This window comes from Ovis aries, chromosome 2 (assembly GCF_016772045.2).
Source record: "Ovis aries strain OAR_USU_Benz2616 breed Rambouillet chromosome 2, ARS-UI_Ramb_v3.0, whole genome shotgun sequence".
Taxonomy (NCBI): domain Eukaryota; kingdom Metazoa; phylum Chordata; class Mammalia; order Artiodactyla; family Bovidae; genus Ovis; species Ovis aries.
In genome coordinates this window covers 36,675,453-36,819,631 of record NC_056055.1, presented here as the reverse complement: position 1 = coordinate 36,819,631, position 144,179 = coordinate 36,675,453, and the positions used below count along the sequence as shown (strand labels likewise).

Genomic DNA, 144,179 nt, shown 5'->3' with positions numbered 1-144,179 from the left:
ACCTCTAGTAGAGGTGCATGTGGGTGGACTGGATTGGGCTTGAAGGGAAATACTGGAGGAGCAAGAATGAGTTCTCTTGATGGAAGCATTTATTTTATTTCAGTAACTTAAAATTGTTTTTTAAAAGTAGGCACACAAAATTACCAAGGCAAAAAAAGGTATGTAGTATGTCTCTTTCTCATCTTTCTCTCCCCTTTTCCTTCCCTGTGTATCTTTCAGAACTGATTTAGGAATTAATTTGGGATAGGAAGTATAAATAGAGTGATGTTTTTTCACAAATGAAAGGATATTATAGACATGGTTTTTATCTTGTTTTATTTAATAATATGAAAATATCATGTATATTTTGCAAATATTTTTTAAACTGAAGTGTAGTTGATTTACAATGTTGTGTTAGCTTCTGATGTACAGCAAAGTGATTCAATTTTACATATATGTATTTCAGATTATTTTCTATTATAGTTTATTATAAGATATTGAATATAATTCCTTGTGCTATACAGTAGGACCTTGTTGCTTACCTATTTTATATGTAGCAGCTTGTATCTACTAATCCCAAACTCCTGTGACTGCAGCAGGGCCTTTGCCCTGGCCACCAGGCAGCATGCTGACCGACATGTGGCAGCAGGTAAAGGTCTACATGCTCAACGAGGACCATCAGTGGGACAACCAGGGCACCAGGCCTACCATCTGGCTATGTGGAGTGGCTGAAGGGCATGTCCCTGCTAGTCAGAGCCTGACAAAACATGGTCCACCTGAGAAGGGAATAGCAAACCACTTCAGTATTCTTGCCTCAAGAGCCCCATGAACACAACAAAACGCAAAAAGATATGACATAGGAAGATAAGCCCCCCAGGTCAGTAGGTGTCCAATATGCTATGGGGGAAGAGCAGAGAAATAGCTCCAGAAAGAATGAAGAGCCTGGGCTAATGTAGAAACGTCATTCAGTTGTGGATGTGTCTGGTGGTGAAGGTAAAGTCCAGTGCTGTAAAGAACAATATTGCACAGGAACCTGGAATGTTAGGTTCATAAATCAAGGTAAGTTGGATGTGGTCAAACAGGAGATGGCATGAGTGAACATCGACACTTTAGGAATCAATGAACTAAAATGGTCAGGAATGGGTGAATTTAATTCAGATGACCATTAAATCTACTACTGTGGGCAAGAATCCCTTAGAAGAAATGGAGTAGTCTTCATAGTCAACAGAAGTCCAAATGCAGTACTTGGGTACAATCTCAAAAACAAGAGAATGATCTCTATTCGTTTCTAAGGCAAACCATTCAATATTACAGTAATCCAAGTCTATGCCCCAATCACTAATGCCAAAGAAGCAGAAGTGGAATGGTTCTATGAAGACCTACAAGACCTTCTAGAACTAACACCAAACAAAGATGTCCTTTTCATCATAAGGGACTGGAATGCAAAAGTAGGAAGTCAAGAGATACCTGGAGTAACAGGCATATTTGGCTGTGGAGTACAAAATGAAGCAGGGCAAAGGCTAACAGAGTTTTGCCAAGAGAACGCACTGGTCATAGCAAACACCCTCTTCCAACACAAGAGATGACTCTACACATGGATATCACCAGATGGTCAATACTGAAATCAGATTGATTATATTCTTCGCAGCCTAAGGTAGAGAAACTCTAAACACTCAGCAGAAACAAGACCTGGAGCTGACTGTGGCTCAGATCATCAGCTCCATATTGTGAAATTCAGGCTTAAACTAAAGAAAGTAGTGAAAACCACTAGGCCATTCAGGTATGACCTAAATCAAATCCCTTATGATTATACAGTGGAGGTGAGGAAAAGATTCAAGGGATTAGATGTGGTAGACAAGAGTGCCTGGAGAACGATGGACGGAAGTTCATAACACTGTACAGGAGTGAGAGGGTTAACAGGTAGGAAGGCAGAGATCCCTAAGAGGCAGGAGGAAATAAACTGCAAGTGGCAGACACTTTTTTCCTTTCTCTACACAAAATTAAAAGAGGCTTATTTTAATTCTGTGCTGACAATGCCTGGTTCTGCCTGAACTTAACTCTTCTCAAACCTTGAGTTAACCTATGTGGTTTTTCTTATGGAAATGCTTTTCTTAAGCTATGTTAATGAAACTATGTATTTGCTTTGTAGTCTGCCTTTCTTTAAATCAATTCTGGCCTAAGACTAACCTTTTTTTCCTTTTCTCAAACATTGGGCTGATAACGGTTCAACAAACCAGTATTCATGTCAATTGTTTTGTGGCTGGGGATGACACACCTTGTGCCATTCTATCTCAAAAAGGTGTATTGTGGGAGAGGGGCCTGGTCAAAATCCCTTAGTCTTGAGGTGTTTCTTATATCTGATTAGCAGCTTGCTAACAGACATAAAACATTGGAAAAGACCCTGATGCTGGGAAAGATTGAAGGAGGGAGGAGGAAGGGACGACAGAGGATGAGATGGTTGGTGGCATCACCGACTCAATAGACATGAGTTTGAGTAGACTCCGGGAGTTGGTGATGAACAGGGAGGCCTGGCATGCTGCAGTCCATGGGGTCCAAATGGATCGGACATGACTGAGCGACTGAACTCAACTCCCAAAAACTAGCAAGGGGGCATTCTTTCTGCCCCCTTCTGATGTCTATTTCAGCAGCTTTCTCTATCTCTTTTATACTTTAATAGAACTCTACTACACAAAAACTCCGAGTGATCAAGTCTCGTCTCTGGCCCTGGACTGAAATCCTCTTCTCCAGAGGTCATGAAACTGGCATAGTTCACAGCTCACGACAGCAATCTTTCAGGAAGTGGTGACCAAAACCATTCCCAAGAAAAATGCAAGAAGGCAAAGTGGTTGCCTGAGGAGGCCTTATAAATAGCTAAGAAAAGAGAAGCAAAAGGCACAAAGGAGAAAGGGAAAGATATACCCAAGTGAATGCAGTTTCAGAGAATAGCAAAAAGAGATAAGGAAGCCTTCTTAAGTGAACAGTGCAAAGAAACAGGAAAACAACAGATGGGAAAGACTAGGGATCTCTTCAAGAAAACTGAAGATACCAAGGGAACATTTCAAGCAAAGATGGGTTCAATAAAGGATAGAAATGGCAAGGACCTAACAGAAGCAGAAGACTTCCCTGGTGGCTCAGACAGTAAGGCATCTGCCTACAATGCAGGAGACCCGGGTTCAATCCCTGGGTCGGGAAGATCTCCTGGAGAAGGAAATGGCAACCGACTCCAGTATTCTTGCCTGGAAAATTCCTTAGATGGAGGAACCTGGTAGGCTACAGTCCATGGGGTCGCAAAGAGTTGGACATGACTGAGTGACTTCACTTTTACTTTCACTAACAGAAGCAGAAGATATTAAGAAGAGGTATCAAGAATACACAGAACTGTACAAAAAAGGTCTTAATGACCTGGATAACCACAATGGTGTGGTCACTCACCTAGAGCCAGACATCCTGGACTGTGAAGTCAGGTGGGCATTAGGAAGCATTTCTATGAACAAAGCTAGTAGAGGTGATGGAACTCCAGCTGAGCTATTTAATATCCTAAAAGATGATGCTATTAAAGTGTTGCATGTGATATGCCAGCAAATTTGGAAAACTCAGCAGTGGCCAGAGGACTGGAAAAGGTCAGTTTTCATTCCAATCCCAAAGAAATGCAATGCCAAGGAATGTTCAAACTACCACACAATTGTACATACTAGCAAGATTATGCTCAAAATCCTTCAAGAGTGGCTTCACCAGTATGTGAACTGAGAACTTCCAGTACAAGCTGGATTTAGAAAAGGCAGAGAAACCAGCAATTAAGTTGCCAGCATCTTCTGGATCACAGAAAAAGGGAATTCTAAAATTCTAAATTCTGCTTCACTGACTATGCTAAAGCCTTTGACTGTGTGTATCACAACAAACTGGAAAATTCTTAAAGAAATGGGAATACCAGACCACCTTACCTGTCTCCTGAGAAACCTACATGCAGTACAAGAAGCAACAGTTAGAACTGGACATGGACCAATGGACTGGTTCAAAATTGAGAAAGGAGTACGTCAAGGCTGTATATTGTCACCTTGCTTATTTAACTTATATGTAGAGTATATCGTGTGAAATGCTAGATTGGAAGACTCACAAGCTGGCATCAAGACTGTTGGGAGAAACATCAACCTCAGATATGCAGGCCATACCACTGTAATGGCAGAAAGCGAAGAGGAACTAAACAGTCTCTTAGTGAAGGTGAAAGAGCAGAGCGAAAAGCTGTCTTAAAACCCAACATTCAAAAAATGAAGATCACGGCATCTGGTCCCATCACTTCATGGTAAACAGATGGGGAAAAAGTAGAAACAGTGACAGATCTTTTTTTCTTGGGCTCCAAAATCACTGTGGATGGTGATCACTGTGGATGGTGACTGCAGTCATGAAATTGAAAGACACTTGCTCCTTGGAAGAAAAGCTATGACAAACCTAGACAGTGTATTAAAAAGCAGAGACATCAGTTTGCCGACAAAGGTGTGTATAGTCAAATCTATGGTTTTTTTCAGTAGTCATGTATGGATGTGAGAGTTGGACCATAAAGGCTGAGCACTGAAGAATTGATGATTTTGTACTGTGGTGTTGGAGAAGACTCTTGAGAGTCCCTTGGACTGCAAGGAGATCCAACCAGTTAATTCTAAAGGAAATCAACCCTGAATATTCATGGACTGGACTGATGCTGAAGCTGAAACTCTAATACTTTGGCCATCTGATGCGAAGTGTCGACTCACTGGAAAAGACCTTGATGCTGGGAAAGACTGAGGGCAAGAGGAGAAGGGGGTGACAGAGATGAGATAGTTGGATGGCATCACTGACTCAATAGCCATGAGTTTAAGCAGGCTCTGGGAGCTGGTGATGGACAGGGAAGCCTGGCATGCTGCAGTTCATGGGGTTACAGTTAGACACCACTTAGCATCTGAACAACAATGATTTCCTTGCTGTGCAAAACCTTCTAAGTTTGAATAGATCACATTTGTTTACTTTTGCTTTTATTTCTTTTGCCTAGGGAGACTGATCTAAGAAAACATGCTGCAATTTATGTCAGAGAATGTTTTGCCTATGTTCTCTTCTGGAAGTTTTATGGTGTCATGTCTTATACAACTAAGCGATTTTGAATTTATTTTTGCGTAAGGTGTGAGGAAGTGTTGTAACTTCACTGATTTACATACAGCTATCTAGTTTTCCCAGTACCACCTGCTGAAGAGACTGTCTTTACTCTGTTGTATATTCCTGCCTCTTTTGACAAAGATTAATTGACCACAGGTGTGTGGGTTTATTTCTGGACTCTCTTGTATTCCATTGACCCATGTCTGTTTTTTGCCCAATACCATACTATTCTGATTACTGTAGCTTTTTAAGATTGTCTGAAGTCTAGCAGTGTTATGCCTTTAGCTTTGTTCTTTTTCCTTAGGATTGCTTTGGAATTCTGGGTCTTCTGTGGTTCCATAAAAGTTTTAGAATTAGTTGTTCTAGTTCTGCATAAAATGTCATGGGTAATTTGATAAGGATCACATTAAATCTGTAGATTGCTTTAGGTAGTATGGCGATTTAAACAAGCATCATTGACTCAATTGACGTGAGTTTGAGTGAACTCCGGGAGATGCTGATGGACAGGGAGGCCTGGCATGCTGCAATTCATGGGGTCGCAAAGAGTCGGACATGACTGAGCGACTGAACTGAACTGAAATGAACTGAACTGAACTGAATCCTCCCAATCCAAGAGCATGAGATAGCTTTCTATTTCTTTGAGTCACTTTCAGTTTCCTTTATCAATGTTTTATAGTTCTCAGCATATAAGTCTTTCACCGCCTTGGTCAAGTTTATTCTTTGGTCAAGTATTTTATTTTTTTGACATTTTATTTTAATTAATTAATTTGGTGGCTTGTGGGATCCTTGACCAAGGATTGGACCCAGGCCATGGCAGTGAAAGCCTGTAATCCTAACCATTAGGCCACCAGAACTCCCTGATATAATTTTAAAAAGGATATTTAAAAAAATTTCCCATACTGATATTTCAGTTAGTGTAAAGAAATGGATTAATTTCCAAAATATACAAGCAGCTCATATAAATCAATACCAGAAAAACAAACAACCCAATCAAAAAGTGGGAAAAAAGAACTAAAACAGACATTTCTCCAAAGAAGACATACAAATGGCTAACAAACACATGAAAAGATGCTCAACATCGCTCATAATTAGAGAAATGCAAATCAAAACTAGAATGAGATAACACCTCACATGGGTCAGAATGGCCACCATCAAAAAGTCTACAAACAATAAATACTGAAGAGGGTGTGGAGAAAAGGGAATGCTCTTATACTGTTTTGGAAGGAAAGTTATGACCAACCTAGATAGCATATTCAAAAGCAAATACATTACTTTACCAAAAAGGTCCGTCTAGTCAAGGCTATGGTTTTTCCAGTAGTCATGTATGGATGTGAGAGTTGGACTGTGAAGAAGTCTGAGCGCCGAAGAATTGATGCTTTTGAACTGTGGTGTTGGAGAAGACTCTTGAGAGTCCCTTGGACTGCAAGGAGATCCAACCAGTCCATCTTGCAGGAGACCAGTCCTGGGTACTCATTGGAGAGACTGATGTTGAAGCTGAAACTCCAATAGTTTGGCCACCTAATGTGAAGAACTGACTCGTTTGAAAAGACCCTGATGCTGGGAAAGATTGAGGGCAGGAGGAGAAGGGGACAACAGAGGATGAGATGGTTGGATGGCATCACCGACACAATGGACATGGGTTTGGGTGGACTCCGGCAGTTGGTGATGTACAAGGAGGCCTGGCGTGCTGTGGTTCATGGGATCACAAAGCGTCGGACACAACTGAGTGACTGAACTAAACTTGCACTGTTGGTGGGAATGTAAACTGATACAGCCACTATGGAAGAATGTATGGAGATTCCTTAAAAAACTAGGAATAAAACCACCATATGACCCAGCAATCCCATTCCTGGGCATAAGCCCTGAGGAGACCAAAATTGAAAAAGACATATGTATCCCATTGTTCATTGCAACACCAGTTACAACAGCTAGAACATAGAAACAACCTAGATGTCCACTGACAGATGAATGGATGAAGTTTTGGTACACATATACAATGGAATATTACTCAGCCATAAAAAGGAACACATTTGAGTCAGTTCTAACGAGGTGGATGAACCTAGAACTTATTATACAGAGTGAAGTTAGAAGAGAAAGATAAATATCATACTCAGATGCATATATATGGAATCTAGAAAAGTAATACTGAAGAATTTACTTACAGGACAGCAATGGTGAAACAGACATAGAGAATAGACTTGTGGCTATGGGGAGAAGGGAAGAGAGGGTGAGATGTATGGAAAGAGTTAACATGGAAACTTACATTACTACATGTAAAATAGATAGCCAATGGGAATTTGCTGTATGGCTAAGGAAACTGAAACAGGGGCTCTGTATCAACCTAGAGGGGTGGGATGGAGAGGGAGATGGGAGGGAGTTCTAAAAGGGAGGGGATATATGTATACCTATGGCTGATTCATTCCCTGGTGGCTCAGATGGTAAGCATCTACTCGCAATGCAGAGACCTGGATTTGATCCTTGGTTTGGGAAGATCCCCTGGAGAAGAAAATGGCAACCCACTTTAGTATTCTTGCCTGGAAAATCCCATGGACAGAGAGGACCCTGGTAGGCTACAGTACATGGAGTCGCAAGAGTCGGACACAACTGAGCAACTTCACTTTTCATGGCTGATTCATGTTGAGGTTTGACAGAAAACAACAAAATTCTGTAAAGCAATTATCCTTCAAAAACAAATAAATAAATTCATAAAGAACCAGCTCTTGATTTTATTGATTTTTTTCCTATTGTTTTAAAAATCTCTACTTTATTTCCTCTCTGATTGATAGGGTATGGTGAACGGTGTTGGATTCTTGATCTCCGAAGAAGATTTAGCTTTGGGACCACAGACCAGGCTTGATCACTCAAGAGCTTTTGTGTAGCAGAGTTTTATTAAAGTATGAAAAGGGACAGAGAAAGCTTCTGACATAGACATCAGAAGGGGGACAGAGAGTGTCCCCCTGGCTAGTCTTAGCAAAGGGAATTATATACTTTTTAAATTGGTTATTATAATAAATCAAAAGAATGTTTCAAGGTTGAAAGATCTTACTAGACCCACTCCCACAATTTACATTTTAAGATGACAGGATTAGAACTAACAATAGAAAGATCTTACCAGACCCACTCCCGTAATATACATTCTAAAATAACAGGATTAGTCAGAAGGCTTTCAAGAAGGAGAAACTGTCCTGAAGCAGGATACATTGTTATATAATCCTTAGTAGAGAGGTTAAACTGAGTTGTTTGTTGTATAATCATCAGTTCCTGGCTTAAACAAAAAAATGTTTTATGTGACTAGACTAAGGAATATAGAGAGAGAGAGGGAGAAAAAAAAAAGTATGTTCTTTCCTCCTCCTTGAGAACCCCAGACTCCTTTCTCTTCCTTGGGGACCCTGGACTTCTTATCAACCTGCCTAGGAATTGACTTTCTCATGATCTTTATTATTTCAAATACTTCCTTTTGCTAACTTTAGAGGACTTCACTGGCAGTCCAGTGGTTAAGACTCTGCTTCCACTGTAAGGGGCATGGGTTCAATCCCTGGTCAGGGAATAAGATCTCACAAACTTCCCAGGTGGCACTAGTGGCAGAGAACCCACCTGCCAATGCAGGAGATGTTAAGAGACGCAAGTTTGACCTGTGGGTTGGGAAGATCCTCTGGAGGAGGAAGGCATGGCAACCCACTCCAGTATTCTTGCCTGAAGAATCCCATGGACAGAGTAACCTTGTGGGCTATAGTCCAGTGGGTCGCAAAGAGTTGGACATGACTGAGGGACTTAGCAGCAGCAGCAGCTAATTTGAGATTTTGATTGTTCTTTTTCTAATTCTTTTAGGTGGTAGGTTAGGTTTTTTGGAAATTTTCTTGCTCCTTGAGGAAGGTCTATATTGCTCTGAATTGCTCTATATCCCCTCTTTTGGACTGCTTTTGCTGTAGATATTGTATGGTTATATTTTCATTGTCATTTATCTCAAAGTATTTTTTAATTTCCTCTTTGATTTCCTCATTGACCCATTGGGTTTTTAGTAGGATATTGTTTAGGCTCCGTGTAATCATTTTTTTCTCATTTCTTTTTCTGTGGTTGATTTCTAGTTTCAAGCTGTTGAGGTCAGAAAAGAAACTTGAAGTGATTAAATTTAATCTTAAATTTCTTGAGGCTTGTTGCCTATCCTAGAGAACATTTCATGTGCAATTGAAAAGAACATGTATTCTGTAGGTTTTTAAAAATTCAATATCCTAAAAATATCAATTAAGCCTAACTGTTCTATTGTGTCATTTAGAATATGTTACCTTACTGATTTTCTGGCTGAAAGATCTGTCCACTGATGTTGGTGGGGTGTTAAAAGTCTCCTACTATTATTATATTGTATTCCTGTCAATTTCTCCCTTATGTCTGTGTTTGTTTATGTATTTAGGTGCTCCTATATTGAATGCATATATGTTAGCAAGTGTAATATCCTCTTCTTGTACTGATTTTTTTATCATTATATAGTATTTTTTTATGGCCTTTGTTTTAAAGTCTATTTTGTCTGATATGAGTATTGCTGTCCCCACTTTACTGTCATTTCCATTTACATGAAGTATCTTTTTTCACCTCCTTACCTTCAGTCTGTGTGTGTTCTTCACCCTACAGTGGATCTCTTGTAGGCAGCATATTGTAAGCTTTTCTTTTATTATCCAACTTGCCATTCTATGTCTTTTGATTGGAGCAGTTAGTCCATTGACGTTTAAGGTGATTATTGACAGACATACATTTATTGTCATTTTAAACCTTGTTTCCCAGTTGATTTTGCATTTCTTCTTTGTTCTTTTTTCCTTTTAGGGTTTGATGGTTTTATTTTATGCTTGTGTTCTCTTTTTGGTTTTTGTGAATCTATTGTATGTTTTTGATTTGTGATTACCCTGATTTTCAAGTGTGTTAACCCATTACCATATCTACTTGCTTTAGACTGGTAATCATATAAGCTCAAACACATTCTTAAAAAAAACCTACCTTTTCTTATGTCCCCACCCAACATTTTATGATTTTGATGTCTTCTTTTAAAACTTCATGTTTATCCTTTTGTTGTTCATTATGGTTATAATCACTCTCACAATTTTTTTTTTATTTTAAAAACCCTGTGTAATGGCTTATTTAAGTGATTTACTTTTTGTTTTATTAATTATATTGGAGTATAGTTGCTTTACAATGTTGTTTTAGTTTCAGATATATAGCATAATGATTCAGTTACACATATATTCATTCTTTTTCAGATGGGTTATCCACATCTGAATATGGTTTTTCCACATGGGTTATCACAGGATATTGAGTAGAGTTCCCTGTGCTATACAGTGAGTCTTGTCAATTATCTATTTCATGTATTGCAGTGTATATGTTAACCTCAAGTTCTTTTTTATTCTCCCCCACCCCATGTTTTCCTTTTGGTAATCATAAACTTGTTTTCGAGATCTGTGAGTCTGTTTCTTTTTTTTTTTTTAAGAAGTTAATTTATAATATTAAAAATTAGACTCCACATGAGTGGTGCATGCCTGCTAAGTCACTTCAGTTGTGTCTGACTTTGTGTGATCTATGGACTATAGCCTGCCAGGTTCCTCTGTCCATGGGATTCTCCAGCCAAGAATACTAGAGTGGGTTGCCATGCCCTCCTCCAGGGGATCTTCTCAACCCAAGGATAGAACCTGCATCTCATATGTCTCCAGCACTGGCAGGCGGGTTCTTTACCACTAGTACCACCAGGGAAGGCCCCACATGAGTGATATCATATTGTATTTGTCTTTCTCTCTTACCTCACTTAATATGATAATCTCTAGCTCTATCCATGTTGCTACCAATAGTATTATTTTGTTCTTTTTAATGGCTAAATAGTATCCCAGTGTATATATGTACCACATCTTCTTTTAAGTGATTCATTTTCTTATTGTGATTTTCTTTTTCCTGTAGATTTTTCTTTTCTATTTAGAGAAGATCTTTTAATATTTCTTTTAGGATATGTGTAGTATTGCTGTATTCTTTTAGTTTTTGTCTGAGAAATTCTTTATCGCTCCTGTTCTAAATAACCTTGCTGGGTAGAATACCCTAGGTTGTAGGCTTTTACCTTTCAGGACTTTGAATATATCTTGTCACTCCCTTTGGCCTGCAACATTTCTGTAAAGAAATCGGCTGATAGACTTGTAAGTTCCCTTGTGATTAATGTTTTGCTTTTAATATGCTTTTCTCTTGCTGCCTTTAGAATCCTCTGTTTAACTTTTGCCATTTTTATTATAATACATCTTGGTGTAGGTCTGTTTGGGCTCATCTTCTTTGGGTTCCTCTGTGCTTCCTGTACCTGGACATCCATTTTCTTCTTTAGGTTTGGAAAATTTTCAGCCATAATTTCTTCAGGTACATTTTCAATCTCTTTTTCTCTTTTTGCCCTTTCTGGGATCCCTATAATGTGTAGATTGGCTTGCTTTTATATTATCCCTTATGCTATGCTATGCTATGCTATGCTAAGTTGCTTCAGTTGTGTCCGACTCTGTGCGACCCCAGAGATGGCAGCCCACTAGGCTCCTCTGTCCCTGGGATTCTCCAGGCGAGAATACTGGAGTGGGTTGCCACTTCCTTCTCCAATGCATGAAAGTGAAAAGTGAAAGTGAAGCCGCTCAGTCGTGCCTGACTCTTAGGTCTCATATATTGCTTTCACTGGAAATTTTTTTGTCTATTTGCTGTTCTAATTGGGTAATTTCTATTACTGTATGTTTCAGATCACTTATTCATTCTTCTGCACTATTTGGTTTGCTGTTTATTGCCATTAGCTCAGTTTTCATCTTGGCATGTGAGTCTAATTTTGATCTGCTCCTCTTTATAATTCTAATTCCTTGTTATAGTCATCTGCTTTTTAAATCGACAGCCTTTCTTAATTCTTTGTATTTTATTACCTCCTTTTTGAACTTGCAGTCTAATAGATTGGAAAGGATTGTTACATTGTTTTTTCCTGGGAATTATCCTTTTAATTGGGAGCAGTTCCTCCACTTCATTTTACTTATATTTTTCTCTGTGTGTGCTTAGTGGCTCAGTCATGTCCAACTCTTTGTGACTTCATGGACTGTAGCCTGCCAGGTATCTCTGTCCATAGGATTCTGCAGGCAAGAATACTGCAGTGGGTTGCCACTCCCTTCTCTGGGGGATCTTCCTGACCCAGGGATCAAACCCAGGTCTCTGACACTGTGGCAGATTCTTTGCCATCTAGGAATTTAGGAGAAAGTTATCTACTGTGGTCTCGAAGAGCTGTTTTTATGTGGGACCATCCCTGTGTAGCCTGCATGAGTCTAATGTTTTTGATGTGAGGGCTGTTTATAGTATGGATACCCTCCACAGCTTTTCTCAGTGTGTGCTGGCTGTTATTCTCTTGACAGTGGGTGTGATTAGTGTTGCAGTGACTACAGCTGCACTGTATGTTGAATAGAGCCTCCTCTTTGCTCTGTGGTTGTCACATCCCTGTCAGGGGCAGAGTCTGTTCCCCAGTTGTTGGGGTAGAAGCCCCCATATTTGGTTCTAAGCTGCAGTATGAGGTAGGTGGGACTGGAGTGCTCCTGCTGGGAGAGGAGCTACTAAGTATTCCTTTGCAGGAGCTGTCTACTAGAAAGTGCACTTTGTGGTGTTGCCTGTCACTTGTTGTGTGAGCTCACAGAGTACACTGTCCTTGGCCTTGTCTCAGCTGTGGGAATCTGCCTGGATGTCCCTCAGGTACTGTGCCCACAAAGCCGCTGATACACTTACATCCAGCTGCTGGGTCCACTGTAGTTGTACACCTGTACCCATCCTATGAGCTATAGGAATCAGCCTAGATTGCAGCCCCATTTCTGTGTGTGTGTACCCACAAAGCCTGCCACTGCTAACACTGGACCCCCTCCAGCCATGGGAGCACCAGTAATCTGCTTGGATATCTTGCAGCCCCTGCATTTACAAAGCCACCAGTGGTACAAATCTGCCAAAATCACACAGTCACAGGGAACTGGCTCAGATTTCAGCCCCAGCTTCATGTGTGAGAAGCCTGCTGGTGCTTGTGTGCTTCCACAGCTCCTAGAGGCAGGCCCTTACCCAATGTGAACACGTGGAGAAGGAGGCTTCTATGGTGGGGGCTTTCCCCTCTCTTTGCATGTGTGTTAACAATAAGGCTGCTATGGAGGATCTGGCTCCATTCTGTGCAAATCCCTGGTTGTGGCCCAGACCATGCTCTAGCCCCTTTGGGCTGTCTCTGCACAGCCAATCCCAGTCCTCTCCCCAGGTCTGTCTGCTGAAGCCCATGTTTCAACCTAGGCCCCATGCATATCACCAAGGCATGTTTCCAACTGGAGAGTACAGCAAGGTGGCTGGGGCTGTCTTTGCGGTTTTCTCTGTGTTCCACCTGCAGAAGGTCAGCTGCTGCTCTCTCCCCTGAGTCTTTGAAGTTCCCTATTTGTCCTGACTGATCCCCCAGCCAGTGACAGGGGTTCCCAGAGTGAGGGAACCTTCCCCCTTTTTTAGCTCCCTCCTAGGGGTACAATTCCTTGTACCAATTCCTTTTTCCCCATCTTGTCCTACCTGGTAATATAGTGATCTTTCTTGTAGCTTTGGTTGTATGAGATCTTCAGCCAGTGTCCAGTAGGTATTCTGTGAGACTTGTTCCAAATGTAGCTGTATTTTTGATGTATTTGCGGGAGGAGGTGAGCTCCATTTCCTTCTCTTCTGCTGTTTTGATCTCTGCCCTCTGCAAATATGTATTTTAAAATTTTTGTTTATTCATTTATTTTTGGCTTTGCTGGGTCTTTGTTGCTGCATGGGTTTTGTCTAATTATGGCAAGCAGGGGCTACTCTCTAGTTGCAGTGTGCAGGCTTCTCATTGTGGTGGCTTCTCGTTGCAGAGCATGGGCTCTAGGGCATGTGGGCTTCTTAGCTGTGGTACGTGGGCTCAACAGCTGTGTCTCCCAGGCTCTAGAGCCCAGGCTCAGTAGTTATGGCACATGGACTTGGCTGCTCCGTGGCACAGGAGATCTTTCTGGATTAGGGATTAAACCCATGTCTCTTGCATTAGCAAGTGGATTCTTTACCACTGAGTTACCAGGGAAGCCCTCTGCAAATATTTTTGTTATTTGATATTAATAATGATCTTTTTTTGCCATGCAGAAAATCTGCATTGTATGTAGTAAAATTTATTAGCCTTATTATTAATATTTTGTTTTATGGCTTCTGTGTTTTAAGAAAACTTAGAAGCAGGGCACCCAAAGCCAGTGCTCTGTGACAACCTGGAGGGATACGATGGGAAGGGAGGTGGGGGGTGGTTCAGGAGGGATGGGACACCTGTATACCTATGACTGATTCATACTGATGTATGGCAGAAACCATCACAGTATTGTAAAGTAATTATCCTCCAATTAAAATAAATAAATTTAATTTAAAAAGAAAACTTAGAAAGGTTTAAGTTCTCCCCAATTCTTCAGGTACTCAGTTTTATCTCTTGATAAAACTTTGCTCCATTAGAATTACACCTTTGCTCCATTTAGAATTTATATTTGTGTAATGTTGCTAGTTGGTACTTGTATTAGTTACAAATTGCATTCTAATACATGTAACAGATTTAACTACAAAATAGTTTCTTAGGGGCTTTTGGACTCTGCTTAGGACAGAGGGAAGCTGTAGATAGCACTGCTTCCACTATTACAACAACAACCAAAAATATCACAAGACAATCTGTAAATTAACAACTTTTTGGAATTTTTCGGAGAGCTAATGTTTCAGAGCAATCTAATTAATCTTAGGAAAGCCAGGTGCCTCCAAGGAGATACAGCACAGGTGCACTTGCTTATTTGAGATTGACTCCATACCTGGACACCATCAATCTGGTAAGAATTCAGTTCTAGGTTTTAAGGAGTTGCTCAAGGCCAAATGTAGGCCAGTGTGAGAATTCAAAATACTTCTGGGAGCCACAGGTACATGGGCAATCCACACTCGTTTGTAGACTCTTCTCCAAGGACCTTACCATGTGTTCTTATGAAAGATTGGGACAACAAGCAAGTCCTGAGAAAGTTTCTCTTGTGGTACAGGCCTGTAGGGAAGGAAGAACAGCCACTGCAGGGAAAGGCATCAAGTCCTACCCAGATCCTTCTCCCTTGTCTTCCCTATAGAACAAAAGCCTTAAGCTGCTGCTGAAGGGCAGTAAATCCTGTCATCAGGCAGCAAATCTTATATTGGTGAAGACCAGCTGTAGCTGGAGAAAGAGGAAAAAAACCCCTGCCGTATAGGGGACCCAGATCATTAGAGATTTTCCAGCTGAAGGTGGGGTAGGATCATAAGGAAGGCCTTAACACTAAGACCTGTTGGGAGTGGGGTAGGTACAGTGTTTATCTAAAACTGACACTGAATCAGAAAAAGAGAGAACACCTCCCCTGCCCTGTCAAGGAGACTTGTAAGCATCAAGTAATAGATAATAGCAATCTACTGCTAAAATAGCATCAGGAAGATGTGAAGCTTGAGGGTGGGACAGACATTGATAAAATCTGTGGACAACCAGCCTCAACAACAAACACATATGCCAGCAAATCTGGAAAACTCAGCAGCGGTCACAGGACTGGAAAAGGTCAGTTTTCATTCCAATCCTAAAGAAAGGCAATGCAAAAGAATGCTCAAACTACCGCACAATTGCACTCATCTCACACGCTAGTAAAGTAATGCTCAAAATTCTCCAAGCCAGGCTTCAGCAGTACGTGAACCGTGAACTTCCAGATGTTCAAGCTGGTTTCAGAAAAGGCAGAGGAACCAGAGATCAAATTGCCAACATCTGCTGGATCATGGAAAAAGCAGGAGTTCCAGAAAAACATCTATTTCTGCTTTATTGACTATGCCAAAGCCTTTGACTGTGTGGATCACGAGAAACTGTGGAAGATTCTGAGAGAGATGGGAATACCAGACCATCTAACCTGCCTCTTGAGAAATCTGTATGCAGGTCAGGAAGCAACAATTAGAACTGGACATGGAACAACTGACTGGTTCCAAATAGGAAAAGGAGTACGTCAAGGCTGTATATTGTCACCCTGCTTATTTAACTTCTATGCAGAGTACATCATGAGAAACGCTGGACTGGAAGAAACACAAGCTGGAATCAAGATTGCCAGGAGAAATATCAATAACCTCAGATATGCAGATGACACCACCCTTATGGCCGAAAGTGAAGAGGAACTAAAAAGCCTGTTGATGAAAGTGAAAGAGGAGAGCGAAAAAGTTGGCTTAAAGCTCAACATTCAGAAAACGCAGATCATGGCATCTGGTCCCATCACTTCATGGGAAATAGATGGGGCAACAGTAGAAACAGTGTCAGACTTTATTTTTTTGGGCTCTAAATCACTGCAGATGGTGACTGCAGCCATGAAATTAAAAGACACTTACTCCTTGGAAGAAAAGTTATGACCAACCTAGATAGCATAATCAAAAGCAGAGACATTTCTTTGCCGACTAAGGTCCATCTAGTCAAGGCCATGGTTTTTCCTGTGGTCATGTGTGGATGTGAGAGTTGGACTGTGAAGAAAGCTGAGTGCCGAAGAATTGATGCTTTTGAACTGTGGTGTTGGAGAAGACTCTTGAGAGTCCCTTGGACTGCAAGGAGATCCAACCAGTCCATTCTGAAGGAGATCAGCCCTGGGATTTCTTTGGAAGGAATGATGCTAAAGCTGAAACTCCAGTACTTTGGCCACCTCATGCGGAGTTGACTCATTGGAAAAGACTTTGATGTTGGGAGGGATTGGGGGCAGGAGGAGAAGGGGACGACTGAGGATGAGATGGCTGGATGGCATCACTGACTCGATGGATGTGAATCTGAGTGAACTCCGGGAGTTGGTGATGGACAGGGAGGCCTGGCGTGCTGCGATTCATGGGGTCGCAAAGAGTTGGACACAACTGAGTGACTGAACTGAACTGAACTGAATGTTAGATAAATTTGAAACTTGCAATACACTGACAATATCTATGGCACAAACAAAACCCCAAAGCAAGTCAGCTCTTGAGTACACTGACTCAATCTCTTACACTAAAGTCCTAGCAGAAGGAAAGGTGTTTTCATTTCCAGGCTTAAAAACCATTTATCTCAGTCTTTATTGCCTTGCAATAGATGTCCAGCTTTCAACAAAATTATTACAAGGCATTCAAAGAAGGAAGAAAAAAATCACACACTATTAAGAGACAAAGCAATTAACAGAACCAGACTCAGATATGATACAGATACTGGATTTATCAGGCAAGGTAATTAAAGGAACTATGATTAATAAAGTTAAAGGACCTAGTAGAAAAAGTGGAAAGCCTTTAAAATTAGGTGGGCCAATTTCAACACAGAGATGAGAACTCTAGGACTAAAGGATCAACTGGAAATACTAGAAACAGAAAACATGGTAACACAAAGATTTGTTTTGTCTGGCTCAGCAGTAGTTTTGACACAGAGAAGGAAAGAATTGGTGAACCTGAAGATAATTCAGTAGAACTATTTAAATTGAAATGCAAACAAAAAAGTGGAAAAAGAAACCCCCAACAGAACAGAGCATCCCAGAGCTGTGGGACAATACCAAAGAGTCTGATATATGTGCAATTGGCATCAAAGGAGAGAGAGGAAGGGAAGGAGGAGAGGAGAGAGAGAAAAAGTGAGAGAAAGAGGATGCAAAAGAGACAGAAAGTGAGGAGGGGAGAAGGGGAGAGGGAGACAGAGGAAGGAAATGGGACAGAAGAAATATTTGAAGAAATAATGGCCAGAAATGATTTTCAAATTAATGACAGATATAAAACCACAAATGCAAAAAGATCAGAGAATATTAAACAGGATAAACAACTAACATACAGCTAGACATATCATACTTGAACTGCTGAGATCTAAAGAAAAAGGGAAGATCTTGAAGGCAGCTTGAGAAAAAAAGAAACATAAGGAAGAGGAAATTACAAATATAGCAGACTTTTCATAAAAAACTATATAAGAAGGAAGACAGTGGAGTGACACTTTCAAAGTGCTGGAAGGGAAAAAAAGGTTAACCTAAAATTCTATATTAAGCAAAAAAAAAGTTTCAAAAATTAAAGAGAAAGACTTTTCCAGACCAATAAACTTTCTCCTTTTTATAAAAATAGGAAATTGGCTGCCAGCCAGTGATTCTCCCATTTCTTATCTAAGAGAACCCCAATTTTAAAAAATTGAGATAAATTTAATCATTTCAAAAATAAGCTCTATATTCATTAAGCAGTCGATCCCCATTCACTCACCTCCCCAGTCCCTGTCAAACACTCATCTGCTTTCTATATCTATGGAATTTCCTATTCTGAACATTTAATGGAGTCATACAACATGTGGCCTTTTGTGTCTGGCCTCTTTCACTTAGCATAGTGTTTTCAAGGCTTGCTCATGTTGTAGAATGTATCATTACTTCATTTTTTATAGCTGAAGACATTCCATTTTATGGATATACCACTTTTTTTTTATCCATCCCTTAGCTAATGGACATCTGAGTTGTTTCTGTCTTTTGGCTATTATGAGTAATGCTGCTATGAACAGAATTGCTGGGTCATATAGTAATTCTCGCCTTCGTGGATCACAGCCTTGTCATGGTGAAGGGGCTTGCATAACTCACTGAAGCAATGAGCTATGTTGTGCAGGGCCATCCAAGATGGACAGGTTATAATAAGGAGTTCTGACAAAATGTGGCCCATTGGAGGAGGAGATGGCGACTCACACCAGCATTCTTGCATGGAAAATTCCATGGGCAGAGGAGCCTGGTGGGCTACAGTCCATGGGGCCACAGAAAGTCAGACATGACCGAGCAACTAAGCAGCAGCAGCAGCAGAAAGGCTACTGTCAATGACAAAAGCAAAGAGGCTAAAAAGCTGATCAGAAAATGTAATGGATTCATAGAATAGAGGAAAGAAGAATTAGAATTATGAATGAAGTTACTATAAATGTCTGTGTGCATCTGTGTGGGCCTGATAGGAGGGGCTCCAGTAAACACCATGGACTTTTGTTTGGGACCCTGAAAGGCCCATAGCAATAACTGAAACAGACAAGCCTTCACAGGGACTGAATCCTCTATGTCCCTGACTGAACTATGGTAATCTGGAATTGATGGTTGGATGGCATCACCGACTCAATGGACATGAGTTTGAGTAAACTCTGGGAGTTGGTGATGGACAGGGAGGCCTGGCGTGCTGTAGTCCATGGGGTTGCAAAGAGATGGACATGACTGAGCGACTGAAAGGAACTGAATCTGGAATTGCCAGTGCCTCTAGCTTAGCTTCCAGCTGTAAGAACCCAAACAAAGCCTGACAAGCATAGTGTGAGAAAGAGAAATTACAGACTAATCTCATTTGTGAACATAGATTTTACAAGCCTAAACAAAATATTACCAAACCAAATCCAATAAATAAAACAATAACACACTATGACTGAATTGGCTTTATTTCAGGAATGCAAGGCAAGTTTAGGATTGAAACATCAATCACTACAATTTCTTTCTTATTCTTTCTAATAGAATAAGAAAGAAGAATTATACGATTCTTATTAATTGTATTAATTAAAAATAATAAAATAAAAAGTAACAAATGTCAAAGAATTTGATAAAACTAAACATCCATTCAAGAGATAAAAAGTTTTCTTAAACAAGGAATAAAAGAAATCTGATACAGACTACTACTAAGTAAACCTATATAAAGAAGAAATGTTGAAAGTTTTTCCCTGAGATAAGGAGTGAGACAGGTATATTTGCTATCATTCTTTATATTCAATATTATACTGGAGGTTCTAGTTATGGAATAAGGCATGAAAAAGAAGGAAGAGGGTAAGGATAGGTGGAAATAAAGTAGCTATAATTCAAAGATGATTTATATGTTGGAAATAAGTGAATTTAGCAAGGTTACTAGATAGAAGTATACCTATCTATCATATATATATATAGTATATATATAGATACATCCATATATGCTGCTGCTGCTGCTGCTGCTAAGTTGCTTCACTCATGTCCGACTCTATGTGACCCCATAGACGGCAGCCCACGAGGCTCCCCTGTCCCTGGGATTCTCCAGGCAAGAACACTGGCGTGGGTTGCCATTTCCTTTTCCAATGCATGAAAGTGAAAAATGAAAGTGAAGACGCTCAGTTGTATCTGACTCTGAGCGACCCCATGGCCTGCAGCCTACCAGGCTCCTCTGTCTATGGGATTTTCCAGGCAAGAGTACTGGAGTGGGTTGCCATTGCCTTCTTCAATATCCATATATAGACATACAGTATATATAAAAATCAATAGAATTTTATACAACATTAGCAACAAATTCTGTTTTATTTCCTAATGGAAATAAAAATTATACAATTTACAACATCACCAAGAATAATCAAACAGCCAGGAATAAACCTAACAAAAGATGTGCAAGAGTTTCATGCATAATTTATAAAATGTTATTCAGAGAAATTAAGAGAAAACAAATAAATGAGGAAGATACCATTTTCATGTACTATCAATATTATAAAGATGTCATTTTTCTCCTCACTTGATCTATGATTTCAAGAAAATATCAATCTAAGTATCAGTGATAATCTTTCATGTGTGTCTGAAAATTGACAATCTGAATCTAAAATGTATATAGAAATGTAAAGAACCAAGAACAGCGAAGACAGTCATGAAGAACAAAGATCATTTACCAGGTATCAAAACTTGACTTATTATAAAGATACAGCAATTATAAAATCTGGACACCATCAGATGGTTGACACCAAAATCAGATTGATTATATTCTTTGCAGTCAAAGATGGAGAAGCTCTATACAGTCAGCAAAAACAAGACTGGGAACTGACTGTGGCTCAGATCATGAACTCCTTATTGCCAAATTCAGACTGAAACTGAACAAAGTGGAGAAAACCAGTAGACCATTCAGGTATGAACTAAATCAAATCCCTTATGATTATACAGTGGAAGTGAGAAATAGATTTAAGAGACTAGATCTGATAGAATGCTTGATGAACTATGGATGGAGGTTAGTGACATTGTATAGGAAACAGGAATCAAGACCATCCCCCAAATAAAGAAATGCAAAAAAGCAAAATGGCTGTCTGAGGAGGCCTTACAAATAGCTGTGAGAAGAAGGGAAGCGAAAAGCAAAGGAGAAAAGGAAAGATATACCTATCTGAATGCAGAGTTCCAAAGAATAGCAAGGAGAGATAAGAAAGCCTTCCTCAGCGATCAATGCAAAGAAATAGAGGAAAACAATAGAATGGGATATTTTCTCTTCAAGAAAATTAGAGATACCAAGGGAACATTTCACGCAAAGATGGTCTCAATAAAGGACAGAAATGGTAGGGACCTAACAGAAGCAGAAGATATTAAGAAGAGGTGGCAAGAATACACAGAAGAACTGTACAAAAAAGATCTTCACGACCAAGATAATCATGATGGTGTGATCACTCACCTAGAGCCAGACATCCTGGAATGTGAAGTCAAGTGGGCCTTAGAAAGCATCACTATGAACAAAGCTAATGGAGGTGATGAAATTCCAGTTGAGCTAATTCAAATCCTGAGAGATGATGCTGAGAAAGTGCTGCACTCAGTATGCCACCAAATTTGGAAAACTCAGCAGTGGCCACAGGACTGGAAAAGGTCAGTTTTCATTCCAATCTCAAAGAAAGGCAATGCCAAAGAATGCTCAAACTACCACACAATTGCACTCATCTCACACGCTAGTAAAGTAATGCTCAAAATTCTCCAAGCCAGGCTTCAGCAATACGTGAACCGTGAACTTCCAGATGTTCAAGTTGGTTTTAGAAAAGGCAGAGTAACCAGAGATCAAATTGCCAACATCCACTGGATCATGGAAAAAGCAAGAGAGTTCCAGAAAAACATCTATTTCTGTTTTATTGACTATGCTGAAGCCTTTGACTGTGTGGATCACAATACATTGTGGAAAATTCTGAAAGAGATGGGAATACTAGGCGACCTGACCTGCCTCTTGAGAAACCTGTATGCAGGTCAGGAAGCAACAGTTAGAACTGGACATGGAACAACAGACTGGTCAAGGCTGTATATTGTCACCCTGCTTATTTAACTTATATGCAGAGCACATCATGAGAATCACTGGGCTGGAAGAAGCACAAGCTAGAATCAAGATTGCCGGGAGAAATATCAATAACCTCAGATATGCAGATGACACCACACTTATGGCAGAAAGTGAAGAGGAACTAAAAAGCCTCTTGATGAAAGTGAAAGAGGAGAGTGAAAAAGTTGGCTTAAAGCTCAACATTCAGAAAACGAAGATCATGGCATCTGGTCCCATCAGTCCATGGGAAATGGATGGGGAAACAGTGGAAACAGTGGCTGACTTTGTTTTCTGGGGCTCCAAAATCACTGTAGATGGTGATTGCGGCCATGAAATTAAAAGATGCTTACTCCTTGGAAGGACAGTTATGACCAACTTAGACAGTATATTGAAAAGCAGAGACATTACTTTGTCAGCAAAGGTCTGTCTAGTCAAGGCTATGGTTTTTCCAGTGGTCATGTATGGATGTGAGAGTTGAACTACAAAGAAAGCTGAGTGCCAAAGAATTGATGCTTTTGAACTGTGGTGTTGGAGAAGACTCTTGAGAGTCCCTTGGACTGCAAGAAGATCCAACCAGTCCATCCTAAAGGAGATCAGTCCTGGGTGTTCATTGGTAGGACTGATGTTGAAGTTGAAACTCCAATACTTTGGCCACCTGATGCGAAGAGCTGACTCATTTGAAAAGACCCTGATGCTGGGAAAGATTGAGGGCAGGAGGAGAAGGGGATGACAGAGTATGAGATGGTTGGATGACATCACTGACTCAATGGACATGGGTTTGGGTGAAGTCTGGGAGTTGGTGATGTACAGGGAGGCCTGGCATGCTGCGGTTCATGGGGTTGCAAAGAGTCGGACACAATTGAGCTACTGAACTGAAGTGAATTTGAAAATGTGATACTGGTGCAAGAATAGATAAAGTCACACAACAAAAGAGAGAATACAGAAACAGGACTATAAATATACAGATGTTTGATTTATGACTAGGTGGCACTGCAGAACAGTGGAGAAAGGAAGACTCTTTCAAGTAAACACAGCTAGGTTATTTGGATATCCTTAAGTTAAAATAAATGAAGCAATCTCTACCTCAAACTATGCACAAGATTCAACTCCAGATGTACAGTATATCTAAATGATGAAAGTAAAACCACGTAATAAAGAGTCTGACTCATTTTTTTATGTTTGACTGCCAATAGGTTTTTAAAGCCTCAGACCTCTCTCTTTCCCTTGTGCCCTCTATTGGCTGAAACTGGTAAGAAAGCCTGATTTCTCTCCTTTGGTACTGGTGGAAGACTCACATAAGGCCTTCCCCATAAATGGGAACCCTTACCCCGCCCCCAACACCAAATTTACAATAAAAAGTCCAAGCCAGTCTCTGCTTGCTCAGGATCTGCTTTTGAGGGTCTGTCCTGCTCTCCTCAGAGATCTCAACTATGTAAGCAATAAAACTTCTCATAACTTCTTGACATGTGCCTCTGACATCATCAGTCTTGACATTTGAGTCAAATTGTGGGTGGAAGCCTATCTTGTTGTTCTAGGGTAGTCACAACATATCAGAAAGCTTCTAGAATATAACACAGAGGAATATCTTCATGACCTTAAGGATAGGAAATTTTTCTTTAAAGGGACACATAAAACACCATAAAGAAAGGTTGATGTGATCTTTTGTTCATCAAAAGATACCATTAAGAGAGTAGAAAGAAAGCCACAGAAGGGTAAAAGATTATGTGTGTGTGTATGTGTATAGTCAATAATATTATATACATATATGTGACATTTAGTCTATAAATTGGGTTGCATCCAGAGGTCTAAAGAAAAAAATATCTAAATCAATAGAAAAAGGCAGACAACCCAGTAGACAAATGGGCAAGAGACTTGAACAGGCACTTCACAGAAAAAGATATCTGTCCAGTAAACAAATGAAAAGGTTCTCAATTTCATTAGAAGTCACAGAAATATAATTAAAACCACAATGAGATACAATTATAGGCCCACCTAAAAGTATTCAATTAAGAAGACTGACAATGCCAAAGATGACAAAGTTCTGGAGCAACTGAAATGCCCATACAGACCTGGCAGGAGTATAAACTGGTACAATCACTATGGTAAACTGTTTAGTAGCATCTAGTAAAGCTTGTTGTTGTTTAGTCACTGAGTCATGTTTAACTCTTGTGACCCCATGGACTGTATGTATGAATACAGTCTATATGAATCTATGAATGATTCTCAAATGTATGGTCAATTGAGTTTTGACAAGAGTGCCAAAGCACTTCAATGAGGGAAAGAATTTTTACACAAATGGTACAATGGCAACAGAATATCTGCAAAGAGTTGATTTGGGCCCCTATCATACCAGATGAAAATTAACTCTAAATGGATCAAAGACCTAAACTTAAGAACTAAAACTATAAAACTCCTAGAAGAAAACATAGAAGAAAGTCTTTAGATCTTGGATTTGGCAGTATTGTTTTTCTATATGATACTGAAAACATAAGCAAATAAAGAAAAAAACAGAGAAACTAGACTTCATCTGAACTGAAAACTTTTGTGCTTCAAAGGACATGTCAAGATAATGAAAAGACAATCCAAATAATGGGAGAAATATCTGCAAATCATGTGTCTAATAAGAGTCTAGTATCCAGAATACATAAAATGCAGCAAGAAAATGGCAAACAATCTAATCCAAAAGACAGGCAAAAGACATGAACAGACATTTCTCCAAAGAAGATACACAAATAGCTAATAAATATATGAAAAAAATGCTCAATATCACTGGTCAGTAGGAAAATGCAAATCAAGACCACAGTGAGATATCACTTTGTGACCACGAGGATGGTTATAATACAATAGATAATAACTAGAGTTGGTGAGACTATACTGCTTGTGGCAATGTAAAATGATGCAGCCATTTTGGAAAACAGTCTGGCAGCTCCTCAAAAAGGTCAAACATAGAGTTGTCATACAACCCATATTTCATGCTAGGCATATACCCAGAGAAATGAAAACATGTCCATGCAAAAACTTGTACATGAGTGTTCACAGCAGTATTTCTAATAATAACCAAAAGGCAGAAACTACCCAAATGCCCATCAGCTGATAAATGGATAAACGAATGTGGTATATGCAGAATGTTTGAACGTTTATCCCATCTAAATAATGGGATATCCCTAAAAGTAATATCCCATATTACTCAGTCATAAAAAAATGAAATACTGATATGTGCTAAAACATGGGTGAAACGTTTAAGCATTCTGCTTAGTGAAAGAAGCCCACCTCAAAAGACCAAACTGTATGATTCTAGTTACATTAAAATGTCCAAAACAGGCACATCTATATATAAATAAAGTAGATTAAGTGAATTTCTAGGGTTAGGGAATGGGAAGGTTGAGAGGTGATGATTAAAGGATACGGGGTTTCTTTTAGGGTGATGAAACGTTCTTAAATTTAAGGTGGTGATGGTTGCCCAACTCTGTGAATATACTAAGAATCACTTATTTTAATCTTTAATTGGGTGAATTATATGGTATGTGAATTATATTTCAATTAAAACCATTCCCAAAAACACTATTAGCAGGAGGGTTTTGTTCCCCTGCCCAGGCCTAAGTAAGAATATTTAGAAAATGATTTAAGACAAAGAAACTATTACTTCATGTTATTTAAAAAAATCCTTCTTATCATCTATGTAAAACCAAAATAGATCCTTACATTTAAGATAATTTAGGAATATACAAAGTAGTTTTTATTACTTCCCTACATGTATTATAAAGCCTAAAATTTCATGTGCTGCCTTGACATTCTAAGCCTTACATTAAGGGTCTCAAAGGACTAACTGTGAGTTCTACCCTTGCAGCTTTGCCCTTCACCCAGCGGGAAAGGTCCCCTACTCACTAGTTTCCCTATTGGCTGAACCAGCTGCACAAATGGGCTTCAGCTCCCCACAGACTGTGGAATTATTCAAACAAACAAATCAGATCTTTTGTGGGAACCAAGGGTCACCTCACCCTCTTGTTACTACAAAGCCTGCTTTCTGTAGCCCCTGTTTGTTCATACATCTGAGAGCAGCCCTGTATGGCACTACATGGTGCTTTGTGTCCTCCTCCCCTGGGATGTGAATATGTGTGATTAAAAAATTGCTGTCAATCGCAGAGATCCAGTGTCAGATGTTGTGTGTTTGGCTATTCCCAGAATCCTAGGGTGGGTCTCTCCCAGTGGGATGAAGAGAAGGTGAACAGGATACTTTATTTCCTACCCAATCAGATCCTGCTTCCTGAAGCTGCTGCCATCGTTTTGTTGCTGCAGCATTTCTCACTCTCCCATTAGCCTGACCTCTTGCCCCAGGAAAAAACCATCAAATTCAGCAAACCTGGCACCAGCTCCAACCTGTATACCATTTACCTTACAGATAACCCACAGTCACTGTCATCCCACTAAGCCATTAAAACCTGTGCTGCAAACTCCTCTACAGCAACTTACACAGTCCTTGCTCCTCTGTCTCAGAGCTGAGGAGTCAGAGCCAAAGACAGTCTTATGCCTTTTCGTAGAGTAGGTCTTTAGTACAGGTTTATTTATTGATTTGGTACCCACTGACAGAGGGTGCTTGTGTGGACAGGGCAATGGGATCAGTGCCTTCCTAAACAGGTGCACATTTATGTAATGAACACATGAATGTGTTCATTTAAAATGATGTGGGCATGGGCCTTCGCATTTACCCTTCCTGCTTCATCGTTTATAGAGAACTCTGGAGGGCTACACAGCTGTAAAGGATTCAGACTCATCTGTTTCTAGAAAACTTGCTAAAGTCAGATTCTGCTTCCATGATAATGCTTTGTGTTAATTGCTCAGTCATGTCCGATTCTTTTGCGACCCCATGGACCGTAGTCCATCAGGCTCCTCTGTCCATGGGATTTTCCAGACAAGAATACTGGAGTGGGTTGCCATTTCCTTCTTCCATGATAATGCTACAGCACCTCAATTATTGCTATAATAGAATTTCTTTAGGAAACTTCAAGGTTATTGATTAATATGTACCGTGGGTCATATCATAGCCTCATAAGAAAAATCCTCACAGAGAGGCCCCTGCTATGATTTTTGTCCCTCAACATGAGCCTTTCCTTTATGTTCCCTGATGTCTCAGAGGGTAAAGAATCCACCAGTGGTACAGGAGACACAGGAGATGCAGGTTCAGTCCCTGGGTTGGGTAGATCCCCTCCCTAGAGGAGGGCATGGAAACCCACTCCAGTATTCTCGCCTGAAAAAACCCCGTGGATAGAGGAGCCCAGGGGTCTACAGTCCACAGGGTTGCAAAGAGTCATACACGACTGAGCACACAAGCACCAGAGGGAAGCCTCTGCCCAATCAGTGAGTCCTTGGGACTCAGTGACAGGAGCTTTAAAAGGTCATCTATTTTGCAAAGGAAACCATCAATGAAATGGAAAGAAAGTCTACTGAGTGAGAGAAAATATTTCTAAATGATATAACTGGTAAGGGGTTAATATCTAAAATATATAAATAGTACATACAACTCAATATCAAAACAAACCACCTGATTAAAAAATGGACAGAAGACCTGAAAAGATATTTTTTCCAAAATGTTCGCTTCACATCTGACAGAATGGTTATCATCAAAAAACCACAAATAAATGTTGGTGAGGATGTGGAGAAAAGAGAATTTTCATACACTGTTGGGGGGAATGTATATTGGTACAGCCACTGTGGAAAACAGCATGGAGTTTCCTCAAAAAACTAAAAACAGAACTACCATATGATCCAGTAATTCCACTTTTGGAATTATCCAAAGAAATATCCAAAGAAAACAAAACCACTAATTCGAAAATATACATATATCTCAGTGTTCATGGCCACATCATTTACAATAGCCAAGATACAAAAGCAACCTATCTGTCCATCAATAGATGAATGGATAAAAAAGTGTGGCTATATATGTGTATGCATATATATACATACACATACCATGGAACACTAGCTATAAAAAAAGTATGAAAATTTTCCATTTGCAACAATGTGGATGGATCCATAGGGTATTATGCTTAGTGAAACAGAGAAAGACAAATACTGTATGTTATCACTTATATATGGAATCTAAAAAATAAGACAAATAAATGTATATGACAAAATAGAAACAGACTCACAGATATAGAGAACAAACGAGTGGTTACCACAGGGAGAGGGAAGCAGGGAGGGGCAAGGTAGGGGTATGGAATTAAGAGATACAAACTACTATGTATAAAATAAATAAGTTACAAGGATAAGCACAGGGAATATAACCAATATTTTATAATAAATTTAAATGGAGTATAATCTATAAAAATTTTGAATCACTAGGTTATATACCTAAACTAATATAATATTGTAAATCAACTATACCTTAAAAAATGTGAATTTATACCTTTGTACCATATACTTGATAAACTTTAAATCAATGGAAAAATTTAATTTAAAAAATCATTCATAGAAAGCTCACACATAAAAATACTGGAAGAGCACATGGAATAATTCTTTTAGAGTCTTGGAGAGAGAGAAGAATAATGAAATCATAAAATAAAGGATTAATTTCTTCTACCACATAGAATAACTTCTGAATGACCTAACACTATAAACAAGGCCAAAAGACAAACTACAACCTGAAAAAATTGCATCTCTTACTACAGACAAAGGCTAATCTCCTTTGTACATAAAAAGTACCTATTAATCAAGTAGAAATATTAGCAGATGACAGAAAATCCATAGAAAAAGAAGTATCAATGACTTAAAAATATGAAAAAGTGTTCAAACTTACTTAAAATAAAATAACGTAAATGCAAATTAAAATCATATCACAAATCCACATTCATAAAATCTAAAAGTCTGACAGCACAAACTTTTGGTAAGCTGAAGAGAAACCAACAATCTTTTACTTCACTGGTGGGAGTATAAAATGCTATAATACCCATGGAGAACAATTTTAGAAATATTATAAATTACACATACATTTCCCCTTTGACACAACAAATACAACTCTGGGAAGTATTCTTTTTTTATTTTTTGCCTCCTTTTTTTTGTCTTTATAGGAAGTATTCTTACATTTAATTCCATCTTGGCGACAGTTTTTCAGAGGACCTAGACTAACACATACCCTTTGTTTGGGGAAGTTGGAAAAAGTAAGAATATACATCCATATTTGCTAGTATTACATACTAGAAAGGTATAGAAGAAAATAATAGAAGCAATAGAAATGGTGTGGCAGGGAGAGAACAAGACTTTTGGAACCATGTAAAGGCATTATTTATGCAAAATAAATTTAAAAAATGCTCCTCTGCTAACTCTTAGAGAAAGATTTTTTTCCTAAAGTTTCTATTGTGAAATTCTTACAGACTCATGGGACACTGCAAAGATAGTAGAGGTCCCCTGCACCCTTCACAATTTCTCCCAATGGTTATGTTTTACACAATTATGGTAACATATGAAAACCAGTAAACTGACACTGATAAAATGTGTGTGTGTGTGGTTCTAACCCACTTTATCACATACCAATCTGTATAACCATCACTTCTATCAAGGTACAGAACTATCCCATCATCACAAAGAACTAGGAGAAAAATTTTGACTGCACATTATGGAAGGAAAGGTGTTAGGAATTTAGGCCTAAATCTAGAGCTCAAACTCAGAATGTCTTGCTTTAAAGAAAGCAATTAATATATCTCTCCAATGTTAAGGTTGGCTGAGGTGCTAGTCAAGTAGATCAATAATATGTCCATGTCCTCATTCTCATTCTGAGATTGGCTAAGACATGGTAGGATCTGAGATAAAAAGCTATACTTTATTATAAAAACTCATCAAGAAAATTTCCATTAAATAAAAACAGGGGCTAAATACCAAGGAAGCCCTTTTCATAGCTGATCCTCAATTCTGAACATTAAATCAGCCTTAACTTGCTAAATTTCAGCTCAAATTCCAGTATTTATATAAGAGCCAGCTATGTAAATGAAGCTAAACTCTATGAGACTGATACTTAGGATCAGTCAACAACACATAAAGCCTTGCTGGTAGGAATGTAAACTGTGACAACTCCTTAAGAAGGCAAAGTGGCTATGGATATCACAGGCTTATAAATGTGCCAACTTTTGGACTCAATACCACTTCTAGGAATTTATCTTAAGGAAATAATTAAGTGTATATAAAAATCCCATGGACAGAGGAGCCTGGCGGGCTACAGTCCATAGGGTCGCAAACAGTCCCACAGGACTGAAGTGATTTAGCACACATGCACACAAAAAACCTTATTACCTAGTATGATCATCAAAAGGAATCATTAAATTTCACACTAGAATTGTAACAGGAGGGAAATGGACAGGGCACAACTTTTGAAAGCATGACATAGATAAAACATAAACCTACTAGAATCAAATGGGTCCAAGATGGAAGACAAGTTGACTTCAACTAGACCTTGATCCTCAATCAGCAAGCTAAATGACACACTCAGAGGCGCCATGACAGTTCCAAGGCACTGTCAAAAGACCAAGCAGTGGGCAGTGGCCCAATTCCCAGAAATCTCCATCCTTTCCTCAAAATAGTTGAAATAATCCTCCCACTTATTAGCATAGGCGATTACCCAGCCCATAAAAACTAACCATGCCACTGTTCGCCACTACACTCACCTGTGATGGCCCACACTCTGTCTGTGGAGTGTGTTTCTCTCTAAATAAATCCACTTCTTACCTATCACTTTGTCTCTCACTGAATTCTTTCTGCGGTGAGACATCAAGGCATCTTGTTGTCTGTTTTTCAAGACAAGAACCGGAGCTTCATTAGGTCCTGAAACCAGGTACTATGGGTTTTGGCTGGGTTTGAGTCCCAGCCATGTGGATTAGAGTCCCAAGCAGGGTTTTGGCTGGGTTTCGTTCCTGTCCACGTGTGTTCAAGTCCCAATCTAAGGTAAATAATTTCAGAATACGGTCACTTAATGCAAAAGAGGGCAGTAAGGAGGAAAGAGCGAAAAAGATATGAAACAGAGAAAACAACTCAAAATGGCAGACATAAATCTAACCATATCAATAACAACATTAAATGTGAATGGACTGTGTAACAGTATCTTAGATGGTAAGAAAGCTGATTCTTTAGCTCCTGTGTTTGATCTGGCTGCCCACTATAAAATTTCAAACCTTGCCTCAAAAAATAAACTATAGTCCTGAGAGTGAGATAGCTTTTCTGTTTCACTTTGACCTTTACTGACTTCATCCAAAAATCCTCCTCAAATGACCTATCTGCAGACTTCCTGCCATCAGAATTCTAATAGGTCTCTGATTCAACATGAACAAACCTTTGTTTTCTCATCCACCCATCACATTCTCTCAGCATGCTTCACACTGCATCTCAGGGGACATGCATATCCCATACGTTAGCAGTGAGCCATCTGAAAATATAACCGATTTTTCAAATATAAACCAGGTTACAAAAGTGGCCCCTGGGGAACCTGGAGTATGTTCAGGTTGCCAATCAAGATCTATTCCAAATATTTTCTCCCATTCTGAGAGCTGTCTTTTTGCCTTGTTTATAGTTTCCTTTCTTGTGAAAAATCCTTTAATTGGGTCCCCATGGTTTATTTTTGCTTTCACTTTCATTATTCTAGGAGATGGGTCAAGAAAGAAGCAACAGACAAAAGGTTAATCTCCAAAATAAACAGCTCATGGAGCTCAATATAAAAAAAAACAATCCAATCAAAAAATGGGTGGAAGACCTAAATAGACATCTCTCCAAAGAAGTCACACAGAACATACAGATGGCCAAGAGATATGTGAAAAGATGTGCAACATCACTAATTATTATCTAAATGCAAAACAAAACAACAATGTGGTATCACTTCACACTGCCAGAAAGGCAATTATCAAAAAACCTACAAACAAAAAATGCTGGAGAGGGTGTGCAGAAGAGGGAACCCTCTCAAACTGTTGGTAGAAATGTAAGCTGATACAGCCAATGTGAAGAACACTATGGAGGTTCCTTAAAAAACTAAACACAGAACTACCATATGACCTGAGGCCCGAGTGGGCACCTGGCTTTGACAGGAGAGGCAGACAGACCCCGGCCCAGGCCGCTGGGTGTATCATTCCGACCTCCCCAGGAAGGTGGTGGAACTGGGAGCGGCCGCAACCCCCGAGGAGGGCCCCCTCAGACTGTCTCCTCCAGGCAGGCACTAACGTTGCTGAGGCGCTGATGGAGAGCGCCCACAGGGACCCGAAGCCACCGCTCCTATGAGCGGGCCACCAAGCCCGGGCCGAGCCACCGCCCTCCAGGGGTCCCTCGGCGCCTCATTCGCACGTGCCGTGGCTAGCTGCCGCGCGAGGGCCGAGCGTCGAGGCTAAGAAGGCAGGGCAGGGCGTGCACCTCCCTGCCCGCGGACGTCGTTGCAGGCTCGCGGCCAGAGGGTGGTGTGCTCCTTCCATCGGCTGCTCTGCCTCAGCGTGCTTCTCTGCCTGTTGGCACTCGGCCAGCCCCGGCAGGCAGGAGACCTGCAGCCCCGGGCCAGCGTCCCGCAGTCTGACCGTCCGGTAAGCGGGGACGGGGGCGGCGGGGAACGGGCAAGCACCACGAGGGGCTCGTCTGAGGGCAGCGGACAGCCCTCCGCGGACTTAGGTGTGGGATTGTGGCCGCCCCGGAGCCGTACCTTTGTGAGTGGATGAACCTGGACTGTCCCTGCTTCTACCCTCTGGGAGCATGCCAGAAGCGGAGCTGCCACACGGGGAAGACCCCGTGTGAATGGAGACTCCAGGGCGCTCTCTGCATTTGCTGCCACAGGGAGGCCCTGTGTGGAGGACGCTAGCTCGAGACCTATGAGAGGGCAGGGGTGGTCTCTGTTGGTTTCAGTGGAAGACGATTCGGGAACAGAAGGGAGCCTCAGAAGCCTGCACCGTGGAGATGGACCCCACAGAGGACTGGTATACGGGAGGACCCGAGTTCTGCCCCAGAACTGCCTGGAAGGAATCTAAGTGGAGGGAGGGATTCAGGAGTATCTTCCCTTACGCTCAAAGATCTCTGGCCTTGACCTCCTTCAGGGTTCAATGTGCCCTAGGTTGTGTCCCTCCAACATGGTCGAGAGGAGGGAGCCCTGTGGGGCTGCACTTTTGTCCATTCCTCCCCCAAATCCCATTAGAATGAGTATGCTCTGTGGTAGCTCAGTTGGCTCCAAGCTGGATGTTAGTGTGGAGGCAATAACTTCTATAAGAGAACAAGGTTAGGGGAGTGGAGGACCAGCGAGTCCTCTGAAACAAAGAAAGGAGATTTGAGACCCTAGACTTGATCCTCAGGAAGAAAATGGTAAAATCAGGTAGAATAACTGACTCTGGCAGGTCTTGTAAAGAAAGTACTTTGAAGGAAAAAAGAAAGGAAATGAAGGTTTATTGAGCACCAGTGTGCTAGGCACTACACTAGCAATGTTTAAACCTATGACTCTTAAAATAACCTTGTGAAATTATCCCTTGAGGGATAATTAAACTGAGACAGATTAAGCAATTTGAGAAAGGTTATAAGGATTAGAATCATGAAATTTGTTTTTCAGATTTTATTTGGAAAGAAATATCAGAGACTGCAACGAAAATGTATGTTAGCCTAAGATCTAGAACTATTAAACTCTTAAGAGAAAAAAGGAGAAAATCTTCATGTTCTTGGATTTGGGAATGGTTTCTTAAGTATGACATCAAAAGCACAGACAACAAAAGAAAAAATAGAAAAATTGGGCTTTATCAAAATTTAAAATTTTTGTTTATCAAAGGATGCTATCGTGAAAGTGAAAAGACAACCATGGAATGGGAGAAAATATTTGCAGATCTACAGCTGATAAGGGGTTAATATCCAGTTAAAAACAAAACTTTTACATCTCAACAAGAGCAAAAAAATCCAACATAATTCAAGAATGAGGAGAGGACATGACATGAATATACATTTCTTCAAACAGAAGATATATAAATGGTCAACTAGCACATGAAAAGATGCTCAACATCATTAGTCATTAGGGAAATGCAATGAGATATTTAAAAAAAGTCAAACTATAATGAGATATTCACATCTGCAGAAGGCTGTTCTTGAGAGAAAAAAGGAATATAACGTGTCTGCAAGGATATAGAAAAATTCAAATCCTGCTGCATTGCTGGTGGAAGTGTGAAATGGTGCAGCTGCTGTGGAAAATGTTTCATGGTTCTTCAAAATATTAAAAAGAACTTCCATATGACCTAGCAATTCTGCTCTAGGGTAAATATCCAAAAGAAATGTGATGGGTTATGAAAACTGACTAAATTCCAAAATTTAGTAGCTTTCTTCCATGAGCAGAGAAATCATATCTGTTGTATTGGTTAGCTAACATCATCCCTACTAACCCTGGCTCACCATTTAGCCTTCACCTCTGAGGAAACACAATGGATATGATGAGCTTGTGATTGCATAGTTTCTAGAAATGAGTTCTGAAGAATTGATCTTCTCATCCCCCTTTGGCCCACATTGAACTAGAGAGAGGGTCTGACACTGATAAAAAAAAAAAACAAACTTTTAGTTTTCCTTACTCGTCTTTTCAACATTTCTTCAAGAAAAATTTATTGAATACCTACTCTATGTAAAGCTGTGGGAACTATCTCGATTGTTCCTCCTTCCTGAACTGAAAAATCTGGGGCTCCTCTTTCCTCTCTGTAAAACCCTTTGTTTTGGGTTGCTTCCCTACTTTTCAGAAGTTTCTTTTGCATTTTTATTTCTTGGGGAATACACCTGTGCAGGTGTGCTAAGTCACTTCATTCATATCCAACTCTGTGCAACCCTATGGGCTGTAGCCTGCCAGGCTCCTCTGTCCATGGGATTCTCCAGGAAGGAATATTGGAGTGGGTTGCCATGCCCTCCTCCAAGGGATCTTTCCAACCTAGGATTGAACCCAAATCTATTATATCTTCTGCATTGGCAGGCAGGTTCTTTACCAGTAGCACCACCTGGGAAGCCCTGGGGAATACCCTTCCACATGTTCTGAAGATCACTGTTAATTATATTTTTGAGCCTTTTAGGAATGTCTGCCAGTACCATATCAAGAATTAAAATGAAGTCACAAAAGGATAACTTATATTTAATATGCAGGATGAGATGTTTCCAGGCCTATCAGGAGGGCTGAAGGGTCTCCCTAGCTACACGTCTTTATAGAATAAGCTGAGGGAGAGGAGTTCCCTAGATGCCTTCTCCTCTATTTCTTCCCTGCCTCATACTGTGGAATTAGGGTGTGCCTTGCTTATGCACAGATTCCATACTGCAGACATATGCCTTACTGCATTACAGATGCTTCTCTTACTTTCATGGTTACAGCAGTGTATTTTCTATGACTGGGTAACAAATTACTGCAGATGTAGTTTAAAAGAGCCTACAATTTATTGTCTCATAGTCTCTGTGGCCTCAGAGGATAAGATGGTTAGATAACATCATTGACTCAATGGATATGAATCTGAGCCAACTCCAGGAGGTAGTAGAGGACAGAGGAGCCTGACATGCTGCAGTCCATGGGATTGCAGAGTCGGACATGATTTAGTGACTCAACAACAACAATTTCTGTGGGTCAAGAGACCAGCTTGGTCCCCTGCTTAGAGTCTTATAAGGCTGCAGTCAATGCAGTGTTGTCTGGGCTGTGTTCTCATCCGGAGGCTTGACTGGGGAAGAATCTTCCAGGCTCACTCAGCTTGTTAGCAGAATTCATTTCTTTGCAGTTGTGGTACTGAGAGCATAGCTTCTTGCTTGCTCTCAACAACCACTCTCAACAACAACTAAAGGCCACACACAGTTCCTAGAGGCCACCTGCAATTCTTTGCCACATGGGCTTTCCCAGCATGGCCACTTCATCAAGGCAGGAGGTAGTCTGTAGAGTGAGTATGGTAGAAGACTGTCTTTTGTAACATAATCATGCAGTGGCATCCCATCCCCTTTGCTGTGTTCTGTGGATTAGAATCAAATCACATGTCCACCCATACTCAGGAGGATGAGATTACACAAAGCATGAACACCAGGTGGGAATCATGGGAAGCCACTTCAGAGACTTTTGCTTCTAACACGGAAAGGTTCAGGTTGTCCTTGGCTCTCATTCTTTCCATTTCATTCTGCCAAATAGACCTATTCAGCTTTCAGGTTCCACTGTTATTTGCCACTGCCTTCCCCTGCCCCTTGAAGTTTTTTCCAAACCATTCTCAACTCACCAGTTTTTTCAGTATTCATGTTGTCCCTATGATAGTATCTTCTCTCTTCCTTGATAAGGACCAAGAAAACCCCTGTTGCACCTATCAGTTAAAGAAGTAATGAATAAGCATACTTTGTTGAGGCTTTGTTAATTGATTTCCTTTTTAACTGGAGTGTCTCCCCTGGGACTTCTGGTACAGAGAAAGCTGGTTGGTTTTTTTTTTTTTTTTCCTTCACCAGTCATTTATTTTTATCCATTGCTAATCACTGTTGAGAGGCAAACCACCTTGGGCCTTTAGGATTCCTGAGTGTTCTTACTAGGTATGCCAAGACTGCAAAACCCTGTTTCACAGACTATTTCTCAGGATTGAATTTGCAACAAGCAACCTTGACAGATAAAGCAACATCTCCCCTGGACAAAGATTAGGCCTGCTTCTTCTTACTAAAAAAGCAGTGAATCACCAAACTTCATTGCCATACACATTTGCCTTACTGCCTTACAGATATTCCTCCTGTAACACAGCCCCCTGTATGTGCAGGCATCTACCATATATCCTGTGCCAACCTCTTGGTACTTGGTAGGCATGGGAAACTGATGCATAAACCTATGCTAAAGCCCTTGCTATGGCTGTGATATGAGTAATAAAACCCTTTACGTCAGATCCAGGAGTCTTGTGTCTTCTGCCAGCATTCATGAAACAGTAACATGATACCTAGAGTAAAATCTCACTTTTTGTGCAGTACTTGACAATCATGTTTATCTAGATGGTAAGCTGACTTTGTTAATTTCTCAAGCACCTTAAGTGCATATCTTGGAGCTTGCAGCCCTGAACCAACCCCTCTCTTGGTCCTCCAGCCAGCCTGGGTGTAGATATTAAGGAAGGTGACACAGAGACTTGGATGGCTGCGCATATGAGATGTGAGTAGCCACCGAAGTGTTCCAGTCTGTTGGGTGAAGATTTGGGCTTGATGAGCTCTCAATGGAGCCTAGGTGGTATTGGACAATCTCTGCGGTGGCTGAGGTACAGAGGTGTGTTGAGGGTGAGAGTGAGGGAGGTGCATGTGACTCCCTTTAGCTTTACTTGCTGATGAGCACAGAGTGAACACACTCTGTCACCAGATTGAGACCCTGGAGGAGAGGGAGGAGATGTGCCGTCCACCTCTACTCCCCCAGTGTCAGCAGTGACCTCTTTAGGATGGGCACACGGGCCAGGCTCTGGGGTCGCAATTCTAGGTGTGGGTTCACCAGAGTCTGGAAACCTCCACACTGGGAAGAGGCCACAGCCCTTTCAGCCTCAGGCCCATTTGTTTCTGCCTGATGGGGGTTCCAGGACAACAGATGCTCCCAGCTTGGCAGACAGGAGCCGGGAGGGGTATGGCAGGAATTTTAGCCCAGAAGCCAAGCTAGTCCTGGAACAGGGCTTGGGGTGAGCTGAGCCCCTGAGGGCTCATACATCTAACAAGGGCCAAAGGACCTGGGTATGCCCTAGTGCTCCTGAGCTCCCAGCTGAGTACTGAGGTCACCAGGGATTGGGTGCCCTGATGACTGTGCAGATGTTATTGAGGGAACTATGGGGTCCCTGGACTGCAGATGACTGTTTCCTTCATCAGTGTGTGATGTCTGTGTGCTCAGTGTAGTTGCAGACATTACCCCATATGTGGCTGCCTAGGGTCAGGGTTAGCGTTTGGACTATGCATGGAATAACACTGACGTAGTCGTTACAGATTGCAAGTAAAGAGTGGTAAGCATAAGGTAATGTAAAGATTTTTTTGGTAAAACCTACTAATATCACCTTAATGGAATAGGTCTGTTTGGTTGACTCTTCCTTTAGATTCTTTTTCTGCTGCATCAGAGGACTGACTTAGAGTCAGGGCCCTGCGGCAAACTGGGAACACTCCTGGGGGTAGGAATGGGTGTGTAAGTGAAGGATGGGGCTGCTGAAGAGGATAGGGACTCACTTGCTGGCTGTGACATTTCTTCAAAGCACACAGCCAAGTTGTTGAGAGCAGAGGTATGCATGTGGATCCAAGACTGTCCTTATTAAAGGACAGGCAATGGTACTGAAATTCCAAACTGGAGTTTAGAGGTGGATGAACACGCCTGGGCTGAGGTGGCCTAAGAGGATTTATGGAGGAGAAAGACTTTACAGGCTGGATTTGAAATGCATTTGTGTTTGTGGCCTGCAGGATGGGGGCTGTGTCTGTTCCACGTGTGTGATGTGAGGGTCTGTGGACACGTCTGACGCTGGGTGTTCATGAGTCTCTGGAGGTGTGTTTTCTGAACGGCTACTCTGAGTTAGTTTCTGAGTGGCATCACTGAAATTGTGTCCTCTTGTGTCTGTAACCGTGTGTCTTTGACTGCAGTGAGGTTGTGCTCTGGCCTCTCACTTTCCCCTGCCCCTCTCCTCTGATGCACCCCAGCTGCCAGCTCTGTTTACCGCAAGAGATGGTTTCCTTTCCCTTCCCGCTGTCTGGATTCCCATGTGTCCGGCTGCCTCCCCGGGGCCCTGCCCCTAGGGCCTCAGTGTGGGGCTTGACCTTGGGAATGATACACTCTGGAAAGCCCCCAATATGCTCTCTGCCTGGCTGTGGACCCAGAGACGTTCCAGTGGAGGAGGGGGACAGGGTGGGAAAGGGGGGCAGTTGGCAGCAGGCACCCCTCCTTCTGGAAACAGAGATCGCCTTCTGGCCCCTTCTCAGGCCCCCTCTCTCCTCCCGTGCTCCCATCAGAGCAAGTACGCAGGGTCCTGGCCTCACTGTGTCTGTGCCTGGGAAGGGACAGTCCTCTGCAAGCCCCGTTAGGCACGGGTCCTCTGCCTCCCCCGGCACCTTGCGTGCCTGCACTGTTCTCACTCCTCATGTCCCCGCCTGCACTCAGGGCTGTCCTCCCTTCTTTCCTCTCCCTGCAGTGGACTCTGTGCTTCCTTCTCTGACAGGTCAGGCCTCTGCCCTGAAGCAGGTGGAGCAACAGGCTTGGCTGACTGGGGAAGAGCAGAGACTCAGCTCCTGTCACATGGCACAGGAAGCAGCATCTCCAGCGGTGTTTATTCCTGTGCCCACCCTGTGTTTGTCGAGGTGGTACAGAAACGAAGCAGCCACGGTCCCTGTTTGCTGAGAGTCAGTGTTTTACAGGAGAAGTGATTCTGTGGAGAAGCCATCCCTCCACTGCAGAAAATCAGTTGCCTGAAATCCTCTCTCTAGAATTCTGAAAGGCTCTCTGCAGAGACCAGGCTAAAGGCTCCGTGTCAGGACAGGGTGGTACGTCAGAGCGCAGAGGCAAACTCCAAAGTTCCCAAGCAAGCACCACTATATTGTTAGCATCTGCCAGCGGTTCTGGAGTTTGTCCTCTGCTGTGAGGGTTTTCATTCTGATTTTAGCTCTTAAGCCAAGGGGGAGCTGGATGGTGAGGCTTGTGCTAGGGTTATAGGATGGGATGAGTGAGACTTTATCCTGCTACACCATCCTATGTGAATCCTAGGCTCTGAGCCTGTCTTCTCTCAGCTCTTGATTTTGCTGAGAAATTGAAAATCCTGAAGGTCTTGGTTCCAGCTCATCTCTCTGCCCCCAGCCCTTTGTTGCAGGACTTGGTCAGCAGCAGATGCCAGGGCTGGCATCCGGCAGGTAGGATACATCGGAAGGACCTGCTCCACCTAAGCCAGGATGTTTGCACATTAACCTCAGCTTCCCACTTGATGCTTAGTCAGTTCCCTTCATTTGGGCCTCCCTCTCCTTTCCTTCTCTGTGGCTCTCTTTTCAACTCCCAGCAGGCTGGGAGGATGTGCCTGCCACAGGACCTCCTCTGATCTTTGGGGATGCTTTAGGGAAACAATGGAGGGTGTGGCTCAGCAGGCCTGAGCCTTGTGCCTCTTCACCTTGGGGGCACAGTATCACCATGCAGAGGGACACTCATGCTTCTTCCCATCCTGGCTTTTCTGCATCCTGCTCCAGGACACATTGTGCTACATGCTGGGTCCTCACAGAGGAAGAGTCCTGCCTCCACCTCCTGGTCTGATGTATGTTGAGCCATCCTGGATTTCCTTAGGAATCAGTGAGGCAGGGGCACCCCACAGACCCCCACACTGTATCACGAGGAAGCTGCAGCACTTCCTGTCCTTACTGCAGCTTTTGTCTCCTCTGTGGTAGGTCAGAAGGTGAGAATGCAGAAGTGTCACCTTGTGAGAGAAACGAGGTGTGCAAAGCAGAGGTCCCTCCCATCCATTCGGGGCAGCCTCTCTGTGTTTCTGCTTCCCAGTTCTTTCTTTCCACCCACAGACGTCCCTGGTTTTTGGCTGGACACTAGGATGCCACACCTGCAATATTTCGGTGTCTCTAGCCTCATGCCCAAGGTGCATGCATCTAGAAGATCTCTGCAGCCTTTCCTGCTGCTCCTGCTTCCAGAAGCATCTTCTTCACACATATGATCAGCAACTCAACCACCTTGGACACCTAGTGCTTACACTGTAGTAGTAATTTGCCATGGTAACTTCTAGAATCCATCTCCACCTTTGACTTTCAGCTTTGGTTTTTCATTCTCTCATCCTCTACCCTCAGCCTTGGTCCCTTCCCAGCTCTTCCTTTAAGATTGTAAAAAAACGTAAAAGTTTATTTATTTGGCTGTGCTGGGTCTTCATTGCTCTTCTCGGCTTTCTCCATTTTTGGTGAGCTGGGGCCTACTCTCTGCATTGCGCGGGCTTCTCGTTGCGGTGGCTTCTGTTATTGCAGAGCATGGGCTTTAGACTGTGGACTTTGGTATTTGCTGCACGCGGGCCTAGTAGTTGCAGCACATGGGCTTAGTTGTTCTGTGGCATGTGGAATCCCTTCAGACTAGGGATCAAACCCTTATCTCCTGTGTTGGCAGGTGGATTCTTAACCACTTTGCCCAGGCTGTCTTACATGTGGGAGCAACCTTTCTTCTAATGTTCAAAGTCTACCTCATTAACGGTTTCTTCTCTCTACTAACCACCAGCCAACTGTCTGTGCTTTTTCCAAGACCAGCTCCAGGACTTGGATATTGGCTCCTATCTCCTTACCGTGACACTACCACAGGGCTCCAGCCTTCTCTCCTTCCTCTCCTGGAGTAACAGTTTATCACTCCTCAACTGCATCATTGATGCCAGCATCCAGCACATTATGTCTGTGGGTACTTAGTTGCTCAGCTGTGTCTGACTCTTTCTATCCCACAGACTGTAGCCCTCCAGGCTCCTCTGTCCATGGGGATTCTCCAGGCAAGAATACTAGGGTGGGTTGCCATGCCCTCTTCCTGGGGATCTTCCCAATCCAGGGATCGAACCCGGGTCTCCCACACTGCAGACAGATTCTTTACCATCTGAGCCACCTGGAGGGGTTGCTCCCCCTTTTAAAAAAACCTCTCCCTGGGTTGCATTTCCTCTTACAGCTATATCCTTGTTTTTATGCACCTCTGTGGAACAAACCTCCTTGAAGGAATTGATTACACTTGCTATCACCAACTGCTCTCCTTTCATTCTCTCTTGAATCCACTCCAGTCATGCCATCACCTCCATCACATGTGAGTCTGTTCTCAAAGCCACAAGTGATCTCTGTGTTGTTGAATCTAGTGGTCAACTCTGCATCCTCATCTTACTTGGTCAATTCGCAACTTTTTGTGTACTTGACCAACTTTCTGCTTGCCATATTCCCCGCTCTTGACTTCCAGTATGCCACACTCTTCTGGATTTCCTTCTTCCTCCCTGGTTACTGCTTCTCAGTCTCCTCTGCTTCCTGGTTCTTCTTTTCCCTTCCAATTTCTTAATGTCAAAATGTCCCAGAGTCCAGTCCTCAGATCTGTCCATTTACACTCTTTCCTTTGGTGACCTTATCTGGCCTCATGGTTTTATATTCCTCTATCTGTCCATCCATCTATCATCTGTAGCCAGTACCCTCCCTGAGCACATAAGGCTTCTGTGTTGAGAACAGACTGTATGGTCTCAGGAAGAAGCAGGGTGATTAGTTATGAAACTACTGCTGCAATCATCATAGCAGAGGAACCAAGAAGGGGTCATATTTTGGTTTCATTTTGAAGGCAGGGACAATAGGATTTACTGATGTATTGGAAGCTGATTGTTAGAAACGAAAGTCAGGGATGACACCAGTATCTTTGGCCTGAGCAACTAGCAAGAGACAGGTGCCATTAACTAATGTGGCAAATACAGTGATTGGAGCAGGTTTAGTATGTGTGATTGGGTGGTGGGGGTGGTGGGACAGGGAGAAACACTTTTGAGATAAACACTGGACATCCAAGTATATTTTGATTAGACGGTTTGTGCATGTGAGACTTTCTACCCTGTAATATAATGACCTTGGTAGTGGCAAGGCGTGTGTCTTGGTGACTGTTATGTCTGACACAGTTCCTGGCACATACTAAGTACTCAGATATTTTAATTGTTAAATGCAAGATGCCTCTCAAGGTCATTTTTATTGTGACCCCTTATGCCACCCTGCTTTCTTTTTTTGGGCTCCAAAATCACTGCAGATGGTGACTGCAGCCATGAAATTAAAAGATGCTTACTCCTTGGAAGGAAAGTTATGACCAACCTAGAGAGCATATTGAAAAGCAGAGACATTACTTTGCCGACAAAGGTCCATCTAGTTAAGGCTATGGTTTTTCCAGTGGTCATGTATGGATGTGAGAGTTGGACTGTGAAGAAAGCTGAGCGCCAAAGAATTGATGCTTTTGAACTGTGGTGTTGGAGAAGACTCTTGAGAGTCCCTTGGACTGCAAGGAGATCCAACCAGTCCATTCTGAAGGAGATTAGCCCTGAGTGTTCTTTGGAAGGAATGATGCTAAAGCTGAAACTCCAGTACTTTGGCCACCTCATGTGAAGAGTTGACTCATTGGAAAAGACTCTGATGCTGGGAGGGATTGGGGGCAGGGGGAGAAGGGGACAACAGAGGATGAGATGGCTGGATGGCATCACTGACTTGATGGATGTGAGTCTGAGTGAACTCCGGGAGTTGGTGATGGACAGGGAGGCCTAGCGTGCTGCAATTCATTGCGTCGCAGAGTCGGACACGACTGAGCAACTGAACAGTCATCTTCATCAGCTGAGTACTTCCTCCTGTGGCAGGACAACACATACTATAGCACTCATCACACTGATGTATTAATTTATCTGCTCCCTCAATCCAGACCATTCAAGTACTACTAAGGTATTGCTATGCATGTACCAGCCACTATTCTAAGCCCTGGGGATACTGTAGTTATTCAGGAAAGAAAGGGTGAAAAACTGAACTATAAGCAGAGACAGTAAAAAATAGAGGAAAGGGGGGCAACTTGATATCAAAATTAGAACCCAGTGACTGACTTGGTATATGGTCTAAGTAGATGTATAGTGGCATCTATTCCCTGACATTAGAAAACAGTTTGGTGGTGTGGAGGATGTTTGGAAAATTTAACTTAATTTGCACTGTTTGGAGCAAGACAGAGCTTCCCCTGGCTATTGACTGTACAACTAGAGCTCAGAGGAACGGCTAGCGCAGAGAAGTGGCTTTGGGAATTACCAGCACATTAACAGTGAATGATGTTTTGGGTTTGGATATACTGTTATTCTTTTTCTCAGATGAAGAAACTGGGGCTCAGAAATATTAAGTAACTTGTCAAATGTCAGATTCTGACTCTGATGATTTTTTTCACATTCCATTCTTGTGAAATTGACCTTAAAGTCTGCGTCCTCTCCAAGGGTCACACATTTGGCCTGAAAATTGCAAAAACACATGCCCAGGGATTTTGTAATGTTTTCCTTGTTTTACTGCCCTTTATTCATGTTTATCATCGTTGTCTGAAATGATTCTCTGGCCACTTTAGCCAGAAGTTTCCTTCCAGAGGGAAAGAGGTGATCCAAATCTTTTACTTATACTTAACCTTACATTGAGTAGAACAAGTACAGCCTTGAGCTATGCTGTTCTGCCATGAACTTCTTAATGGTCTGTGGTTCCAGTCTTCCTTCCAGGGAGACCAGTTCCTGCTCCAACCTAGTTAACAGGAGAAACTAGGACAGGGTCCACTTATGCCTCCTCAGGAGGTCAAGGGAATATGAGTATGATAGCCACCATTAAGAGGTCCATTCTGGCGCTTCCTTGGTGGTCCAGTGGTTAAGAATCTGCCTTGCAATGCAGGGAACACTGGTTCAATCTCTGGTCAGGAAAGATTCCTACATACTGCAGAGCAGTTAAGCCAGTACGCCACAACTACTGAGCCTAAGTGCTGCAACTGCTGAAGCCTGCACATCATAGAACCTGTGCTCTGCAACAAGAGGAGCCAGTGCAACAAGAATCCTGCACCCTGCAGCGAGAGGGTAGCCCCCACTCACAACAACTAGAGAAAGACTGTATGCAGCAGAGAAGACCCAGTGCAGCCAAAAATAATAAAAAGTTGGCTTAAAGCTCAACATTCAGAAAACGAAGATCATGGCATCCGGTCCCATCACTTCTGGGAAATAGATGGGTAAACAGTGGAAACAGTGTCAGACTTTATTTTTCTGGGCTCCAAAATCACTGCAGATAGTGATTGCAGCCATGAAATTAAAAGATGCTTACTCCTTGGAAGAAAGGTTATGAGCAACCTAGATAGTATACTCAAAAGCAGAGACATTACTTTGCCGACTAAGGAAGGTCCATCTAGTCAAGGCTATGGTTTTTCCAGTAGTCATGTATGGATATGAGAGTTGGACTGTGAAGAAGTCTGAGCGCCGAAGAATTGATGCTTTTGAACTGTGGTGTTGGAGAAGACTCTTGAGAGTCCCTTGGACTGCAAGGAGATCCAACCAGTCCATTCTGAAGGAGATCAACCCTGGGATTTCTTTGGAAGGAATGATGCTAAAGCTGAAGCTCCAGTACTTTGGCCACCTCATGCGAAGAGTTGACTCATTGGAAAAGACTTTGATGCTGGGAGGGATTGGGGGCAGGAGAAGAAGGGGACGACAGAGGATGAGATGGCTGGATGGCATCACTGACTTGATGGATGTGAGTCTGAGTGAACTCTGGGAGTTGGTGATAGGCAGGGAGGCCTGGCGTGCTGCGATTCATGGGGTCGCAAAGAGTTGGACACGACTGAGTGACTGAACTGAACTGAACTGAGGCTTCCCTGGTGGCTGAAGTGGTAAAGAATCTGCCTGCAATGCTAGAGACCAGGGTTCAGCCCTTAAAAAGAGATCCATTCTGTGGCCAGGCTCCTGGTGGTTGTGGAACATGCATTGGGTGGTGGTGCTGGATGTAGGGGTGGGATGCAGGCTGACTGCACAGGAAGCAGGAAAGAGCTCTAGGAATATCTCAGTACGGCAAGTTATTCAAGAGGCTTCCTATAACAGTATGTAGGAGCAACTCCATTCAGTCTGTGCAAACATGTAGTTTGGAGGGGCTTACATTTCTTAGCAGCTGCTTACAGAGCTCATCTTGCCTCTCAGCCCCCTGACCTCCTCCCTTAGCTTTCTCCATTCAATCTAAGGGTTTCAGAGAATTTCATGTAATTACATTAATGATAAACAGATATTTCTCTGAAGTATCCAATTATTGGACATTGTCAGAGAGAAGTAAAGGGGCCATAGATATGCAGATGACACCACCCTTATGGCAGAAAGTGAAGAGGAGCTAAAAAGCCTCTTGATGAAAGTGAAAGTGGAGAGTGAAAAAGTTGGCTTAGAGCTCAACATTCAGAAAATGAAGATCATGGCATCTGGTCCCATCACTTCATGGGAAATAGATGGGGAAACAGTGGAAACAGTGTCAGACTTTATTTTTTTGGGCTCCAAAATCACTGCAGATGGTGACTGCAGCCATGAAATTAAAACACGCTTACTCCTTGGAAGGAAAGTTATGACCAACCTAGATAGCATATTCAAAAGCAGAGACATTACTTTGCCGACTAAGGTCCGTCTAGTCAACGCTATGGTTTTTCCTGTGGTCATGTATGGATGTGAGAGTTGGACTGTGAAGAAGGCTGAGTGCCGAAGAATTGATGCTTTTGAACTGTGGTGTTGGAGAAGACTCTTGAGAGTCCCTTGGACTGCAAGGAGATCCAACCAGTCCATTCTGAAGGAGATCAACCCTGGGATTTCTTTGGAAGGAATGATGCTAAAGCTGAAACTCCAGTACTTTGGCCACCTCATGCAAAGAGTTGACTCATTGGAAAAGACTCTGATGCTGGGAAGGATTTGGGGCAGGAGGAGAAAGGGACGACTGAGGATGAGATGGCTGGATGGCATCACGGACTCAATGGACATGAGTCTGAGTGAACTCCGGGAGATGGTGATGAACAGGGAGGCCTGGCATGCTGTGATTCATGGGGTTGCAAAGAGTCAGACACGACTGAGCGACTGAACTGAACTGAGACCCTCTTCTGTTCTGAGCATTTTATCTGATTTTTGAAGATTCATGTGTGGCATTAAATTCTAAATTCCTGGCCACTTTCCATGTCTGTTTAATGGAACCAGACACTTCCCAAAGCCTTAAAAGTTTTCTTTTGACAGTCAAGGTGAATCATCTGGTGCTTTCTGAAATGCAGTAAGACATAATGAAGAAAGGGGAAAGATGACAGGAGTGAAGGGCTAGAGCTAGCAAGGTTATATGATGAATCTTTGACTGGGGAAAGGACAGGAATCACCCTCTGAGAGGAAGGGACCAGGCAAATCCTGGCAGGGGCCACAGCTGACTTGAGTTTAGCACCATATAATATACATATATAAAAATATACATGAATATGCAGGGAGGCAAAGCAGGTGGAAAGAAGGAAAGTGGAGAAGGACCCCAGGTGTAGGTGGTGTAGAAATGAGATACACCAGTAGGGCTGAGTATAGGCTGCTGGCAGTTAACTTGACCACAAGATCTGTTTAGAAAACCTTGTGTTACTGCCTTATGACTCAGCAATCCCACTGCTGGGCATACACACTGAGGAAACCAAAATTGAAAGAGACACATGTACCCCAGTGTTCATTGCAGCACTGTTTATAATAGCCAGGACATGGAAACAACCTAGATGTCCATCAGCAGATGAGTAGATAAGAAAGCTGTGGTACATATACACAATAGAGTATTACTCAGCCGTTAAAAAGAATACATTTGAATCAGTTCTAATGAGGTGGATGAAACTGGAGCCGATTATACAGAGTGAAGTAAGCCAGAAAGAAAAACACCAATACAGTATACTAACACATATATATGGAATTTAGAAAGATGGTAATGATAACCCTGTATGTGAGACAGCAAAAGAGACACAGATGTATAGAACGGACTTTTGGACTCAGAGGGAGAGGGTGGGATGATTTGGGAGAATGGCATTGAAACATGTATACTATCATGTAAGAAACGAATCGCCAGTCTATGTTCGATACAGGATACAGGATGCTTGGGGCTGGTGCACGGGGATGATCCAGAGAGATGATATGGGGTGGGAGGTGGGTTCAGGATTGGGAACTCATGTACACCCGTGGCGTGTCAATGTATGGCAAAACCAATACAGTATTGTAAAGCAAAATAAGGTAAAAATAAAAATAAAAAAAAAGAAAATCTTGTGTTTGTGGTACTCTCCCAGAAGCTTCAGTGCTAAACTCACTGCTCTTTATTACACTGTGGGCAAACACTGAAGCTGAGATTTACTTACCTTCTTCTTCCAAAAGGAGGACCTTGAGGTGGCTTTCTGGTTCAAGGTTCTTTTGAACCAAGGTTCTTTTGCTGGTTTTAGATAGCAAACCATCCTTTTCTCTTATCATGCCCTCTTCAGGAACATGTCAGTTTCTATCCCAGGTACTCAGACCCCCATCTACATGATCTCTCTTTCTGTTTCTCTTCCTGCCTACCCATAAGGGAAGGGTCCAGCCCCTTCCCATGTCCTGCTTCTGTGGACTATTTCCCATGTCCATGATCTTCACTCCAGGTATCATTCATTCCATGCAGCTGATAGGCACTGGGAGTGGGATACAGGCAAGAGAGCTCCAGCAGCCTCCCAGGTGTGTGCGTGCATGCTAAGTTGCTTCAGTCACGTCCAACTCTTTGTAACCTCATGGACTGTAGCCTGCCAGGCTTCTCTGTCCATGGGGTTCTCCAGGCAAGAATCCTGGAGTGGATTGCCATGCTCTCCTCCATGGGATCTTCCTGACCCAGGGATTGAAACTGCGTCTCCTGTATCTCCTGCATTGGCAGACAGGTTCTTTACCACTGCATTACCTGGGAAGCCCAGAAATATGTAACCCGTAACCAATAGGGGCAGAGAGGAGAGATTCTACCATTTGCCTTTGACATTTGATTATACTGTTGTTCAGTCCCTCAGTCATGTCTGACTCTTAGAATTGAAAGACATGACAGCAGATTTTTTTTAAAAAAGTAAACAATATAGATTTTTGAAGATAGATTTGAGGAGTCTTCCATAAAGAAAAGTTCAAAGAAAGAGAAACCAGGAGACCCCCTGGACTGCAGCACACCAGGCTTCCCTGTCCCTCACAGTCTCCCAGAGTTTTCTCAGACTCATGTCCATTGAATCGATAGTGCCATCCAACCATCTTATCCTCTTGTCCCCTTCTCTTCCTGCTCTTAATCCTTCCCAGAATCAGGGTCTTTTCCAATGAGTTGGCTCTTAGCATTAACTTCAGCATCAGTCCTTTCAATGAATATTCAGGGTTTATTTCCTTTAGGATTGATTGGTTTGACCTCCTTGCAGTCCAAGGGACTCTCAAGAGTCCTCTTCAGCACCACAGTTCAAAAGCATCAGTTCTTTGGTGCTCAGCCTTCTTTATGGTCCAACTCTCACATCTGTACGTGACTACTGATCGATTATGTTATCCTGCTTTCCCTGTTGTTTCTTTCTGGAACAGCTATTTTTGGCTATTATACTTCCCCTTCCTCTCCTGGTTTCTCTTTCCTTGCGCTTTTCTTTCTGGAAGACTCCTCAAATCTGTCTTCAAAACTCTATATTATTTACTTTTAAAAAAATTCCGCTGTCATGTTTTTCATTTCTAAGATCTTATTTTTTGCTCTATGAATGTTCCTTATTGATACTATCTTGTTCTTGTTTCATGGCTACAGCAGTTTTGTCTGTCTCTCAAGATATATTAATGAAAGATTTTTTTCCTCTGCATAAGCTCTATTTCCCCAAGTTGAAATTTTCCTGTTTTATTTGGTCTCCATTTTCCATGTTAGAGCCTTTCCATAAAAATCCAGTGATCCTTCGATTGTTCAGAGGAGCTAACATCCTAATTGAAAGCTCAAGTGATGGGAGCTATTTACCAATTTTGAACTTTCAGTAGGGTGATGGGGGCAGGGTACATTTCTTGTAAAGGTCTTTCCTCTTATCTGGTCAGTATTCCAGGGGAAAGTCTTTCAGTCTCTGAAAGATAAAGGCATCAGTGTCCTGAAAGCTGAGTGGGTAGTAATAGCTTTTAGCACTGAGCACTCAGATGACATGTCATTTAACTCCCCTGCTTTTTGAATAGTACCAGCACAATCAACGTAGAAGGCAATGGCACCCCACTCCAGTACTCCTGCCTGGAAAATCCCATGGACGGAGGAGCCTGGTAGGCTGCAGTCCATGGGGTCGCTAAGAGTTGGACACGACTGAGCGACTTCCCTTTCACTTTTCACTTTCATGCATTGGAGAAGGAAATGGCAACCCACTCCAGTGTTCTTGCCTGGAGAATCCCAGGGACAGGGGAGCCTGGTGGGCTGCCATCTATGGGGTCGCACAGAGTTGGACATGACTGAAGTGATTTAGCAGCAGCAGCAGCAGCAGCAGCAGCAGCACACTCAACCATGCCTTGTATAGCCCTCAATCTAGCATCCTTGTTTTACTGCAGAAAATAGATCTCCATACTTAGGTCAGAGTAGTAATGGTATAGCATGAGAGAACAATACTTAAGGATGAAACTGCTTCTCAAATTGCTTTCACCCCACCTTCCCTTATACCCCTACCCCTAGTTCCAGAGGTACTTGCTTCTGCCAGTTCCTGAGTCTGTTGGGAAATGTGCAGTGTAAACCTAGATTGCTCAGTTTCCCGACACTACTAGCTTAGGATTCAGCCTTCTTAGGTTTTCCAGCTACTTTCCAGATTCATAATTTTGTCCCTGTTCTGCCTTTCTGGCTCTGATTCTTTAAAAGAAAAATGCATTTGACTCTAGTTTCAGTGGAGTTTTAGAGGGGAAAAATGATTGCCATCATACCCCAGAAAACATTCAATATTTCTGCTTCTCAACTCAGTTATCCCCAATCTTTATACCTTTCTTAACTTTCTCAGCTCATGTTCATGACTATAAGATAGATTAAATCAGATTTGCTTCAGAGCTGCAGTTCTATTTTAGTTGTACTCTATTTGTAATATTTAATTTTTTAATTAGAGGGTAACTGCTTTACAGTGTTGTGTTGGCTTTTGCCATACAACAACGTGAATCAGTCGTAATTATATGTATATCCCCTCCCTCTTGAGCCTCCTTCCCATCCCATCTCACCCCTCTAGGTTGTCACAGAGCACCAGGCTGGGCTTCTGTGTTATATAGTAGCTTCCCACTAGTTATCTATTTTATACATGGTAGTATATGTCATTGCTGCTTTCTCAATTCATCCCACTCTCTCCTTCCTCCACAGAGCTGCAGCTATAAAGGCAAGAGGTAGACTACAACAAATTCCTGCAAGGACAACATTTTATCCTTAAACTTCAGTACACTTGATGGTCAAGAACAATTGGCTACATACATTCTTTTTCTTCTGTGAGATTTGACCTGCTCACATGTAAACGGAATTTATAATGTTGGTATCATGCTCCCCTGCTTGGAGCCTGGAGGGGAGTATATCAGCAGTAAGTGGTAGTCAGGGGTGCAGGACAGAGCAGGGGAACCAAGGCCCCCTTCCCACAGCAAGCTTCCAGGCAGAAGCAGGCCTGAACTGGATCAGGGAGAGGACTGATACTGCTCTGTCCAGCTTTGAGTTTTGATTACTGTGTGAGAATTCTCTTCTAAATAGTCTATGGTTGCAACTTCTCACCCAGGGCAGGGGTTTTTACTTGGGGCCTTGGACCCACTGGGTCTATGGGTAAAAAATCTGTATTTCTACGTTGAATGGGAAAAAATAATGTTTATTTATTTATTTACTAAACTAACTGGAATTTAGCATTTCATTTAGTATAAAATGCTAGCACCAAACTCTAGGAGGATTATTGGTATCTGTGACTGTATCACCAATAGAAATCACAGATATTTATAATTTACATTAGATTCTTTGCAGATGTCTCAGAATACCATTTACCTTCATCATGATGTCAAAATTATAGTTGTTAATACATGTACCATCAGTTCTTGTAATTTAATGTGCCAATAAAGCAGCATCAATACCTGATAGCTCAGTTGGTAAAGAATCTGCCTGCAACGCAGGAGACCTTGGTTCGATTCCTGGGTTGGGAAGATCTGTTGGAAGGGATGGGCTACCCACTCCAGTATTCTTGGGCTTCCCTGGTGGCTCAGCTGGTAAAGAATCTGCCTGCAATGTGGGAGACCTGGGTTCAATCCCTGTGTTGGGAAGATCCCCTGGAGAAGGGAAAGGATGCCCACTCCAGTATTCTGGCCTGGAGAATTCCATCTACCGTATAGTCTATGGGGTCACAAAGAGTTGGGCACAACTGAGCAACTTTCATTTTGGTAATGTCAAATATCACAACATTTTTATTTAAAAAACTATTTCTTTGAACTTGTTTCATTCTTTTCATTCATTTTTTTTTTTGGCCATGTCATGAGGCTTGTGGGATTTTAGTTCCCTGACCGGGGATTGAACCCAGGCCCTAGCACAGAGTTCTAATCACTGGACAGCCAGGGAATTCCCCACAACATTTTAAATATCTTGGGAATAATCTTTCAATATCATTGGCTTCCTAAATAATCTTATCTGTTTTATTTTATGCATTTAAAAACATTATGCCAAGGGGATCCTGAGCTTCAGTGGAGTCTGTGACATAAAAAGCCCTTGAGACCTTGATCCAGAGGAATATGAAGTCATGAGGCTGCTGAAGTGTGCACTGAGGGTGGGGAAATCTTTACCCCTACTCAGTAAATTCTAAAGGGCTGTAGGAGACAGAAGTCATCCAGCATGTCAGGTACACAGGTAACCTGCTCATCACATGCTGTCTGACCAGGCGCTGTGATGGGCACTGGGATAGAAATCATAGGGGGAGAGGCCCTAGCTCAGATCCCAGGGCTGGGCATAGCTGCTGGGAGTCTCTGAATTGAGCCTTACAGGACAGAGAGGAGGTGGGCAGGCTGATGCCGAGAACAGACAGAGTGGTGTTCCATGCAGAAAGTGGAGCTGAGTAAAGGGCTGGAGGAGAGAGAACAAGGCTTGACAGGAACAAAGTTTTCCTGTGCCTGATTGGGGGCTTTGGGGTGGAGAAAGGTGGGGAGGAGGCAAAATGTGGATCTTCTTTGTTTATGAAGTTTGTTGTCAACCCCTACCAGAATATAGTCTGCTTAAGATCTGTCTTACTGTGCCGCCCCCCGGGTCTAGAATTGCACCCATGACACAGTCAGGCTCAGTAAAAACAACTGAATTAGTGAGAGAACAACTAGAAGCCAGATCACAGAGGGCCTGAGAGGTCGTGTTAAGAAATTTTTAGATTTCATCTAAGAGTAAATGTATTTGTTTCTGAAATGACTGATCAAGAATAGATTTGTGACGAATTAAAGAGCATTAATTTGACTCCTAAAACTACACTGGAACTCATAAAACTCCCGTTGAAGAGATGTTTATCCAGCTCTTGAGTTCTACCCTGCTTTACATCAATGGGAAGATGTACCAGAAAACTGAAATTGAAAAATTTTCAGAAAGTCAAAATCCTAAAGACAGTCAAGGACTCTATAAAAATGTATGCCAAATGCCAAGAAATGTGGTTCCTGAACTGTCAGCCTGAGAGGTCACAAGTTAAAGGTCCTTAGAACTAAATTCCCACTCTATGGACATTTAAGAAATATAGATTCTCAAATAAACCTGATAAACAAATGCAGATGAAAAGTTAGAACTGGATAGTTATTCCTAAGTTTGGCACTTAAAAATTTATCTTACTCCATATTTTCAAGTTGAAGCAAGGATTTGTGCCTATTTCCTATTTTCAGCTATGAAAACATCTTACTGTCTAGATCTGGAAAGAAAAGATATTATATTAAGGCTTGCAAAATATGCTTTGTTGGCGATTCATTCCTATCCTGTGGACTTTCGGATATATACGCTGGAAATCCTTGTCAAGAGGCAGCACAGTATATAAACATAAAGGTTGGTTTCTATTTAAATAATCCTAGTACCCACCATCATTTTTACTGTCATGTAGATATGAAATCCCAGTTGGAGCTCTTCTTCCTTTTAACTACTTCATCCAGTCACCCCTTAATAAATGGAGGGTCTGCACTTACAAGGATTCCATTCTAGTTTTCAGGCCCTCATTTTTTCTCTCAAAAGATTTACTTCTCTTTTATGGTTCTGGTTCAAGATGAAAGTAGAAAGACATACACTCATCTTCTGTGAGAGCAACCAAAATCACAACTAGCTGTTGAACAACTATCAATAGGAAGTCACTGCTGCTGCTAAGTCACTTCAGTCGTGTCTGACTCTGTGTGACCCCATAGACGGCAGCCCACCAGGCTCCCCCATGCCTGGGATTCTCCAGGCAAGAACACTGGAATGGGTTGCCATTTCCCTCTCCAATGCGTGAAAGTGAAAAGTGAAAGTGAAGTCGCTCAGTCATGTCCAACTCTCAGCTACCTCATGGGACTGCAGCCCACCAGGCTCCTCCATCCATGGGATTTTCCAGGCAAGAGTACTAGAGTAGGGTGCCATTGCCTTCTCCATAGGAAGACACTGGAATCCACCAAAAAAACAAAAACAAAAACAAAAAAACACCACATCTAAAGACAAAGAAGCGGTAATAAGATGATGGAGGGGTACAACCAAATAAAATCAAATCCCATACCTGGCAGGTGGGCAACCCGCAAACTGGAGAACAATAATAGCAAAGAAGTTCTCCCACTGTTGTGAAGGTTCTGAGCCCCGTGTCAGGCTTCCCAGCTTGGGAATCTGGCAAAGAGACTGGGAATCCCTAGGGAATCTAACCTTGAGGGCCAGTGGGATTTGATTATAGGACTTCCACAGGACTGGGTAACACAGAGACTCCAGTCTTGGAGGGTACAAACAAAATCTTGTCCGCACCAAGACCCAGGGGAAAGAAGCACTGACCCCACAGGAGACTGAGCCAGACCTGCCTGCTGGAGTTGGAACGTCTCCTGTGGAGGTGTGGGTCAGCAGTGGCTCACCTTGGGGACAGGGGCACTGGTAGCAGCAGTCCTGGAAGGTGCCCCTTGGCATGAGGTCATCAATAACCCTATCATAGAGCCCACAGATGCTAGGGCTGGGTTGCCTCAGGCTAAACAACTAACAAGGAGAGAGTGCAACCCATCAGCAGATAATTGGGTTAAAGCTTTACTGAGCATGGCCCTGCCTACTAGAGCAAGACCCAGTACTCACCTCTAGTCCCTCCCATCAGGAAGCTTACACAAGCTTCTTAGCCTCATCCACCAAAGGGCAGACAGAAGAAGCGGCTAGAACCAAAACCACATTAAAGAAAGTTAATCAGGAAGAAAAAGCAGAAGGTTATGTCCCAGATGAAGCCACAAGAAAAACAACTAAATGAAGTGGAGACAGGCAAGCTTCCAGAAAAAGAATTCAGAATGATGATAGTGAAGCTGATCCAGGATCTTGGAAACAGAATGGAGAAGATGCAAGAAATGTTTACCAAAGACCTAGAAGAACTAAAGAACAAGGAGAGATGAAATGAATATACTAGAAGTAATCAATAGCACAATAACTGAGGCAGAATGGATAAATGACCTGGAGGACAAAATGGTGGAAATCACTGCGACAGAAGAGACTATAAAAAAAAGAATGAAATAAAACGAAGACTGTGTAAGACCCCTCTGTGACAACATTAAACTCACCAATATTAGCATTATAGAGGGTCCCATAAGGAGAAAAAAGGACCTGAGAAAATATTTGAAGAGATAATAGCTGAAAATCCTAATATGGGAAATAGTCAACCAAGTCTATGTTGCTCTCCAAGCACAGAGAGTCCCAGGCAGGTTAAACCCTAAGAGGAACATGCTGAGATACACAGTAATCAAAAGGACAAAAATTAATCTACACCACCTTTATGGCAGAAAGCTAAGAGGAACTAAAGAGCCTCCTGATGAAGTGAAAGAGGAGAGTGAAAAAGCTGGCTTAAAACTCAACATTCAAAAAACTAAGATCATGGCATCTGGTCCCATCACTTTATGGCAACAGATGGGGAAACAATGGAAACAGTGACAGACTTAATTTTCTTGGGCTCCAAAATCACCGCAGCCATGAAATTAAAAGATGCTTGCTCCTTGGAAGAAAAGCTATGACAAACCTAGATAGCATATTAAAAAACACAGACATCACTTTGCCAACAGAGGTCCATCTAGTTAAAGCTATAGTTTTTCCAGTAGTCATGTATGGATGTGAGAGTTGGACCATAAAGAAGGCTGAGCACCTAAGAATTGATGCTTTTGCTGTGGTGTTGGAGAAGACTCCTGAGAGTTCTTTGGACTGCAAGGAGATCAAACCAGTCAATCCTAAAGGAAACCAACCCTGAATATTCACTGGAAGGACTGATGCTGAAGCTAAAGCTCCAATACTTTGGCCATCTGATGCGAAGAGCCGACTCACTGGAAAAGACCCTGATGTTGCTAAAAATTGAAGGCAGAAGGGGACGACAGAGGATGAGATGGTTGGACGACACCACTGAATGGACATGAGTTTCAGCAAGCTCCGGGAGACTGTGAAGGACAGGGAAGCCTGAGGTGTTGCAGTCCATGGGGTCACAAAGAGTTGGACATGACTGAGCGATTGAACTAAACTGATCAAAGTGCCAGGTACTGTTCTCAGCACTTTCCTTACATACACTTATTTAGTCCTCATAACCACTCCATGAAAAAGGTACTGTTATCATCTCTGTTTTACCAGTGAAGAAGCTGGGGTTACACAAAGGTTAAATAAGCTCCTTATTCACAGTTACTGACTAGAAGGTTCATGAGGCAAGGTTCAAACCCAAGCCGGCTGGCTACAGAGCTCAGACCTGTGGCCACTACAATGTACTGCCTGTTATTCTGTTGTGTGTGTATGTCTCTGTGTATGTGTGTCTGCAGAAACTCTGCAAAGCCTGCCTTATTTAAACAGTTTTCTTTGATCACCCATTCGAGCACTGTGTATAGCAGAGGGGAGGCAGCAGCAAACAACTGGGATAAAGCTCAAAGAATATGTCTAGTTAAACAAGTATGAGGTCAGTAAGGATGCTGACCAGTTAGAAAGGGTACTAAACAAGTGAGAGCAGGCAGCCGGATCCAAACCAGGATGAGCAGGGAAACTTCCTGAAGGAAGTGATGTTTAGAAGGAGAAGCAGGAGTTAGCTAGGCAGGGTGTTGTTGGCAGGTGTATAGAGGGGTGTCAGAGAAGGGGCTAACCCAAGGTCATGAGAATGGCCAGAGTATGTCCTGCCAGTTTTCTACGAAAGCCTCACTACTCCTGGATATCACACCCCAAAGCTAGTCAACCTGTAGCCCCGCTGGTCGAGAGGACGAGATGTGCCACGGTACCACACACCACCCTTTTCTTCCCCAGCTAGCTGCCTGGGCCAGGGTTTTAGAGGCGCAGTTTCATGTAGGCACATCCTAGAACTAAAATTAATTCAGCAATGCCTGCAGCAAAGCTGGAGGAAATACAAGAAGACCAAAGCAAGTGTTTTTTTTTTTTAACTGAATTTATGATGCAGAAAACATAATGTATTCTTAGACATTTGTACTACCATAAATTACACATTATAGGATAATTATTAGTGGTTTGAAGAGAAACAGTATAAATGAAATACAGCCAATATTATGAAAATGTAAACCATGTAAATCAAAATAATAAAATAATTATTTCATTACTTAGAGGTCTTCTTAATATATATGTATGAAATTTCTTACACATACATATAATAAAAGCCCACAAAAACCATGACTCTGAAGCTAATCACTGTACAAATATGAATATAAATCTTTAAGCTCAATTTTATCTTCAGCAGGAGGGTTGTGTGGTTTGGGCCTTATGCAAATCACATTTAGTATTAAATAATCAGATGTCACATATGTCATATAAAGCAGCAAGTAGAAAAAAATAAATTATGAAAATGCATGAGGCTAAAAGTTAACAGGGAAAAATGTCTCTATAGCCAGTGTTCTTTTCATGTCGAAACTAAAATAATACCCAGTGTGTCAGGATACATAAAAAAGAGTGTAGTGTAATTGTGATTTTAAAATCTCTACAAGGAGTAATTGAGACAAGATGAGTAGAGTAACAAATTAAGTTCAAGTTAAAAACACTAGCTGTTTTTGTTATTACCAAAAAACCCCTCTAAATTTGGGAACAGCTTCATAAAATCAAATGTTGGTAATAAACGTAGTTTCCTAGCAGGGCAGTGAAAGAGCTAGCAGTAGCTTTTCTTTAAATAGGATAGCTAACCAGAGCTGTAAGTCTAAGTTGAAAGTTGTAAGTCTAATTTGAATTTTGTTGCAAAAATATTTATCCACGTTAAGATAGTTAAAGATGTTTGCTTCATTTATCATAGGCACCTATGTAATCTAATCAGTTTGGGTTACTGCCCATATAGTCCAGAAGCAAAGACCAAGATAATACTTCTGTATCAAAGGTATATACTATTATATACATATTGTAAGACAAATATAGACACTGGGGGGAAAATAAATAAAGATAACACAGTAACATGTATACTAACACAGTTTTGTGCAACTGCACCAAACTCCTAAACTTGAATACCATATAGCAACACACAGGTCTGTTAGGTCTGTTCTAACCTGGGCTCCACAGATGCCACTGAGGCAAACAGCAGTGGTAAAATTTTCATCGCACCATGGCACAAAAATAACCATCCCTCCCTGAATCAGTTTGACAGTTCCCCACCAGCAAGGTATTTCTTTTTAGTAAAAAATGTAAACTTTTTTTTTCCCCTCTGGGACCAAAAAAACAGGAAACAGGAATCCATGGTAGAGTTGTTGAAGACAGAACCAACTTCCCAGTGAAAAAGAACAAAACTGAACTAGATCTCACCAGTAGAGAGAAGGCACACTTTGAAAAGCTAAATGGATGTTGTGGCTATTTATAAGCTGTGTTAACATACTGCCCAATTTTCATTAAAAAAAAGACCAAAAACCTTGGAGAATTTAAGGTCTGATCATAAAAATTATAAGTAGAGTTGTTTTAATTCTATAAGAGGGATGTTTTTAGCTCACATAGTACAATAAATAAGACCTATTATTTTTTTCAGCAGGCTACTTGGGGCCTGGACCTATGAATCACATTAAGTTCAAGTCTCTGGTTGGGAATAACTTAGTTGGTTCTGGCCACTGAAAATTGAAACCAAAGACCATGCCTCGCTGACCCACCCTGGGGTCAGGTATTGACTCCTTCGGCTCTTGGAGACATTTCAGTGGGGAAGTCTGAGAGGCAGCACAGCTTCTTAGGAGAGCAAGACCCCTGAGGCTATTGGTGAGGATGAGTCCCGAGTTACCTCAGACAAAGGACTGACTCACCTGTACCCTAACCACAATTCCTCTTCAAAAGATGATTTTTCAAAACTACACATAACATTTATTTCACTGTTCATTATTTAAGGATGTGAATGCTGGCAGCCAAGGTGTTAGGGCATCTGTTATAGAAAAGAGATTATGCTCTTAAACCATGGGAAGGTTTGAATTTGCATATTTTCATTTGGCAAAATGATAAATTAAACTAGTATATTTTAAAAACTATATATATACACCTATATAGTTCACATACCATAACATTCACCATTTAAAGTATACAATTTAGTGGATTTTAGTATATTCACAAAGTTGTGCAACATTAGCACAATATAATTCCAGAACATTCTCTTCATCCCCAAAGAAACTATATATACCCTTAGTAGTCACTCTCAATTACTCCCTTTCACCAGCACCTGCAGTCTCTTGCTGTTTTTTTTTTTTTTTAAGTGAAGTAGGACAACTTTCTTGGGCATTGTATTTTCAGTAGCATGTGGCTTTATATTTTTCATTACAATTTTAGCAGTGAATTCAAACCATGGTCTTTATAAGTATTTTGAGATTATAAAATACCCTCTTTAATATACAAACTATTTTTGTCCCCCAAATGTTTTCTTTATATATAAGACAATAGATTTTTCTGTCTCCACTGGAGCATAAAACATTACCTTTTTTTTTTCCTCAATTAAATTCTGTTCTTGTATAAGAAGTGAGAAAAATTGATACTTAAATATTTAAAAAGATGAACGACCAGAGTCCTTATAAACCGTGGGCCATCACACTCTCCTCCTCACTCCTTAAAGAGCTTCAGAGCTGAGAGAGCTGAGGCCTGAAAGGCCAAGCTGCTTGTTTACAGATGAGGAAATGGATCTAATGTGGGCTGGTGACAGGTTCAAGACCAGAAGGCTAGTTTACAGCAAAGGTAGGAAGGTAACCCCTTTTTACTAGTTTTCTATTGGGTTGACCAAAAAGTTTGGGGTTTCCTATAAAATGGAGAAAAACCCGAACGAACTTTGTGGCCAACCCAATAGTACTGAATATTGGAAGTAAATGTCATCTACCACATGAATCTAATTATGTCAGTGAATTTCTTTTATAGCTTTGATATGAGCATAAAAATACTTTCTAAAGATAAGGCAGGCATATTTAACCAGGGGGCCCAAATCACTCATTGAAACAGCAAAAAAGAGCCGAGATTCTGGAGAGACTGAGAACACAGTTCAGATTTCCCACACTGTAACTCTCCACGCAAGTGTCTATAGGATGTACCACTTCATGGAAGAAGCAAATAAGTCATGTACATTCAGTACTCTGGGAATGAAGGCTTCGTGGGCTGAGGAGGGTTTGGAGTTAACCATTGCAACAGTTCTTCATCTGGGTTGACTTTTTGGAACTAGTGCCACTCAGATTGGTAATGGATTTGCTGTCATCCTCATCAGTTCTTTTTTTCACTTCCCTGGAGAGAGAAAGAGAGACATACAGACAGGGAAGATTACTGAGGTATAAAATAGAACCATAAACAACTCAGTAGAAATAAAATTGCACTGCTAAGCACTTGCTGTGTGCCATCCAGACAGGGTGCTAAATGCTTTGTAGGTGTTGACATTTAATCCTCACAGGTATGATTTTACTGTGTCCCATTTTATATGTGAGAAAATGAAGGCAAACAAAAAACCTTAAGAAATTTCCCTTAGGTCACATAGCTGAAGAAGTGGCAGAACTTGGATTGCAGCCATGCAGGTGAGCTCCAGCCATCTGCATTCTGAACAGTAGGCTACACACTCATGCATGTACACAGAAACACATACCCAGGTGCATACACACACGCACACAGACTACTGTTGCTCGCTCCTGTGGTTATGCATGGTGTACAGTCTGCCACACGCACAACTCTGGAACCTAGCTTCCACCCCCAGCTAATGCTTAACATTAACAAAAGCAATGATGGCTTTATAACCATTTTGAAATAATACTTGATCATGGAGATAACAGCAGATGGTTAAAATCCAAAAAATCCTTTTGTCTCTTCCTAAATTTTTTTTAGAATTAACAGAGGCACTTTTAGAATTAACAGAGGAATATTTCATGCAAAGATGGGCTCGATTAAGGACAGAAATGGTATGGACCCAACAGAAGCAGAAGATATTAAGAAGAGGTGGCAAGAATACACAGAAGAACTGTACAAAAAAGATCTTCATGACCAAGATAATCACGATGGTGTGATCACTCACCTAGAGCCAGACATCCTAGAATGTGAAGTCAAGTGGGCCTTAGAAAGCATCACTACGAACAAAGCTAGTGGAGGTGATGGAATTTCAGTTGAGCTATTTCAAATCCTGAGAGATGATGCTGTGAAAGTGCTGCACTCAATATGCCAGCAAATTTGGAAAACTCTGCAGTGGCCACAGGACTGGAAAAGGTCAGTTTTCATTCCAATCCCAAAGAAAGGCAATGCCAAAGAAGGCTCAAACTACCGCACAATTGCACTTATCTCACACACTAGTAAAGTAATGCTCAAAATTCTCCAAGCCAGGCTTCAGCAATATGTGAACCGTGAACTTCCAGATGTTCAAGCTGGTTTTAGAAAAGGCAGAGGAACCAGAGATCAAATTGCCAACATCTTCTGGATCATCAAAAAAGCAAGAGAGTTCCAGAAAAACATCTATTTCTGCTTTATTGACTATGCCGAAGCCTTTGACTGTGTGGATCACAAGAAACTGGAAAATTCTGAAAGAGATGGGAATACAGACCACCTGACCTGCCTCTTGAGAAATCTGTATGCAGGTCAGGAAGCAGCAGTTAGAACTGGACATGGAACAACAGACTGGTTCCAAATAGGAAAAAGAGTACGTCAAGGCTATATATTGTCACCCTGCTTATTTAATTTATATGCAGAGTACATCATGAGAAACGCTGGGCTGGAAGAAACACAAGCTGGAATCAAGACTGCCAGGAGAAATATCAATAACCTCAGATATGCAGATGACACTACTCTTATGGCAGAAAGTGAAAGAGGAGAGTGAAAAAGTTGGCTTAAAGCTCAACATTCAGAAAACGAAGATCATGGCATCTGGTCGTATCACTTCATGGCAAACAGATGGGGAAACAGTGGAAACAGTGTCAGACTTTATTTCTTTGGGCTCCAAAATTACTGCAGATGGTGATTGCAGCCATGAAATTAAAAGACGCTTACTCCTTGGAAGAAAAGTTATGACCAACCTAGATAGCATATTCAAAAGCAGAGACATTACTTTGCCAACAAAGGTCCATCTAGTCAAGGCTATGGTTTTTCCAGTAGTTATGTATGGATGTGAGAGTTGGACTGTGAAGAAAGCTGAGCACCAAAGAATTGATGGCTTTTGAACTGTGGTGTTGGAGAAGACTCTTGAGTCCCTTGGACTGCAAGGAGATCCAAGCAGTCCATTCTGAAGGAGATCAGTCCTGGGTGTTCATTGGAAGGATTGATGGTAAAGCTGAAACTCCAATACTTTGCCCACCTCATGCGAAGAGTTGACTCACTGGAGAAGACTTTGATGCTGGGAGGGATTGGGGGCAGGAGAAGAAGGGGACGACAGAGGATGAGAGGGCTGGATGGTATCACCGACTCGATGGACATGAGTTTGAGTGAACTCCGGGAGTTGGTGATAGACAGGGAGGCCTGGTGTGCTGCAATTCATGGGGTAGCAAAGAGTCAGACACAACTGAGCAACTGAACTGAACTGAACTGAACTGAGGCAACACTGCACCAAAGATCTCCACGATCCTGTGAAGTCTCCATGGCCCCTAAGAAAGTCTCCTACCCCTGGGGATGCTTGTGTAATACACACATTCTGAAGTCCCACCTTAGACAAGCTGAATGAAAATGTCATGTGGTGTGGAGTGTGTGACAGCTTGTCCCCAAGACAGCCACAGAGAATTCCACCTTCCCTGTCAGTGTCTGCCGTTCCCCTACTAGTGGTGAATGAAGCTTGTGCTGCTCCCTCGTGGTCAGGACCGGCTCTGTAACTGCTTAGCCCAATGGAATGGTGAGGGAATGGTGTGCTGGCACTTCCGCATGAGGCATTAATAAGGCCTGATCATTTTGAGCTGCCATGTAAGAGGCCGAGGGCTCCTCACTGGATAGAGAACAGCAGAGAGGTCCTAGGGGCTGAGATGCCACAGGAAGGAGCACCTTGGCAACACACAGCAGACCCTGCCATGACTGTAAATGCATGAAACATCTGAGGGAGAGCAGTCAAGGCCCCTCCAGTGAGATCCAGTCTCTCCTGGTAATTTCAGAAAATAAAAGTTGGTATTGTTCCCGGGGGACTACATTTTGTGTGCTTTGTTCCCAGATCCTGGGAACTGGCATGTTCCCAGCACAGCAGTGCTATTTAATAGAATGTAATTCGTATATGTGATTAAAAAGTTTTTAGCAGCCACGGTAAAAAGTGTAAAGAGAAATAGGTGAAATTAATTTCATTAATATATTTTAATCAACTTGGTATTACAACAATACTATCACTTCAGCATGTTACCAATAAAAATAGTCATGAGGTATTTTACAATTTTTATACTGACTTCAAAACCCAGTATTTATTTAATACACCTAGCACATCTCGGCTTGGATAACCACACTTCTAGTGGATAGTGGCCACTAAACTGGTCAGCACAGCCCCAGAAGGAGCTGATGTGCTAACCTTTGAAAACCACTGCACCTGAGTAGGAAAGAAAAGGGAAATTAGTTCTTGCTGAAGACCAGTTAATAAATGCTATGCTACACATTTTCACTTAAGTCCTTATTACAACACACACACTGTCACACGACAGGTGAGCATCACTGTCTTCACAGATGAGGAAACAAAGACTCAGGAAAAGGAGGATACACAGTTCAACCCATAACACCCTGTAAGACCTGGTTCAGATTTATGACCTCCTGAACTATATTTGTATTGCTTAAGCCACTAGGTTAGCAGGAATTTGTTACAGTGACAACAGAAAACTAATACAGCTTCCAAATCCAAAAGCTTGACCACTGGGTCATTCAACAAGTGTCCGACTTATGCCAGGCTCTGGGATCCTCAACTAGTGAGCTCTGAGAGAGAGCCAGGTATCTTCTAAATAAATCGTTACCAGGTCCTGAAAGCTGCTAACACACAAGCACAGTGGAGCCAACCTACTGGCAGGATAGGAATTCATTTAAAGAGGAAGGGAGGTTCCAGGTTCAGGGAACAGCTTACAAAGAGACAAAGAGGAATAAAAGAACCTGGCCATGACTGGAGGCAAAGTTTGCTGTGTCTAGAGATTATCATTTATTTGGGAAGCAAGAAGAGATGTGAACAGAAAGGTAGCTGAGATCTGGCTCTGGGGGACTGTTAGGCACTTGCTAAAAGAGACTGGGTTCTTTGCTGTAGGTCGGACACCAATGTGGCATGCAAGCAGGAAAGTATTAATTGGATTTTTATTTACAAAGATCACCCTGATTAGAGAAAGAATATGGACAGACTGAAGAAAAAGTGCAGAGAGGTCACTGACTCATTAGGGCCTCAGAACCCACTAGAGGCAGATGATGAAGAAAGAGGAAGGAGTCAAGACTGACTCTAGGTTACTATTTGTTTTTTAATTATTATAATGTTAATAGTTTCCTGAAAAGGGGAGTATAGAGTGAAGAACAATTTTACAAAAAACACATTAGGATTTAGCTATGTTGGGTCAGTCAGACCTACGGAATTTCCATTTGTTGGTGGGTGGGAACATGGAATTTTAAAAAAGATGGGAGTTAAAAAAATGGGAGTTAAAAATACAGAAATTGGAAGTCACTGTCTTAGACACAGTTTTAGGAACCACGGGGATGGAAGATATTAGGCAGAGAAAGTAAGAGCAAGAGAGTGCAAAATAGAATCCTGAAATTGCCAGCATTTAAAAGGCAAATCAGAGATTCAAAGTAGCGCAAAGTCCTAATTTTGCCAGTTAGTAGCTGTGTCACTTTGAGCAAGCAGATAAAGCTTTCTAATTCTCAGTTTTCTTATCTGTACAATGGGTACAGTAAACACAGTATCTTCACAAGACAACTCACATCTCTCTCTTCTGGGAGGTCCAACAGGCCCCTATCAGCTATGTATCATATGGCTGCCTGATCATATTTTTCTTTTTTTTTCTCTAATTTTAAATTGCACAGCCTATCTTACATACCCTGATATCTCTACAAGGCCTTCATGCTGAGCACTCATAATAATGCAGACATTACTGAACCTTGAAAGCAAATATTAAGGGAGAAAAACAGGCTGTATTTTTCACTTGGCCTTCAGTTTCCTTAAATCTACTCAAAATGCAGGCACTCCCACTTTAAGGGAATCAGGAAAATATAATTCCAAACATCTAAAACAGGTTTAAGGTTGGGAAAACTATATCACCTCACCCCAAACTGCCATATGCATAACAGCATTTTAAATGAATTAGTCTTATGGACAGATTTACACCCAGTGGGTTCAGCAACGGTGCTGAACTAATATATCAGCCTGAGCTTTTTATGTTTTTCTCAAATTTCAGGCCACTGACCAATTTGATGCCTGTTGTACTTGAATCGATTGCAAAATGTTTAAAGCCTGTGGCTCTAGTGGTGGCAGACTGACGTGCTGATGGACAGTAGATGGAATGAACGTCCTGTCAGCCCTACAGGGAAACTGAATTTCTAGGAATGACTTTTCCTGGGATTGAGAGGTTTTTCAAGAAAAGGCAAAGGAATCCAGGTTGTTAACCAAACACTTATGGCCTCCCTTTAAAAACAAACACTGTTTCAGACAGTGCAAATCCATAAACTTTTCTAGTTCAGGTTTTAAGACATGACATGGTACGAAATGGAATTATGGGAACTATCTTATGAGATCAAGTCAAGAATTTAATGTTTTGCATTATACACAATATTTTGAAGGCTGTAAAACTTTTTAAAGTAATCTTACTGGTGGAAACGAAACCATTTTCATTTAAGACTTGGTACTTTGACAAACAATCAGATGACATGGTATAAAGCAAATTAAAGGCTCTACAGATTTGCTTTATTTATAATTTTCCTATTTAACATATTGTTAACATAAGTAACCTAGAGGTCTCAACAACAATTTAAAAAGCTCTCTGATGAGTGATTCACAAGAAGTGACCTTGTTATCAAAATGCTTCTGCACATAGCTGTTTTAAGTAAAGCTACATTGTAAACAGGGTGGCTGCTAGGCTGACTCAACACACTTATCTATGGACTCATAGGCTGTCAGGACTGGAAAGCCTTATGGATCATTTTCTTTAGCCCCTTCCCTCATTTTACAGATTAGAAATGTTGGATTTAGTCAAGACTCCACAGCTGTTCGGGGCAGATTTAAGATTGGACTTTGAGCCTCCTGACACTACACTCCTCCACCGTGCTGGGCAGAAGCCCTCAGCCACGCAGAGCGCCTTAGCTACAGCTTCCTTTCCTGCTAAGCTGGGGCAGCAATGTAGCACCTCCTACCTGAGGTGAAGGTAGTGCTGAGCCCTTTATTCTACTGAAGTTGAAATTCTTATAAAAACCAGAATTTCACAAATGATCAGAAAAAGAACTACATGCCTAAAGTGGTTTTGCTTTGTCAGCAATTAAAGTTCATTGGCTGGATTTTGATAATGCACGTTTTTATATATTTTTCTTTTTTTTAATATTTAAACTGTTAGAGCAGTAAAGAATCATCTTTTCACTTGTGGCAGAAAACTAGCAGAAGAAATAAGTCTAACAGAAAACGTTGTTATTTCCTAAGAATACTGCAAAGATTGAAATACAGTTAAATCCGAGTTCCTCAATGATGCAGTTTTCATTCTAATCCACATCCCAGAATGTTATTTATTATTAACACCATTGTCTAAGCTTAAAAATTACCTGGGTAAGAATGTAAACAAAATGTTTCCAACTGGCATGATATACAATTTGCTTTGTGAAATTTTTTTCCTTTACCTTGGAAAATGTCATAATAGTTATATTCATAATGGTCTCTTGTGTTTAAAATCTGGTTCCTGGAAATGATTCATACATGTCAACTGTTAGCTTTGTGGTGACATTTTGCAGAAATGTCAATGACATCTCAGGTGCACCTGCTTTTGTTTGGCAGTAGAAGTATTTTCCCAATGTTCACAGGGAACAAGCAGCATTACCAGTTTTTTTAAAAAACGGTTTCTCCAACCACTACTGAAAGACAAGACAGTGTTCCCCAATACAGATTCACTTTATGGTCAATATATTTGACACATACAGAAGCTAAGTGAAAATTCAATCCTACATTCAGTTTTCCAAATATAAGGCAAAACTTTACCGAGCAAGATGGAGAACAGCTTCCACTATATTTGAACCATCTTTGGCGCTTGTTTCACAAAATAATGCCCCATAGGTCTGTAAAAAAAAAAAAATATATATATATATATATATATATGTATATACAATTAGATGAAGGCTTTGATTAGGTTTCCTGGAATGTTCACTTTTAAAATCAATAAAATAAAAATATTCCCCTGTTGAGTATGCTAAAAATAAGTTAAGTAATTGGATTCAAAGTTTTAAGACTTTAAAAAAAAACACATATGAGCCTAGTTATTCCAGTAACAGTTCCTAGTTGAAAGAATTTTTTAAAAAAACTTTTTATTTTTTATTAGGGTATATCCAGTTAACAAATAATGTGATAGTTTCAAGTGAATAACAAAGGGACTCAGCCATACATATACATGTATCCACTCTCCCTCAAATCCCTGTCTCATCCAGGCTGCCACATAACACTGAGCAGAGTTTCATGTGCTATACAGTAGGTTCTTGCTGGTTATCCCTTTTAAATATAGCAGTGTGTACATGTCCATCCCAAACTCCCTAACTATCCCTTTCCCCCAACCTTCCCCGTGGCAACCATAGGTTCCTTCTCCAAGTTTGTGAGTCTGTTTTTGATTTTTAACTAAGTTCATCTGTATAATTTCTTTTTAGATTCCACATATAAGGGATATCATATAATTTTTTTCCTCTGTCTGACTTACTTCACTCAGTATGATGCTCTCTTGGTCCATCCATGTTGTGGCAAATGGTATTATTTCATTCTTTTTAATGGCTGAATAATATTCCACCCAATCAGAGAATTTTTATTTTGTATCCCCCCAAAAAAAACCCATCCCACTATACAAAATTTCATAGTTTAAGGTTCTTATATCCAAGAGTCACACATGCCACCAAATGTTCTCTATCAAATAACTTGAGAGAGACAAAAATGATAGCTTAAGCTAACCACACAGGAATTAAATGTCCATCAGAAGTATGTCTCCTTTAGGCCAGCAGCTAACACACCCCTCTTCACACTATCGTCCTTTTCTATTGACATTCAGCAGCCTTTGCGTTGCTAAAACCAAAGGACATTTTCTAGTCCTCTATTATTTAACCTCCCAGTGGTTATACATACGGTCATTGATTGTTATCACTCTTCTGCTTCAGACCTTCTGATGTTCCCCATCCCTTACAAGCAATATTGAAATGCTTACCTGGCTGACAAGGCCTAGGTATGCTTGTATGGGGCCCCAGCCAACCTCTCAGTTCTACCAGTGGCCACTCTCCCTCACAACGCTCAAGTTACCCTGGCCATCCCTCTATTTCTCCAATGCTCCAAATTTTCTCCCACCTTAGGACCTTTGCAGGCTTCCCTTGTAGCTCAGTGGGTAAAGAATCTGACTGCAATGTGGGACACCTGGGTTTGCTACCTGGGTCGGGAAGATCCCTTGGAGAAGGGAAGGCTACCCACTCCAGTATTCTGGTCTGGAGAATTCCATGGACTGTACAGTCCATGGGGTCGCAAAGAATCGGACACAACTGAGTGTTCATTTTCAGGACCTTTGCACCTGTTGTTACCACTACCTAGGTTATCCTATATCCTTAGTAACCCCCTTCACCAGGCTGACTTTTACCTACCTTTTCGATTTTTAGGTAATCCATCCTTGAAGTTGAGATTAAGTGTTTCCTAACTCTGAAAAAGTCGGCATTAGGAATTCCTATTACAAAACCTCTTGACGTATTTTTCCAGCACGGCACTTGCTACAATTGTAATTGATGAAGTGTGTCTTTGTCTAACAAGCTGGAAACAACTCCTTTCGGAAAGGAGGACTGTGTGTGCTGTGGGGCCAGGTGTGGTTTACCTGGTTCCTGTGTGGGACTGGGAGAGGATGTGATAGATACTCTGGAGCAGGGAGAAAGGAACAACCAAACAATGGGGAAAGGTTACTGTGAAACTTTTACTCATGACCCCCTCAATCCACAGAAATGCTAGAATAATTCCCCAAATGAATCTTATTTCTAGTAGAAATGGGTAGTGCTGCTGCTGAATTTCATAGTCAGGATGTTATTGGGTGAAATAGAGATGGCCTTTGAGGATGCAGGAGGGTGGCGGACATGAGATGCATAGTAAGTAAGCAAACCTTGGGGCATCAATAAGAAATTTTGGAGAAGGAATAAAGTTGGCATGCGGCCAGGAGTGATGGCTCTCTAGGGGGACGAGTGGATTACATAGGTTTAATGTCTGTCTCCCCTAGACAGTAAACTATGTGAGGGCAAGGATGGTCTCTTTTGTTCTATACCCTTTGCTCAGCTCACAATAAAGTACTTTTCACTTGGTAAATACAATTAAATATGTGTTGAATGGATCTTGTCTGTATTTCATTGTCTAGTTTTAATGTTTATCATATTTGGCTCACAGTTATACCATTTAAAATAAGAAACAATTCCAACTTAAAATAGGGAAATTGAAACTTCTTTTAAAATATCACTTGTTTATATTATAGAGCAGTCTTTTCATTGATGATGACAGACAGTATGAGACTGTTATGGTAAGAACTTATGTGACCCAAGGGCCATCTGATTCCTTGTTTGGGTAAAACAAGTCATAAGAGGGCCACGAAGCATTCTGACACAATGACAGTGATAAGAGAATAAGCACTGCCCACAACAGTAATCTGAACAGAAATGAGGCCCATTCCTTATACAAATGCACAACCAAGAATAATTTTATACTATTCCAACTGAGTACAAATCTTAGAAAAGAGAACATGTCTACCAATTCTCTTCACCCTGTCACCCAGGTGACACGCTGCATCATCTGCTGCTCCATGGCACAGTGACCCTGTGGAACCAAAGTCAACTTTTCCAAACAGGACACCCATTCTTATTCCTTTACCTGGATCCCAGGACTAGAGGAGGATTCCAGGAACTGGGGAAGAGTGAGGAAGAAGACGGGAGAATTTTGCCTCCTCTTTGTCACTGATATTCAGCGGGGAAAATGATCACATGATTGTTTTATCCCCACAGGGGGTTTAATTCTTGTAGTTAATTATTTACGTTCATGGGGTGGATAGGGGGCACTGGGAATTCTGTCTGTGTAAGGACAGAAGACCCATCAGACAGAGTGGAGGTTTGTCAAACACCCCTTTCAGCACACGTAGAGAAAAGTGAAAGACCCCTTCTAGTTTGGACCCACTCTTACTCTTACCATGGCCAGTTTTTCTCCAAAGTACCCTGGGACACATTTTTGTCCCTCTGCTTCAGCAGCGTCACGAAGATCAGCCTTGTTTCCCACCAACATGATAGGAATGCTCTCATGGGCTGCATCCTGCCATGAAGAAAAGAAAAAACGGCACACACATGAAACCCTGGACAGGTTACGAGGATGATGACAGCGACAGCTGCCTTTCTGAGTGCCCCCTGTGTGCCACATGGTGTACAGACAATATCTTTAAACTCCAGAACATCCCTAAAAGGAGACAGACTTTTCCCCATTTCCAGACCAGAACACTGAAATTCAGAGAGGTTAAATAAGATGTTCTAAGGGTGAGGGCCGAGGTCCAAATGACTCCATCATCCTTGCCACTACAGAAACCGATACAAACTCAAGACGCATCACCTAGAGTTACATTTAGCTGTAGTGCTCACATAATTTGCTATAATTTTCACTCCAAACAGAGGTGATAACAAGCCGGCTTCATTACCCCAGGTACAAAACACACAAATATTCCCTCAGCTATGAGGGGACAAAAAAGGAGTCTGAAAGCTCCACACTCACTGCTATCTGGCTTACGACAAAAGCAAAATACAAAGGCCCTAAAGATCAACATATTTCTTGTGAGGAGTTGATAAGCAATCATTCAAAGCACCAGTTTCTCAGGATAATGCTCCCCAATTAGCGTGTGCACATGTCGTGGCCTTCACAGAGGAGCTGGCTGGCTGACTGGAAGATGTGAGAGGCAGAAGTAAGTTTGAGACTCCCCTCCTCCCACCACCTGGCTGCTCACCGGCTGTGACTGCGTGAAGTCCAGCAAGTCTCTTCCTGTTTCTGACTCCATTTCCCTGTCTGAAATGAAGGGGTCAGTAAGGCGCCCTCAGCAGACTATGATGAGAACTGAAGACTTATGTGACTAGAGAAACAGCCTTTTGGCTCCTAAACAAGCGAAGCAGCAGTGGTGACTGACACGTGGGGAAATGATTCTTTGCAGCGCCTAAACACAGCCGGCTGCTCACCCACTTTGGTGCCACACCTGATACAGCATCAAAAATGAGCCCTGAAACTAAAATTATACTTCCTTTCTCTTCTGACCATTTTCCTCCAACAGAATGCATCAGAGTGAAGTAAAAGCAAAGGAGAGAAGGAAATGAAAAGCCCTCCCCTAGACTAGACACCCCACCCATTAATGTGTTAAGTAATTGCATTCTGTGGGGAACTGCTCATGATCGTATGGAAGCCATTAGTCAAATATTCACTTAAGCCAGCCAAGACTTCTCAAAGCCACATGGGTAAGTAACGGCACCTCCTTCAAGTCTTGACTCAAATATGACCTCCTAGTCTGACCCGCCTGACTGCACCACCTGCAGCACTCCGCCTCACCATAAGGCCGGTTATCCTGGCCTTGTTTTGCTTCTACATCTAGCACTTCCTATCATTCATTTTATTTATTTATGTTGGTTGCCTTTTCAATAACCTCAGATATGCAGATGACACCACCCTTATGGCAGAAAGTGAAGAGAAACTAAAAAGCCTCTTGATGAAAGTGAAAGAGGAGAGTGAAAAAGTTGGTTTAAAGCTCAACATTCAGAAAAGGAAGATCATGGCATCCGGTCCCATCACTTCATGGGAAATAGATGGGGAAACAGTGTCAGACTTTATTTTTCTGGGCTCCAAAATCACTGCAGATGGTGACTGCAGCCATGAAATTAAAAGATGCTTATTCCTTGGAAGAAAAGTTATGATCAACCTAGATAGTATATTCAAAAGCAGAGACATTACTTTGCCAACTAAGGTCCATCTAGTCAAGGCTATGGTTTTTCCTGTAGTCGTGTATGGATATGAGAGTTGGACTGTGAAGGCTGAGTGCCGAAGAATTGATGCTTTTGAACTGTGGTGTTGGAGAAGACTCTTGAGAGTCTCTTGGACTGCAAGGAGATCCAACCAATCCATTCTGAAGGAGATCAGCCCTGGGATTTCTTTGGAAGGAATGATGCTAAAGCTAAAACTCCAGTACTTTGGCCACTTCATGCAAAGAGCTGACTCATTGGAAAAGACTTTGATGCTGGGAGGGATTGGGGGCAGGAGGAGAAGGGGACGACAAGAGGATGAGATGGCTGGATGGCATCACTGACTCAATGGACATGAGTCTGAGTGAACTCTGGGAGTTGGTGACGGACAGGGAGGCCTGGCGTGCTGCGATTCATGGGGTTGCAAAGAGTCGGACACAACTAAGCAACTGAATTGAACTGAACTGAACTAGAATACAAGCTCCAAAGGGTAGGGCCTTTTTAATGGATATACTGCCAATACGTGCACAAAACAGGGATGCCCAAAATATTTTTGAATGTGTAGAAGTTGGAAAGAGATTTCATGTCTTAAGTGTCTCCATTCAACTTTTACCCAAATATCCAATCAACAAATTATTAATAACAGGTAAATGGCCATAATTTTAAGATTTTCTAACCTAGTGGTTTTCAGGTGAAATATATTAATTATTAATTCAGAGGATCCATTCACCACTGACACTCCACTGCTTCCCAATCCTTTCACGCATCTGAACTATCTCACTGTTAGTTTTGACCCATATTATAGTGGCCATATAAACTGTCCCAACAGAATTTCCCCAAATGAGAAAAGGTGAGCCATGGTGAAGACTCACTGAGATAAGTCAAAGTCAAATGCCAAGTGGCATCTCATTTTTTCTCCAGTAACAAATTCAATATTTCATCTTGAATACAATTTTCTCTCTTTTCCGACCCTATGAAAGGTAACACCAATAGCTAAATGAATCACTTACGGCAAGTAGGTGCTTACTTACCTAGCAAATTATGGCAGTAGGGCACCTGGCATAGGCCGTAACGTCACATAGGGCTTTTTCAACCCTATGGCTGACCCTGCCTTCTGTGCCTCCTAGTCTTGAGTATAATCCAAAGTCTTAAAAGGGAGATCAAGTCCAAAAGTTTCAACAATAAACAGTTTTGCTATAGACCTTAAATATCTGTGTGTGAGTTAGTTGGGATTATCCATTCTTCTCTCGTTGGTCTCCCCAGAGCTTCCTCTGTCCCCTTGAGTAGATGCCTCTCCTCTAGGCACTAACTACCTTGGAGATCCTTTCTTGATATTGGAGGAGTTTTTCTTAGCCTGCTGCTCATTCTGGAGCTTCATCAAAAGAACAACCAGTGTTGAATCAGGAAGTTGAATTCTCCCTTCCACTCCAGCCTCCAAATGACTACAAGCCAGTCATGCACTTTCTATGCTTCGGGATTCTCATAAAAAGTGAGGACAACAAGACATTTACTTCCTTTCTCAGATACGTTACAGAGGTGAATATAACATGTAGAAAATTTTGTGAAATAAAAATACTACATAAATGTCAACATGCTTTTGATGTATATATAATTTTCAGTCACGATTTTTCAGTTGAGCAAAATGCTTATTTATCATTGAGTCTTATTGCCATTTTTCAGCCAGTCATTTCTTACGTCTTAGAAAGAGAACATATATTTTAGTTAGAAAGAGAACATATTTTACAGGGTATGAAACAGGCCCAACTAAAGAATCTAGAGGCTGATTTGAGATCAGACAGCAATCAGTTCTCTGTTCAGCCACCACTGCACTTAATGCCTGTTAAAAATGATAGATCACAGACATACTTGAAAAACTGTATTAGCCACTAGGTTTTTTTTTTTTTTTTTCCAAGAGACTACACTGAATCATGGCTTGAACTGTAGGTTTTTTGGTGATTAATGGTGATTAATAATGTTGGCAGAACATTAACTGTGGTCAAAATAGTTTCCTACTTTAAAAAATTATTGACCATGAAACAAAGGATATGAAAGCTCCTCAGATGAAAGACACCATCTCATTTGAGCAAAAGAAAGCATAGATAGTAACCACACGTTTAAAATACCAACTAGTATGTTAGTAGTACGTTGGGTATGTAAAGACCCAAATCTCTATCGGAAGAAGGTTGAGAACACGGTTCCTATAGAATTTGGACTGGGTGGTGCCAGGTGGTGATGGTATTTCACTTATACTTCTAGCACACGTGTTGGTGTGCTTTCACCTATACATCTAGCGCACGTGGAAGCCCTTATTACACCTCCAGTCACACTACACACCCAGCTCCATCACCCTCTTGTTTGTGAGAACCTCTTTTCCTTGGGTTGTCTGGATTTTCACTTGCTGCCAATCGGGTTCTGATCATATTAAAACCCAGGACTTCCCCCTCTCCCACCACCACTCAGAAGCTCACTTTATTAGTGTCCTTGGTTTCCCTGGTAGCTCAGAGGTTAAAGCATCTGCCTGGAATGCAGGAGACCCGGGTTCAATCCCTGAGTCGGGAAGATCCCCTGGAGAAGGAAATGGCAATCCACTCCAGTACTCTTGCCTGGAGAATCCCATGGAGGGAGGAGCCTGGTAGGCTACAGTCGATGGGGTCGCAAAGAGTCGGACACGACTGAGAGACTTCACTTTGGTTCTATGGGAACTGGCCCGCTACTAAGGAGGAGACCAGTGCTGCTAAGTACTATGAGGAACACTGCCTCCCACATCCAGTTCTTTCTGAGAGCCTAGATCAATGGTTTCTGAGTTCATTTTTACAAAGGAGAAACAGCATTTCCTGAGATCAAGCCTATAACTCTCCCATGTAATTTTTTTGTTGTGTGTTTTGATTTCTTACCTCAATCATATCTACCCATTCTCGTACATTAAGAAAGCTTTTCTCACACGTAACATCATACAGCAGCAAAACACCATCTGCTCTTCTGAAGTAAGACTTGGCAATGCTTCTGAATCTGGAGAAAAGCATGAGGGTAACAGTTCTAATCAGTCAGTCAGTTTGGTGTTGCCTCATTCTTCATCTCTTTTATGCTCACTTTCCCCCAACCCCTCATCTTTAAAGCAAGCCTTGGGACTTCCCTGCTGGTCCAGTGGTTAAGAATCTGCTTTGCAATGTAGGTGGCACAGGTTCGATCCCTAGTCAGGGAACTAAGATCCCACATGCCTCAGAGTAACTAAGTCTAAGCAAAACTGCTAACCCCTTGTGCCACAACTAGAGTGTCGGTGTGCTGCAATGAAAGATCCTGCATGACAACTAAAACCCGATGCAGCAAATAAATACATAAATAAATATATTAAAAAGAAAAACCAAGCCCAATTGAGAAGAATCTACAGGCAACGTAATTCTGTGAAATGGTCATCCCAGAGGCCTAGAATGACCTAGTGAAAGGTAACAGGAGAAGAATCTGCGCTAGTGATATAGAAAAGTCAATCATTTCCTCCACCAAACAATCTCAAGAAAGTCTACAAAGCCCAGTGCATAGTCAGGACAAAGTTGAGAGCATAACTTCTAAAACTGTCAGCCCCAGAAACAAGCTACTGGAACCCAACACAGAGAAATATGGAAGGAGAGGCACATCCAAGAAAACTACTTTTTGGGTGGTGGGTAGGAAGTATTTACTGTGGGTGGCTGGAAGAAGACCCAACCATGTGGAACACCACAGGGTACACAGATGGGGTGTGGGGGGCTTCCCAAGGGAAGAGCACACCTCAATCTATATGTCCTAACTCAACCAAGTATAATATTTTGCAAGATCTTAAATAGGGCACGTTTTTTAAAATGCTGCTAGAAAATATGAGCTCTGTGTGGGCAGGTATTTGTGTGTGTCTGTTTACTGTTTACTGTTGAATCTGAATACTCTGAGTGGTGCTCTGTTACAGAGGCTGGCAGGTACCGCCAAACTTTTTTGCTGCACAACCAGATTCAGTCTGTTGCCAAAGAGATAAGATTAAGACCTATGCTTCACACTTCTGTCCATCAGCAATGAAAGACAGAGAGGGTGTCGCCATACGCAGCTCTACTGTTTAGTTTGCGTCTCTTCCCTTGAACAGAGGAGCTGCCAGGTCTTCTTCTCCATCTTCTCTGGTGCCCCAGCTCCCCAGCTGCTCACACTGTTGCCACTTTCAGGAGTGCTGCCTCACCGACATTCTCTCATTAGGAAAGGGCACTCTCTTTTCCCCAATGTGTCACCAGTTCAAAGGGAGTTTAGAGGGACTCACATGACTGATGATGGAAGAGTGAAGAAAGAAAGGATGTGGAAAAAAGCGAGCATTCTTAAAATTCTAACACTATATCAGAACTATATTATCATGAGCACAAAAGATACCGAACGTCCTACAAGGCTTGTCCGTGCAAACCCCAGCAGAATTCAAAGCTCTGGGGAAAGCACTTGCCTCTCCTGGCCAGCTGTATCCCACAGCTGCAGTACTGTCCGTTCTCCATCTACGATCAGCATTTTCATTTGAAAATCAACTCCTGAAAAAGAAGGTAAGACAACATGGAGAACATGATGTAAATAGTTCCATTGGATTTTACTTTTCAAGCCCTCTTTAGATGAGACAAAAGCCAGTAGGGTGAAGTTCAGTGAGAGAGAGGAAAGAACCTGGCTTTCAATGAGAGTGACCTTCACATAGTAATTATAAGCCAGACCACATGTGCATATCACAGGTTGGCTGGCTTGGGGAAGGATTTAATCTGTGGACAAAAGGAAAATCTATGTTCTGTGTTCACGTAATTAGATGGACTCGGTTTTATGTGTGTGCATGCCCACAAATATGCCTATGTATATATATATGTATTATATATACATATACATATATATGTATTATATATGCAGGTATATCCATGTGTGTATGCATATGTATATACGTACATGTATATGGTGTGTATATATGCCAGGTGCTCTAGCAACTGAACCAAATATTTTAGGCTTTTTATGACTCAAATTGAAGTGAACTTTCAGCTTTGTTATCTTGAAGGGTTTTAACAGTACCATAAATTTACAAAGACATCCATTGTGAAGAGGGTAACCAATCTGTTTTAGGGTTTCTGGTTATCAAAATAAGAGTTCTTTGCGACCCCATGGATGGTAGCCTACCAGTCTCCACTGTCCATGGGATTTTCCAGGCAAGAATACTGGAGTGGGCTGCCATTTCCTTCTCCAGGGCATCTTCCCAAGCCAGGGACTGAACTTGGGTCTCCTGCATTGCAGACAGACGCTTTACCATCTGAGCCACCAGGGAAGCCCAGATAAAGAATAGTAATATATGATAATTTGCATATCTTCAACTTCTTTTTACTATTAGACAAATGTGGAAATGAGGAGACTACTTTTCCTTGTTCTGAGAGGTATTATTCATGTGTTCCATTGTGAGGGAGGGGAGGGAACATACACTCGGCTCTAATTCTGACCATGATGACAAACTGGCCATCAGTAAGATCACTTCATCAACATCAAGTGACTCCTGATCAGAAAGGCTTTCCCTGGGCATCCTATGCCAAAGGTCACTTCTCCCAAACCTTGTTTTTAAAATGTGTTTCTCATCCGTTTCCCTCTTGGTGGGCTGGGATCTAGCTGGCTTTGTTTACTGTGTATCTGTGGTGCCTGTAGGGCTTCACTGGTGGCTCAGTCAGTGAAGAATCTGGCTGCAATGCAGGAGACAGGGGTTGGGAAGATCCCCTGGAGGAGGGCATGGCAACCCACTCCAGGATTCTCTTGCCTGGAGAATCCCCATGAACAGAGGAGCCTGGCAGCTGCAGTCCATGGAGTCTCAAAGAGTCGGATACAGTTGAGCGACTAAGCAGTGCCTATAACAGTACGTGGCTCACAGTAGGACTCCAGAAGTGCTTGCTGAATAAATGAATCCATCATCTCTGGCATTAAAATTGGTTTGGTTGATCTCACTGGGTAAGCAGATACCTTAGTCCCCTGTTAACGGATACCTCGGTCCCTTGTTAGTCTTCCTTTCCGAAATTTAGGCCTTGGCCAAAGCAGAGGACTACTCTATAGAGGACATGTGAGCACTGACACACATATGTACATATGTATTATACAGAGGGAAAAGAGAGAGATCTCTGGGTCTGTGAATATAGTACCTAAAGAAAATAGAATCAACCTAAGGAAGGTCATTTTCCCATTATCCTCTGAAAAAGAACCATACCCAGGGTAGCACTTGTGTTTCCTCGAAATTCATTCTTGCAAAGTCTCATGAGGAAACTTGACTTCCCCACTGCAGCGTCCCCGGCCAGCACAATCTTGTAAGCCTTCTGCGAGCTGCAAGATTTATGGCTTTCATCCACCATGTCTGTCTAGGGGAAGGAAGCCACAGTGGGTGACAAAGGCAGTGCCTGCTTTCTTCCTAGTAAGTTATATGACATGAACATGAAGAGTGTTCATGAAGAGAAGTGCCTCTGAAACCACGTACCTGTGGTGAAAGCGCAGAGATGGGCTTTCTTGAGGAGCTAATGATACTGCCTTCACTAGCAGATTCTGGGGGCTTCCAGTTCAGGACGGAAGCCACGCCTTCTGAGCCATATGTCTCTTCATCCCTTATATCAGGAACCTGTTTTTTTTTTTTTTTTAAGTCGGTCATTAAAAAACAAAGAAAGTCTTTCATTACACACGTACATTGTGAAATAAAAAGAAGAAAAATATGCTGCTGAATCAACAGTCAATGCTGTTAGGGAACAGAGCGGCCACAAAAGGAAATCTATTTTCCTTTTTCCCTAACTTGGTAGAGAAAAATGTTCTCCCAACTATGTTTCACATGTACAACCTTTAAAACACTGCCTCTGACAGATAAAAGCTCAAACAGGGTGGGATATGTATTTCTGTGGAAGAAAGGAGAGCAGGCCTAGGACTTGAAGCAGTGACTTCAGGGCTTACATCCGTGTCCGAAGCATCACCCCCAAAGCTCTCTTGCATGCCGTGCGACTTCTGGAATCCCCTCTGGTGCTTGTACTCCACCTCCGAGTCATACTCATTGGAATCTCGCAGGGTAGACAAGCCACTGTCGAAGCAGCTCTCGGGCAGGCTGTCAACATCACAATTCATCCTCTGCATGGGATCACAGAGGGCCAGCGAGTCACAGTCCTCATCCATGTAGGAACAGCGGGATGATCTGGTAATAAAGGAGAGGACTGCTATACCTGAGGGCCAGTGATTCTCAAGATGACACAGCAATGGAATCAGACAGAAATGGAATCAGACAGCAACGCAATCAAGACCAATATTTTTGTTCTTACCAAGAGCGTAATGTATTCCATGATTAAGCATCAGGGGAAATAAAAAACTCAAAGAAACAGTTCATTCTATGCAACAATTGATTACGATAAAGACATTTAAATCAAGTCAAACATTTAATAAAGGAAGTCACTTAAAAAAATCACCATCCTTATACAAAAAGAATCAGAATGTCCAGGATGTAAATGCAATCTTAAGTTGTGTTAACAAAAAACGTATACAGAACATGGGAACATTTTTATTCTAATGTGATCGGACCATATTCTGAACAGTGTGTTCATTTCCGGATAATATCTCTATTGTGACTTGAGACTTAAAACCCTCCAGTCTGAGAAATGATTCAGTGCACTTGGCTTAAGTTGTAATTGTTTCTTCTCTCCTCAAATACTTGGAAGAGTTAACACTAAGGGCCAACTGATAAACTTTTCCAGGAGTCACATCTCTAATCAACATGGTGAAAAATGACAGGCTGTTAGAAATGTATGACCCTGGAATGGTTTGCATATGAGATGAGTTTTCTGCCACTAAGTATTGACATGCCTGGAAAGACTCTGATGGGAGGGGTTTCCTAAGAAGGTGCACCATAGAAAAACTAGAAATCCTGACTTCTATGGATCTTTCTACTTGGGAAACTCCAATATTTTATAAATGTTCATTTTCTCATTTTATTTTGCTTTTCCATTTGATTCCCTTAAGTATCTAAATTTATATTGAAAGAAAACAAGAGTAACATCTTATTTAGCCCCTACTACACATCGGGAACCATACTAGCCACTAGATATGATATCATCAGAAAGAGGAAATGGGAAGGAAACAGAGATCTCCAGATATGAGAAATATTCTCAATGAATATTCTTAGACAAGAAAGGGTAATCTTTACAGAAATATATGCCATGTAAACCTGAGAAGTCAAAAATATTTTGGTATTATTAGCAAATGTTTAAAATTAACTAAAAAAAGGTAATTTAATCACCTAACTTTCTGTAAATATGTTGCTCAATTATAAAGTCTTTCTCCTGGGACAGGAATTTCTCACCATATCTCAATCTGCTTAGCTAAATGTGTGTACATTTTTTAAATTTGTGTCATCTTTTATGAAACTCTCCTTCTGACACTGATTTTAGGTCAAGCTGTAAGAAACCTAAAGAAACCGTTTCATTATAATATAATGAAATATATAAAAATCAGCTCCACGTTATGATCAGTCAGAACATTTTTTTTAACCTATTTGTATTTCTGATTAGGAATGACAGAGAAAAAAATCCTGATTGAAAAGACACCTTTATACAGAATCTAAATTAAAAATATAGGTATAGATCAGACTTTCTCCAGAGAAGGCAATGGCAACCCACTCCAGTACTTTTGCTTGGAAAATCCCATGGACGGAGGAGCCTGGTAGGCTGCAGTCTATGGGGTTGCTACGAGTCGGACACGACTGAGTGACTTCACTATCACTTTTCACTTTCATGCCTTGGAGAAGGAAATGGCAACCCACTCCAGTGTTCTTGCCTGGAGAATTGCAGGGAGCGGGGGGGCCTGGTGGGCTGCCGTCTAGGGGGTCACATTGAGTTGGACCCAACTGAAGTGACTTAGCAGCACAGGCAGACTTTCTCAAGCTCAACTTATATACATACCCTTTCAAAAGTAAACTAGTCTTTTTGCCTGAAGAATATTTTCATTACGATTAAATATGTAAAAATATAACACAAGTTATATATTTTAGAGTTCTTAGAAAAAACACAAAACTAAAACAAATATACAACTTAAAATCCAATAAGGACACAAAAGCAATAAATAAAAATAAATTTACAAGATGCTTTTGATTAAAACATTTTAATTGAAGTATAATTGATGTATACTATTATATAAATTATAGGCACAGAATATAGTGATTCACAATTTCTACAGGTTATATACTCCATTTATAGTTTTTATAACATATTGGTTATATCCCCTCTGTTGTACAATATATCCTTAAAGCTTTTTTATGCCTAATAGTTTGTACCTTTTACTACCCTACCCCTATATTGCTCCTTCCTCCTCTCCCCACTAGTAGTTATTAATTGGTTCTCTATATCTGTAAACCTGCTTCTTTTTTGTTATATTCACTAGCTTGTTGCATTTTTTTAGATTCCACATATAAGAGAAATCATACAGTATTTTTCTTTCTCTGTATGATTTATTTCAGTTAGCATAATGTCCTCCAAGTCTACCCATGTTGCTGCAAATGGCAAAAATTTCATTCCTTTTTTTAAATGCATGAGTTGTATTTCACTGTATATATACACACTACATCCTTTTAATCCATTCATCTGCTGATGGACACTTAGGTTGCTTACATATTGTGGCTATTGTAATGCTACTATGAACACTGGGCTGCATGTATCTTTTAGAATTTTTTTTTTTTCCCAGATACATACCCAGACGTGGAATTGCTGGGTCATATCATTTGTTATTTGTGTTCTTTTTGATGATACCCATTCTGACAGGTGTGAGGTGATATCTTATTGTGGTTTTGATTTGAATTTACCTGATAATTAGTGATGTTGAGCATCTTCTCATATGCCTATTGGCCACTAGCATCCTCTTTAGAAAAATGTCTATTCAGTTCTTCTGCCAATTTTTAAATTTGGTTGTTTGCTTTTTTGATGTTAAGTTGTATGAGTTGGATATTATGTATGTTGGATATTAACTCCTTATTGGTTATATGATTTCCAAATATTTTCTGCCATTGAGTGGGTTGTCTTTGATTTTCTGATAGTTTCCTTTGCTGTGTAATAGCTTGTAAGTTTAATTAGGTCCCATTTGTTTGTTTTTGCTTTTATTTCCTTTGTTTTAGGAGACAGATCCAAAAACGATTCTATGGTTTATATCAGAATGTTCTGCTTACATTTTCCTCTATGAGTTCTATGGTACCTGATCTTACACTGGTTTCAAATAGGAAAAGGAGTATGTCAAGGCTGTATATTGTCACCCTGCTTATTTAACTTATATGCAGAGTACATCATGAGAAACACTGGACTGGAAGAAACACAAACTGGATCAAGATTGCTGGGAGAAATATCAATAACCTCAGATATGCAGATGACACCACCCTTATGGTAGAAAGTGAAGAGGAACTAAAAAGCTTCTTGATGAAAGTAAAAGTGGAGAATGAAAAAGTTGGCTTAAAGCTCAACATTCAGAAAACGAAGATCATGGCATCTGGTCCCATCACTTCATGGGAAATAGATGGGGAAACAGTGGAAACAGTGTCAGACTTTATTTTTTTGGGCTCCAAAATCACTGCAGATGGTTGCAGCCATGAAATTAAAAGACGTTTACTCCTTGGAAGAAAAGTTATGACCAACCTAGATAGCATATTCAAAAGCAGAGACATTACTTTGACGACTAAGGTCCATCTAGTCAAGGCTATGGTTTTTCCTGTGGTCATGTGTGGATGTGAGAGTTGGACTGTGAAGAAGGCTGAGTGCCGAAGAATTGATGCTTTTGAATTGTGGTGTTGGAGAAGACTGTTGAGAGTCCCTTGGACTGCAAGGAGATCCAACCAGTCCATTCTGAAGGAGATCAGCCCTGGGATTTCTTTGGAAGGAATGATGTTAAATCTGAAACTCCAGTACTTTGGCCACCTCATGCGAAGAGTTGACTCATTGGAAAAAACTCTGATGCTGGGAGGGATTGGGGGCAGGAGAAGAAGGGGACGACAGAGGATGAGATGGCTGGATGGCATCACTGACTCGATGGACGTGAATCTGAGTGAACTCTGGGAGTTGGTGATGGACAGGGAAGCCTGGTGTGCTGCTATTCATGGGGTCGCAAAGAATTGGATATGACAGAGACTGAAGTGAACTGTACTAATCTTACACTTAGGTCTTTAATCCATTTTGAGTTTATTTTTGTATATAGTGTTAGAAAATGTTCTAATTTCATTCTTTTACATAAAGCTATCTGGTTTTCCCAGGACAGCTACTGAAGATACTGTGTTTTTTTCATTGTATATTCTTGCCTCCTTGTAATAGATTTATTGACTGTAAGTGCATGGATTTATTTTTGGATTCTCTATCTTATTCCACTGATCTATATATGTGTCTGTTTTGATGACTGTAGCTTTGCAGCATAGTCTGAAGTCTGTGAGTATGAGTCCTCCAGCTCTGATATTCTTTTTCAAGATGATGTTGGCTATTCAGGGTGCCCTGTCTTTCCACACAAATTTTGAAACTATTTTTTCTAGTTCTGTGAAAAGTGCCTTTGGTATTTTGTTAAGGATTACACTGTTAGGGATTGCACTGGCTGTAGATTGCACTGGTCATTTTAACAAAATTCATTCTTCCAATCCAAGAACACAGTATATGTTTCCATCTACTTGTGTCATCCTCAGTTTCCTTCATTGGTGTCTTATAGCAGTAGTCCCCAGCCTTTTGGTATCAGGGACTGGTTTCATTGGAAGGGAATTTTTTCATGGACCAGGGTGGGAGATATGGTTTAAGGATGATTCAAGCACATTACATTTATTGTGCACTTTATTTCTATTTTGTGGCAACCGCAGGATATTTTGCCTTGACTTTAGGGTCAGGGTTCACACTCCTATGAGAATCTAATGCCGCTGCTGATCTGATAGGAGGCAGAGCTCAGGCAGTAATGTGAGCGATGGGGAGTGGCTATACAGATTAAGCTTCACTTGCTCCCCTGCCACTCACCTCCTTTTGTGCAGCCAGGTTCCTAACAGGCTACAGACTGGGGTTGGGGATCCCTGTCTTATAGTTTTCCTAGACAAGTCTTTTACTTCCTTATGTAGGTTTATTCCTAGGTATTCTTATTCTTTTTGATGAGATGATAAATGAAAATATCTCAATTTCTGATAGTTCATTGTTAGTGTATAAAAATGCAACAGATTTCTATTAAATTGATACAAAATTAATACATAAATTACAAATATACAAATTTGTATATAATATTATAATATTACAAATTTGAAATATATAATTTACATTAATTAAATTAATATACAAATTAATTTTGTATCCTGGAATTTTACCAAATTCATTGATGAACCTAACAGTTTTCTGGTAGCATCTTCAGGATTTTCTATATATAGTTTCATGTCATCTGCAAACAGTGAATTTCACTTCTTCCTTTTCAATTTGAATTTGTTTTGTTTCTTTCTCTTCTCCGAGTGCTATGGATAGGACTTCCAAAATCATGCTGAATAAAAGTGGCAAGAGGGGGCATCCTTGCCTTGTTCCTGATTTTAGAGGAATGCTTTCAATTTTTCATGTTGAGTATGGTATTAGCTGTGGGTCCATCATACATGGCCTTTATTATTTTGAGGTGTGTTTCCTCTATGCCCACTTTTTGGAAAGTTTTTCAAATCATAAATGGCTGCTGAATTTTGTCAGAGGCTTTTTCTTTATCTATTGAGATGACTATATCATTTTCATTCTTCAACGTGTTAATGTGGTATATCACATTGAAACAGGAAAATCCTTGCATCCCTAGGATGAATCCACTTGATCATGATGTATGACCATGATGCATTGTTGGATTTGATTTACTAATATTTTGTTGAGGATTTTTTTGCATCTATGTTTATCAGTGATGCTGCTGCTATTGCTACTAAGTCACTTCAGTCATGTCCGACTCTGTGTGACCCCGTAAACAGCAGCCCACCAGGCTCCCCTGTCCCTGGGATTCTCCAGGCAAGAACACCAGAGTGGGTTGCCATTTCCTTCTCCAATGCATGAAAGTGAAAAGTGAAAGTGAAGTCACTCAGTCGTGTCCGATTATCAGTGATATTAGCCTATAATTTTCTTTTTTAGTGATACCTTTGTCTGGTTTTGGTATCAGGGTGATGGGGGTCTCAGAGGATGAGTTTGGAAGTATTCCCTCCTCTGCAATTTTTTGGACTAATTTAAGAAAGATAATTGCTAATTCTTCACTAAATGTTTGGCAGAATTCACCTCTGAAGCTATCTGGTTCTGGACTTTTGGATGGAATGTTCTCTCTATATCAATTAAGTCCATCTGGTCTAATGTCATTTAAGGCCTATGTTTCCCTATTGATTTTCTATCGGATCATCTGTCCATTGATGAAAGTTAAAGTCCCCCCCACTACTATTGTGTTACTGTTGATTTTTCCTTTTTTGTCCATTAATTTTTGCTTATATATTTAGGTGCTTCTATGTTGGGTTTAGATATATTTACAATTGTTATATCTTCTTGGATTCATCCCTTGATCATTATGTAGTATCCTTTTTTGTTTTATAACAGTCTTTATTTTAGTCTGTTTTGTTTGATATAAGTACTGCTATTCCAGATTTCTTTGGATTTTCCTATGTATGGAAGTCCTTTTCCCATCCCTTCACATTCAATCTGTGTGTGTCTCTAGATCTGAAGTGAGTCTCTTGTAGGCTACACATATATAGGTCTTGTTTTTATATCCATTCAGTCACTCTATGTCTTTTGGTTGAAGTATTTAGTCCATTTACATTGTTGACGGGGTGATTTTAGCAGAAACTAATGTCTGTGGCTGGGGATTTGTTATATAAGTGAACGTTGAAATGTCTCTTGTCAGTAATGTTTGGGTAACAAAAGACATATAAATATGTCTCTGGTCAATAATGTATTAAAGTAATTATCAATGTGAAGAATCTTCCTGCCAAGCAGGAGACACAGGTTCAATTCCTGGGTCAGAAAGATCCCCTGGAGAAGGAAATGGCAAGCCATTCCAGTATTCTTGCCTCAGAAATCCCATGGATGATGGAGCCTGGCAGGGTACAGAGCATGGGGTTGCAAAAAAGCTGGACATGACTTAGTAACTAAACAAAAACAATCTTATTGTCATTTAAAATATTATTTTGGTCTTGTTTTGCAGGTATTTTTTCCCTTTCTTCTTCTCTTGTTCTTTTCTCTTGTGATCTGATGACTAATAAGTTTTACATTAGCGTCGAAAAGAAAACAAAATATTAACTTCCTATATCAAACTGTAACTACCCCCTAAAGGAACATCAGTCTGGATCATGGTGGCCCTCTAGTGACTGTTCAAGGTTATGAGCACAGAAGTGCTACATTCCTGTCACTTTGAGGCAATGGGATGTGATGACTTTGTCCCTTAGTCATATTGCTGAGAAGCTCTTTGTTTAGTACTACCAGCCTTATTCATGGTGTCCACTATTTCCAAAAATGAATTATGGTGAAATTTCTGAAATAATTTTCAGTAATCTAGCTTTTCCCTTATTTGCTTAGAACTGACCTTAAGCATCAGTAAAGAAAAATAGCATCACACCCATATATTTTAAAAAGTAATATCTACTACTCAAAAACAGAAAAGCCAGATGCCTAGAGATACCATTAAAATTTTTTATTTCACAAATCAGTGAAAAATTCTGATATTTGGATAAAGTTTTATTAAAAGTGATCACCAATAACCTTGAAAATAGACCTTTTGGAAAAGCTATCTGGCCATTTTGCTGTTGCCAAGATATTAAGCGCATTATTCTTTAGCCCAAAAGTTCTCAAATGAAAAGGGAAGGAACACAAAATATGAAAGTGGCATCAGAAATGGAAGGCTAGAGATCTACAGTTTATGCACTCACTTCTACCATCAAACTTTGATACACTACAAAATGAGCCTTCTAAGTAGCAACACTGGACACGTATGGTAAATCTCCTACATATGAACCTTCAAGTTGTGAACTTTCAAAGATGTGAACATGCATTTCATCAATGTCAGGCATGAGTGAAATTGCCCTCCATCTCCTATTGCTGACAATCCTTCAGCTCTACCATCTCCCACCTCCTCTCCTATCTCCATTCAGTAACTCTTCTTACCCGTTCACTCACTGCCAGCCCCTGTATGCCAGCTGCTGTACTTACTACTGTACTTTCCAAGGTACTGGACTGTGAGACTAAAAATGTTTGCTTTATTTTTTGAGTTTGCTTTTTACGTATTATTTATGTGAAAATATTATAAACCTATTACAATATAGTATTACAGAGCAGGTTGTATTAGTTGGGTACCTAGGCAAACTTTGTCAGACTTATGAACTCTGTGAATGTGCTCTTAGAATGGAACTCATTTGTATATAGGAGATTTATTGTATATGTACACACATGTATACACAAATATAATCTTTCAGTTTTCATTGCTAGATCTCAAGTTATAGCAGGGCTAATATTTCACTTCATTTGATTAAAAACAGAGCTAAATTCTCACTTCTGGAAAGCCTCTGTGACTCCTTTAGTACATTAACTCATAAACATCTACTCTCTACATTTCTGTTTGTTTCGAAAGTTTCCCTTTCCTTAAACATAGCTTGCATAATACATACTGAGCTGCTAAACATTTACAGACTGTTCCAAGAATCTTAACATCATACACTACAACATCACGTATGGTAGTTCCACTGGCTTCCCTGAAACACCTCTTACAAAGGGCACTTCTAAGAAATAAGACATAATAGGGATGAAGTAAGGGTGAGCATACATAAAACCAAGTCATAATAACATCTTACAGAAATCACTTTGCCCTCTCTGAAACATTTTAAAATACTTTAATCTTTACGTGTTTCATGTTTCAGAAATTTACAGAGAGTAGAAAATATAAATTAGTGCCCCAAATATATTCTTTTCATTCACCTCTAAGGAAATGTACTTTCCTTTTAACTTTGATCCAGAATTCAAACAAAAAGTTAAAAAGGTGTTAACATACCTGTCATAGCCCAGAGGTTGAGGAGAATGAAGATTAAATTTAGGACTGCTTCTAGAAATTGTATTCCCTGGTGAGATATTATTTATGCGCTGTAATACATAAAATACAGAAGTAATATTTTGTCATTCCATTTAACATTTTATATACATTTTAAAAACCTGCAGTACACTAATTTAGTAATGTAATTGAGAGTTTGGTATCCTACATGAGAAAATGTATGCACAGATAGCAAGGGAAAAAGTGCAACAAACGCCCAAAGGACTCTGTCTCTTCATTATGTCTGAAGTCCAAATCCTGCCATATAGGCCCTCAAGGGGCATCCTGGCTCCCAGATTTACCAGGACCCTGCAATACCAGCTTTGGATTAGTCTCTTCTCAAATCATCATTTGACTTAGTGACTGACTCATCCACACCCAAAGCTGTGGCACTGGAACCCCAACCTTGAAGCTGCCCTCCAAAAGTCAGGGAAGAGGCTTTCTGGCTTTCTGGTTTGGAAAAGGTCCTCAAAATTCTAAATGGGCCTTAGCTTGTTTCTGTAGGAGGGTTTAAAAGCCCGAAGTCTCCACTCTGGTATCTCATAATCACAAAGAACAACCAAAGAGTCTACATAAACTCCTCGGCCAGAAGCACTCTCTCTCTTCTCTCTACAGGGAAATAGTTATTTCTACCTCCATGAGACATCTTACTTTTTATATTAGTGGTATCTGTGCACATCTTAATTCCCTGCATGTGTGCAAAGTTGCTTCAGTCGTGTCCGACTCTAGGCAAGAATACTGGAGTGGGTTGCCATTTCCTCCTCCATGGGATCTTCCTGACTCAGTGATCGAACCCATGTCTCTTATGTCTCCTGCATTGGTAGGAGGGTTCTTTACACTAACACTACCTGGGAAGCCCCCTTAAGTCCTTACCACACTAGAAACTTTTCCAGGATCCAGGCCACACCTTTTATATCTTTCTCTGGTTTTCTGGAACATTGGACAAAGCGCTGGCAAATATCTACACATTATTCAGAGGATTGGCATATTTTTTAACTTGGGAAAATGTTGCCTCCTTTTATTATATGAAATTGTTTTCTCATTCTTATAAGTTCTAAGAAAATACACGGTTTTTTAATCAAAATACTCTACCACAAGAAAGAAGAAAATGCGTTATAAAATTCTGTGGCATACCAAGGATCTGCTGAACTTGCTGTAGCTGTTTTCAAGGGCACTCCTTAGGCCGTCGTTACTGTCATGCAGTTTCCTGTTAGCTGTTCTATAGAGTAAATACATACAATACATAAGCAGATAAGGAAAGTATTAGTGGGATCAATGTCACCACTTTCTTTTCAGGCTGTGATGTTCAGAGCATGGACCTATTACCTCTTGTAACTTTCTACCACTTCCCTTCAAATCTAAACTGAGATGTTAACTCATTACTAGAAGTGCAACTTAACAATGTGTCAACTCTCTTTAAAGGTCTCCAGGCATTTTAGGAGTGAGTCAGTCATGCTGTGGAAACTGCTTCTCCTTCAGGGAGCTCCACTGTTAAAGACAGGTTTGGTGCAGGCCTTTCTGTTCCCTAAAGGCCTAAAGCCAGCCTGCCCCACTTTCTCTCCCCTCCATGCTGGGGGATAGATCTGCTGTGTTCTATCACACTTCTTTCTCCTGGCTCCTCCTACTTGTGGCCTGGTTCTGTACTGCCAGGCACGTTATATACCAGTTAAAAACTCCAATGTTACAGCTATATGCAAAAAAATGAAATTAGAACACCTCCTAACACCATACACAAAGAGAAACTTGAAATGGATTAAAGACCTAAATGTAAGACCAGAAACTATAAAACTCTTAGAGGAAAACATAGGCAGAACGCTATATGACATAAATCAAAGCAAGATCCTCTGTGACCCACTTCCTAGAATAATGGAAATAAAACAAAAGTAAGTAAGTGGGACATAATTAAACTTAAAAGCTTTTGCACAGCAAAGGAAACTATAAATAAGGTGAAAAGACAACCCTCAGAATGGGAGAAAATTCCCTTTTTCTCCCAAAGGAAACAACTGACAAAGGATTAATTTCCAAAATATATAAGCAGCTCATACAACTCAATACCAGAAAAACAAACAACCCAATCAAAAAGTGGGAAAAAGACCTAAACAGACATTTCTCCAAAAAAAAAAAAAAAAAAAACACATACAGATGGCTAACAAACACATGAAAAGATGCTCAATACTGCTCATTTTTTGAGAAATGCAAATCAAAACTACAATGAGATATCATCTCACACTGGTCAGAATGGCCATCATCAAAAAGTCTACAAACAATAAATGCAGGAGAGGGTGAGGAAAAAAAGGGAACCCTCTTGCACTGTTGGTGGGAATGTAAATTGATAAAGCCACTATGAAAGATGGTATGGTGATTTCTTGAAAAAACTAGGAATAAAACCACCATAAGACCCAGCAGGCCCACTCCTAGGTATATACCCTGAGGAAACCAAAACTGAAAAAGACACATGGATCCCATTGTTCATTGTAGCACTATTTACAATAGCTAGAACATAGAAGCAACCTAGATGTCCATCAGCAGATGAAATTTTAGTACATATACACAGTGGAATATTATTCAGCAATAAAAAAGAACACATTTGAACAGTTCTAATGAGGTGGATGAACCTAGACCCTATTATACAGTGTGAAGTAAGTCAGAAAGAGAAAGCTAAATATTGTATACTAATGCATATTTGTGGAATCTAGAAAGGTGGTACTGGAGAATTTATCTACAGGGCAGCAATGGAGAAAGACATAGAGAACAGACTTATGGACATGGGGAGAGGGCAGGAGAGAGTAACATGGAAACTTACATTACTATATGCAAAACAGATAGCCAATGGGAATTTGCTGTATGTCTCAGGGAACTCAAACAGGGTTCTGTAGCAACCTAGAGGGGTGGGATGGGGAGGGAGGTAGGAGGGAGGTTCAAGAGGAAAGGGACATATGTATACCTTATGGCTGATTCATGTTGAGGTTAGACAGAAAACAACAAAATTCTGTAAAGCAATTATCCTTCAATTAGAAAATAAATTAGTTAAAAAAAGCTCCAATATTGACTCAGGGTTCAAACCCCAACTCAGGCACTTACTTTCCATATATCTTATAGAAGCCATTTAAACAGCCAGAGCCTCAGCAACCTCTAAAATCAAATAGTCTCTGCCTTAGAGACCAGCTACTCTTTCCCTGCTTCAGGTTTATTCATCCTTCAGAACTCAATTCAATTGTTTCTTCCTCTAAAAACACTTTCTGGACCTTCCTGGATAGGAGAATGCCCTTATGAGAAACATGGTTCCCCGTGGCCCCCCTCTCTCCTTTGGCATATTATATTTAGAAGTACTGATCAGGTTCCATCTTCTTCCCCTAGATTAGCCCATAAGGAGAGAGGCTAAGTGCCTCTCTGAGTGTCATCTCCTGGCATACCTGAACCATAAAAGGTGCTAAATGAAAACCTGCTGAATAAATGAACAGATGAATTAACAGGATTTTTACAACATATCAACTCTATCAGTGCCACAGGTGAAGCTTAATAAGCATTTGTAATGGTGAAAAAATCATCAAGCCTGACCTGACATTATCTGGGGGAAGTGAAACGAGAAGAAAATATTGCCTGGGAGAAAAGAGAGAAAGGGTGTCAGGGAAGAGGGAAGTGTTGTCAGTGAGGTCCTCAGAGAATGGAATCTGCAGCTTAGTTGCAGAGCTGACAGAGCAGGTGCAATATTTCCAAGAGATTTGAAAAAAAGAAAAATATACTGCTAACCAGGCACAATAAACTGAGTGAGAATGATCATGTATGCCTAGTGATGTGACATGCACTATGTGGGATGCCTGAAACCCCTCAGTGTGCCAAGCTGCACAGAAAGCTGATGAGTTCAGGGCTGTTGTTCTTTACAGTATAATAAATGTATTATAAAGATACAATGGACATACCAACCTGATTTAAGAGGACTTTAGAGAATTATAATCTTGTTCCTAAATTGGAGGAGTTTATGTAGGATTAGCAGCATCAGAAAGCTAAACTAATGTGCTAAAGTCACCATATCAAGAAGGAACATGTGTGGGTCTCCGAACCCAGCCTCTGATATATGGCAACTCGTGTTATATGTGGCACGTGTTTTACTAACAAAATATAAGTTAAATATAAGTGTGATGAGAAATATGAGAACTTACTGGAGTATTTCAATTTGCCTCTCAAGACTATTTCGATCTTCTGTGTATTCTCGGATTATTTCCAGATCCCTGTAAAATTACATTTTATGTTTGAATGAGCATTAGGTGTTCAGTCCTGCCTTACCTATACCTACTCTCCCAGACTCCTTTCCACCTCTTCCAAAGTCCTGTGTCCTTGACCATGGTTTCTGTCTCTCCATGCTCCTGCTCAGATTCTCTCAGCCCATTAGCAGCCTCTTCTCCCTGTGAGCCACAAGCATACCCACACCTCTGCTTCCTCCTGCAAGGCTCTGCTTCCTCCTGCAAGGCTCTGCTTCCTCCTGCAAGGCTCTGCTTCCTCCATTCCCCCCTGCAGCATCCACAGCTCCTCCACCCCAGCCCACTGCCCTGGCTCCATTCCTTACTGGGACTGAACCCCTGGCCTTCTACTAAGCCTGTTCTCCATAGGCGCTCACATTACCCATTCAGCCCAACCCACTCTCTCACCTCTGCTTATTCTGCTTTTTCCAAGCCTTACTGCTACTGCTGCTAAGTTACTTCAATCGTGTCCGACTCTGTGCGACCCCAGAGACGGCAGCCTACCAGGCTCCTCTGTCCCTGGGATTCTCCAGGCAGGAACACTGGAGTGGGTTGCCATTTCCTTCTCCAATGCATGAGAGTGAAAAGTAAAAGTGAAGTTGCTCAGTTGTGTCCAACTCTTCGTGACCTCATGGACTGCAGTGCACTGCTCCTTCGTCCATGGGATTTTCTAGGTAAGAGTACTGGAGTGGGGTACCATCAAGCCTTATGCAACCCCAGTCCCAGCTATATTAATATTCCTTTCTCATCTCTGTGCTCCCAGCCCTGCTGGCCCTCCCCTCCCCACCCTAAGCCACAGAGAGATCCACAGAACCAGGCTTTCTCTGTTCACTATAAACTCATGCTCAACAAGTCCTCTGTTGCTTTATTATGAAGCGGTCCTGGCCGTCTCCTTAAAATGTCCATTCAGAACATCAGCCACTTCCCTCTAGCCCCTATCCCACCCCAGCCCCATTTCTAAGCCGACAACCCCCATCACTATCTTCCCCAGACCCTCAGGCTGTCAAATTTTGTCCATAATAACTAACTTGCCCATTTGTACTCTTGAGGCTACAAGTTTCCCAACTGTCTCTAGGAATTTAAGTTCCTTAGCCAAAGATTCTGAGACCTTACATTACAGCCTTAAACTAGTTTTAAAACTTTTTAATTTTTTAAAACTTTTGCCTTTCCATTCAAAATATCTTTTCTGTCCACCTGCCTGACCACTGTTCCCCAAACTAATCCTATCCCTCCTTATGTCCTTGCCTCTGCTTTGGATTTTGCCATACATGGAATGTCTCTGAGACTCTCTTTCCATCTGTAAAATGGGGATAAGGAAAGTTACTATTGCATAGGAAACTGTGACTGAGTTAATGCTGCTGCTGCTGCTGCTAAGTCGCTTCAGTCATGTCCGACTCTGTGAGACCCCATAGATGGCAGCCCACCAGGCTCCCCCGTCCCTGGGATTCTCCAGGTAAGAACACTGGGGTGGGTTGCCATTTCCTTCTCCAGTGCATGAAAGTGAAAAGTGAAAGTGAAGTTGCTCAGTCGTGTCCAACTCTTAGCAACCCCATGGACTGCAGCCCACCAGGCTCCTCCGCCCATGGGACTTTCCACGCAAGAGTACTGGAGTGGGGTGCCATTGCCTTCTCCGAGTTAATGCTAATGAAGTACTAAAGACAGTGTCAGGCAGTTGTCAGTGGGACCTGTGTTACTTGTTGACAAGCTAACTCAAGCGTCTCTTCTTTAATAAAGTCTCCACCTTTCTGAACTATAAAGAACACTTTGTCTACCATCTCATGGCAATAAACCCAACGTGTGACACTGCTGGTGGTACTGTTTCTGACATTGTTGAGTTCTTATGCTGTTTAACTCTGCAACCTTTTAGCTTTTAAGCTTCCCAACTAAATCTGAAGTTCTCAAAGAGCAGAGGCCACATCTTTTCTATTTTTAAAATGTACTCCACACTCATAACTCCTTATCTAGCTCAGGGGCCTGTATATAGTAAGCACTTAATAAATGTATGACTGCTTTTCACTGTGCGTGTGCATGCTCAGTCATGTCCGATTCTTTGTAACCTCACAGACTGTAGCTCACCAGGCCCCTCTATCCAGGGAATTTCCCAGGCAAGAATGCTGAAGTGGGTTGCCATTTCCTACTTCAGGGGATCTTCCGGACCCAGGGACCAAACTCGTATCTCCTGCATTGGCAGGTGGATTTTTTTCACCACTGAGCCACCTGGGGAAGCTTTCCATTACAGGATCTTAATTCTGAATAAGGTTGGGGAAACAACAAACAAAACACAAGATATTTTTCTCAATTGTACATGTACTAGGGGATACATGCATACAGTCATGCATATAGATGCATGTTCATATTTATAATACTCCTATATAAATGTCTATGTGTATCCTCTTTATGTATAATTACATGCCTTTGTGTATACATATGTGTATTAGATCCTATATTATTAACACCATATTGCAAAACTAAAGCATAGTGAAAATAAAAGGACTTGCCTATGTTGCAGGGCTGGAATTTCTACCTTCAAAGCACCTCAGTTAGCACTGCCTCTTGATACTTTAGGTATATTCTTCTGCTCCCATTTAATTCAAACATGTCTAAGCCCTGCACTGTTCTGAGCAGTCAATAATTTAATTAACCAGTTTGTTTTTTAAAAAATTAAAAACTAGATCTGACACTAAACATAAAATCTTTAGAAAGCAAAGAAAATATTAGCAAAGTTAATAAATAACTCCTTATTACTATGTAGCTAAGCTTCATTCACATGGATGTTACCCTAATAAACATTCCATTCAAACTACAAAGTAAAATGTGAAGTTTCATACCTTTCAGAATTCAGACTCTGATCAGCATAATCACTTTTCAAAGAATCTAATTCACTCTGAAGAAAGGCTATGTTTGTCTGTGCTTCTAAAAGATCTTTCTTAACTTTCTGATTTTCCTAGAGGAAAGGAACAGTGCAGGTCATTAGACTCAGAGTTTCTTCCACCGGGAGACGTGAAGTCAAGTACAGTGTAACTTTCCTGCATGTCACTCTCACCCCTCCACAGTCTTCAAACCTTGGTGTTCAAAGAACTAATTATCAATTCAAGGTAATTTTAAATTTTAATAAAGTATTAAAATGTCAAAACTAAATCCTCAAAGTTGTTGTTGTTGTTCTTCTTTTTAAATACTTGGGCATTTGGCGCAAAACTACAACAGTAAGAGTTATCATGAGGATACTTTAACATGTCATTGGTAAAACAACAGAGACCAAACATTTAAACATCTGCTTTACTTAATGAGAGCTGTGGAATTACTGATAGTGTGTGGAATTGACGGTATCTATTACCAGGTAGACGGGCTACTTTTCATAATAAATCCTATCACCTAACATTGTTAAGTTTTACACTTAAAAATAAGCCTGTGCAGTTAGGAAATTTCTATATTTTTCTTAAAAACAAAAGAACAAAAAAAAATCACTGGAAGTTTCTGGTTAAACATGGTAGACTGGGCACATGAATTAGTCTTCTTTCCCATTTGAGACCCTATTAACATGAAATACCAAAGGAAATAAACTAATAAAAGAATGGAAGAGGGGCCAGTCAACAGTCAAGTGATCTAAAAACATTGCTGGAAAAAGGAAACTGGATGGCAATGCACTGACAAAGGGAAGAAAGAAGGGGAAAATGAGGTCCAGATGATAGGTGTTGAAGGTTCTGCTGTAGAGCAGAGCGGAGACAATTAATTGGTCAGACAGAAGCCCAGAGAATGAGAAGAGGGCTGAAAACAGAGATTAAAATTGTATATTAAGTCATGCTGCCTCTCAAGCCCATACCTGCTCTTACTCTAGGAAAGAAGAGCAGAAAGCCAGAGCTGATTCCAAAGGCAACAAGTTATTTAAAAATAACTGAATGATTCCCCAAAGGAAAGCTAAGGCTTCTCTTTGTACATATCCGTGCCTCATGCATATGGTAACTGGGGTTCCATGTCTGACAGCCAGCTTACATACAGAGCTTCAAGGAGACTGTCTTTCAGAAGAGAGGCCCTGAGGTAAACAGAGATATTTGCCTAGCTGCACAGGAATCATACATTGGCTACCTGAAATGGTCAGAAATTCCAAGGTGACACTTGGGTAGCAAATTTAAAAAGCAATCAATCCAATAGGAATTGAAATCTCCTGGACTCCAAAACTTCTCCAATATTTTCAGGAGAAGAAAAAACAAATTCCATGTACTGGAACGAATAGATAGAAGTTGCAAGGTATCAGGGATATGAAGGTGACAGAGTTTCTTTTTATAAGTAGCCAAAAACCCCACCAAGAGAGTCCAAGAGAAGTAAGCAACTCTTTAAAGTCATGATTCAAGCACAAAACCAACTAAGAGGTAGCAAAATCTGGAACTGGTAGTGCATAAATGGATCCTAACTGCAAACCTGGGGGACCTTCTCTTTTTGAGTGGCACAGGGATAATAAGTGGAGAGAAATAAATGCAATTCTAGCTCATTCATGCTCACTTCTTGGCTCTGCAGGGGAGACTATTTAGATTTATAATAAAGGAAATATTCATTATTGGCTTTCAGTGTTTGAGTCAACCTGGAAACTAAAGAAAATGAAGATGATGAAACAGATATAGATATTATCAGTTCTGGCAACAGAAATACTAGAGATATTGTCAGCAGAAGATGGAAAGGGACAGCAAGAGGAAGGATAGGGCAGTAAGACCTCATCTTACAAAGCTAGGGAAACAGATCTGAGTTGATGTTATATGAACACAGGGGTTAACTAATAAATGTTTAAAGGCCACATAATCATTGCTCTGAGTAAAAAATAAATAAAAGCATTTACAATAGGTATTAGGTAATAGATTGAGGGAAAAGTCTGCCAAAATTATAACACCTTTAGTCAGAAGTATTTCAAAGACTCTCTAACTGTAGTATTAATTTCTCTTTAAGTTTTTATTCCTGGAACACTGAAATCATAGCATGATTTTATTTAAGAAACAGTAGTCTAACAGGAAATACATTACCAAAAATGAAAAGGTAATTCTTACCATTGATAAGTCATAAATTTGTTTCTTTAATGCAGCCACATCTTGTTTCTGACTTATGTATTTTGATTGTTCTTCTAGCTGAAAAAGCAAGTAAAAGTTGAGCATTTACAAACTCACTTTTAGTTGGTTCTATTAAGTTTAGGAATATATTCACCTTCAGATATGGGAATTCTAAACATATTCAATTTTGAACATTATACAACCATATAAGTCATTAAATGTAATCCATAAGAATTTGAAATTTTTCTTTAAATAATTAAAATCTTTGAAATGGGGGTTTATTTTTGCCAGGTACTACTTAAAAAAATTTATTTATTTTAATTGAAGGCGAATTACTTTACAATATTGTGGTAGTTTTTGCCATACATTGACATGAATCAGCCATGGGTGTACATGTGTCCCCCTGTTCTGAACCCCCTCCCACCTCCCTCCCCATCCCATCCCTCTGGGTTGTCTCAGTGCACCGGCTTTGAGTGCCCTGTTTCATGCATCAAACTTGGACTGGTCATCTATTTCACATTTGGTAATATACGTGTTTCAATGCTATTCTTTCAAATCATCACACACTTGCCTTCTCCCAGAGTCCAAAACTCTGTTCTTTATATCTATGTCTCTTTTGCTGTCTTGCATGTAGGGTCGTCATTACCATCTTTCTAAATTCCATATATATGTGATAATATACTGTATTGGTATTTTTCTTTCTGATTTACTTTAATCTGCATAAGAGGCTCCAATTTCTTCCACCTCATTAGAAATGACTCAAATCCGTTCTTTTAATAGCTGAGTCATTGTGTATATGTACCACAACTGTCTTATCCATTCATCTGCTGATAGACATCTAGGTTGCTTCCATGTCCTAGCTATTGTAAACAGTGCTGTGATGAACACTGGGGTACATGTGTCTCTTTCATCTCTGGTTTCTTTGGTGTGTATGCCCAGCAGTGGGATTGCTGGGTCATATGGCAGTTCTATTTCCAGTTTTTAAAGGAATCTGCACACTGTTCTCCATAGTGGCTGTACTAGTTTGCATTCCCACCAACAGTGTAAGAAGGTTCCCTTGTCTCCACACCCTGTCCAGCATTTATTGTTCGTAGACTTTTGGATAGCAGCTATTCTGATCAGCGTGAGATGGTACCTCATTGTGGTTTTGATTTGCATTTCTCTGATAATGAGTGATGTTGAGCATCTTTTCATGTGTTTGTTAGCTAACTGTATGTCTTCTTTGGAGAAATGTCTGTTTAGTTCTTTGGCCCATTTTTTTTTTTTGATTGGGTTGTTTATTTTTCTTGTATTGAGCTGCATGAGCTGCTTGTGTATTTTTGAGATTAATTCTCTGTCAGTTGCTTCGTTTGCTATTATTTTCTCCCATTCTGAAGGCTGTCATTTCATCTTGCTTATAGTTTCCTTTGTTGTGCAAAAGCTTTTAAGTTTAATTAGGTCCCATTTGTTTATTTTTGCTTTTATTTCCAATACTCTGGGAGGTGGGTCCTAGAGGATCCTGCTGTGATTTATGTCAGAGAGTGTTCTGCCTATTTTCCTCCAGGAGTTTTATAGTTTCTGGTCTTACATTTAGATCTTTAATCCATTTTGAGCTTATTTTTGTGTGTGGTATTAAAAACTGTTTTAGTTTCACTCTTTTACAAGTGGTTAACCAGTTTTCTCAGCAACACTTGTTAAAGAGATTGTCTTTTCTCCATTGTATATTCTTGCCTCTTTTGTCAAAAACAAAGGTGTCCATAGGTTTGTGGATTTATATCTGGGCTTTCTATTTTGTTCCATTGATCTATATTTCTGTCTTTGTGCCAGTACCATACTGTCTTGATGACTGTAGCTTTGTAGTAACTTTGAAGTCAGGCAGGTTGATTCCTCCAGTGCCATTCTTCTTTTTCAAGATTGCTTTGGCTATTTGAGTTTTTTTGTGTTTAAATACAAATTGTGAAATTATTTGTTTTAGTTCTGTGAAAAATACCATTGGTAGCTTGATAGGGATTGCATTGAATATATAGATTGCTTTGGGTAGTATACTTATTTTCACTATATTGATTCTTCCAATCCATGAACATGGTATGTTTCTCCATCTATTTGTGTCCTCTTTGATTTCTATCATCACTGTTTTATAGTTTTCTATATACAGGTCTTTTGTTTCTTTAGGTAGATATACTTCTAAGTATTTTATTCTTTTCATTGCAATGGTGAATGGAATTGTTCTCTTAATCTATTACGGGCAGTGTGGGGTCAATTCAGTTTAAGATAGTTCCTTGTTCCAGCTTGTACTTGTTCTCAAGGTCTATAGGCCCCCTCCAATGCATAGTCAATGTTAACGACAGGGTTTAATCTGTTGCACCTGTCACTTCCAGAGCAGTTCCCTCTTGTCTGTTTATTTTGCAAATCTCTTCAATGTCTAATTTCTGCCCTGACACAAGGGGGGAAAGGGGGTCACTTATTTAGGCTCACTTGTTCAGTTGTGCTGTGGGGAGGGAGGGACACTGCAAACAAATATTGCTGGTGTGTGTGGGGAGTGCCTGCAGTGTATGGACCACACTGGGTCTGCCACAGCTCAAGGTAGCATGTGCTTCCCAGGTCTATACTGCTCAGGCTCCAGGGTGCTCTGCAAGGGCATTGTCTGAAGTGGGCCCTACATTTCATATGTTTCCCAGGTCTAAGTCCGTCAGGTTCTTGTGTACTCTGCAAGGGCATAGACATGGATTGGTGTGCATTTTGCACCCTTCCCAGGTCCGAGCAATTCAGGTGACCAGGTGCTTGGTGAGAGCACTGTCCTGGGGGACTGTGCATCTTAATCACCTCCCTGGTCCCAGCCACTCAGGGTGCTTTGCGAGAGCACCATCTCAGATGTGCCATGTGTCTCCTCTGGGGGGCTGATCTCAGGCTGCAACCCTCCTGGCAGATGTCAATCCTGTCCATCCAGGATCCCATGAAGACATGGTTAGCAACTAGAAGCATGCTCACAGTTTGGTGGAAGATGCTGTCTCTGGGGCTGAGATTGTAGCAGCCCCTTGCCTTCCGGCTCTGGCTGTCACATGCCTGCCTCCGGGAGGGTGGGGCGAAGGGGCTTGTGTGCAGTCAGCTAGCTCTCTTTTGGTATTCATTCAATCTATTGTTTTGTGAGTGGGCTAGGCTGAACATTAGAGCTTTTGCGGGAAAGTTCTCTTTTTTTTCTCTCTCTCTGGTGATCCCACAGTTCGGGTTGCTCACTTCACGTTAGCTTCTTCAGATTGCCCTCAGGCATTCAGACTCAGTCCTTACTTTAAGCACTGATGATACAGCCTGCATCTGTTTGCCCAGTGCCCCACTCACTGGTGGTGGATGCAGGTGTCTGGGCTACTTCTCCACTGACAGTTGAGGTTAGGCTTTGAACAAGCTATTAAACCTGGAACTCAATGTCCTCAGTGGTAAAAGTGGGAAACTTATACTTTCCTCAGAAAAAGTTTGAGAATTCGATTTTCTTAAATAATGAAGAAGAGGTTAATAAGCTACACAGTCAATAAAACATCAGTTATTATGGTTAGACAGGACAGTTTATTATTAATCCCATTTTACAGATGAGAAGCTAACATCCGAATCATGAAGCCAACTGTCCTAGGTGTTACAGGAAGGAATTGGCACAGCCTCGATAAAGACTCAGGTCTCATCACTCCTGACTCTTACTGTTCAGTGCCTTTTTGGTCTTTATCATTATGCTGTATGAGGACAAGAAATTCTTGTGTCTCCTCTTTTTTAATTAAAATATTTATTTATTTATTTTTGGATGCGTCAGGTCTTAGCTGTGCATGTGGGATCTTTGTTGTGGTGGGTAGGCTCCAGAGTGCTTGGACTCAGCAGTTGCAGCCTGCCTGTTTAGTTGCCCCATGGCATGTGGGATCTTAGTTCCCTGACCAGGGACTGAACACGTGTCCCCTGCAATGGCAGACAGATTCTTAACCACTGGACCGCCAGTGAAGTCCCTCTGTGTCTCCTCTTGCAAACTTTATCTTAGTATAATGATTTGGGATGACATGGAAATAAGTAAGGACAGGGACTAGGAGAATCTATGACTCTAGCATAAAGCAAAGGATTGGTCCATTCAAATTCTGTAATATAAGTATTGTATTATGGTCTAATGACCTCTGGAAATCACATATAAGGTTGACATTGATAATACTTTTCCAAGAAGAATGCTGGGGAGAATTCTTAATATGTCAGAGGTTTAAATTACAATAACCCACAAAATACATTTGTCACTTAATCTCATTCAGTATGAGCACTGAAAGGAGCATCAAAGGTTATCGTACGACCGATAAGAGAAGCAAAGTGATGTGCCCACATTCACAGTGCCACTTGCAGGGACGACTATTTTTTAAGTACCTGTTTTCATTTTAGCTAAGATATTTCTATTAGTTATGGAGACAATCCACATGTAGGAAGTGAATCCAATACTTTGCTGGAGAAAATATATATCAGCAGGTGAGAGCCTATTTATTTTAAGCAAGACTTCCCAAACTGCATTCAGTGACGTCAACTTGGCAGCTTGAAATTGGTAATGGTGGAAGTATTTATACTATGGAAATTGGCAAATATCAGAAATCCTCCTTCTTTCCTCCCCTTTCCAGAGCCTGCTTTTTTTTTTTTTTTTTTCAGGCTGTGCCAGGTATGGCATGTGGGATCTTACCCCCGTCAGGGATCTAACCCACAACCCCTGCAAGGGAAGCTCAGAGTACTAACCACTGGACCACAGGGGAATTCCTCCAGAGCCTGTTGTTAAACACCTACCAGCACACCACACAGTAAAATGGACCCTAATCTTTAGAAAACAAATAGAACAAAGGCCAAAACCAATCACACCTTTGCTTTCACTTCAACAGGTTCTCTCCCACCCTGCGCTCTGATCAGGGGTCCTCTAGATCTGGAACTTGCTACAGAGAAGAGAAATATTCATTTCATTTAATAAACATCCAGTGAATACATGTAACCTGTAGTAAGCTGGTGAAGGACTACATGACCAGTAAAGACTGTTGCTGCTGTCATGAGAAAACAGTCCACCAGACACATGGGACTCGAGGGCACTTGGTAAAGACATGGAACGAAAACTGAGATTTGATGGACAACTGTTCAAGGGATCAGAAATATCCATTAGATCTATGCAAAAGATATGCTGCCCTTAGAAAAAGAAATTAAGGCCTTTAAAAAAATTCTTGCCAAGGAGTCCAATTTGATTCTGATATCTGATCCATCCACAGCTTCAATATGATTCCCTATGTTTTTAGTTGCTAAAAATTTAGACACACTGAGATACTGAAGTTATCCCTCAGTCGAGCTGCCCTATACCTACCTTCTTGAGTTTCTTTATCGTCACCTGTAGGTCTCCCACTTCTGTTTCATATTGACGCCTGAGGTCACTCAGGGCTTCCTCAGCTTTGCGTTTTTCCTGGAAAAAAAAAAAAAACCACACACACAACAAAACCAATTTGTTGATTTAAATAGGCTCTTCAAAATACTATAGGTGAGAAACATTTTGTGTCAAACCAAGAGAGTTGGACTATAAAGAAAGCTGAGTGCCAAAGAATTGATGCTTTTGAACTGTGGTGTTCGAGAAGACTCTTGAGAATCCCTTGGACTGCAAGGAGATCCAGCCAATCCATCCTAAAGGAAATCAGTCCTGAATGTTCATTGGAAGGACTGATGTTGAAGCTGAAACTCTAATACTTTGGCTGCCTGATGCGAAGAGCAGACTCATTGGAAAAGACCCTGATGCTGGGAAAGACTGAAGGCTGGAGGAGAAGGGGACGACAGAGGATGAGATGGTTGGATGGCATCACCGACTCAATGGACATGAGTTTGAGTAAACTCCGGGCTTTGGTGACGGACAGGGAGGCCTGGTGTGCTGCAGTCCATGGGGTTGCAAAGAGTCAGACACGACTGAGCAACTGAACTGAACTGAACTGAAGGCTGATCCCAAATCTTCTACACAGACATGGTGAGAAGGCATAAGGGAAGTAACCAAACTTAAGATGCCCAGCACTTCCAGAATGGAAACCTACAAGAGTGAAGGAACTGCAGAATCCTACAACCTATATATATACATTACCTGGGGTGACACCTCTTAAGGCCACTACTTGATTGTGATAGAGGGCTGTAGCACATCGATTAACTAGCTAATTAAATACTGCTATGTTTAATGAAAAGCTCTGGCTCAGCCAAGGGCCCCATCACTGCCTGAGTCCCATCATGTTATCAGGACTCAGGAAGACCTGGTGTGTTCACTGTTTTTCCAAGGCTTCCCTGGTGGCTCAGATGGTAAATAATCCACCTGCAATGCAGGAGACCCAGGTTCGATCCCTGGGTTGGGAAGATCCTCTGAAGGAGGGCATGGCTACCTACTCCAGTATTCTTGCCTGGAGAATCTCATGGATAGAGGAGCCTGGTGGGCTACAGTTCATGCGGGTCACAAAAGAGCTGGATACAGCTGAGTGACTAACACTACTACTATATCTTCAGTTCAGTTCAGTCGCGCAGTCGTGTCCGACTCTTTGCGACCCCATGAATCACAGCACGCCAGGCCTCCCTGTCCATCACCAACTCCCAGAGTTCACTCAGACTCATGTCCATTGAGTCAGTGATGCCATCCAGCCATCTCATCCTCTGTCGTCCCCTTCTCCTCCTGCCCCCAATCCCTCCCAGCATCAGAGTCTTTTCCAATGAGTCAACTCTTTGCATCAGGTGACCAAAGTACTGGAGTTTCATCTTTAGCATCATTCCTTCCAAAGAAATCCCAGGGTTGATCTCCTTCAGAGTGGACTGGTTGGATCTCCTTGCAGTCCAAGGGACTCTCTAGAGTCTTCTCCAACACCACAGTTCAAAAGCATCAATTCTTCGGTGCTCAGCCTTCTTCACAGTCCAACTCTCACATCCATACATGACCACAGGAAAAACCATAGCGTTGACTAGACGGACCTTAGTCGGCAAAGTAATGTCTCTACTTTTGAATATACTATCTAAGTTGGTCATAACTTTTCTTGCAAGGAGTAAGCGTCTTTTAATTTTATGGCTGCAGTCACCATCTGCAGTGATTTTGGAGCCCCCCAAAATAAAGTCTGACACTGTTTCCACTGTTTCCCTTATCTAAATACAAATCACACCAACTGCAAATTTCCATGCAAAGTGCTGCTTACAGGCTGGTACTTCTCATATGTATTGCCCCTGGTACAGAGAATGGCAAAAGGGCACCCTTGGAGGTCAGAGGCTGTAGCGCTCATGAGCCTAAATAGCTCTTAATTTTCTTTTTCTCTTAACATATTATGGAATTTTATATCCTGTGTTCTGTATTCCAGTAAAGTTTTAAGTTTATAATGTAAAACTGAGTGTAATAAGACCTAAATAAACAGAGAATATATTAAGTATGTGGATCATTCATTATTATTAAGATGCCAGTTCTCCAATTGATCTATAGATGCAATGAAGTCCAGCCGAACCCCAGCAGAGTTTTGTTTTTTTTTAAAACTGACAACCTGAGTCTTGGAGAAGGAAATGTCAACCCATTCCAGTATTCTTGCTTGGAGAATTCCATTGACAGAGGAGCCTGGAAGGCTACGGTCCATGGGGTTGCAAAGAGTTGGACACAACTTAGCAACTAAACAACAAACAACAACCTGATTCTATGGAAATTGAGGACCTAAAATAGAAACTTTAAAAAAGAACAAAGTTGAAGAATTAATTTTACTTGATTTCAAGAGTTATTTATGAAGCAACAGTCATCAAGACAATGCAATACCAGCATTGTTGCCATTGTTGTTCAGTCGCCGAGTCGTGTCCAACTCTTTGTGACCCCATGGAACAGAATGGAAAGCCCAGAAATAAACTCAACACAGATAAAGAAAAATGATTTTGGATAAAGTGCAAAGGCAGTTCAACCGAGAACAGACAGTATTTTCAACAAATAGGCTGAAACAATTAGACATGCACATGCAAAAAAATACAAACTTTGATCCATGCCTTGCAAAATGGATCCTAAATATGAAACCTAAAACAATAAAACTCAGAAGAAACATGGGAGAAAAATCATTGCAACCTTGGGTTAGGCAAAGATTTCTCAAATATCAAAAGCAGGATACATGAAAGAAAAAACTGACAAACTGCACTGAAAAAAACCCCCAAAAATGTCTACTCTTTTAGAGACACTGTTAGGAGAATGCAAAGATAAGTCACAGTCTGGGAGGAAATATTTACAGATAAGAATATATAAATAACTCCTAAAACTCAATAATAAGAAAACAACCAGGGACTTCCCTGGTTCCCAGCGGTTAGCACTTCATGCTTCCACTGTGAGGGGAACAGAGTTGATCCTTGGTTGGGGATTTAAGAACCCACACATTTTGCCCTGTGGTGTGGCAAAAAAAAAAAAAAAAAAGAAAGAAAGAAAAAAGAAGGCAACCAAACAGAGTTTTAAAAATGAACAAAAGATTCTGACAGATGCTTCACTGGAGAAGATACCAAACGGTTCTGACAAGGAGGGGCTGAGAGGCAGGCATGACACAGGGGCATGGAAACCAGTAGTATGCGAATGTAACCATTATCTTGACAGTGATGGCGGTTCCTCAGTATATACACAAATCTCATCATATTCTACTCCTTGAGTATATACAGTTTATTGCCTGCCCATTACACCTCCATAAAGCTGTTAGAGCATTTATTTTTTAAAAACTCTAATTGACACAATGGGCTAAACACTACCTGTGCAAGAGCAGTCAAGGTCAGGAGGAGGTGAATGTGGCTGAAGGACTATGGCAGGGCACTGGGGAGAAGGGAAGGCTTTCTCTGAGCTTTGCAAAATTTAGGAAAGTGGAAAGGAGTCATCAAGGCCAAGAAAACAGCTGGAGTGAAAGCACAGCAATGAGCCGTGGAGAGCCAGGTGAGACATGCTTAGTAGAGGTAAGTTACGGAAAGTCTTCAATCAGCCTAGACAGGTTATTCCAGACAGACTAGGAGACTGGGACAGACTAACAAATAGGTGTCATCCCACGGTCAAATGTGCTCTGCTGGCAGCGTGTGCTGAGGTTTTCAGAGACTGTGTCTGTGCAGTGACTCACTGGCTGCTTATGCTATTTCTGTGGGACACAGCAATGCTGCTGTGGATGCCACGTATGCACCACCCCTGTACCAGAGCCAAGGAAAGCGAGGAAGACGTTATAATGAACAAAACATGAAGTTATAACGGGTGGTCTGTGGTCAGGTATCCACTGTGCGCTAGTGTGTGCTTAGTCATGTCTGACTGCAACTCTATGGACTGTAGCCCACCAAGCTCCTCTGTCCACAGAATTTTCCAGACAGAAATACTGGAGCAGGTTGCCATTTCCTACTCCAGGGGAGTTCCCCACCCAGGGATCAAACCAGCATCTCTTCTGTCTCCTGTACTGGCAGGAGGATTCTTTACCACTGTGCCACCTGGGAAGCCTGGGTATCCGTTACCAACAACCAATTTGGGAAATGCTTAGCTGGATGAGGCAGAGATTTATTGCAGAACAAAACATGTGCTTGATATGTGCAATGAATGAATGAGTGCAGATTAAATGGCTGAAGAGGGGAAAGGCAGAAAAATTAGGATGTTATTGCTTTTAGACTAGAAAGATAAAGGGCTAACAAAAGAATGAGATAACCATTACATTAACCCTGGACCATGGACTCTGAGCCATTTACATGACATGATATCCAAACAGTTATTAAACACGTTATTAAGAGATAAGAGAACAAAGAGACCTGAAGGCATATATGTGGTAAAGCAAAGCAAGGTGAAGAATCTGAAAGGTCATAAGGTATGCAGAGTAATGGGAAGAGGAGAATGGTAACAGCCATGGTGCCCCTACCACGCCTCAGCACTAGGCTAGGCATGCATATAGACCATCAGGCTCCACCCTCCTTAAAGCAGGTTGGTGGCTTATCCTATCTAAAGTTGGAACAACAAAGGCTCAGAGGTCAGGTGATTTTTCCAGTGCCACTTAACTGAGATGGGGCAGAGCCAGGAGGCAAACTAAGCCCTGCGGTTTAGTTGCTAAGTCCTGTCCGACTCTCGTGACCCCTGGACTGTAGCCCACCAGGCTCCTCTGTCCATGGGATTCTCCAGGCAAGAATACTGGAGTGGGTTGCCATGCATTCCTCCAGGGGATCTTCCCAGCTTAGGAATTGAACCCAGATCTCCTCTATTGCAGGTCTATCAGAGGCCAATAACCAGGCCTTTCTCACTCAATTTTTTCCTTCTCAGAGTTAATGGGGAAAATAAACAGAAAAAAGAGAATGTTCAACCTAACGTTAGCTACTCAAAAGAAATATGTCTCTTTTCTGTTTTCAGTAAACATTAATCACTCAAATATACTTTATAACGAAGAAAGACAATTATTTCTCCTATGGAAGTCACTAAAGGTAACACCCAACTTCCAACTATGAGAGTTCCTGTACTGATAAATAAAAGCATATCCCACCGTAATAGAGTGTTTTAACTTCATTGTAATCTAGATTTATTCACTTTATATTATTTATTTATTCGACTGCCCCAGGTCTTAGTTGCAGCATGTGGGATCTAGTTCCCTGCCCAGGGATCAAACCTGGACCCTCTATATTGGAAGCTTGTAGCCTTAGTCACTGGACCCCAGGCATGTCCTTGTAATTTAGATTTAAAGCAGTAGTGGCCATGGGCTGAGAGACAGTGGTATTAAGGGTGAAGCCAACCTCCTCTAAGAAGATGGGTTCGGCCTTCTCTTTTAGGCCTCAGCTCTCCTGTCCCCTGTTCAAGGAGGCCCCTGACCTCCAAGTCTGAAGCAGCCTGTCTACCACACGTGATATTTCTTTACTGAGCTTGTTGCCATCTGAAATTAGCCCCTGTATTTGACTGCTTATTTTCTCTCTGTCTCTTTTTCCTTCATCTATCCCCTTCAAAACCAGCACCAACAAAGCCCTTGTTGAGAGTGCCTGTGGCAACCTGGATGTGCTGTACCCAGAGAATGCCCCGTACATAAAAGGTAGTCCAAGGATTCATCGCATAAACAGGCCGGGCCCACAAACTCACATCTTTCCGTGTCTTGTGTTCTGCAGCCTGAATCCTCTGATCCATTTCCTCTTCCAGCTCACTCAGCTGCATGGCTGCCTTGTCCTGGGCTCTGAAATTCAAGAGGGTACACACCTTTTCATTATACTCTTGGCCTTGCAGCATGAAGAGAAAATTCTGACCTCAGCTATTTCAAGCTATTTTACAGATGAGAAATCTACCATTTAAAATAATATTCCCCATTCCTTCCACATAATAAAGTGAGATTGGCAATTTGACCAGCTGGGTGTAAAGGGACATTGAAACTAGATATTAAATAAACGGAACAGAATAGATTAAATGGTATCAAACTATACTGTAACAAAGAACAGAGAAAGATACCAGATTACTGAGAGGCTCTCAGTAAATTCTGAAAATATTTTTTGCTGCTGAGCCACAACACTAAAAATCTTTTTCGCTGCTGAGCTAAAACACTGGATTGAAAAAAAAAAAAAACCCCTCCATGGATACATACAATTCTGAAATTTTATTACATGAAACACACAATGCTATATGCTATAGTTAAGTGGGAAAAAAGATCTCAAAAATTATTTCTAGTCAGTTTCCTAAAGTTTTGCAATGTAGATATTGTTGCCCTTTAGAAAATTCCTATTTCTTTTATGAATATAGTAAATCTTATTTCTATGGCGGCAGAGCATACTGAACTGCTAGAAAGTTAGAAACAGGAAAATTTCTTTGAGATGATGTTCAGATAGTTTTATTTAATAATTGTCCAGTATGAAGACATCTGTCACTTTACAATAAATGAGCCTTCAGATTAAGCCCTAAATTTTATTTTTGTTCTATCTCAGCTCGATGTCCAATTATCTAAATTTTCACATGCATATGTCTTGTCTACTCAACTAGATTGTGACTTGAAAGCAGCCACCATGAGACTTAGAGTCAATTTACTTGCCCCAATGATATGGTGTTGATAAAAGGAGAAACAGGATTCAGTAGAAGGCTTTTGTCTTCCAGTCTAATGGCTTCCACCACACCATCCTACCTGCTTTAATTCATTTACTCCCTCTCATACAATTTGCTCATTAGTTTAATTTCTACATAAGGTTCCAAACAAGCACTGATGGGTGAAGGGAAGACCCCAAAGTAAAATTCTGGGTGACTTATCGCTGTTTTCGGCTCCCGTTACCTTCCTCCTCACTTACAGCCTGCTGAGGTTATGTTAACCAAGTCTGGACTGTCATCTAGTTTTTGTCTGTTTAAAACACTTGCTATTTCAAATGCAGGCACCATGTATCTCCACAGAAACTTTCAGGTTTTATTGGTCAGCTCTGGGACTGTGAGCAGCTAAGCCACATGTTTGTTTCTCCTTTTATATGTTCATTTTCCTCAGCCATTTCTTCTAGACATCCAGTGCCAAATATCTGGGCATTCAGGACTGCTCTCGAATGTGTCCTCTCTGCCTTCTTACCTTCTGAAAAACTCTTTCTTTTTTTTTTTTTGGAGGGTTAAATCAGGGTGGTCTATAATGACACATTGTTTGCCCCAGTAAGACTCAGTCAGTCAGTTTAGTCGCTCAGTCGTGTCCAACTCTTTGCGACCCCATGGCAGTAAGACACAACTCCCAGTAACGTGTCCAGCATGTTGGGGATGCCCACTTTAACCTTAGTCCAGGGCTCCTGCTAGGACACTGGGAATCCCTTCTTCAGATGCAAGGGTGGAGTGAAAAGCCTGAGGCCCTCCCCCAACCCAAAACACATGAGGACGGATGGTCCTTAGTCAAGAAGGTAAGAGAATGTTTACAGGAGTCACCTAAACACCTCAGTGAGGTTTCTGTCAGCTCAGAGAAGCGTCCTTTAAGAGGCCTTGTGTTTAGACCAGAGCCTGACTTCGGATCCCACGCACAGAAGTAGAGGGGAGAGACGCACCAAGAGTTCCACTCCCTCCACAGTGGAGAGCAGCCTGGCTGGGAAGGAGAACAGAGGGGAGAGAATGCCATTCTTTCTTCCCGATGGGTTTACACAGGACTATCCTTACAGGCCACCTGTGCGAATGTGTATATCTATGTGTGTCTCATGTATCTGTGTGGGTACATATATATACAGGGAGTGAGTGTGTTTTCACTGATGTTTGGATTGCAACATATAAATTATATTTATATTGCAAATATAAACTTTTCTTTGGCACTGCATTGCTGTTAAAACCATTTAAAAAGTCTGTGTGAGCCAGCTGTGGCTTTCTGATAAACTGTCTGATGAGAGTCAGGGGCTAGAGGTTTTCAGACTTTCAGTTTAAGCTGGTGAGGAGGGCTAAAGAGAGGGAAAGGAGCACTGCTGAGCACTCACCATGTGGTAAGCCCAGTGCCAAGGGCACCACCCATGACTCACCCATGAAGTCTCCACACCCTGAGGAGGTGAAAATTTATAGCCTCACTTTGCAGCTGCAGAACCTGAGACTAAGGGAGAGAAGCAACCCACCCAGAGTCACTCCCCTGTCAGTGACAAGGTCAGGCTTCAAATAGAGTCTCTGCCTGCCTCTCTCTGGATGAAAAGTTTCCTGTAGGTTTCAAGTGGCTGGATATAAGATAATGAAACTCTTTGAACAGTTCCATATGGATCACAGCCCTTGAAAGGTTTATATGACAGGATCATGGGGACATGCTGATAGACTGCTGGCTGATGCTACAAAGTACTGCCAGACTCAGCTTCCCTCGTGCTGGCTTAGTTCAGAAGGCTCCAGATTCCTCAGGTTTGGGTAGTCCCCCTGTATCATAACATGATAATGTATTTCATCTTGTGCCACTTGGTCAGAGAGCCAGTTAAGGACCCCTTCTGCCATGGAGAGAGGAAAGACTTTAATACCTCTTCACTGCAATGGCCAGGTTTTCCATTTCTGTGCTCTGAAGTTTGATCTCACGGATAAAGTTCTTTATAACATGTTCATATGGTTGAATCAGTCTTGGCTCCACGAGGTTGATGTTTTGATACAAGGTACTAACTTGTTCTTTTCTGTCCAAAAAAAATTAAATTAAAAATTAAATAAAACCAAGTAAAAAAATTCAAATTTTCAGAATATGTTTTGAAAAGAGATACATAAGAACCAAGGAAGAAAAATGTAACAACAGAATGACCAGAATGGAGGGAAAACAGAAATCAGAGATGCTAATGCATTATTCTACATATTATTATTATTTTTTAACAGTGAACAGCAACTTCATTTTTTCCTGGCTTTATTATGATTTACAAACAAAAATTGTATATATTTAGGTTGTACAATATGATTATAAAAGGTGTACAATGTGTACAAAGTGGTGATTTAATAAGATGGAGGCCTTCTTCACAGGTCTGATAGGGAAGGATATTTTTTGTCACTGCTGGCTGCTTCCTTTCTTTCACACATAGATTTATAGAAAAAAATTAGGCAACCAACTAATTACTTATAACATGTTCCACCAACCCCTATAAGACGTATTTCAGACTTTATGATCATAATAGTAAATATACCTATAATTTTATAGTCAGTTAAAAATTATTTCATTTATTTATATGTGACAATCCTCATACCTGTTATTATTTGTAAAAGCCAAATATTTTGGGGTCATTTCAAAAGAAAAACTGGCAAGACTGGGCAGCTGATCTGCTAGGGAACAAAGGACTGAGTCAGTGAGGCTAGTGGTGTCCTTGACCCAAGTCTGGGAGCTCACATGCTGAGAGATACCGAGGGAAGACCATGTAAAGGCACGGTTAGATGGCCAGTGACAAGCCAAGGGGAGAGGCTCTCACCTGCAACCCTCCAATACCTTGATCTTAAACTTCCAGCCTTCAGAATTGTGAGAAAATAAATCTCTTGTTTAGGCCACCCAGTCAGAAATATTTGCTATCAGAAATACCTAGGCAACCATAGCAAACAGTGAAAGTTTCCAAGGTCATATACTGATTGAATGGTGGAGTTGGGATTCAAACTCAATTTGACACTACAGATCACATGGCCAACCATTACATTATATTGCTTCCTAGTGGTGTCAAACATCTGAAACTTGGCAGAAGAAATGGGATTCAAACTCGTTCCAATAACTATGAAACACTGCAAAGTGTCAGGTATACATTAACCTGAAGCTTAGTTAAGCATGGCCCTGAGGTGTGTCCATGTAGTTATAAACTCTCCCAGGGTTCGCTCTTAAAAATAAACTGCTTGATGTGCGTAAAGGCCAATTATGATCTAGAAGAATGGCTCATGTGAAGTATTATTAATAAATCTGCAGGAATATGTCAATTTATTTGGTGATACGAGGTACTCATTCCTATCAGAGCTGGGTACAAACACTGCCCACAGTAGTGAGCCTTAAAGGGCAGCAAAAAAAAAAAAAACAAAAAAAAGTCTACTTTTAGACTGTCCCATACTTTAATGGATCACTAACTTCTTTACCTTTTTTCGTGTACTGACTACCAGTGGTATACAAAGCATAAAAACTTTCTTGTTAATAGGAACCTGCCTGTGAAGGATGGCCATTAAGATGGTGCTCTGTAACAACCTAGAGGGGTGGGATGGGGGAGGAGGTTCAAGAGGGAGGGGACATATGTATACCTATGGCTGATTCATGTTGATGTATGGCAGAAACCATCACAATATTGTAATTATTCTCCAATTAAAAATAAAATAAAAAAATAGTCACCAAGAGTCCTTATCTCTTGGCTAACTGTACAGCAATAAAATGTTCAGAAGTAGATGTCTCATAAAATTCCCTGAATTTCTGAAAATTTCTAAAATAAGAAAGAAGCATAATGTATGTACATTCTCTTGGGTCCTTTGCTGGTCCTGTTATTATACAGAATGTCAGGAATAGTACAAATAGGTTAATTGTAGGAAATGTCTGCCATTAGCAGGAAATATGTTACATGGTTAACTGTTGTATCAGGGACTAGCTGGGATCTACCCTGCTTCTTTTTTTTTGTTTGTTTGTTTTAATCAATTAATTTAATTGGAAACTAATTACTTTACAATATTGTAGTGGCTTTTGCCATACATTGACATGAATCAGCCATGGGTGTACATGTGTTCCCCATCCTGAACCCCCCTCCCCCCTCCCTCCCCATCCCATCCCTCAGGGTTATCCCAGTGTACCATCCCTGAGCACCCTGTTTCATGCATCGAACCTGGACTGGTGATCTATTTCAGTTCTAATGAGGTGGATGAAAGTGGAGCCTATTATACAGAGTGAAGTAAGTCAGAAAAACACCAATACAGTATATTAATGCATATATATGGAATTTAGAAAGATGGTAACGTTGACCCTGCTTCTTTTTATAGGGGAGAACTGATTCTTCAGCACCCTAGGCAGGTTTGCTAGAGCCATGTGACTAGTTGTGGTCCATGGAATGGGAACAGAAATGATGTGTTTGCCACTTCTGTGCTTGGCTGCTAAAATCCTTTGTACAATGCTAGCTCGAAGCTAGCTGATATTCATTCTCATTATCTCTTTCTTGTATCTATTTCGCTTGCACTCTCACACCCCTGCTCTCTCTCCTCCCCACCCCCACCACTACCTGTCTCCTCCTCTGCCTCTCTCCTCCTTTCCTCACCCTCGCAGCTGAAGTGAAAATCTCTAGCATGGCCAAACACGTGATGAAATGTGTTTGGATCACCACGCTGAAAGACATTGCCTGACTACATCAATCTTCCCAACATGAGAGAAAGAAGTTAGTATTTTGTAGAGCTTAAGACTTGGAAGTTCTTTGTAAAAGTCAACTTGGACTTAAAAAGTTGGCATTACACTTTCCTATTTTGTTTTTTTTAATCATCATCTTCCAGATTAAATTACCTTCTTCCTTCCTTCCTTGATAGCTTCATATTAACTAAACAATAAAACTTCTATGACGAAGGTAAATCTTTACTGCCACCATCTACTCTCTTTCAAAGGAATAAAAGACTATTCTGAAGCATTTATATAGTGAAGCAGACATTTATTAAGCTCCTAGTATATGCAGTCCTGGGGTGATCTCAGCATTTACATGTACTAGTCACTTAACGTTCGTGACAACCCTATGAAGATGTTATCACTGGTATGCTATTCACCACAGAGGAAAGGAGGTAAGTGCCATGCTGGTCTCAGAGCCAGGATTCCAATTCACCCCATCTGGCTCCAGAGTCTAGCTCTCAGGGAAGAACTAGCTCTAGGCCTAGAGTAAGCACTAATGTGCTGTTCAAGGGTCCGAAGGGCATACTTCCAATAAAAAAAAACTGATGTACCAAGATGTTTTGAAAATTATTTTAGAGGAAGATAAGTATTACTACTATAAGGACCATCTATATTACAAAGGGACTCCTTTAAAGAATGGAGGCATGACTAAGACTGAGATGAGATGACCTTATCAATTCTTATTTACCTAAAGCTATTTGGGGAAAGCACTACTGCACACTTCCAACTCCCCCTCCTTTTGCCCGCTTGCTTCATCTAGTCCATATCTGTGAAACTAGAGAACCACTGGGATTATGCCAAGAGACTGGAATGCAGTACAGTTGGAGATTTTCACACCTGATGCAAAAAACAAAACAAAAACAAAAAATACTTTATCTGAACAAAAGATGATACCTGGTCCCTCTATGTAAGACCCTGTACAGGCAGCTAAACACCTACAGATTCTTCAGCTCAACAGGCTGGGTGCCACTGCTTGGTGCCAAGACAGTCTTTTGTTCTGCTTCCAAGAGGACAGGAGTCACCAGCCTCTCCCAGTGTCCTCACTCCTGACGTCAAAGGTTAGACAAGCAGACCGCACAACAGTGTACACACAGCTCTTGTCTTCTCCTGGCCCTGACCCAGGGTGGTACCTCTGGGTGCTAAGAAGGGTGCCCAGTAGTGACAAGGCTCTGAACATTCTGAATTCATTAAATCCAGTGTTAAATCATATGATTCATTAAATCATATAAGACAACTGGGCTTGGATTCACAAACACTGTGTAGACCTGTTTACAGGTGTACTGGACAAATACTGGGTAAAAATTCAGGGTTGGGTTGTATGCGTTAGTCAGCCAAGACGAAAAACAGTTTTTTCCTCTGTTCATAGAGAGTTACTCATACCAAAAATTATCTAATTTAAATGTTAAGGAAAGAGATCAAATGAAGTGAGAAAAACATGCTATGGATTACCAACTGGTTTTAGATGTCTAAAATCTGAGCCTTTTCATCTTCTTGTTTGATAAATTATAAGACTTTGTATAAAAGACAGTGCTAGAGGCAAACTGCTGATGAAAAAGTCACAACTTAAAAATGTAAAATTATCCCTGGAAAATAGACATTGCAAATTGTAAATATTTCCATTAAAGCTGAGAGGGAAATTATCTGAAGTTAGGAGAAAAAAATAGGTATCATTAAGATGGGTAAAAAAAATTTAAAGGTCACACACTTTCACAGGATTAATGTTTTACATATTTAATATGTTAATATTACATATTAACATAGCACATATTTGTCTGTGTTTATATATTGGTAATGTAGTAGGGCCTCAGATGGTGAAGAATCTGCTTGCAATGCAGGACACCTGGGTTTGATTCCTGGCTTGGGAAGATCCCCTGGAATAGGGCATGGCAACCCACTCCAGTATTCTTGCCTGGAGAATCCCATGGACAGAGGAGCCTGGTGGGCTACATACAGTCCATGGGGTCACACAGAGTTGGACAAGACTGAGCAACTAACACACAATGTAGTAAGGCCAGTATTTAGAAAGCCTGGACCCCTTTAGTGTCAGGACAACCCTGGGGACTATACAGGCAACACCACTCCAGGCTAAAGAACATGGTGAACCAGTAAGGTGGGTAGGAAAATTTGCCCCCTAGATTCCATGTCTTGCTGTTTTAAGCACTGAAATAGAGAGCTAAACTACTTATTTAAACTATAAGTTATATATATTTAAAATTTTAAATGACTTTCTGTAGACAAAAGCAAAGAGTATTCATGCCAACGTCTGTATCATTCTACATTCAGTTTAGTTGCTCAGTCGTCTCTGACTCTGAGACCCCATGAACTGTAGCACATCAGGCCTCCCCTGTAATCATTCTACATTAGGGATGGCTGGAAGACTGATGCTATGACCCTAACATCTGAGCATGGGAAATGAAATACCCACACAATCCAAAGGGCACTATGTTAGATCCTAGAAATAAAATGCTAAGTAACAGACTGAGTACTTTCCCTTATGGGGCTCACAATGAAGATTAAGTATAAGATGCTCTGACAGCCCAGAGCAGGTGAACGAGACCAAGCCTTGGGGGATGATGACCTGAAACATGACTAGATGCGAATGAGGCAGAAGTGGGGTATGGGTAACCTCTCCCAGGAACCAACAACCATAGGCTGAGGGGTTTGGAAGCAAGGGAGGGGCCAGCAGAAGTCCCTGTAAGTGGAAGAGGCTGGGGAGCTTGGAGTGGGGGAGGGGCCAGCAGCATTAGATTGGGAGAGGTATTAACAGGAGCAAGGTGACTGTACAGAGCCTGAAAGCATGATAAAGATAAGACATGCAAGGAAGCAGTTATCTTGAGAGGGTGGTAAGACACTGGAAGGTTTAAAGGAAGAGATGACATGATCAAGTTTACATCTTAACTATTCCCACCTTCACAAAGTTCTGGCTGAAGCAGAGAATTAAGCAAAGGATTGTGAAACAAGTTTACAGATACAAAGGTAAACCTCAGTCTACTGTAATTTAATCCAGCAATGTGGGGCCTCAGGAATTTTCATGAGCTTCTATTTTCCTTTATTATGCTGCTGCTACTGCTGCTAAGTCACTTCAGTCATGTCCGACTCTATGTGACCCCACAGAGTCAGCCCACCAGGCTCCCTCGTCCCTGGGATTCTCCAGGCAAGAACACTGGAGTGGCTTGCCATTTCCTTCTCCAATGTATCAAAGTGAAAAGTGAAAGTGAAGTCACTCAGTTGTGTCTGACCCTTAGCGACCCCATGGACTGCAGCCCACCAGGCTCCTCCGTCCATGGGATTTTCCAGGCAAGAGTACTGGAGTGGGGTGTCATTGTCTTCTCCGTTCCTTTATAATAGAACATGTAAAATTATAGACAACTAAATGGCAGAAAGTGGAGAAGAACTAAACAGCCTTTTGATGAAAGTGAAAGAGGAGACTGAAAAAGTTGGCTTAAAGCGCAACATTCAGAAAATTAAGTTCATGGCATCCGGTCCCATCACTTTATGGCAGATAGATGGGGAAACAGTGGAAACAGTGGCTGACTTTATTTTTATGGGCTCCAAAATCACTGCAGATGATGATTGCAGCCATTAAATTAAAAGACACTTACTCCTTGGAAGGAAAGTTATGACCAAACTAGACAGCATATTAAAAAGCTTTGCCGACTAAGGTCCATCTAGTCAAGGCTATGGTTTTTCCAGTAGTCATGTTTGGATGTGAGAGTTGGACTATAAAGAAAACTGAGTGCCAAAGAATTGATGCTTCTGAACTGTGGTGTTGGAGAAGACTCTTGAGAATCCGTTGGACTGCAAGGAGATCCAACCAGTCCATCCTAAGGGAGATCAGTCCTGGGTGTTCATTGGAAGGACCAATGTTGAAGCTGAAACTCCAATACTTTGGCCACCTGATGTGAAGAGCGGACTCACTGGAAAAAGATACCGATGCTGGGAAAGATTGAGGGCAGGAGGAGAAGGGGACAACAGAGGATGAGATGGTTGGATGGCATCATCGACTCAATGGACATGGGTTTGGGTGGACTCTGGGAGTTGGTGATGGACAGGGAGGCCTGGCATGCTGCAGTTCATGGGGTCGCAAAGGGTCGGACATGACTGAGCAACTGAACTGAACTGAAAATCTGATTGTATAGACAAACACATCAGTGGAACAGAAGAGACAGCCCACAAGTAGACCCACGCAAGTACAGTCAACTGAACTTTGACAAAGGAGCAAGGAGAACACAATGAAGCAAAGACAGTCTTTCAACAAATCATGCTGGTATAACTGGATATCCACATGAAAAATCATGAACCTAGATACAGATTTTATAATCTTCATTAAAACTACCTTAAAGTGGATCACAGATCTGAATGTAAAATGCAAAGTTGTCATACTCTTAGAAGAGAAGCCTAGGAGAAAATCAGAATAGGCTTGGATATAGCAATGCCATTTTAGATTAATACCAAAGGCATGATCCAAGAAAGACGTAATCAATAACCTAGCCTTCATTAAAATAAACAGCTCTGCAAAAGACAATGTCAAGAGAATGAGAGGATAAGTCAAAAGCTGGGAGAATATATTTGTAAAAGAAACATCTGATAAAGGACTGTTATCCAATATATAAAAAGAACTCTTAAAACTCAATAACAAGAAAAATGACCTGATTATAAAATTGATCAAAGACCTTAATTGATATCTCATCAAAGAAGATATACAGATGGCTAACAAATATGGAAAAGATACTCTACATCATATGTTATGAGGGAAATACAAATGATAACAATGAACTATAACTATATACATGTTACAATGGCCAAAACCCAGATCCCTGACAGCACTAATGTTACTGAGGATGTGGAGCAACAGGAACTCTCGTTTGCTGCTACTGGGCATGCAAAATGGTATAGCCATTTGGAAGACAATTAGGCAAATTGTAATAAAACTAAATACTCTTTTACCATATGATCCAGCAATCGATTTCCTTGGTTTTTATCCAAAGGAGATGAAAACATAAGTCCACACAGATTTATTCTTACAGCAGATTTATTCATAACTGTCAAAATTTGGAAGTGACCAAGATGTCCCTTAGTAGGTAAATGAATTAATAAACTGTGGTATATCCAGACAATGGAATAATTATTCAGCAACCAGACAACGGAATATTTTTCAGCATTAAAAACAAATAAGCTATCAAGCCATGAAAAGACATGGAGGAACTTTAAATATATATTACTAAATTATTGTTGTTGTTCAGTTGCTAAGTTGTGTCCAACTCTTTGTGACCCCATGGACTGCAGCATGCCAAGCTTCCCTGTCCTTTGCCATCTTCCAGAGCTTGCTCAAACTCATGTCCATTGAGTCAGTGATGCCATCCAACCATCTCACCCTTGGTCGCTCCCTTCTCTTCCTACCCTTAATCTTTCCCAGCATCAGGGTCTTTTCCAGTGAGTCAGCTCTTTGCATCAGGTGGCCAAAGTTCAACTACATGACGTTATCAAAAAGGGAACATTTCGAGATAGTAAAAGTATCAGTGGTTGTCAGCGGTTGCAGAGCAGGGAGGTAGATGAACAGGTGAAGCACAGAGATTTTTAAGGCATTGAAGATACTTTGTATAATACCATAAAGAAGGCTACACATCATTGTACATTTGTCCAAAGACATAGAATGTACAACAGTGAGAATGAATCCTAATCTAAAATAAGGAACTAGGTGATGACGTATAAATGTAGGTTCATCAACTATAACAACTGTACCACTCTGGTGGGAGTTGTTGCTAATGGGCAAGGCTGTGTACGCGTGGGAGCAGCACAGTATATGGGAGATCTCTGTACCTTCCTCTTAATTTTGCTGTGAACTTAAAACTGCTCTAAAATAAAGACTTGAAAAAAAATCTGATAGTTATTTCTCTTTGGGAGTAAGAATAATAAATATATTCCTATTCAGGTAATACCAGCAGAGTATTGCCTTGAACAAACCAGACTGTCATATGTCAATTGAGGGGACATACAAGTTAATGAAAATGAATGATTTTAAAATTTATTACATAGTACACGTACTTTCAGAATAAGCCCCAACTAAATGGAGAATAAATTCCAGCAGCCAAACTCCAGCAGTGCTGCTAGAACAGGGCAGCATTAGTTCCCAGCATTAATTCAAGGCTTGCTTTCCAGACAGGATATGCCTCTGCCTGCTAACAGCCTAGCGCTGGCCGCCTGTAACTGGAAGTGATTTGAGTCTATGTTCTCACAATAGGTTTGGATCTTCATTAACTCAGTTATGGAACTGTGACTGGTTCTCCCTTCTAGAGGAAACAAACAATGGTCTATTCAACCTGGTGCTGCTCCCCTGAGACTGGGAAAGACATCCAGTCCAGTGGCCTGGACTTTTTCCAGTTGTTTTGATGCTGCAGAGTCAGAGGATGACCTGGTCCAGGTATTCAACCACTGTTGAATCCCTCAGTTCCCCCAGCCTGAATACATCTCCTGTAGGCAAAATTCCTCCTGGGTTCATGCCACCCTCAAAATATCTTACTTGCCTAAGTACTTACAGGCAGTGGAAGGTCCCTGGAGGAAGGCATGGCAACCCACTCCAGTATTCTCACCTGGAGAATCCCATGGACAGAGGAGCCTTGCGGGCTACAGTCCATGGGGTCACACAGAGTTGGACATGACTGAAGCGATTGAGCATGCACACAGAAGTACTTATTTGGGTAACAATTCCTCATAAAGGCTTAAAATGGAAACTTCCTGGAAGATGAGCATGTTAAGGAGATGTATTAAAAGTCTAGAAACATTTCAAATTGAAAATTTCTTTCTATTTAAAATCATTGAAATTTAGTTTCAATGGGAGTTTGCCAATGGAGGGAGGAAGACAGAGCCAGCAAGAGGCACTGTGCTGAAGGTTTAGAGATGGCTCACATCCAACAGCTGAGGGCTTCTGAAGTCAGGAAGGAATAGCGCATGGGGTATGCCTGACAGCCTGGCCAAATTCAAATGCTTCCTCAGCAGGTCCTGGCTTCTTGACCCAGGGCAAAACACTTAATCTCTTGAGCTCCAGCGTCCTCAGGTACAATGTGGGTATAGTACTGGAACCTACCACGAAAATGAGGATTAACTGTACTGAAGTACACTCAACAGCACAAGGCACGCTGTGGGTAATTGATAAACGTTAGCCACTGTTACAATCTGTTATTCTTTTTGACTCTTCTACTCAAATGAGTTAGACAGAAGTAGATGGTAATTTCCTGTCTGCTTCTATCAATACATTGTGTTTTGGAAAAAGGCTGAAAGGAAGAAAGTTGTGTGGTGTGGAAGCCCCTTGGACAGAATGTCGTCTTCTGGGACCAGTGCAAGGGAAACTGACAAATGAGAGTTGGGTCACACTTGAGGTCAGTCTGCAAAGCGTATATAGTCCAGGGGTCAGTAAATCTTTTCTTATAGCACCAGATATAAAATATTACTATCTTTGCTGTTACTACTTAACTCTGCTATTGTAGCATGAAAGCAGCCATAAACAACAATCAATGAATAAGCTTGGTGGTGTGCCAATAAAACTTTATTTATACTAACAGGCAAAGGGCCAAATGGGCCTTACTTTGATTCCTGTTATAGTCTATTAGCATAAGGCCCTGAGCACAGGAATGGGGATGGGGCAATGCCCAGGAAAATAAGCCTTTGCTCACATCTTGCCCCTAGGTCCATAACAAATTTTTTCATTTATGGACATCACATTATCAATGTGCTTATATAGGCAGACCGTAAACAGGTATATGTGGGAATATGCACCTCTTTATTTCAGGATTCTTAACTTATAATGCACATCCACTCTCCCAATATTTCTCTTCTATGAATTTACCTCAAGTCAAGTCAAATGTAGGCATAATCTAGTAATGTTAGTGCAATTTAGCAATGTTAGTGTCCTTGCTACTGTGATTTAACCATTTTTAGTATGGCTTAATTGTATCATAATGCTTTTTATATTTGGGAAATAAATCCTTTTAGAATCCTTTTAGTAATGTTAGTGAAATGTTAGTGTATTATAGTTATTTTTCACTGAAAATGTCTATTTTGGCAAGAAAGAGAAGGATTGGGAAAAACTGAAGAGTGTCATGTCAGTTTCTATGCTAAATTTTCCCTTCAGATGACACATATCACCTTCTCAAGTTTGCCAGAAACAATTCCAGTTTAAGCCTGTTGTCCTGTATTCAGTCCACTTTAGTATTTATCATTTCACCTTTTCGATAATCAAAAAGTTACATTAACAGTAACTGTTATTATACCATGCATTAAAGTTATAAACAGCTGTGTTAACATAAGCCAAGATGAGTTGGTAGATGTGCTCTTTTCACCTTTGTTCAGCTGGTAGTGAGACATCTGTGCAGTTGGAAACATTCTCATTAACGTGTAGCTAAATCAGAAGACAATCAGTGATAACTCATCTCTCCTTTCCTGAGTCTCTCTAGACACAATATAACTAAGATTTTCCTTTCAGGAGTGGGGAAACAGGAATACTCACTGATAAAACAAATTAAGCATAGGCAAGAGAAGCTGGAGACAGATCACTGCGACTGGTCTCAACGCTGATGGAGAACAATGGAGAGGGTTGCCCTGCAGGCCACCAGGAGAACCCGCCAGTTTGCACATGCACAGCGCTGCAGGGAAGCCTTTCAGTCAAACTGACAGGAAACTAGGAAATTACAGGCACGGTGTATGTGGAATGGGTATAGAAAACAGAAGGGGGAGAGTCCTGCTACAGAGCAATAGACAGTAACTAGAGTGTCCTTGCTACTGTGATTTAACCATTTTTAGTATGGCTTAATTGTATTGGTAATGCTTTTTATATTTGGGAAATAAATCCTTTTAGAAGCAATGTCTTCACATAACAAAACTGCATGCCTAATGCACCAAATTTCCTGTCCTTAATAAAGACGCTGATAAATGTGTAATCTGCTTGAAATATTTAACTGTCCAAGATGGCCAAGAGGGGCCTAAGGAGATATGACAACTAAATACAATGTGGTGCCCTGGATGGAATGATGGAACTAAAAAAGGACACCAGGGAAAAACTGAGAAATCTGAATAAAGTAGGGACTTTATTTGCTAATGATGTGTCAATATCATTTCAATGACTTTAACAAATGTACTACACCAATGCAAGATGTTAATAATGGGGGAACGTGGATACAGGTTATATACGAACTCTCTGTACTGTCTACACAATTTTTCTGTAAATCTGAAAAGATTCTTATTAGCGTCTTTAAGATTCTATAACTAAAAAAAATGGAGAAGGAAATGGCAACCCACTCCAGTATTCTTGCCTGGAAAATCCCAGGGACGGGGAGCCTGGTGGGCTGCCGTCTATGGGGTCGCACAGTTGGACACGACTGAAGCAACTTAGCAGTAGCAGCAGCAGCAGCAGCAGCAGCAGCAGCAAGCTTAAAAATAAGCTTATAGGGGCTTCTCTGATGGTGCAGTGGTAAAGAATCCACTTGCCAATGCAGGAGACGCAGGTTTGATCCCTGATTCAGGAAGATCCCACATGCCACAGGGCAACTAAGCCTGTGGGCCATAACTACTGAGCCTGTACAGTGCAACTACTGAAGCCTGAGCACCCTAGAGTCTGTGCTCTACCACCATAATGAGAAGTCTACACAACGCAGCTAGAGAGTAGCCCTCGCTTGCCTCAACTAGAGAAAACCCTGTGCAATAACAAAGACCCAGCACAACCAAAACTAAATAAATAAAATATGAAAAAAATAAGCTTACAAAAAAGTCTGTCAACATTTATTCTCCATATGAACCAGAAGACACAAATATGAAGAAGCATCAACATCTTTTAAATTTACATCTTGTATCAAAATAAAATGAATTTGAAAAGGCCTATAATCTTGAAGCATCTATGTATGGGAAAACATTCATGGGTCTTCAATGGAGACAACTTACTTGATAAGTCTTGTCTCATAAAAGCTAAGAAACTTGTCAAGATATTTGTCAAAGAAAGTACTTTGAAGGGAGGCAAAAAACATAGAATTTGTGACAATTAAGGGCTGAAATGTTTACAGAAGTCCATATTTATACATGTCAATATCAAAAGAAAAATAGAATTGAGAATATCTTCCATTTTGTAGAATTTGCTCTAAGCTTATCACATAATTTGCTCTTAAAGTGCTCTGCAGTCCTTGTACAGAGAATAATTTTCTTAATTAAAATATTATGACCTTCAGAGAAGAGTCAATTGCTAACTCTAACAATTTCAAGTTTAATAATCATAAAATATAACTAAAAAAGATTATAAGCAATTTGATGGGGGGAAAAAGCATAATAAGGTCACACTGAAGAATATATATATTCTTCAGAAAAGTATTAGAGGTACACATGAAAAAGTAACTGATTAAAACACTTACCTATTTTCCAAAACTAACTATTCTGCTTATGTAATTTTAAAATATTCATGGAATTAACAAAAGATTTTCTTTGTGCTAATACACCTAAAATTTTTATGTTTTAGAAATAACTTTATTTTTTATTTATTAAAAAAGTTTTTATATAGAACTCTTTTAAAGGACAACATATATAATAAAAATAATTTGTCAGACAATAATATAATACTTAGATAATATTAGATAATTTTAAGTATATTAGTCCTTCTCATTTTATTCATAGGAAAATTCTGGTTTGAAACTCATTCTATGGCCACTCTACTTGCCTATCTCATCTCCTTCAACTTTCCCATTTTCTAAACACTGTTAGGTGCTCACAGTCCCAAGTATTTTGCACCATGCCCAACAAACAATACATAAATTTTCAACAAATAGACAAATGTATTATCTTAGTTGATTTCACATCATTCCATCCCTTAACATTTTTTTTTCTTTCAATTTTTGAGACTGAAAAGAGTTGGGAAACAGCTTTATCTTTTAATATTACTCTCTGACCAAAACCCAAACTTTTTGCATTTCCTACCTAGAAACCAAACCCTGCTTATCAGTCAAGGCTCTTCCAAAAGTCACCTCTTCCATGAAGCATGCCCTGACTGATTCAACCACAAAAAGATTCTTCCCCTGCCACATTTTATCTGAAACTCTATATACTGAGTTTTTTGTGGATGTCTTATATCTTTCCATATCTCTTGAAGCATTCAGAGATCTGACCAGCAACAGATCCTGCATGAATGAGTGAGTGAGGCTGGAGTCTGAGGAAGGAGGACACAGTGGGAGGTGAAGTGAAGAAGGTGGAGCTTTGTTTGGATCTGAGGCAGGCGAAGGACTCTGTCTTACGGAGGGCAAAGAAGACAGTGGTGAGGAGGGATCAGAGGGGACTTCAGGGTACAGGATCAGGAAGGAGACACACTATGGTGAATCTGATTGCCAAGCTGAAACAGGTCAATCCCCTTCTGAACACAGTGAGAAAAGAGAGATTCTAGAAAACACACCAGACTGCATCTGAATTCTACAGGCAAGAGGTTTCAAAATCTACACTCCTCTCCTGCTGGCTGCCTTTTGCCTTGACTTGATTTCCACCTTTTTGTTTTCACGTTGTTTACAGCAGGGGAAGTGTCCAATATTTGCTATGTAACATTTACTAAGAAAGCTGAAAAAGAGTCAGAAATGGTCAACTGGAGAAACTGTCCTGGGAGGATTTTTAATATTTCTGATATACAGAGGCCCCTTCAATTTCCTCCACCTCGGACTTGTATTTTTGGGGGCTGAGGATGCTGAAATCAGAACTCCAAGCTGAGTGGGCTACAACAATGCTGTGAATTCCAAATATATTTCAAGAAATTAAACTAAGTATACATCTTAAACTTAGATGGCATATTCAAAAGCAGAGACATTACTTTGCCGACTAAGGTCCATCTAGTCAAGGCTATGGTTTTTCCTGTGGTCACGTATGGATGTGAGAGTTGGACTGTGAAGAAGGTTGAGTGCCGAAGAATTGATGCTTATGAACTGTGGTGTTGGAGAAGACTCTTGAGAGTCCCTTGGACTGCAAGGAGATCCAACTAATCCATTCTAAAGGAGATCAGCCCTGGGATTACTTTGGAAGGAATGCTGCTAAAGCTGAAACTCCAGTACTTTGGCCACCTCATGCGAAGAGTTGACGCATTGGAAAAGACTCTGATGCTGGGAGGGATTGGGGGCAGGAGGAGAAGGGGACGACCCAGGATGAGATGGCTGGATAGCATCACTGACTCAATGGACATGAGTCTGAATGAACTCCGGGAGTTGGTGATGGACAGGGAGGCCTGGTGTGCTGTGATTCATGGGGACGCAAAGAGTCAGACACGACTGAGCGACTGAACTGAACTGAAACAAAGTAATATTTATACTTAAGTTTATAAATACTATTACGTATATATGTGAATTTCAAAAACATGAACTAAATCACATGATTTAATGAAGATCAACATGGACTTAAAATATTGTATTACATAGATAACTCATCACCAGTTTCTACAGAAGATAAAGATTTGCTTGTCTTTCTAAAATCTCTCAAACTTCTTAACATACTCCAGAATCATGAGTTCCAAGAAAGAACTCATTTTCTCTCCTAAAATTAGCATATTCTGGGATATAAGTGTATTCTATCTGTTACCTCAGCAGTAAATTTATTTCTTGAATTCGTACTTTAACATACATTGAATACCTACTACTAACTACTGAATGACTGGCATTTCACTCTAAATTATTATTGATATTATAGAACTGTTAGGTGCATAAGCTATAGTCACATTTTCTTCAACAGTTAAATCTCGACCTTAAGCTTGAGTATACATCATACTGGCAAGAAGATCTGTTGGAGATTACACACGACCTACACTGGCCTTCTTTAAAGTTTTTCTCACAGGTTATAAGAATTTGCTCTGAAAATCATGTAATTAAATGAGAATTTCTTTTCTATTAACATGGCATCTTTGAAGTATCTTAAAACTATTTGTAAACATTTAGTATTTTTTTAGTTATTATATAAAAATATGACAGAAGAATTTTTAATCAACTTTTAGAATCATTGCCTTTACCTACCTACCTTGCTACCTAACCATCAAACAAAGATAAACCAATAATGGTCTTTCAGTCTCTCTGTGCAGAGATGGACCAAGAAATATTAAACTAAAACAAAATTAGTTGTAGAGCTTTTCTTACAAATCTTCTTGAACACACTTCCCCTTTAAAATAAAATGTTGTTGAGACTTCCCTGGTGGTCCAGTGGTTAAGACTCCCTCTTTCAATGCAGGGGGTATAGGTTCAATCTGTGGTTGGGGAGCTAAGATCTCACATGCCTCGCAGCCAAAAAAACCAAAACATAAAACAGAAGTAATGCAACAAATTCAACAGACTCTAAAAATTGCCCACATCAAAAAACCTTAACATAAAATGCTGACATCTTCAATTTCAACATTCCAACAGTTAAAACCCTTTGAGAGGTTCTTGGTCTCATTCAACAATGCCTGGGGTGTATTCTCCACAAGGTGGAAGTTTCCTGAGATTAGAGCCCGCTGCTCATCAACTTTGCCATTCATTCCTTCCCTAGCAAACTGCAGGAAAGTTTAATTACTTTTCCATTTGGTTTTCTGAAGAACTATAGGGTGATTTTCTGAAATGTGATTTAAAAAAATGGTAGCCAAAAATCCTGTTGAAGCGTGACTTTCTCACATTATATCAGGATCGGTTGCGCTGAAGAGAGTCCACTTTTGTGTTCCTAGAGCCACAGCCCATGAAAAAAGCAAATGACCTGCAGATCTACAAATCCTATCTCCTGATGGAATCTGACCTCAACCACTCAGGAGAGCCATGCAAAGAAAAACCAGTCTTAACTGAGTCATCATCTTAATTCACTGGTTCATTAGATCATGAAAAAGCAATTTCAGTCAGCTGTGCATTTACACTTATTTCAGTTTACATTTTTCACCCCAAACTTTTATCCTTCCCTGTTTTCCAGGTCTTGTTCCTGAGGTATGAGCTACCGTCTCTCACCTACGTGGGCAACATCCCTTCTGAGCAGTACAAATGGCCTAATACCTACAAAACAAAATGGAAATAAATGCTGAATGATTGCTTTAAATACAAGTGATACTAAAGAAGGAGCGGTAAAAAAGTTATTATGATAATCCACGAGTGGCCAAGAGGAACCCACACAGCAGTAGTATCTGTTTACCCCCATGTACAGTTTTTGTAGCATTTCCCCAACACTCAAAAGAAAAAAAAAAAAGAACATTAAAAATAATTTGAATAACCAACCTTCGGGCTAGGGGCCCAAGATCCAGGTGCAAGCTTACATCTTGTCAGACGCCTGTGGATTCATCTCAGCTCTCACATGTATTCCTAATAATATAAATGCACGTTTTGTGCTTACTTTTCTAGATGGTATAACTTCTACAAAGACAATTTAGAATTGCAGTGTCTACCCTGGGGTACTTTCAGAATGAACAAAAGGGGGCAAGGAGTTAAAATATAAATAAAAATGGAAAAAGAACACTACAAATAATAATAATTTTAAAACAAGGGCAGCATTCCAGCTATCTGAAACTCAGTTACCTGGCACCATAAAGAATTCAAAAGAGGACTGAAAATCAAGAAACTGTGAACAGCAGCCTATGAGCCACCTCGTCTTGGCCCAGGAATAACCTGCATTCAAAAGGAGGTTTTAAAACACAATTCTAGTATATCCGATCATTTTGCTTTTCTGCATCTTCAGCATTCTAAGGTCCCCAGGAAGGACAGAAGGAAGGAGGAACTGACAGTGGTAAACTAACCTGGTAGCCTGACAATAAGAACAGAAAATGCACACAGGAACTCAAAAAGCCAAGCTGGATTGCGATTCCCACAAATGCTGGGGACACACTACACCACAGTCCAGAATGAAACTCGACTCCATAATGATGACCCTGAGTTCGCAAGGAAAGCTGAAGTTATTTTGTGAACAGTTATTAAAAGCAAGGCATTGGGTGGGGTTTCCCTGGTGATCCAGTGGTGAAGAATCCGCAAGGGACACCGGCTTGATCCCTGGTCTGGGAAGATCCGACATGCCATGGAGCAACTCAACTTATGCACCACAGCTACTCAGCCTGTTGCTCTAGAGCCCATGAGCTGCAACTACAGAGCCCATGTGCCCTGGAGCCTGTGCTCCACAACAGAAGCCACCTCACAACAACTGGGGAGTAGACCCCGCTCTCTGCAGCTAGAAAAGGCCCACATGCCACAGCGAAGACTCCCCACAGCCAAAAATAAAAAAATAAAAACATCTCTTTAAAAAAGGAAAAAAGAAAGCAAGGCATTGTGTGAGCCCATATGCTGACCAAAAGCTGTGTGACCGATGGCCCACTGTAGCACGATATGTAATAGCCACAAAGTAGAAATGACTCAAATGGCCATGAACTGTGAAGTGGATAAATAAGTTGTATCTTCACACAATGAATACTCTACAGCAGTGGGAATGACAAGTGCGAGAAGCCAAACCATGTAATAAGGAAAAAAACACATAGGAGATCAGGCCTGGAGGTCAGGGAGGGACTGTAGTGATTGGAAGGGAGCACAGAGGCTTCTAGGTAACATGCTGTTTCTTTTTAAAGTTCTTTTTAAACATTATTATTTATTTTTAATTGGGGTATAATTGTACTACAACGGTGTGTTATTTTTTGGAGGGAGAGGATGTATGTATACATAAAACTGATTCACGCTGTTGTTACAACATGCTGTTTCTTGATCTGGATTCTGTCAATGTGGAGTCAGCAAGCTGTACACCAAGCTCATGGGGAATTCAGTCACTAACATGTCACAATTCAGATTTCAAGTTCAGAGGCAACCCAAGAGAAAAATTTTGAAGCAGGTGATGTTTATCTTTTCTACCTCAGTTCCACATTCTCTTTCTGGGGCTTTTCTATGTTGTTTTTTTTTTTTAAATTATTTTTACTTTTCTGGGGTTGTGCTGGTCTTCACGGCTGCATGCAGGCTTTCTCAAGTTGCAGAGAGTGGGTGCTTCTCTCTAACTGTGATGCATGGGTTTCTCATCATAGTGGCTTCTGTTGTTGTGGAGCACAGGCTCTAGGGCGTGCAGGTGTCAGTAGCTGCATCTAATGGACACGGAAGCACAGGCTCAGGAGTTGTGGCACATGGGCTTAGTTGCTCCATGCCGTCTGGGATCCTCCCAGACAAGGGATCAAACTGATGTCCCCTGTATTGAAAGTGGATTCTTAGCCACTGGACCACCAGGGAAGCCCCTTTACCTTTTTAACAGGAATTCTCGACCACATCCCACACTCTCACTTCTCATTTCTTTATCAGAGTTTAAGACATACAAATCACCCAGGGACCTTGTTAAAGCACAGATGCTTCAGTAAGTCTGTGGTGGGGCCTAGTGTCTGCATTGCTAGAGAAGTTCCCAGGGGTGGCCAGTGCCCCTGGTCTGAGGCCTCAAGCTTCAGAGAAAAGACATGTCTGCTGAGCTCCTGGGAGCGGAATAATGTCTGGTCCCAGGAATCTGAGCATGGAGCTCATCGCTTTCTAATGGCTGAATTTTAGGACCTAGGTCTGGTGGGACATTCTGGGCTTCCCTATGCCTCTCGGATTGCACCCCTGTTATTAAGCTACCAACTCAGGGACAAGAACTAGTAGTTGGGGACAGTAAAGTAAGAACTGTTCCTACCCTACGGAGTTTTGTACTGTTCCTCTCATTCAAATATCATCTTTGGACTTCTGAGCACAGTGCTTTTCCCACAGCTTATGCAGAAGGGAGGGAGGAGGGGAGGGAATAAAGGAGGGGAGCAGGCAGTTCATTTGCCTAGGGAAGTGTAGCAATGGTAAGTGCTGGTGTGACTTGCCAGACGACTGAGGCTGCTTAAACTCAAGATGTATCTTCCGTGAGGGGCTCAGTGTGGTTACAGACATTTTAATGAGTGAGACTGGAGGGTGAGCATGGAGGAGTAGACACCAGAGTGAATAAGCCCTCTTCTCCCAGGGGGTCATCTCGGAGCCATGAACACAAGGAGGCAAAGCCTTTCCTTGGCAGATAGAAAAATGTTAATAAATTTTAAAGCTGCCCCAGAAAATTGGAAGTGTTTAGGCATTTGGAAATAGTACAAGGGGAATATAATGTATGTGGGATTTTTTTCAGATTTAAACAAATATTTGAAAATTTTCTAGTGCACATTTTGTAAGTTGGAAGCAATAAAAAATGCTCTCTGATGTCTCCAGAGGTGATTCCCATAAAACAGGGAGTCTCAGAAACAGAGTATTTGGAGAACTTTTTTTAGTAGCTACGATGGTTAATTTCATGTGGTAACCTGGCTAGGCTGCAGTGCTTAAATACTTGGTTATACATGTCTGGATGTTGCTATGAAGGTCCTTTTTAAATTAAATTTATTTTAAATTGAAGGATAATTGCTTCATGAAGGTGTTTTGGACATGAGATTAACATTTCAATCAGTTAACACTTTGGGTACAGCAGATTACCCTCCAGAATGTGGGCAGGCTTCATCTAATGAGTTGAAGACCTTTAAATGAAGACTGAGTACCCCAAAGGACGAGGTAATTCTGCCAGCCCAGTGCCTTGGGGCTCAAACTGTTGTATCACCTTTTCTCTAGGTCTCCAGTCTGCTGGTCTACCCTGCAGATTATAGTCCTGCTAGCCTTCACAATGGTGTGAGCCAATTCCTCAAAATAAATCCAACCCTGCCCCTCTTGCTCCCCCCACACTCCCCATACTGTTCCCTAGCCACTACATCTTATTGGCTCTATTCCTTTGGTGAAGCCTACTAACACAGTGGCTTATATCACTGTATTTTCACTGGGGTTAATCACATAAACAAATGCACCAGCTTCACAGTGAATATATGCTAGCACTGCCTAAAACAGTTGAATCAAAATTAAATTCAATAAGAACTGAATTATTATTCAGTTGTTGAATAAGAACCTTAATTTTAAACGTTACTCAACAGAATAGGTCACTTTTTAATGGTCCAAATGCTCACCTACAACATAATTTTATAATAATTCTCATCAGGGTTCATTAGGATTGTTAACAGCCTATCTAATAGATCTGTGGACTTCTGTGGACTGATATCTATTCGCCTGAAGACAGCTTGTTCACTGTAATCTTTCGGCAGACAGGCAATGCATTATCCTTTTAGACCAATGTAAATCCTCTGGACTCATACACACAGAATCAATCTAACCCTCATTTTTGGCTTCGTGCCTTGCTTTAGTCTCCCATGAATTTGTACTCATGACTAGGACTGCTCAGACCTGGTGCATGTTCCTACAGCGTCAATTAGCTTTCCCCTTCATTAGTAGGTGAATGATGCAGAACTGGAAGTTGCATTTCCCAGCATGTCAATGCTCTGCACCCAGGTAGCAGCCACCCAGTGCAAGCCCATTATCGCAGCTGAAGGCAGCTGGCTGCAAGTGGACACGGTGCTAGACATGATGCCCACTCCCTAGGGTCTTCTTGGCACAAACTGTCCACAAAATGGCCACTTGAGCATGCTCCATAATTGTAATGCTCATGAGGGGGTATCATGGCTGAACATTCCCATAAAATGTCCCCCAAAACTAAAACTGAAGAGAGCGGTTGTTTTCAGTACGTGTGGTGGGAAGGAGCACCCAGAATGTGTCATTAGCACAGATGTTTCTGCTTGGTTACCTAAACGTGACAGGTGTGAGTACATTTAAGGGGCAACCCTTGAGGGAGCCTATATTCGGGACTGATGCAAGTAGATATGAGACATAGAGCCTTTGTAGCTATCCAGATCATTTACCTCTGTAAAAAAAGAAGTTTTACATTCTACACGTTTGCTTTTCTTGTGGTTAAGAAGCATATAACACAAATCTACGTTCTTCACAAACTTTGAAGCGTACAGTGTTGTTGCCTACACACCTATTTTCATGCAGATCTGTAGAGCCTTTTCCATGTTGAACGACTGAAGCTCCATAACCCACTGAACAGCAGCTCTTCATTTCCTAATCCTCCAGCCCCTGGCAATTACCATTCTACTTTCTAAAAGTTGTCTACTTTAGATACCTCATATAAGTGGAACTGTACAGTATTTGTCCTTCTGTGACTGGCTTACTTCACTCAGCGTAATGTCCTCAGGTCCATCTGGGTTGTCACATACTGCAGAAATTCCTTCTTTTTGTACAGCTGAGTAATATTCCACTGAAGTATATACCATATTTTCTTTATTCATTCATCTGTCAATGGGCATGTGAGCTGTTTGCACCTGCTGGCTATTGTTACTAGTGCTGCAATGATCATAGGAGTGCAGATATCTCTTCAAGATCCTGATTTCATTTTTTGGGGGATATACATGCAGAAGTGAGATTGCTGGATCATACGGCAGTTCCATTTGTACTTTTTTGAGGAAGCTTCATACCATTTTCCATAGTGGCTGCACCAATTTACATTCCCATCAACAATATACAAGGGTTGCGATTTTTGTATATTCTCACTAGCACTTATAATTGTTTTCTTGATAACAGCCAATAAGTGGCAATTTCCACTGCAATTAAAAAACTTATTTATTTTTAATTGATGGGTAATTGCTTTACAGTACTGTGTTGGTTTCTACCAAACATCAACATGATCTGTTGCAGTTTTGATCCGTGTTTCTCTGATGATTAGTGATGAGCATCTTTTCATCCTCACAAAAATCTTTTTTGACTGAAGGAAAAAATATTCCAATAATGAAAGGATATACCACTATGTTACCAGAAAATATAACCTCTTATCACTAAATTCCCTTATTTTTATTCCATGCCGATTGATTTTTATCCATGTCTTAAATCTATGACAAATACTTTCAGCTTCAAATGACGAGAAGGAAAGACATCAGGGTAACAGGTGTTTTGGACATCTCAGTGCTTTCAGAGCTCAGCCCTCTTCCCCCAGGGACACACTTATCAGAGCAGCATAACCGGGAGACAGAAAATACTATACAGTAGCATCTGATGAGCTTGAACTTGGTAACTGGGGAAAGTACAAGAACATGCAAGAGCAAAAAAGACAGTAAATATAGACTACCTTTGAGTCAAAATACTATCCCACAAACTTGGACGGGGAAGAAGCAGCATGGTTAAGGTTCTAAGCTAGAGTGCCATGGAACCACACGTTCATATCAACATGACCTTCAAAGCAAAGATCACATCTGACACTTGAACTTACCAGTGCACGTTGTCAGGCAGGAAACGGGCTGCAAACTGGGAAAAGTATCTTTCCCACTTTTGTGCTCTGTCCTTCACAGAGAACACAAAATTGGAAATTCCTGCATAAAATCTGGATATCTTACCATCCTTTGTAAGTTGGCTTCAGTGACAACACCAGGCCTACCTCCTGCATGGCAGCATGTGTGTCTATACTAGCAGATGATGCAGAGGTGGGTACTGGGCCCCAACTCCACTCCACTGGGTTGACATTACCTACCTAACCCCGGAGGCCTTGGTGTCTAGGAGCTCCCAGTCCATTACATTAGTCACAGTCCCCCAGAGGGACTGAGGAGATAATCTGATCAGAGCCGAGAGTCTCTCTTGTTGGAACTGTAACACTAACATGCAAGATAACTGCTTTGCTAAAGAGAAAAATAAACTCCCCGAATTTACTTCATTTGCTTGTTTCCTGACTCCCACTGAGAGCTGGACCCAGAATTTGTGATTTTCCCTCTTCATTACATTCCCTGGTGCCATCACCTCTGGAGAGAGAGCAAATAGCCAAGAAACTTTGATTTTTTGACTGGATACAATTTTAAAGCACCCAGTTTCTAGCGCAGTCCCAGGCACACATGGATTACAACAGTGTTTTAAATGAAACAGTGAATGAATGGCATAGGAAAAAGGCAAGAAGAGTTTCTTCTTTGGGCAAATAACAAAAATGATCCTAAGACTGAGAGCAATTTTAAGTTGAACTTCTTCCACAATATTGATCTTATGCCTTCAATTTATTATTTTTTAATTAATTAATTTTAATTGGAGGCTAATTACTTTACAACACTGTAGTGGTTTTTGCCATACATTGACATGAATCAGGCATGGGTGTACATGTGTTCTCCACCCTGAACCCCTCTCCCATCTCCCTCCCCATCCCATCCCTCAGGGTCATCCCAGTGCACCAGCCCTGAGCACCCTGTCTCATGCATCGAACCTGACCTGGCGATCTGTTTCACATATGATAATATACATGTTTCAGTGCTATTCTCTCAAATCATCCCACCCTCACCTTTTCCCACAGAGTCCAAAAGTCTGTTCTATACATCCGTGTTTCTTTTTCTGTCTCGCATATAGTATCATAGTTACCATCTTTCTAAATTCCATATATATGTGTTAGTATACTGTATTGGTGTTTTTCTTTCTGACTTATATATAATAGGTTCCAGTTTCATCCACCTCATTAGAACTGATTCAAATGCATTCTTTCTAATGGCTGAATAATATTCTGTTGTGTATAGGTACCACAGCTTTCCTATCCATTCGTCTGCCGATGGACATCTAGGTTGCTTCCATGTCCTGGCTATTGTAAACAGTGCTGCGATGAACACTAGGGTACATGTGTCTCTTTCAATTCTGGTTTCCTCAGTGTGTATGCCCAGCAGTGGGGTTGCTGGTTTGTTTTATGCCTTCAATTTAAATGACGGACAAGACTGATATGCAATGAAAACCAGGGAAGCTAATGTTTTCCATTTTATATAGTTCTTGAGGATTTCAAGTTCTCAAGAAACAGTATTTCTTCCACTTAATAAACATGTAGTCCTTACTAAAGAAAATATCTCCTATGGATTCCAGAGGTGACATAAACATTGTTTATATCATGTTACTTAACTATGAACAAACATAAACCAGATATAAACTCCTTATCCTTACAGCTCCCAAGCACTTATGTGACCAACACATGTTTGGAGAATCAAGGGAGTGAGAATGAGCAACGTTTATTTAATCTGACAAGGGACACTCTGCTGCTGAAACTACAGCCCCAAAGCCAATAGCATCATGGTCCTGGAAGCCTGTGTGCTGCACTCTCCAGCCACACTGACAGGATCAAAACCCTGTTCCCCAATCACTTTTCGACTGAGAATGCAGACAACCCAACACTCTGTGTTGCTGGTCACCTTCAATTTACACGGACACGTCATCTACACCAGGCCCACAGCTGTGCCTTCCTCACCGCCCATGACAAGGAACAGAGTTCTGTGGACGCCACACTACCTTAAACACCACAGAGGCAGGTTCTGAAACAGTCAGTCAAATCTGTCATGTCACAGTCACCTGCTGCTGCTGCTAAGTCACTTCAGTCGGCAGCCCACCAGGCTCCCCCTGTCCCTGGGATTTTCCAGGCAAGAACACTGGAGTGGGTTGCCATTTCCTAGGCGATCCCAAATCTGCTCAAATTAATTTGCTTTATATTATCAGATAATGATAACATAAAATGAAAACAAAACTGTTTAGTCTTCCTAGATTCCCAAGCACACATATAAAGACCCAAAGGTCCCCCAATTTGAGAAACTATCTTGCCATGAAATGTCTACATTTTGGAGATGTGCCTGGAGGCATTTTTCTGCATATATTATACTGCATCTCAGCTCCTTTGGGTGTCAAAAACTCCTAGGTATTCAAAAAGGTGATAATAAGCTCCTTGAAGGTCAGGGTCAGGTCTGCAAGGGAGTCTCTCTAGTGCCTGGGACACTGGCAGGCACATGAATACTGGGGGAATTAGAGAAAAATGAAAGAAACATGCCTGACCTACTGCATCTATATGTCTTGCTTTAATAAGGCATATAGATGAAGGCCTCAAGAGTTAAAATTCACCTCTCTCTTTTTATAATTACTCTGACAGAAGCAATTATAATTTGGAAGACCCCACCTATTTACCAGTTGAAGCAATGAAACTGGTTTTTTTTTGAGGAACTAATACCAAAGAAATCATACATGTCATTCCATCATTACAACTTTCCTCTGGGAAACAGTGTTTACTTTCCATTTTATAACCTGATATGAGACTAACAGAGTTAGAAAGGAGCAGCCCGAATACCCATGATAAATTGTCTCTTCCCATTTCTTCCCTCCAACAATAGACTGTAGTCAGGTACAACTAAGCTTTAACAAGCTATATGGGAAGCAAGAAAGTATCTTGTGTGTATTCTCTTAGGAGAAAAATGCAGACATCTGAATCACCCTGGCACCCTAACCTCACCATCATCTAAAGGCTCTGCAATCAGCCTCTACGTTGCCATTCCAGGAAGATTAGCCAAATTTGGCTACTTCTGTTTTACAAATAAAATCAAATCATATAACCTGGGAAGAAATCCAGAAACAGGTTTTACATGCTCAAAGTGATAGGAGTAGCACGACTGAATTTCAACAGTGATTTAGGAGAGGAGTAAATGAAAAATTCAGGCTAAAAGACAAGCTAGAGGAGTCTGTAGTTATTGGAGAGTAGTCTTCCAATGGCATCCCGTCTTAGGCATTTTACTTGGTACCCACACCATAAGGTCAGAGCAAACAATTTCTCCTTAAAACGTGACAGCAGTGCTTTGAACAGTCAGTGAGATCTGAGTTCAGAGCAGCCCCCTGTCCTTATGGCCAAAGCTGGCAGTCCTCTAAGGCTGGGAAGGCCAGAATACCTTTCTGGGGCCAAGAGGCCAAAAAGAAACTACCCTGAGATGAAATTCCAATATCAGAACCAGAAGGGACCACCACCAGCAAGCAGAGCTCATAAAACGTAAGCCACACAGAGACGCCTGCCGGGCCCAGGAGTAAGGTTTGGAAGGTTCAAGGAAGGGCTGTGGTATTAACAGACAGGTTTCTCCCACTCAGCAGTAGGGTAATGACACAGATAATTGTGAAAAGAAAAAACAAAAAGCAACAGACAAGCAACAGTTAGAAACAAAGACATATATAATCTATATGGAGACATACAGACACATAAAAATATATAAAATATGTGTATTATACACACGCACAGGTGGGCTTCCCAGGTGGCTCAGAGGCAAAGAATCTGCCTGCCAAGGCAGGAGATGCTAGTTTGATCCCTGAGTTGGGAAGATCCCTGGAGAAGGAAGTGAAAACTCACCAGGGCTACAGACCATGGGGTCTCAAAAGAATCAGATATGACTTAGCATCTAAACAGCAACAACACTACACACACACACACACACACACACACAGAAAAGTCAGAAAATCTCTGGAAAGCTTGTGGCTAGCACTGATAGGCCCCAAAGTTAGCGCCAAAGGTAAGCATCACACACAGTCAAAAACATCTCTGAATGTCTTCCAGGACTGAGATCCAACCCACTCTGGTACCTCAAGGTTAGAGCAAATCTTTATTTCTGGATGAACACCGGACATGATTGGTCACATGAGTGACAAATATGTTTATCTTTAAACACTACAAACACCATCCAAAGCACCAGATGCTCACATATGGAAGATACATTTAAGAGCTGCGCTCAAGCAGAGAAGAGCTAATTTAACTCTCGCACCTCAAGCTGGCTCAGCGCCAGAACCACACTGAGTGGGAAGAGAGGGGAAACTGAGGCACTACCTAATCAGTCATCAGTGTCTCTCCATCTGCCTGTTGGTCTCCTGCCTCCTCTCACCCTGCCCTCCTCACCCTGGGTCTCCAGCCGTCTCCCTCTGTTTTCCTCTCTCCGTGCATCCCTCTCCTCTCCCTTTTCCATCTTGCCAAGCACCACATTGTGAAGTGGTGAAGTGGGCTTAGGAAGCAACGGCACTGTTACAAAAGAAGACGATCAGAGCCCTAAAGTGGACCCCAAGAAAGCGAAATGTAAAGGGAACTATGCCTCTGCCTACTGTAGCTTCGTCCTACACGTTAAGTGGGACTGGTTGTCAGCCATTGTATTTCCACTTCATTTTAGTTGTCATCCTCATAGTTTGCTGAAGCAAACTGTTTTGATGATCCACATGACAGTTCACATGTGGGTAGTTTTGGTTCTTCTCAATTAAATTTCTTGTTTCTAAGTCATTCAACAAAAGACTTCTTCAACACTGCATGTAGAAAGGGCACAGACCATGTGGAACAACTGACCACGTGGGTCTAATTTTGGTGACTGAACAAATCCCACCCTGACCCTGACTGGCAGGTCATCAGCTGTGCGAACACTTATTACACCAGAGGCACCCACTCTGGGTCTGCTCTAAATACTGTGGCAAAACTCGTGCCCATTCACAAGTCCATCGTGGTTTTGGTGCCAGCTGGACCCTTGTGCTTCTGTTTATGAGAATGTGGGGTTCTAAATTATTAATCAGTCCACAAATGCCACTCAAAATTTCTACAGATGGAACTGAGAACACTCTGAAAAGTTCTGGCTCTGACTAAACAAGAGAGATGAATTCCTGCCATGCCCTCTCCTCGGTCAAATGGTCAATGCATGCATGCACACACACACACACACACACACACACGCACACACGCACGCACCTTGTATCCTTCTCTACTTGCCAATCTCAGGACACACGAGCTCTCATCAGGAACTTGCAAATGAAGGGAGGGAACCAACAAAAGAAATGAAGAGAATGCATACAGCATGAACTAACTGCATTCTCAGGATATGAAGCAAGGAATCAAAGAACACTGAACAAATATTTATTGAGTACCCACTGTGTAAAAACCTTCTTTTCACCAACATAATGCCTGTGGCCCCAGAAATTGGCTCCACTAGGTGGTTACAAGTCTGCTCTCTGTTTCTCCCCAGACATTCTCTCCCCACTTCATGAATTTTTCTTGGCCTGATGCAACCCTCCTTCTGGAATTCTCTTACATAACTACACTGCCTTGCCTGTTCTGGTTTCACCTACTGGCTGACCTTGTTCCAGCTTACTAGGAAATGGCAATGGCCCATCCTGACCCTCTGCACCATTTACACCTGTCCACCTCAGGTGAGCAGGTCACGCGGCTACTCGGGACGCTTCCCTCCCCAGGCTTGAAGGCAAAGACTCCCTCAGTTTTCGAAGGGAAAACAAACTTATGAGGGTATTAACACATATCCCAGAGACCATTTTTATTCTTTCACAATACAAATTATTTTTCTCTAATATCACAATTATCAATGACTGAGGAGTTTAACCCAAATTTGCTTAACATTTTCATCTAAGAGCTTGAATGATCTTTGAAATGGAAATCACCACCACCAGTTTTGCCTCTATAGGAACCAAACCAATCACTCCCAGTTTTGCCTCTATAGGAACCAAACATTCCTATATCTGATATCTGTTCTCCTCAAATTGTACATGAATACTCCCCAAAGACAGGCATGGGACAGGGTGCTATCCAGAGGAAGATGGAGTGTCAGGTGGGAAATTAAGGCACCAGGTGAAATGGCACACTTTCCCAGAGAGACAGTTTTTCCTCTGGAAGAAAATATAATATTTTATGTTAAACCAAGTCACAAGATATTATACAGTAAAATGAACAAATACACGACTTCTTTTTTGAGATAAAAATTCAAAACTTCAGAGAAAGTTCCTGCTTGCTGGCAGTCTGTTGGGCTATGCCCACAATTCGAGGTGTGCTAAGTCGCTTCAGTCATGTCTGACTCTTTGCGATGCTTTGGACTGTAGCCCGCCAGGCTCCTCTGTCCATGGGATTCTCTAGGCAGTAATACTGGAGTGGTTGCCATGCCCTCCTCCAGGGGATATTCCCGACCCAGGGATCCAACCCCAGTCTTGTGCAACTCCTACACTGCAGACGGATTCTTAACCACTGAGCCACCAGGGAAGCCCACAGTACGTGGAGTTTCCTGCAAATAATTTTTCCACTTTCACATGCCCTCTAAGGAAATTTTTGAGAAATATTTCACTCACACTGTGAACTTGAGGGCATGAACCACGGTCTCCTGCTCTTTGTCTCCAGGGACCTAGGACAGTACCTAAGAGTGGTTGGCACCAAGGAGGCCCTCAACAATGTTTGCAGAATTAATTTGGCTAAAATAATGACAATGGCATTGTCAATAACAACAGATTTTTATCAAGTTTGAATGGGAGAAAGAGAAGGTGAACAGCTATATGAGGAAGTGGAATAGAAGGAACCCAATTTACCCAAACAGTTAATGGCTGCCATAGAAACAATCAGATGAAGCAACTCAGTTTAGTTCTTCAACAAGGACAGGAAGACAAATATTGTATTTGTTAATCTCACAGAGGGCAGGGGAGGGGCTTAGGACACAAGTCTACCAGGTGACACTGGTGCCATTAAATTTAATAGGTTCTCAAGAATTGGAAAGGCACTGTGATAAGAATAATGCCACCAATAATATTAAGTCCTGCTTGTATCCTGACCTTAACAAGATAATTTTGATCATTTAGAGGCTGAGTCAAATATCTGCTGCTGAGACTTGACAACTCTTAAAATTGGTTTTTTTGTGTGTGTATGTACAAAATATGGTATGGGTGTACCTTTTCTTATTCTTAATATTATTACCTTTTTTACCTAGCTGGACCCAAACCAAGTTACAGATGGAAGCTGATTCAAAGTATATACATATTTTTTTTTTTCTATTCAAAGTGGTTTTTTTTTTTTAACTTCCCTGATGGAGACACTGCATTTTCACTCATTTATACATAATAGGAAAGATGGGTATCACACCCACTTTCTCTACACAATTCCTCTTATACTGCAGTGAGTCACTTTCCATGCCCAGTATTCCCTGAACTTTTCAAACTGGAGGGACAAGAAGCTGGGCGGTGGAGGAAGTGAGAACTCCTAGCCCTGTAGGTGTAAGCTGTGAATGGGTGAGCCAGGTCACTGCTGCCTTCCAGAGCTATTTCCTTTCCTCAGTCTTCTGTCTCAGATATGTGAATTGCCAATCAAAATGATGCCTTTCAGATCTTCCCAACAATGACAGCCAGAGACCCATATAATTTCAATGAAAATCCAGAGAGCAGAAAAACATTTTATAGTATTAAGATGTTTGTAGCACCCAAGGAAGATGTGAGAATGGCTCAAGACATACAATGACTCGAAGCAGAGACAGATGCAAATTAATCTCAGTAAAACCTGAGTATCTTTCCCACCAAGTCCTGAACCTGCAGGGATCCCCCTTTTGCCTGAAAAGTAACTTGATCCTATGCTATTTCTGTCAGAGCTACAAGAGTAGTTTATTGTGTGATTTAATAATTTTATTCTGTGGTATAAAAAGTGAGAGTTTTTCAGTTCACAACATCTGGGATCAAATACTGCTCTTTCAGCAACTGGACAAGTCCCTTAAAGTCTTTAGATCGAAATTGCTCCATCGATCAAAGATAAGAAAGTCCACCCTCAAAGTTATTCTGAATATTAAACGAAAGAACTTGTCAAGTGTTCAGCACGTAGCAGCGATGAATATTTGTGTGCAGCAAAATAAATGCACACCAAGGTTTTGTTTTCTACGTAGGAGAAATTACCAAAAACTACTATAGAGAATGCCAAATTGGCTAGCGGCCCGGTCACCGCTCGGGGCTGCCGCTGCGGGTGCAGCCTGGAGGCCAGGAGTAGGAGCCGATATAATCAAGTCGCCGAGGTTTGGGGAGCACTCCTAAACCAGTTTCTTGGAAGAATCTCTGGACGCTGCGGGTTTCATTCTGGCCTGTGTAACTAACAAAGTGCCCTTTGCAGCTGAGCGGATTCTCGTTCCTTAAAGGGTCTCATCTGGGAACAGTTAAAGTGAATCAATAAATGGAGACAAGGGAGAGACAGGATCCAAGGGGTCTGCACACTCCGAAGGTAAGGGGGAGAGACGGCAGGGTCCCGGGAAAGACAGGAAACACCACCACCACCTCCCGCCCTCCAAACCACACTCGTACCTGGGGATGAACTTGACCTCGTCCCCGAGTCGCGCCTGGAAGTCCTGCCAAGCCTGGCCGGAGCTCGCCGGGTCCCAGGGAGCAGCCAGAGCCGCTGCCGCGTCCTCGTCGCCCTCGTCCTCCTTGCCGGACCCGGGGTCGGACCCCACCAGGGCCGCGGCGGGCGCGGGCTCTCGCGGCCCCCAGCCCCGGCGTGGACCCCCGCGGCGGGCCCCGCGAAAGCCGCGCGCGAACTCCTGGAAGGTGATGGCGCCGTCGCGGTCGGCGTCAAGCCGCTGGAACACGGCCTCGGCGTCGGCCGGCCGCACGCGCAACTCCGCGCACAACGCGCGGAACTCCTCACGCTCCAGGCGCCCGGAGCGGTTCGCGTCGCAGGCGGCGAAGACGGAGCGTAGCCGGGCCAGCTCCTCCAGGTCCCCATCCGCCTCCATCCCGCTCGCGAGGGCTCCGGGGCGCGTGGCCCACCTCGGCTGCGGCGACGGTGGGGAGTCCGGGGCCACCTGCTGCCGCTGGGAGCTGAGGCGAGTTGGGCGAGTCGGGCAGGTTAGGCCACTGGCGCGGACGTCGGGGCGGGGCGAAGCGCCTGAGTGGGTCGGTACTGTGCGCTCCGACACGGCTCCGCGCGCAGACCTGTACTGGCTCTGCCAGTCCCAGAGCCGTGCGAGCGCACCTCTGGCCACCCTCTGCCCCCTCAGCAGCGCCTGCCGCGACTGAGAGCCTTGCGCGGCCGCACGCACTGGCCCGGAGGCGCCCGGCTCCGCCCAGCCAGGGAGGAGGAGCGACCGGCTCCGGTTCCCACGCTTTCGCGTGCAGGGCTCTGGAGCTTGGGTTTGGGGCTTCTGGAGTTGGGGGACCCGGTTGGAACTGGGGGGAGGCAGTAGCTTTGCCAGGCCCTTGGCGTAAACAGTGTTTGCTCGGGTAAATCGAGCGCTGGTATGAGGAGCTAACTACTGGATAGAAAGAGGAAAGGAAGGTTAGGGGTAGGATTGCAAATTAGTTAACGTTATGTGTATCTTATTATTTTCTGATTCTGGAAAATCGGTAAATATCTGTATATCCCAAACCAAAGTGTGAGATTTACCGGAAGACCCTGTTCTCTGATGTTACGGGCTTTCTTTCTTTCTT

The 144,179-nt window shown here is 41.4% G+C and overlaps 1 protein-coding gene across 2 annotated transcripts; it reads right to left on the bottom strand.

Annotated features, from left to right (window-relative positions):
- Positions 1–58,056: 58,056 nt before the first annotated feature.
- RASEF (RAS and EF-hand domain containing) lies at positions 58,057–143,766 on the bottom strand. 2 transcript variants are annotated; one of them, XM_004004118.6, is made up of 17 exons: positions 143,055–143,766; positions 111,458–111,604; positions 108,618–108,708; positions 102,894–102,989; positions 97,568–97,645; positions 95,363–95,478; positions 92,457–92,525; positions 89,431–89,515; positions 88,261–88,349; positions 79,198–79,432; positions 78,737–78,874; positions 78,473–78,620; positions 76,706–76,787; positions 75,153–75,267; positions 70,463–70,582; positions 67,268–67,344; positions 58,057–60,414 (listed from the first exon to the last, which is right to left on the bottom strand). In XM_004004118.6, the coding sequence occupies exons 1-17, from the start codon at positions 143,483–143,485 to the stop codon at positions 60,309–60,311; spliced, it is 2,223 nt and encodes a 740-aa protein (XP_004004167.2). In that variant the 5' UTR covers positions 143,486–143,766; the 3' UTR covers positions 58,057–60,308. The 2 variants fall into 2 exon arrangements, with proteins under 2 accessions (XP_004004167.2, XP_042100779.1); XM_042244845.2 differs by lacking the exon at positions 92,457–92,525.
- Between the last annotated feature and the right edge of the window lie 413 nt (positions 143,767–144,179).

Coding starts and splice junctions, on each gene's coding strand:
- RASEF (XM_004004118.6), bottom strand. CDS start 143,485: ATGGAGGCGGATGGGGACCTGGAGGAGCTGGCCCGGCTACGCTCCGTC. Junction 75,268..76,705: donor GATACAGCTGGCCAGGAGAG/GCAAGTGCTTTC, acceptor GCTTTTCTCCAG/ATTCAGAAGCATTGCCAAGT. Junction 60,415..67,267: donor GCTGTTCTCCATCTTGCTCG/GTAAAGTTTTGC, acceptor TTCTCTCTCCAG/GGAAGTGAAAAAAAGAACTG.